The sequence below is a fragment of the Dendrobates tinctorius genome, unplaced genomic scaffold (genome assembly GCF_039654945.1).
Source record: "Dendrobates tinctorius isolate UK_male_01 unplaced genomic scaffold, ASM3965494v1 ptg000158l, whole genome shotgun sequence".
Lineage (NCBI taxonomy): Eukaryota > Metazoa > Chordata > Amphibia > Anura > Dendrobatidae > Dendrobates > Dendrobates tinctorius.
In genome coordinates, this window is record NW_027361825.1 from 24,238,259 (window position 1) to 24,382,437 (window position 144,179).

Here is a 144,179-nt window from a genome sequence, read left to right on the forward strand (position 1 = left end):
TACAAGTGCGCAGATAACAATGTGTATTTAAACCCCTTCCTGACATGCGCCGTACATGTATTGCTCTGCAGGAGGTGCTTTCCTGCAAACGGCAGTACAGGTACGGTGCACTGATCGTGCAGCCTCACGCTAAGCGCCGCCGTGAACGTATGTGGTTGTTAGCTCTGTGAGAGCTGACAGCCCGCAGCAACGTCCACAATCGGTGCTAGCACAGATCACAGGTATTAACCCCTTTCTGCCATGAGACGTACTATCCCGTCCATGTGCCATGGGACTTAATTCCCAGGGGCGGGATAGTACGTCATAGCAATCAGCGGCGCTCACGTGGTGAGCGCCGCTGATCGCGGCCGGGTGTCAGCTGATTATCACAGCTGACACCCGGCACAATGTGTTAGGGGCGGTCATGGACCGCCCCCGACACGTTAACCCCTTGTACACCGCGATCAAACATAATCGCGGTGTACGAGGGGTTAAAGGGGCTCCCTCCGTGCTTCCCTGAGCCCCCCACGGCAGCGCAATGTGCAGCGCTGCTGCGGGGGGGCTCTTTCCCTACAGGCCCCCGGATCCAAGATGGCGACGGTGGCCTGCAGGGAGCTGACTTCCTCACTGCCTGCAAAGCGCAGGCATGAGGAAGTCTGCTGCACTGTCGCTGATCTGTCACAGTGATCTGTGATGTGACAGATCAGCGATCTGTCACAGGACAGTGATGTCCCACCTGAGACAATGTATTAAAGTTAAAAAAAAAGTGTAAATAATTTTAAAAAATCGCTAAATAAATTAGTAAAAAAAAAAAATATTCCCCAATAAATTCATTTTCTCGTTTGCCTTATTGGGGGACACAGAGACCATGGGTGTATGCTGCTGCCACTAGGAGGCTGCCACTATGCACAAAAAAAGGTTAGCTCCTCCTCCGCAGTGTACTCCCCACCGACCGGCAGGGAATTCCTCAGTTTAGCTTAGTGTCAGTAGGAGGTGGACACGGGTCTTTCATTAGACCCATATCTACCTCGATGTGCGTCGTTCCTTTTCAGGTTCCGGAGGGATACAGTGTGAAGTCACAGCTGTACTCCCACAAAGAGACTATGAGTACGGCGTGTACTGCCACCCCGTATCCTCATAGGTCTCTACGGCGGGACCAAGAGCTCAGCACGGATGCGTGCCAGCGATCCAGATGGTCCTCGCTCCCCGTCTCCCACCCACTCGCCCACCAGAGCCTGTCTGGATGAGACGCGGACACTACAGAAGACAGACAGCGTGGGATATTGAGGTACCTTTATTGATTGCCAGACGGATGTAAGTATGGGGGCCGAGTCACGTCCTCCTCATCCCTAGATGGGCATCTCGGCGGCTCCAATCTTATTCAAAGCGGCCACTGCGGCTGCCGCAATTACTCCTGGCCCTGGCGTCAGAAGGGGCCTTTCCCGGCGTTTTCCCCCCCGCCTTCAGTCCTGGGCCCAGCAGATGGCAACGGCGCTCTGCAGAGCGGTTGCCGCGGCAGCGCTGCGGGACCTCAGCGCCGCCCCGCACTGACAGGCGGCCGCCGCTATTAATTTAGGCCCCGGCTTCATTTCGGGCCTTCTGCGTCGCGGCCACGCCCCCCGCCCCTTTCTTCTAAGCGGGCTGCGGGCTTCTCTCCCGCCCGTCCCAGGCCCTCCCACCGCCTCCTTCTTGCACCCCAGCCTATTCTTGGCCAGCGGGCGGTGCCTCCTTCAGCCAGGCAGTTAACGCCGCCCTTCTTCCCCTGGAAGCGTGCGTTCTCCCATTCCTCTCAGGCGGTCGCCATCTTCCCAGCCTGTCAGCCGGACGCAGTTCTGTCAGCCGGATATCGCTCTCTGGGCCCGTCAGCCGGATTTCGCTCTGACCTGCAGACAAGCCGGATAGCATTGTCTCTGGGGACACCGGACTGTGAGTAGCGCTGCATCTGCAGACTGACACCCTCCTCTGCCTTCTGTCCCCCAACCTTCCGGCACTACCTCAGTTATCACTATGTCTAACTCTAAATCTGATTGTGCCCGCTCTACGGCTCCCCCCTGCACTCTAGTCAAGTACTTTGCGTGCTCTTCTTGCAATCGCAAACTTCCCTCAGGTCAGTCCACTCCCCTCTGCCTGGACTGTAGCAATCCAATTCAGCCTGACGCTGCGCAGGAGCCATCTATGGCCCCATGTGAGAGTGAACCCCCCCCCATTCCTGGCTGGGCTTCATCTCTTTCTCAATCAGTGGCAGACCTCACCAGGGTGTCTCAGTCCCTGGTAGCCGCTCTGGATAAGTTGCCCCTGGACACTTCTGCAGGGTCCAGCAGGTCTCAAGAGATTCCGTCTGAGTCAGCCAGCGTTAGTCGCAAAAGACCCAGGCAGGATCTCCAGCCGGAATCCTCCCCTCGTCCCATCTCACCGCATAGTCCGTCTCAGCAGCCTCCCTCCCGGGCCTCCTCTCCCGAGTCAGGTGAAGCGTTCTCGGACAGGTCTTCTGAGGGGATTTTAGAGCTGGATTCGGACCAGGATGCGAACATGAAGGTTACGGTGCAGAACCTCATTGCAGCGATTCACCAGACCTTCGAGATTGCTGACCCCCCCCTGCGAAATCCTCAGATCAGGAGGTTTCGTTCAGACGGGCGGAAACACCCTCCAGGGTATTTCTTTTCCATTCCGAGTTTGGAAAGATTTTTACCAAGGAAAGAGAAGATCCGACCAGACGCTTTCAAAGAGGAAAGCGTCTCGGCGTGCTGTACCCGTTTGCCAAAGAGCTCACGGACGACTGGTCTGCTTCTCCCTCGGTGGACCCACCCGTGTCCAGACTTTCTAATAACACGGTTCTCCCGCTTTCAGGTGTGGCATCTTTAAAGGATTCTAATGATAGGATTATAGAATTCCTAGCAAAGTCTGCATTCGAAGCGGCTTCAGCGGCAGTATGTCCAATCTTTGCTTCATCTTGGGCAGCAAAGGCCATAGCTACTTGGGCAGAGGATCTTCGTAAGGGCATCCTAGATAAAGCACAACCGGAGCGGTTGGCCGATCTCGCCAATCAGATCTTCCATACGGGGGATTATCTGCTTTCTGCTTCTTTGGATGCCGCATCCTGCGCGGTTCAGGCGTCAAGCAACGTAGTGGCAATCCGACATACGATTTGGCTCAAGGCCTGGCAGGCGGACTTGTCTTCTAAGAAATCTCTTACTAATCTGCCTTTTCAGGGAGTGCGCCTCTTTGGATCCCAATTGGATCAGATTATTAAGGACGCCACCGGAGGCACGAGTTCCCTCCTCCCTCAGTTGAAGCCTCGCAGTCCTCCACTAAGGCGTCAGTTTCGTCCCTTTCGGGCTTTCCGCCGTTTCAATACGGCGGAGAACCCTTCCAACCAACAGAGACCGCAGGCACGTCAGGATAGAAAGAAAGTTTCCTTCAGACCCACCCCCTCCTGGCGATCACACTCTTCCCAGGGCAGACCATCCAGATCCAGATCTGGACGGTCCACATCAGCATGACTATCGTCGGACTTCCGAGGGTCCCTTCCAATTGGGAGGTCGACTCCTCTTCTTCAGGGACGTCTGGCTGGCCTCAGTGGAGGACGCTTGGGTCAGGGAGGTTGTATCGTCAGGATACAAGATAGAGTTCGTTTCTCGTCCGAGAGATCGTTTCTTCGAATCCCACCCTCCAAAAGATCCAGCCTTGATCTTGGGGTTCTTTACAGCCATCGCCTCTCTCCTCAGTTCCGGGGTGATTGTGCCCGTTCCCGAGGCGGAGCGTTTCACAGGGTTTTATTCGAACCTCTTTGTGGTACCAAAAAAAGACGGGGCGGACCGACCAATCTTGGATCTCAAGCTACTCAACAAAAGAGTCCGCCTCCGCCACTGCCGGAATGGAGTCGGTTCGTTCGGTAATCGCTTCCATGGAGGAGCAGGAATTCATGTGTTTAATAGACATCCAAGATGCCTATGTACATGTTCCCATATTCTCCGGACATCAGAAGTTCCTGTGGTTTGCGATTCGCCAGGATCATTACCAGTTCGTTGCGCTGCCCTTTGGTCTCGCCACCGCACCCAGTGTCTTCACGAAGATCATGGCTGCGTTGATGGCCTTGTTGAGAATCAGAGGTCTCATCCTTTTTCCGTACCTCGACGACATTCTGATCAAAGCTTCCTCTTTTCAACAGGCTCGCCTAAGTCTGACGATCGTCTTAGACACACTTTCCAATTTCGGGTGGATCGTCAACTGGAAAAAGTCCTGTCTGGTTCCTACTCAGCGGCTTGTGTTTCTGGGCCTACTGTTCGACACTCGTCGGGCAAGGGTCTTTCTCCCACAAGAGAAGATTCTTTCCCTGCAGCAGGATGTACGATCGCTGCAGATCACACGATTTCCGTCCCTCCGAACAACCATGAGGGTCCTGGGAAAGATGGTGGCGGCCCAATTTCACGCCAGACCTCTCCAACACGCCATCCTGTCGAGGTGGAACAGGTCGGCTCTGTCCCTGGATCGTCCTGTTCGTCTTTCACACTGGATCAAACGGTCACTCAACTGGTGGTTGACGTCACCTCTCATTTCCTTGGGACGGTCTTTTCTTCCCATTCACTGGCAGATTGTAACAACGTATGCCAGCATCCTCGGCTGGGGGGGAAGTGTTCCGCAATCACACTGTTCAGGGTCGATGGTCGTCTCAGGAATCAGCTCTGCCGATCAACGTCCTAGAGATACGAGCGATTCATCTGGCTTTCGTTCACTGGGAGAGGCTCCTCAGGGGCCTGCCTGTCCGGATTCAGACAGACAATGCCACAGTGGTGGCATATGTCAACCGCCAAGGAGGGACACGGAATGTCTCAGCCCTAGCAGAAGTATCCAAGATTCTTCATTGGGCAGAGGTTTCCGTGCCGACAATTTCCGCGGTACACATTACCGGCGTAGACAACTGGGCCGCCGATTTTCTCAGCCGCGAGGGTCTCGCGGTGGGAGAGTGGTCCCTACATCCGGAAGTGTTTCATCTGCTCTGCCATCGATGGGGAACCCCGGACGTAGATCTGCTGGCGTCTCGCCTCAACAGGAAAGTCCCACAGTTTGTATCCAGGTCTCGAGACCCTATGGCAGTGGGCGCCGACGCTCTGGCTGCCCCTTGGTTGCAGTTCCAACTCCCCTACCTGTTTCCTCCCCTGCCTCTTCTTCCCAAACTGTTGAAGAAGATCAAAGCAGAAGGAATCCCAGTCATTCTCATTGCCCCGAATTGGCCCAGAAGGTCTTGGTTCACGGACGCCCCCTGGAAGCTTCCAGACAGGGCAGATCTGCTGTCTCAAGGCCCGATTTGCCACCCCAATTCTCGGTCGCTCAATTTAACGGCGTGACTGTTGAGACCAAGGTTTTGAAACGGGCAGGATTTTCCGATCTAGTAATTCATACCATGATTCGAGCCAGAAAGCCATCATCTTCCAAAATTTATTACCGTGTCTGGAAGGCCTATTTCACTTGGTGCGAGGCCAATGACATCGCGCCCATGTGCTTTTCGCTCCCTTCGGTTCTGGCATTTCTTCAGGCAGGGCTGGATGCGGGGCTTGCCCTCAGCTCTTTGAAGGGTCAGGTTTCGGCGCTGTCCATTTTATTTCAGAAGACGTTGGCCTCCCATCCTCAGGTCAAGACCTTTCTTCAAGGCGTGGCTCACACGGCTCCTCCATTCCGAGCGCCCGTAGATCCTTGGGATCTTAATCTGGTTCTCGAGGTTCTGCAGGGTCCTCCTTTTGAACCTCTCAGGGATGTTTCCCTTTCTCTCCTTTCTTGGAAGGTGGCCTTTCTGGTGGCCATCACTTCCATCCAGCGCGTGTCGGAATTGGCGGCTCTTTCTTACCGTTCCCCTTTTTTGGTACTCCATCAGGATAAGGTAGTTCTGCGGCTTCCCCCCTCTTTCCTGCCTAAGGTGGTGTCCTCTTTCCACCTCATTGAGGATATTGTTCTTCCGTCCTTCTGTCCGAGTCCAACTCATCCTCGGGAGAGGTCCTTGAACAAGCTGGATGTGGTCAGGGCGATGAGAGTCTATCTATCCAGGACGACTTCCTTGCGAAAGACAGAGTCTCTTTTCATCATTCCAGATGGGGCGCGGAAAGGTCACCCAGCTTCAAAGGCCACTATTGCTCGCTGGATCAGATCGGCAATCTTGGAGGCCTACCGAGTTAAGCATCAAGTGGCTCCTCCAGGGATCAGAGCGCACTCTACCCGGGCAGTGGGTGCCTCCTGGGCGGTACGCCACAGGGCTTCCACGCTGCAGCTTTGCAAAGCTGCAACCTGGTCGTCGGTTCACACGTTTGTGAAATTCTACAATGTCCACACCTACGCTTCGGCGGACGCCAGCCTAGGTAGGAGGATTCTGCAGGCGGCGGTGGTGAGTCCGCTGGCCTGATGGAAGTTTGTTTTCCGACCCCAGGGACTGCTTTGGGACCTCCCATGGTCTCTGTGTCCCCCAATAAGGCGAACGAGAAAACAGGATTTTTTAGGTTGCTTACCGTAAAATCTGTTTCTCGGAGCCTTCATTGGGGGACACAGCACCATCCCATGTTCTACAACTCCTGTTATGTTTGTTGGTTGTTTACAGTTGAGTTATCTGTTCTGTTTTCAATCTATTCTGTTACTTCTCCTACTGCTTTCTCACTAACTGAGGAATTTTCTGCCCGTCGGTGGGGTGTACACTGCGGAGGAGGAGCTAACCTTTTTTTGTGCATAGTGTCAGCCTCCTAGTGGCAGCAGCATACACCCATGGTCTCTGTGTCCCCCAATGAAGGCTCCGAGAAACAGATTTTACGGTAAGCAACCTAAAAAATCCTGTTTTTAACCCTTATACCTTCTCAACAAAACAAAATTGTTACAAAAATTGTGCTGATGTAAAGTAGACATGTGGGAAATGTTACTTATTAACTCTTTTGTGTGATATGACTGATTTAAGGGGATAAAAATTAAGTTTGAAAATTGCAAAATTTAAAAAAATTTTTTTTTTTTTTTAGCAAACTTTGGAACTTTTTTTCACCACTTAGATAAAAGAGGACATAGACATGTTTGGTGTCCATGAACTCGTAATGACCTGGAGAATCATAATGGAAGGTCAGATTTAGCATCTAGTGAACCTAGCAAAAAAGCCAACAAAAAACAAGTGTGGGATTGCACTTTTTTTGCAATTTCACCGCACTTGGAATTTTTTTTCCCGTTTTCGAGTACACGACATGGTAAAACCAATGGTGTCATTTAAAAGTACAACTCGTCCCGCAAAAAATAAGCCCTCGCATGGCCATATAGACGGAAAAATAAAAAAGTTATGGCTCTGGAAAGAAGGGGAGGGAAAAATGAAAATGCAAAACCAAAAATACCCCTGGTCTTTAAGGGGTTAAGGTAATTGAAGCTGCAATTGTCTGATCACCTATGCTGTACCCAGCAGTGTGTCGGCCTGCTATGTATAGAGAAAATCACAATCTATGAACATTGGCTACGGGCTCAGATTGATAGCAGGATCATAATGACAGTCACGGGGGGTCTTCAGCAGATCATTAGTTGTCATGACAACCCATCGGCACACTGATCACATCACAAGTTTGCTGATGGGAGCGTGGCATTTAACAAGTTAACAGCTGTGGGCTCTATTTTGCACGTTTTTGCCTAGTTTTGCTAGATGGTTCTCTGGACCCTGATCCTGTGGCCACGAACGGATTCCACAGCAGACTCCTTGGGGCCCTGTGGCCCTCCACCTAGGCTACTCTTTTGATTACCAAGCCTGGTGCGATGTGGCAAATGCATCATTCTGGAGTGATAATGTGGCGCCAGACTGGCTTATCCCCCCACCTCCCAAAAAACGAACCTGGTGGAACAGAGGTGGTTTGATGGGCTCCCTACTGATGTGGTCCAAACCATAGCCAGCACTCACATCTTATAAGGCCGGGATCACACATGCGACGAATACGGCCGAGTCTCACATGTTAATACCTGGCACTGCCGCCAGCACTCACATCTTATAAGGCTGGGATCACACATGCGAGGAATAACGGCTGAGTCTCGCATGTTAATACTCGGCACTGCCGCCGGGCGGAGCGTGCGGCCGCATAGCAATACATGGAACAGCACGCTCCACTCCCAAGTGCCGGCGCATGTGTGATCCCAGCCTAAAAATTGCTTTATTGATCCAGTAGTCTAAATGGCACAAAAAATGGTTGAACACGACGGCACAAAAATTAAAAAGCCAGAAAAGAAATATCCGCTGCGCTCCCAGGAGACATATTTCAGACCTGCATGGTCCTTTATCGAGCCTTGATGAAACATGTAGGTCTGAAATATGTTGCCTGGGAGTGCAGCGAATATTTTCTGCCTTTTTCATTTTTGTGCTGTTGGGTTCAGCCATTTTATGTGCCTTTTATATTACTGGATCAATAAAGTGATTATTTTAAGATGTGAGTGCCGGCTGTGGTTTGGACTGTTACATGTGCTTAATGCTCTTGATGGGATATTTCACGGCCATGCTTTTTTTTTCTTTTAATTCCCAAAATCGATTGGCGCCAGTGTGAGTAGTTGACTGGTGCAATCCGCGGCGTGGTCGGGTGTTATGCGAGCCGATGACTGCGCCATATGGCACATTACTGGGCTTGTTGGGAAAGGAAATGCTTTGATTAAATTACGCAGTGTGGCAGGTATCCGGAGATCCCAATGGAGTCTGCAGAAGTTCACGGTCTGTGCTTAATGCAGAAATGTCCTTTTTTTCCCTCTAATCCCCGGCTGCTCATTCACTGCGCGTCTGCCTGCTGATGTGAGGCTTCTTGGCTTTGCTCCATGTATTATTCATGGGATTAATGCATTTTCGATGTCTTACATTCGTTTTCGCTTCCTTATTTCCTGCTGATGCCACCAAAATAGAAACACTGATTTTGTATTTTTCGTTTTTGCACCCCCCCCTCCACGCCTGTCCTTTATCCATTCTAAATTTAGCTGTGAGGCCGCCCTGCGGATCTAGCAGCGGAGGGAAAGATGGGGGCTCGCGTGTAGGGGAGCGATCGTGCTGGTCTCCGAGGCTACCTTGTTCTGCTCTGCTGATGAAATGTTAACTACTAATAGGCCGGGATGTGAGAGAAGCCTCCGCTCCCGGTAGCCCACCATAAATCCAAAGGCATGACCCCCCCAACCCCCCGCTCCTGTATTATATGTCAATCATTATCGTTCATTTACTGGATTGGATTTTTTAAATTTGGAGCACTTCGGTTCCCCGCATCCCTGCCTGCAAATAGTCTTTATTTGCACCCGTACGATGTGTCACGTTGCATCAAGCACAGGAATAATCTATGCAATGGGAACGACTGGAGGTTTGCCATTAATATTAACACAGCCGCGGTCGTAGGACTGCTGCAGGGAGGTGAGCGCAGCCTCGCATTTAGAGGATTTGGATCTTAACATTTTTATATTTGGGTTTCACTAATAAAAATGTTGCGCCATTTGCCTTCTTTAGCTTCATTGTTACACTTCCTAATGGTGCTGAATGAGTTACCTGAGGATCAGCCAGTGAGCGCATTCTGATGGGCGAGTATAAACCTTAGACCACATTAAAGTTGAGCTAAACTTTGATGTGGTCATAAATTAGCCGAGAAAAAATAAGTCTGGGTTCAGACGGGCCCACATACTAATTTCGCGTCTCCTGACCAGAACTTGCTGCCCGATATGCGTCTACGAGGCTGTAAGTTCAGGTTAGGACCATAAATTTCACCTTTTTGAACCTGTTGAGCGAATATACAGGAAAACGCAGAGTCTGTAAAAGGCAAACGGTGCAAAGTTTTTAATGAAGCCCAGGTGCAAAGTTAGTTTTAGGCCTAAATACATGCACTTAACAGCGTTTTGCCATCCCTGAGACCCTATCCCAATGTGTAATAATATTAGCAAATACCTTAGTATAGGTCTTCTGATAACCTATGTCACTTACTTCATGTGCAGGACATTGCAGTAGCTTCGGTATCCATTGTTACGACCACTAATAAGAATCTCACTATACGAGTGTTTGTAACAATGGATACCAAAGCTACAGCAATGCCCTGCACATGGGATAAGTGACATAGTTAATCATACTAACTATACCACATTTCCAATTGGAGGTATTTGCTAATATTCTTATTATTACACCTACTACAATTTGGGATAGGATCTTTACTTTAAGTAAAAAAAAGATCCCTAAAGATGTTTTTTCTTTATTCTTTAAATGAAGGCCTTTAGCACATGCTGGGAGTTGTAGTTTTGCAATAGATGGAGAATCCCAGATATGGGATCTGTACTATCATTTAGAATTTCCTTTTTCCATCACCGGACCAATCACCCGGGAGCTTGTCGGTTGAACGCGCGTCGGAGCTTTGACATGTTGCTGATGTGTTGTGTCCTCTGCGGTTTACGTACAATCTAGGATCCATCGTCGCTAATGCGTGATACCCAACAGCATTTCTTAAATTTTTTTTCTAAGAATTTCCCTGTATTGAAGAGAAGAAAAAAAAGAACAAGTGCAGCACCCCCCTCGAAAAGCTCAAAAATGAACCATGAGATGAGACCACCCTACGGTGCCCCCATATAACAGTAACATTAAGAAGACACATATCAGCATTTATTATAGTAATTCATAGATTCTCCATAGAATTCCTGAGACTTGTTCTTCTCGGAATATTGCACCTGTATTACAGCTGAAATCTGCATTGCATCATCGGTTCACCCCACCCCATGACCCTGTGCAAGAAATGTGATGATGGAAAGTCAATGTCCGGAACGGTTGAATATTTCTGTACATTTGGTTGATACAAGCAAGCACCTTTGAGTTTCTTCCATTTTGACTGTATCCTGAATCTGATGCTGGGTGACAGCACGGATGCGCGCTGCCTGCAGGTGAAGTTGAGCGTAGCGTGGAACATTGAGTTGACTCTTCGCGGAGAGTTACCTACAGATCGGTTAGTAGAAGCCGTCCACTGACTTGTCTCTCTTGAGGAAGAATTTGCTAAATGGAGGCAGTGATTCCTTAAAAGGAAATAAACATCAATTTAAAGAATAAAAACCCTTTGGATTTTTTACCCAATTGCTGATCTGCAAAAATTAATCATCAAACCATTAATATATCATTCTAGTACAATACTCCACTTTTTTTGTATAGAAAAATTACAGGCCGTATACAGGTATTAAACACATGCTTACATACCAACATATGACTTTAGAAAAATTGCACGATTTATGACGTGTTGCGGGACACATACTTGAATGAATTGTTCAGATCTTGGTTGAATTCTAAGCAGCTGCAGTCCCATCCGAAGTGAAGCTGCTACTAGTTATTTTATACGCGACCTTGATTAAGGCTGCATTCACACCTTGTGGGCAAAATTTGTACAGATCAGTATGCAATGTAAATGACTTCAGCAAAAATCACCTTTACTGTTAATGGCCATGTAGAGAGATGAACAGATCGATTTGTAAGACCCTGGTCTAATGGTGTCTTCAGTTTCTTGATAGCCTTGCGAGCCACCTCCTACCTATCGGCATCCCCGATGCCTCCTCTGATTTGTAGGACCCTAGTCTAATGGTGACTTTTGTTTTTCGGTAGCCCTGTGAAACACATCCTACCTACTGGCATCCCTGCTGCTTCCTGTGATTTGTAGAACCCTGGTCTAATGGTGACTTCAGGTTTCCGGTAGCCCTGTGAACTACCTCCTATCTACCGGCATCCCTGCTGCTTCCTGTGACTTGTAGGTACGTCCCTGGTCTAGTGGTGACTTTTCCAGTAGCCTTGTAAACCTCCTACCTACCAGCATCCCTGCTGCCTCCTTTGATTTGTAGGACCCTGGTCTAGTGGTGACTTTAGTTTTCTGGTAGCCCTGTGAACCACCTCCTACCTACTGGCATCCCTGCTGCCTCCTATGATTTGTAAAACACTGGTCTAATGTTGACTTCAGTTTTTTTGTAGCCCTGCAAACCACCTCCTACCTACCCGCATCTCTTCTGCCTCCTCTGATCTGTAGGACCATGGTCTAGTGTTAACGTCAGTTTACCAGTAGCCCTGCAAACCACCTCCTACATGTCGGCATCCCCGATGCCTCCTCTGATTTGTAGGACCCTGGTCTATTGGGAACTTCAGTTTTCCAGTAGCCCTGCGAACTACCTCCTACCTACCGGTATCCCCGGTGCCTGCTCTGATTTGTAGCTACAGCGTATCGTCACGTCATTGTTGCGGCGTGATGCCCACATGACTAATAAGAAGAGGAGCTGGGGATACCAGTAGGTAGGAGGTTCATGGGGCTCCTATCCAGGACCAGGGTCCTGTGAATCAATTCGGTCATCTCTATGGGTATGCAGTTATGCAATTCTCGTCATGGCTATTAAAAATGAAAGTGCTCTGAGTCACAGGCATTTGTGTTTTTTGGGCTGCATAGTAAACGCAACGTGTGGACACAGCCTCAGATTTCCTGCCTATGTCAGCAAACAATAGAGGAGGAGACGCTGAGTTTGGAAATATATAGTTTTCTATGATTTGGTTCAGCATTTTAATGTTAAGCACATACAAATTCATTGCTTGAGGACCTAGGGACTCAAAGAGCCCTCTCATTCTGAAATAATTCACTGACTTAAGTGGACTAACAGTATAAAATATAACCTTTACTAAAGTACATTTAAACAACCAATATTCTAACCCACCATGCTGAGTATAAGTCTATCCACCAATCACAGCCCATCAGATTGGCGCAATATCTGATCCCCCCACTCATAGAGAAACTTGTGAGTCCTGCTTCTGCCACCCACTCATAGAGAAAGCCTGGGTCCTGCTTCCCCTAGCCACTCATAGAGAAGCCTACGAGTCCTGCTTCCCCCACAAATCATTGAGAAGCCTACAAATCCTGCTTCCCCCACAAATCATTGAGAAGCCTACAAATCCTGCTTCCCCCACCCACTCATATAGAAGCCCGAGTCCTGCTTTCGCCACCAACTCATAGAGAAGCTTACGAGTCCTGCTTTCGTTGTCAACTCAAAAAAATCTGTGTGTCTTGCTTTCACCATACACTCAAGGAGAAAGCCTGTAAGTCCTGCTTCCCCTGCTCATTCATAGATAATGCACGTGAGTCCCACTTACCTCGCCACCCATAGAGAAAGCCTGTGAGTCCGCTTACCCTTCCCACCCATAGAGAAAGCCTACTTCCCCGTCCACTCATAAATAAAGCCTGTGAGTCCTGAATCCTCTGTCAACTTATAAAGTAAAAATATGAGCCCTGCTTCCACCAACCACTCATAGAGTAAGATTATGAGCCCTGCTTTCACCTACCATTCATTGAAAAAGCCTGTTAATCTTGCTTCCCCCTTCCTTATAGAGAAAGCCTGTGAGTCCCACTTACCCCGCCCACTCATAGAGAAAGTCTGTAAGTCCTACAAACACACAGGAGAACCCATCAGTCACTGTGTATGGGTTGGGTAAGCAATTGAATAGCTTTTTACATACAAATTTGAATTCAAATCATAAAAAACTATATACAGTTGTGGCCAAAAGTGTTGACACCCCTGCAATTCTGTCAGATAATACTCAGTTTCTTCCTGAAAATGATTGCAAACACAAATTCTTTGGTATTATTATCTTCATTTAATTTGTCTTAAATGAAAAAACACAAAAAGAATTGTCCTAAAGCTAAATTGGATATAATTCCACACCAAACATAAAAAAGAGGGTGGACAAAAGTATTGGCACTGTTAGAAAAATCATGTGATGCTTCTCTAATTTGCGTAATTAACAGCACCTGTAACTTACCTGTGGCACCTAACAGGTGTTGGCAATAACTAAATCACACTTGCAGCCAAACTAAATCACACTTGCAGCCAGTTGACATGGTTTAAAGTTGACTCAACCTCTGTCCTGTGTCCTTGTGTGTACCACATTGAGCATGGAGAAAAGAAAGAAGACCAAAGAACTGTCTGAGGACTTGAGAAACCAAATTGTGAGGAAGCATGAGCAATCTCAAGGCTACAAGTCCATCTCCAAAGACCTGAATGTTCCTCTGTCTACCGTGCGCAGTGTCATCAAGAAGTTTAAAGCCCATGGCACTGTGGCTAACCTCCCTAGATGTGGATGGAAAAGAAAAATTGACAAGAGGTTTCAACGCAAGATTGTGCGGATGTTGGATAAAGAACCTCGACTAACATCCAAACAAGTTCAAGCTGCCCTGCAGTCCGAGGGTACAACAGTGTCAACCCGTACTATCCGTTGGCGTCTGAATGAAAAGGGACTGTATGGTAGGAGACCCAGGAAGACCCCACTTCTTACCCCGAGACATAAAAAAGCCAGGCTGGAGTTTGCCAAAATTTACCTGAAAAAGCCTAAAACGTTTTGGAAGAATGTTCTCTGGTCAGATGAGACAAAAGTAGAGCTTTTTGGGCAAAGGCATCAACATAGAGTTTACAGGAGAAAAAAAAAGGCATTCAAAGAAAAGAACACGGTCCCTACAGTCAAACATGGTGGAGGTTCCCTGGTGTTTTGGGGTTGCTTTGCTGCCTCTGGCACTGGACTGCTTGACCATGTGCATGGCATAATGAAGTCTGAAGACTACCAACAAATTTTGCAGCATAATGTAGGGCCCAGTGTGAGAAAGCTGGGTCTCCCTCAGAGGTCATGGGTCTTCCAGCAGGACAATGACCCAAAACACACTTCAAAAAGCACTAGAAAATGGTTTGAGAGAAAGCACTGGAGACTTCTAAGGTGGTCAGCAATGAGTCCAGACCTGAATCCCATAGAACACCTGTGGAGAGATCTAAAAATGGCAGTTTGGAGAAGGCACCCTTCAAATATCAGGGATCTGGAGCAGTTTGCCAAAGAAGAATGATCTAAAATTCCAGCAGAGCATTGTAAGAAACTCATTGATGGTTACCGGAAGCGGTTGGTCGCAGTTATTTTGGCTAAAGGTTGTGCAACCAAGTATTAGGCTGAGGGTGCCAATACTTTTGTCTGGCCCATTTTTGGAGTTTTGTGTGAAATGATCAATGTTTTGCTTTTTGCTTCATTCTCTTTTGTGTTTTTTCATTTAAGACAAATTAAATGAAGATAATAATACCAAAGAATTTGTGTTTGCAATCATTTTCAGGAAGAAACTGAGTATTATCTGACAGAATTGCAGGGGTGTCAATACTTTTGGCCACAACTGTATCTTTGAGTTGAGCGTTGGAAACTGGTCCAAGGGCAAACCCACATTTACAGCATTGCCCATGGGCTAATATTCAGTGGGTTCCAAAAGCTCCTTAGTCAGTTAAAGTGCTCCTTAAAGGAGCATTCCATCAATATACATATCCAGGGGTTCCACTCTTGAATGGAGTGATGACACATGTTTGACCAGTCAAACTAGACCAGTCTACGCCTTGTTGCAGTGGAGCATCAATTCTGATGTTCCATACCACTTATCAAACAGATAGGTGATAGATTTTTTTTTTTGCGCAGAAAGCTTCTTTAATTAAATTTCACCATTTCTGGATTGATTCCCATTAGTACCTTACCATATTACATCGATGAGTGCGCTTATGATGTATGGTACTCTACCCACTCTTCTACACTACCCAAAATTAAAATTTGAAGATCTCCATAGTCCTTACTCCTGGACTGTTTTAGGGTTACCTCTCTCTTGTCCCTACAGTGAGTATTAGCACCAGAGTTACGTTCTAGATCAGGAGCTTACCACATAACAAGGGCTACATATTTCTTGGGGACTGTACGAAAAGTGTATTGAAAGAAAGTAGAAAGAGTCCGAAAAATCAAATCGGCAGCGCCATGTCGAAGGCATATTATCACAATTGCTACTAGATGGTGGCCACTGGGTCAGCTTATGTCCCAGCATTTATTGGTCAACTTTTTGCATGGGATTAAAGGGAATCTGTCACCCATATTTAGTGATATCATGTAAAGATATCACCCAATTGCGCGTCCCATAAGGATTCTATTAGGGCTTTTCACTTCCCCGACCCCGCACCTTTGAGGCATAAATACCTTTTTTATCTTGTTGGGGATGTATGCAAATCGCCGCGGTCCGGTCGGATGGGCGTGGCTTAGTCGCCTTCTTCCCCCCCCCTCCTCGGCTTGCTGCACATGCATATGAAGACTTCTGGGGCACAGACCGTGATGGAAAATACCGGCGCATGCGCAGTAGCGATTATATGCTTCGCCCACAGTTGGGCAAAGCATACTGCTCAGGCGCCGGTGGCCTTTACTATGTGCAAGCGCAGAAACCAACGTTATCTGTGCTATTCACAGATGAAGATTATGTGCAGCAAGCCGAGGGGGGGGGGGAAGGCGACTAAGCCACGCCCATCGGACCGGACTGCGGCGATTTGCATACATCCCCAACAAGATAAAAAAAGGTATTTATGCCTCAATGGTGCTGGGTCGGGGGAGTCAAAAGCCCTAATAGAATCCTGGGATGCGCAATTGGGTGATATCTTTACATGATATCACTAAATATGGGTGACAGATTCCCTATAAGCACTTATTAGTTAGTTTTATGCTACATCAGTCTCTAGACCATGTTGTTTGGTCTTTTTGGTAATTTATATGAAGCAAATTGAGTCACAGAAAAGTTTTTTCATTATTCTAACACTATAATGGAAGGTACCCTACAAAAAATAGGGGGCTGCTAAGTGAGATAGTATTTTTTCTCAAAGTCTTTCAGAATATTGTCTAAGCCTTTGGTTCACACCTGGGTTGTGTGCCACCGGAGGTAGATGTCGTTTGCTAAGGGGAATCTGTACTTGAAAAACTAGCACATTGCGCAATTCTAGCTTTGGGGGTATTGCTATTTATTTTAATAAGGAATATAGGTTTATACCCCAAACATGAACCCTATATGTATATTTAGGTTCTTACAAATAGTAGCTGGCTATTGGAAAGCCAAACGTTTTTTCCCCTCTATCTCTAGGGTTTGTCGTCACTTTATGACCGGCGGAGGTCCAACATTTGGGAATCCCACCAATCCAGAAATTGAAACAGGCGCAACGCTACCCCAGTGGATTCACAATCCTTATTTCTTGCATAGCGTCACTGAAGCAGGGGGGAAAATAGGAATGTTACCCCAGTGCTGCATCTATTTAACTTTTTTTGGATCTATGGGGTCCCAGAGGTTGGACCCCCACTGATAATAATAAAGTGATGGCATATCTTAATGATAGCTAGGAAAATTCATATAACTGGTGAATCTCTACAATTAGTACCTACTTTTATTTCTCCCTTCCCTGGCTAAGTTATTACTTGGATTGGATACCTTCTTACAAGTAGTGGCATTTTTCTATATGGATCGAACGATTTGATAGTTCCTTAAAGTTTTTTAATGCCTTCCTCAAAATTAGTAGTTGTAAAGAAGGTGGCAACTTTATAGGGGTCAATTTTGTTAGAAGGGTTACAGCTGCGATCAGTAGGGATCAGGTGCAATCTTCAGGAGGACTGGCAGCAAGTGTTCATTTTCCCTACAGCACAACCGCAGGACAAATAAAGTATTACATGATGCCTATTAAAATCAACGGCTGGCCATGTAATGCATGTACATGCCGGATCCTCCAGAAAGATAGCCACTCTTTGCAATTCATGAGTCGTGGGCTTTTTACTATGAAGTCAAAATTACTCAATATTGAATGTAAAAATGAATTTTCTAAAACTAGACTACTATAGTCCTCCCAGGTAGGGCACTGGCTGTTAATCCCTGCCTATGGATGAAAGACCTGGTGCCCACAACCCATGCCAGTTACTGTGACGATTTGTTATTGATTGAAAAATGCAGATCATTTCTATATAGATGGCAATTAATACAAATATTGAATGAGCATGAAGATAGCACCACAACATGCCAAATTTACAACCACTAAATGCAATCTCCATTTACCCAAGCAAGACATTCATGTCTTTGGAGGCATCATCTCATCTTGCACATAGCAAATCTTAACATTTATCTTCAACATGCTAAATGTAAAAAAAAATCAGGTTGGGTAATTTTTAATCATCAATCGTCATGCTACTCGTACTTATATGAAATCTGCCTTGAAGCCTTACATCTCAACAGCTTGGTGTTTCGGTGCTCCCTCATTGTGCCTGCCTATGTATCCTCATTCTGTTGTCGAGACCGGTAGACGTCATTGGTTGAATGATGTATTCTCAGTCTAAATAATGGGTTGTGTTTTGTAAGATCTGGAGCTTTTGTTTAGAGTGCCCCTTGTCTATGCGTTGGGTGTGAAAACGTTTCTTACTCCTTTACGATTGATTGCCTCTTTTACGTGGAGACCATAATCATCCTCCATCGGAATCGCAAGGCCGGGCGTAATCAGGTAATTTGCCACCGCCGAGGATGAATCTGAATGCGAATGAACAATCGCACTAACGATCGCTCGGCAGCATGCCGTGCTGATGACTTGCTTACCGTAACTGGAGCTAAATGAGCACTGACATGCTGTGACCTTGATCCATGCAAAAAGACCCTTAGGCTTGGTTTACATGGCCATGTTTTTGGTTTGTTTGTGTAACGGACTGCGTACGGTCATAATCTGTATGAAATTGCACATGAGCAAGTTTTGTTCTTTTGGAAAAACTTGCAACATGTGCTATTCTCACCATACAGGGTACGTAACGGCAAGTATCTCCAAGCAGCATGGAGATCTACAGACCTAGTCACATCAGCGAATGCCGATCAGCATCAACCTATCAAGGGATGCCGCTTAATATCGGGGCATAATTATAGCGGGTGTAGTCATATCCAGGTCAGGTGCTATCAGCTGCCCAAAGTACAACAGTACCATAAATGGTCTATGATGGTTAATCCAGAAGAACTAAGGGTCCATTTGCACAAACAGATAAACTGCGCAAACTTGGTCCGAATGACAGGCTGATATTGGTGCTTGATTTTCATGGGGCAATCGTCAATTTACTATCAGAAAAACGATAATTTTTGCATAATTGTTGTCCCTATTTTTACACGAGAGTATGTGCTGCAGATATGGCTAACTTTTAGGGTTATGTAATAAATTTGGTCAAGCAGCAAACGTGTATTTGTTGGTTGATCGCTGGGCATTTTTACACAGGCAACGATGGGAAGTGGCCAACATAAAAGGGCCCTTACTTACATCTGTCCCTAGTATCTTCCTTCCCCTCCATCACATTTGGTCACTTGGTCAACCCCTGAGTTTGTGACAACCATATGCCCCTTAATAAATGAAACTGCCATGGCGTAGGTATTGTAATGTTTCCTTACTCGCCTTTTCTGAGTAGTGTCATTTACCCTCACCTTCTACTTTATGCAAAGTTACTTCAAGATGTCTCCTTGGCTTTGGTGTTTCCTCCTAATATCATCTAGGCTATCCTCTATTGGATCCTCGCTGGTTCTACCTCTTGTTTGACTCTTCTACCATGATACCTGTTAGTGTTAAATTTTGTTCTTTGCTCTATCCCAGTTGCAATGTTTTCCTGACCCCGTTTGCCTGCCATGTCTTCTTACCGTGCCTGCTGGCTGTTTTTGTGCCCTTCCATGTCTTAATTAATGATTTGTGTTAGATAAAGAGAAAAAACAAACAAACTAGAGATTCCTGGCTCCTTAGCAGGTTTTGTAACTGACAATTCTGTTTTGGGAGCAAGTGAGGTGTAAATGAGGATTTTATCAGAGGGAGTTTGCAGTGAGTGGGAGGTGAGAGGTATATAACAGTCGTGAGAGGTGTTTTTTTTTTATAAAGTCCTCTCTTGAAGAACCCCTTATGTATATCATTTATTTGTCCTCCCTGCTTGTCATTATGGCTTCTTATAAGTTAGTGCAGATTTTCTATATTTATAACACGCCCTGGAGGATACATGTATACCACTCTCCATCGTCATAGGTCCATCAGTGGCTGGTATTATAAAAACAAGATAAATTGCAGAATATAATACTGAGCAAAACTCTTCAATTTACAGGCCCAAAGTTGTAGTAAAAAAAGCAATTGTCCATATTTTCATATCCCACCCCATCCTCCCACGCTAAATCCAAGCTTTGCTTCCCATAAAAGCCAGCAGCCATAATCGTCGACAGGCCGCTAATATAGTTTTGAGGGTCTCCATAGTTGGTTGGAAGACTGATGCCATTGTCTGCCATATTTGGGTTCCCATACATTCTCTAAAGCATGGAGGGGATCTAGAAACAGTTGGCATAACCACACATGGGGTCAAACGTAAGCTGACTCACTGGACTGTGTCCTCCCCAACGTTGGCACTTGAGCCAAGGTGGATGGTTCCTTTTTACGTACTTCACACACTGATTTCCTGCGAGCCTGTACTCCCCTCATGGCTGTCTTGATCTTTCGCCACCCAAGATGGTTTAGCTCGGCTAAGTTAAGAAGGACACAGATGCCACTGACAGCAAACATGAAGACCAGGAAGACTGTCTTCTCGGTTGGCCGAGACACATAGCACTCTACCTCCTTTACGCAAGGGTAGCGGTCGCACTCAAAGATGGGTGGCACACTGAAGCCATAAAGAAAGTATTGTCCTGCAAGGAATCCAATCTCTAAAGCATTCCTAAAAAAGACCTGAATGATGTAGAAGCGGGATATGCCCTCTTGACGTTTCACCTTGGGACTTTTCGCAGCTTTCTTGGGTGTGTTCGGGATCTCTTTTACTTCTAAGCAGTCTGGTTCATCCTTGGATGACAGGTCTGGGTTTTGCATTAAGATCCCATTGATATTTTTCATTCTTCTGTTTTCTCGTGGCAGTTCCTTTTCTAGCAGAGGGTAGAGAAAGGAGTATCTGCGGTCTTTCTGCTTTGCGGACTGATGGACAGAGTATGTAATGAAGCAGAGGCTTGGTGTGCAGACAAGGATTATCTGGAAGACCCAATACCGGATGTGGGAAATTGGGAAAGCTCGATCATAGCAGGCTTGGTTACAGCCGGGCTGAAGGGTGTTGCACATGAACATCGTCTGCTCGTCTTCGTAGACCGTCTCCCCAACGATTGCCACAATTAATATACGGAAAATTACCACTACAGTCAGCAGGATCCTATAGGGAAGAAAAGAAGATAATGAATACTCTACATATTTGAGATGGCATAACCAAAGTCTACAATGAACCTGTCTTGTCATATAGTGGTCAGGAATGTAACCGGGGAAAAGACATGTGTCATGGTTGCTGAGGGCCAGAAGGGTGCTAACTAGTGATTCGCCTTGGCTAGGATATTTAGATACGTGTCTTGGGGTAGTAAACAGAATCTTTGCCCCCAGGTGAAACAAAGCCTAGATAACCACTCGCCGTAGACTTAGTCTTTTGACTTTTTCAACACACTATAAGCTACCCAATGAGCAATAATATGTATAAACGTTACATATATATATACAGTGCCTTGCGAAAGTGTTCGGCCCCCTGGAACTTTTCAACCTTTTCCCACATATCACGCTTCAAATATAAAGATACCAAATGTAAATTTTTGGTGAAGAATCAACAACAAGTGGAACACAATTGTGAAGTTGAACAAAATGTATTGGTTATTTTAAATTTTTGTGGAAAGTCAAAAACTGAAAAGTGGGGCATGTAATATTATTTGGCCCCTTTACTTTCAGTGCAGCAAACTCACTCCAGACGTTCATTGTGGATCTCTGAATGATCCAATGTTGTCCTAAATGACTAATGATGATAAATATAATCCACCTGTGTGTAATCAAGTCTCTGTATAAATGCACCTGCTCTGTGATAGTCTCTGGGTTCTGTTTGAAGCACAGAGAGCATCATGAAGACCAAGGAACACAACAGGCAGGTCCGTGATACTGTTGTGGAGACGTTTAAACTCAGATTTGGATACAAAATGATTTCCAAAACTTTAAACATCCCAAGGAGCACAGTGCAAGCGATCATATTGAAATGGATGGAGTATCATACCACTGCAAATCTACCAAGACCCGGCCGTCCCTCTAAATTTTCATCTCAAACAAGGAGAAGACTATTCAGAGATACAGCCAAGAGGCCCATGATCACTGTGGATGAACTGCAGAGATCTACTGCTGAGGTGGGACAGTCTGTCCATAGGACAACAATCAGTCGTACACTGCACAAATTTGGCCTTTATGGAAGAGTAGCAAGAAGAATGCCATTTTTGAAAGATATCCATAAAAAGTCTAATTTAAAGTTTGCAACAAGCCACCTGGGAGACACACCAAACATGTGGAAAAGGTGCTCTGGTTAGATGAAACCAAAATCGAACTTTTTGGCAACAATGCCAAACGATATGTTTGACGTAAAGACAACACAGCTCATCACCCTGAACACACCATCCCACTGTCAAACATGATGGTGGCAGCATCATGGTTTGGGCTTGCTTTTCTTCAGCAGGGACAGGGAAGATGGTTAAAATTGATGGGAAGATGGATGGAGCCAAATACAGGACCATTCTTGAAGAAAACCTGTTGGAGTCTGCAAAAGACCTGAGACTGGGATGAAGATTTGTCTTCCAACAAGACAATGATCCAAAACATAAAGCAAAATCTACAATGGAATGGTTCACAAATAAACGTATCCAGGCGTTAGAATGGCCAAGTCAAAGTCCAGACCTGAATCCAATCGGGAATCTGTGGAAAGAGCTGAAAACTGCTGTTCACAAACGATCTCCATCAAACCTCACTGAGCTCGAGCTGTTTGCCAAGGAAGAATGGGCAAGAATTTCAGTCTCTCGATGTACAAAACTGATAGAGACATACCCCAAGCGACTTGCAGCTGTAATCGCAGCAAAAAGTGGCGCAACAAGGGGCCGAATAATATTGCACGGCCCACTTTTCAGCTTTTTACTTTCCACAAAAATTTAAAATAACCAATAAATTTCATTCAACTTCACAATTGTGTCCCACTTGTTGTTGATTCTTCACCAAAAATTTACATTTGGCATCTTTATGTTTGATATGTGGGAAAAGGTTGAAAAATTCCAGGGGACGGAATACTTTCGCAAGGCATTGTATATACACTGCTCAAAAAAATAAGGGGAACACTTAAACAACAGAATATAACTCCAAGTAGATCAAACTTCTGTGAAATCAAACTGTCCACTTAGGAAGCAACACTGATTGACAATCAATTTCACATGCTGTTGTGCAAATGGAATAGACAACAGATGGAAATTATTGTCAGTTATCAAGACACCCACAATAAAGGAGTGGTTCTGCAGGTGGGGAACACAGACCACATCTCAGTACCAATGCTTTCTGGCTGATGTTTTGGTCACTTTTGAATGTTGGTTGTGCTTTCACACTCGTGGTAAAATGAGACGAACTCTACAACCCACACATGTGGCTCAGGTAGTGCAGCTCATCCAGGATGGCACATCAATGCGAGCTGTGGCAAGAAGGTTTGCTGTGTCTGTCAGCGTAGTGTCCAGAGGCTGGAGGCGCTACCAAGAGACAGGCCAGTATTTTGGCTCCCCCAAAATAGGAAGTGGCGACACGCATCGGGCGTCTCCACAAGCTCCCCCAGTCTTAGATATCAATAGACTACTATACCAAGTCCTTTTTGTGGGATAAGTATCTTATTCATGTGTACTTTTATTCCTCTTGCATGCTATTTGCGGCATTTACCTTTGTGTCTTTAGGAATATTTATTCCTTTTTTCTGTGGACTATGTCTATTTGTTCCACATGTGGTGGTTTGAACCATTAGGGGTTATGACCACGTTTCACTATGGTATATAGATACCAGGTTGATAAGGGTTTTTTGCAGCCCTTTATGGGTAGAGTCAAATGTGTACATTGATTATATTATACTTGTTATTATAATGGCATATATGCTATTTTTTTCTCTTTTGTATTGTCACTTGAGACATAAGGTATTACAAACCACATGTGTGTATTACCATTTTGGGGGAGCCTATAGCTCTATTCTGGGCTAATTGGGTTTGTTATATGTGTTATGTTTATGACTTTTAAATGTTTTTAATTGGTTACGCTTGTTTGTATCTAATAAAATAAAATGTATTTGCATATTCAGGTGATCCTGGTCTAAGTCTGTAGCTTTTCTCTTTTTCTAATGGTTGTTGTTTGCAGACTTTCTGTGTATCCCTTTAGTGTGGTGCCCTCTAATCCTTTTTTGTCCAGCCTCTGGACACTACACTGACAGACACAGCAAACCTTCTTGCCACAGCTCGCATTGATGTGCCATCCTGGATGAGCTGCACTACCTGAGCCACTTGTGTGGGTTGTAGAGTCCGTCTCATGCTACCATGAGTGTGAAAACACAACCAACATTCAAAAGTGACCAAAACATCAGCCAGAAAACATCGGTACTGAGATGTCATCTGTGGTCCCCACCTGCAGAACCACTCCTTTATTGAGGGTGTCTTGATAATTGACAATAATTTCCATCTGTTGTCTATTCCATTTGCACAACAGCATGTGAAATTGATTGTCATCCAGTGTTGCTTCCTAATTGGACAGTTTGATTCCACAGAAGTTTGATTTACTTGGAGTTGTATTCTGTTGTTTAAGTGTTCCCTTCATTTTTTTGAGCAGTGTATATATATATATATATACACTCACTGGCCACTTTATTAGGTACACCATGCTAGTAACGGGTTGGACCCCCTTTTGCCTTCAGAACTGCCTCAATTCTTCGTGGCAGAGATTCAACAAGGTGCTGGAAGCATTCCTCAGAGATTTTGGACCATATTGACATGATGGCATCACACAGTTGGCGTAGATTTGTCGGCTGCACATCCCTGATGCGAATCTCCCGTTCCACCACATCCCAAAGATGCTTTATTGGATTGAGATCTGGTGACTGAGGAGGCCATTTGAGTACAGTGAACTCATTGTCATGTTCAAGAAACCAATCTGAGATGATTCGAGCTTTATGACATGGCGCATTATCCTGCTGAAAGTAGCCATCAGATGCCTGTTCTTAGCTGAGAGGAGTGGTACCCAGTGTGGTCTTCTGCTGCTGTAGCCCATCTGCCTCAAAGTTCGACGCACTGTGCGTTCAGAGATGCTCTTCTGCCTACCTTGGTTGTAACGGGTGGCAATTTGAGTCACTGTTGCCTTTCTATCAGCTCGAACCAGTATGCCCATTCTCCTCTGACCTCTGGCATCAACAAGGCATTTCCGGCCACAGAACTGCCGCTCACTGGATTTTTTTTCTTTTTCGGACCATTCTCTGTAAACCCTAGAGATGGTTGTGCGTGAAAATCCCAGTAGATCAGCAGTTTCTGAAATACTCAGACCAGCCCTTCTGGCACCAACAATCATGCCACGTTCAAAGGCACTCAAATCACCTTTCTTCCCCATACTGATGCTCGGTTTGAACTGCAGGAGATTGTCTTGACCATGTCTACATGCCTAAATGCACTGAGTTGCCGCCATGTGATTGGCTGATTAGAAATTAAGTCTTAACACACAGTTGGACAGGTGTACCTAATAAAGTGGCCAGTGAGTGTATATATATTTATATATACATACAGTGGGGAAAAAAAGTATTTAGTCAGTCAGCAATAGTGCAAATTCCACCACTTAAAAAGATGAGAGGCGTCTGTAATTTACATCATAGGTAGACCTCAACTATGGGAGACAAACTGAGAAAAAAAAATCCAGAAAATCACATTGTCTGTTTTTTTTTTCATTTTATTTGCATATTATGGTGGAAAATAAGTATTTGGTCAGAAACAAAATTTCATCTCAATACTTTGTGATATATCCTTTGTTGGCAATGACAGAGGTCAAACGTTTTCTGTAAGTCTTCACAAGGTTGCCACACACTGTTGTTGGTATGTTGGCCCATTCCTCCATGCAGATCTCCTCTAGAGCAGTGATGTTTTTGGCTTTTCGCTTGGCAACACGGACTTTCAACTCCCTCCAAAGGTTTTCTATAGGGTTGAGATCTGGAGACTGGCTAGGCCACTCCAGGACCTTGAAATGCTTCTTACGAAGCCACTCCTTCGTTGCCCTGGCGGTGTGCTTTGGATCATTGTCATGTTGAAAGACCAAGCCACGTTTCATCTTCAATGCCCTTGCTGATGGAAGGAGGTTTGCACTCAAAATCTCACGATACATGGCCCCATTCATTCTTTCATGTACCCGGATCAGTCGTCCTGGCCCCTTTGCAGAGAAACAGCCCCAAAGCATGATGTTTCCACCACCATGCTTTACAGTAGGTATGGTGTTTGATGGATGCAACTCAGCATTCTTTTTCCTCCAAACACGACAAGTTGTGTTTCTACCAAACAGTTCCAGTTTGGTTTCATCAGACCATAGGACATTCTCCCAAAACTCCTCTGGATCATCCAAATGCTCTCTAGCAAACTTCAGACGGGCCCGGACATGTACAGGCTTAAGCAGTGGGACACGTCTGGCACTGCAGGATCTGAGTCCATGGTGGCGTAGTGTGTTACTTATGGTAGGCCTTGTTACATTGGTCCCAGCTCTCTGCAGTTCATTCACTAGGTCCCCCCGCGTGGTTCTGGGATTTTTGCTCACCGTTCTTGTGATCATTCTGACCCCACGGGGTGGGATTTTGCGTGGAGCACCAGATCGAGGGAGATTATCAGTGGTCTTGTATGTCTTCCATTTTCTAATTATTGCTCCCACAGTTGATTTCTTCACTCCAAGCTGGTTGGCTATTGCAGATTCAGTCTTCCCAGCCTGGTGCAGGGCTACAATTTTGTTTCTGTTGTCCTTCGACAGCTCTTTGGTCTTCACCATAGTGGAGTTTGGAGTCAGACTGTTTGAGGGTGTGCACAGGTGTCTTTTTATACTGATAACAAGTTTAAACAGGTGCCATTACTACAGGTAATGAGTGGAGGAAAGAGGAGACTCTTAAAGAAGAAGTTACAGGTCTGTGAGAGCCAGAAATCTTGATTGCTTGTTTCTGACCAAATACTTATTTTCCACCATAATATGCAAATAAAATGAAAAAAAAACAGACAATGTGATTTTCTGGATTTTTTTTTCTCAGTTTGTCTCCCATAGTTGAGGTCTACCTATGATGTAAATTACAGACGCCTCTCATCTTTTTAAGTGGTGGAACTTGCACTATTGCTGACTGACTAAATACTTTTTTTCCCCACTGTATATGTATATATAGCAACAGTAATCAATAAATGTTATAAAGGGATGGAAAATTAGACCTCCATCTCCGTCTCGTGGTTTGTACAGGATGACTATTTTAAGGCCACATTCATCAGAACTATCTTGGTTGCCAATATCAGTCACACAGAATTCAGCATTCATTCTACCAGAGAAGTGTAATGTTGACACTCCCTGATACCAAAGGGATCGACAGACTGTCTGATTGGTCTGGGGGGCCCCCGGACAAATGTTTGGGAGTTAAGGATCCGGTGGGAACGATTCTGGACTGCCGATCCTTTTGTTCTCTCAGAGATAAGCCTCTGCCAAACATGTCTGGCGGTGGTTCACTTACTGTATAAGGAACACAGGAGCTCCAGGCCGAACAAGCTAGAAATACATAATTCTTCATCTTGTAAAAAAAGTAAAACTCTATAGACACCCATGAGACAAATGTGGTGTAATAAATGAAAATGCCTAAAAATCCATAAGTAATAATTACACGAATTGATTTTTCAGATAACTAAATTTCACTAAATGTCACACATCACCACGCATGATGTTATCAGTCATTGTACAGTAGGAGGAGGTGAGCTGTGACATAACACATTATGACTGGTAGATCCTGTGTTATCTACTGTATATAGAGGTGTTCTCAGTAATTGACACTCAGACTCTCGGATCACACTCGTATGACACTCGGATGACACTAGGACACTCAGATAACACTCCGACACTCAGATGACACTCGGATGACACTCAGACACTCAGATCACACTCAAATGACACTCGGACACTCAGATCACACTTGTATGACACTCAGATAACACTCGGACACTCAGATGACACTCGGATGAAATTCGGATACTAAGATCACACTCAAATGACACTCGGACACTCAGATAACACTCGGATCACACTCGGTTGACATTCGGATACTCAGATCACACTCAAATGACACTCGGACACTCAGATCAAACTTGTATGACACTCAGATAACACTTGGACACTCAGATGACACTCGGATGACACTCAGATCACTCTCGGTTGACACTCGGACACTCAGATCACACTTGTATGACACTCGGATGACACTAGGACACTTAGATAACTCTTGGACTCTCAGATGACACTCGGATGACACTCGGACACTCAGATTGCACTCAGATGACAGTCGGACACTCAGATAAAACTTGCACAATCAAAATGACACTCGGACACTCAGATGACACTCAGATGACACTCGGACACTGAGATGACACTCGGGTGACAGTCGGACACTCAGATAACACTCGGACACTCAGATGACACTCGGACAATCAGATGACATTGGGATGACACCCAGACACTTAGTTTTTCATCTCCCTCCTGGTACAACAGCTAGAAATTAGAGATGAGCGAGTATACTCGTTGCTCGGGTTTTCCCGAGCATGCTTGGGTGTCCTCCGAGTATTTTTGCGTGCTCGAAGATTTAGTTGTGTTATCTGCATGATTTGTGACTTGTAGACAGGCTGAATACATGTGGGAATTCCCTAACAAACAGGCATTTCACACATATATTCTGGCTGTCTAGCAGCCACAAATCATGCAGATAACATGACGAAAAATAAATCTCCTAGCACGCCAAAATACTCGGAGACAACCCGAGCATGCTCGGAAAAACCCGTGCAACGAGTATACTCGCTCATCACTACTAGAAATACTTAATTATTCATCTTGTAAAAAAAAGTAAAAATCTATAGGCACACGAGACAAATGTGGCGTAATAAATGAAAATGCCTAAAAATCTCTATGTAATAACTACCCAAATGGATTTTTCAGATAACCAAATTTCACTAAAAGTCACACTTCACCACGCATGAGTCATGTCAAACGCAAAAAAAAACTTAATGGAGAAAAATAATAGTAATATGAACAAAACTATGGGAATTTTCAATGATACCAAATTGCATTAAGTACTATATAGCAGCATTGGGATCTTGTTATTAGGCACTGTATGGGGGTAATATTTAGGGACCATATCTCGCTGATCTTTTTCTCCTGCCAAAAAAAATATTCCAGATCCTGATAACTCAGCTGTAGGAGCAAAACAAAATTTAATACACCCTGATTATTTCCTGAATTATGAGGGTACGTATCAGCCAGGTGCTGCTAATCAAATGCCCTTGATTAATTGTTCATCAGCAAAGCGTGACCGCCTCTATAAAAGCAGAAGTTTTGGGCAGTTTGCTGGTTTAGAGCATTCAGGAGTGGGTTAACACAATGCTAATGAAGGAAGACTTTGACAGAGATCTCAGAAAAGCAATTGTTGATGACTAGGAGAAGGGTTATAAAGCCATTTCCAAGCAATCTGTAGTCTATCATTCTACATCTAGAGAGATTATACACACATGTAAAACCTTTAAGAGAGTTGATAGTTTTCCCAGAGGTAGACGTGTCAGCAAATTCACATCAAGGTCAGACCATGCAATGCTTAAGGAAATTGCAAAAAACCCAAGAGCTACAGCTCAGACTCTAAAGGTCTCAGTTAACATCTTCAATGTTCACATACGTGACGGTACAATTCGAAAAAGACAGAACAAGTATGGCTTGCTTGGAAGTGATGTCAGGAAAAAGCGCCTTTATAAAAAAGAAAGGAATATCATCTATTATGAATGTTGGAACCAATGTTATCTACTGTATATAGAGATGTTATCAGTCATTGTACAGGAGGAGGAGGTGAGCTGTGACATCACATATTGTGAATGGTGGATCCTGTGTTATCTACTGTATATAGAGGTGTTATCAGTCATTGTGCAGGAGGAAGAGGAGGTGAGCTGTGACATCGCATATTGTGATTGGTAAATCTTGTGTTATCTACTGTATATACAGCTGTTACCTCTCACTTTTCATTGCAGTCCTGTCTGTCATGATAATGAGGCTGATAAAAAGTATTCTTAATAGAAAAGGAATTATGAATTAAGTTAAAGGCCTCGCTCACATCGGAGTATAACACGGTCGAGTGCTATCTGATGTTTTACTCATCCCAATGTTACACTATGAGGCATTGCAGATCAGTGATTGCTTTCTAATGCCTGTTCGGCATGAGAAAACTATCGCATTGCGCATTGAGTGCATCTGATAATCAGTTAATGTGTACCCATACAAGTCTATGGGTGTGTGTGAAACATCAGACTGTACTCAGATTTCATCTGAGTGCAGTACATTGTACTCGGACAGGGTTAATGGAAAAGATGGAGAAATTACTTTCTCCATTTTCACCACACCTGTTCTGCGATTTCCCCATGTGAAAGAATCCGATCACACTCAAATGGCACTCGAACACTCAGATCACACTTGTATGACACTCGGATGACACTCAGATGACACTCGGATGACACACAGATCACACTCGTACACTCAGGTCACACTCACATGACACTTGGACACTCCGATCACACTCAGATCACATTTGGACACTCAGATGACACTCGGACCCTCACAAGACACTCAGATCACACTCGGATACCAGATCACATTCAGATGACACTCTCTGATACTGATCACACTCAGATGACAGTCGGACACTCAGATGACACTTGGATACTCAGTTCACACTCCGATCACACTCAGACACTCCGATCACACTCAGACACTCCGATCACACTCATATCACACTCGGACACTCAGATCACACTCAGATGACACTCACACTCTAATCACACTCAGATGACACTCTCTGACACTCAGATCACACTCAGAAGACACTCGGATACTCAGTTCACACTCAGATCACACTTGGACATTCAGATCACACTCGGACACTCAGATCACGCTCATATCACACTCAGATCACACTTGGACACTCAGATCACACTCAGATATGACTCGGACACTCAGATCACACTCAGATGACACTTGGACACTCAGATGACACTCTGACACTCGGATCACACTCAGATGACACTCGGACACTCAGTTCACACTGAGATCACACTCGGACACTCAGATCACACTCAGATGACACTCTCTGACACTCAGATCACACTCGGACACTCAGATCACACTCAGATGACACTCTCTGACACTTAGATCACACTCGGACACTCAGATCACACTTATATGACACTATGACAGTCTAATCACACTCATATGACACTCTGACACTCAGATGACCCTCAGATCACACTCGGGACACTCAGATCACACTCGGACACTCAGATCACACTCGGACACTCAGATCATACTCAGATGGCACTCAGATACTCAGATCACACTCATATCACACTCGGACACCCAGATCATACTCAGATGACACTCAGATCACACTCAGAAGACATTCGGAGACTGAGATCATGCTCAGAAGACACTCAGACACTGCGTTCACACTCAGATGACACTCGGACACTCTTATCACACTCGGACACTCTTATCACACTCGGACACTCAGATCACACTCAGAAGACACTCGGACACTCAGATCACACTCATATCACACTCAGATCACACACAGATGACACTGACAGAGCTGAGTGTAATTAGCATAATCCGCCTGATTCTCTGCAAGAGACAGTATACGACACTAATAGTCAGTGTGAAAGTTGTACTTTTTTATATATAGTGATGTACGCATAGGGATGTATAAAATTTAAAAATTAAAAAAAAATACATTTCACTTAAAAAATTATTTTAAAAATAGATGATTTTCTAATTCCACATTCCCTCTAAGTACAAGGTAAGATGCATGTCTCATGTGTAGCACTATCATCACCATGCGCCCCCCATACCTCCTTGTGCGGAGCGCTATGTACCGCACGGCCGCTTCCTCATTATAATTGTTAATTTGATTACATCTTTAAATAATCCCTAAAATAAAACCGCACTGGCATATTGAAAAAGAACGCGATTTATCCAAACGTCTATGTCTTAAAACAAATGAGCTTATATCATTACCTCTTCCTTTCCCTTTCTGTAGCGGTAACAGCAGGGGATTGCTTTATTAACCCTTGGTCGGCCGTTAGAATAATCCAATGCAGAGAGTGCACGGAGCGCGCGCTGACAGATGATAGCGTTCCCTGCAGCATGGTAACACTTGTCTACAGCTTGTGAGGCTCTCAGAGCCATAAGGCAAGATAACAGTGTTTTCAGGAATCTAACCCATGATAACTCGGTTTTCACATTGCGTCATTTTAATATGACTGATGCAAACAAAATGGCACTGTGAAATCCCTATATAAAGCCCCATCTTACAGGCAGAGTAATTAATTTCCCTATATAGGAACACTCTATCCACATTTAAAAGGGGTATTCTTATATTGGTGGGGTCATGATCGCTGTCTAGTAGAATCGGATCTGAAATGCCCCATTGCTGCCCGCCACCTTTCCATTCATTATCCCGAGGATGTCACGGAGGTCGTGGAGCACAGAATCGGCTATCTCTGGCAGTCCACAGTGCTGCTTTCTGATGGGGTATTTCAGGGCCCCATTTCTGGGATGTTTGAGAGTCCCAGTGCTTGTACCCCCAGTGATCAGTAAGTTAGCGCCTAATCTTTCAATACGTGATAATAACCTTGTATACTGAGATTGGAAACCTCACCCTTTTCTGGATACAGAACCAAAATGTGCCGACTATATCACACTAGCTGTGGGCACTAGCAACTTAGCATAAGAATTGGTCGATGACTCCATGGCCAGAGGTAGACCTCTAATCCAGCAGCACAGAGACCGTGCATCTAAAATATTTATAGGGACTGCTGTACACATGTATAATATCACTGTACACACATAATACCACTATGTCCTGTACTCACATATAATCATATAATACTGTTACAGTATATGCTATACACACATATCACTATACGTCTCACACGTATAATATAGCTGTACACTGTGCACACATAATACCACTATGTCCTGTACTCAAATATAATACTGTTATATGCTATACACACATATTACTATATGTCTGACACATGTACAGTATAATAGCGCTATACACTGTACACACATAATACCACTATGTCCTGTAATCACACATACAGTGGGTACGGAAAGTATTCAGACTCCTTTAAATTTTTCACTCTTTGTTTCATTGCAGCCATTTGGTAAATTAAAAAAAGTTCATTTTTTTCTCATTAATGTACACTCTGCACCCCATCTTGACTGAAAAAAAAACAGAAATGTAGAAATTTTTGCATATTTATTAGAAAAGAAAAACTGAAATATCACATGGTCATAAGTATTCAGACCCTTTGCTCAAACACTCATATTTACGTCACATGCTGTTTTTTTCCTTGTGATCCTCCTTGAGATGGTTCTACTCCTTCATTGGAGTCCAGCTGTGTTTAATTAAACTGATAGGACTTTATTTGTAAAGGCACACACCTGTCTATATAATACCTCACAGCTCACAGTGCATGTCAGATCAAATGAGAATCAGGAGGTCAAAGGAACTGGCCAAGGAGCTCAGAGACAGAATTGTGGCAAGGCACAGATCTGGCCAAGGATACAAAAGAATTTCTGCAGTACTCAAGGTTCCTAAGAGCACAGTGGCCTCCATAATCCTTAAATGGAAGAAGTTTGGGGCCATCAGAAGTCTTCCTAGACCTGGCAGTCCAGGCAAACTGAGCAATCATGGGAGAAGAGCCTTGGTGAGAGAGGTAAAGAAGAACCCCAAGATCACTGTGGCTGAGCTCCACAGATGCAGTAGGGAGATGGGAGAAAGTTCCACAAAGTCAACTATTACTGCAGCCCTCCACCAGTCGGGCCTTTATGGCAGAGTGGCCCGACAGAAGCCTCTCCTCAGTGCCAGACATATGAAAGACAGCATAGAGTTTGCTAAAAAACACATGAAGGACGCCCAGACTAAGAGAAATAAGATTCTCTGGTCTGATGAGACGAAGATGGAACTTTTTGGTGATAATTCTAAGCGGTATATGTGGAGAAAACCAGGCACTGCTCAGCACTTCTTAAAAAGGAGAAAACGGAGTAACGGATACAAAATATATGCAAAAGTATAAATTTTATTAATACTCACATCAAGTGCTGACAAGTATACAAGTTGACTAAAATAGGGGGGATAAGCCCCAATGATACAACAATCAGGACAGACAAGGACAGGGTAAATAAAATGATACCAGTGCTCGAAATCTACATGGCACAACGTTCAGTCAGCCCATGGGCATTGCACATAACAGACATGTGTCTAATGGTAAAAGATAGTCAAATATGGCATACTCAATTAAATGTGTATTGTACATAGTTGTACATGTCCAGAGCGCCAAAAAAAAAAAAAAAAAAAAAAAACCATCCAGAGGGGTCAATGTGCAAGTCCAATGGACACTGAACATAAATGAATCAATGACATGTGGAAGGATTCTTACATAGTAAATAACACCCACCCGACGGGTGTCGTTGCATGGGCCTTCACCTCCTCTGCTCCCCGGTAAGCAGCCTGCCTTTACTTGTTTCCACACTTCGGTCATTTGGACCGCTGGGCGGGTCGTCTCCCGGGTTCTCTCTGGCACAATTGCGCAGTTTTGATATGTTGATACATATGTTATTTACTATGTAAGAATCCTTCCACATGTCATTGATTCATTTATGTTCAGTGTCCATTGGACTTGCACATTGACCCCTCTGGATGGTTTTTTTTTTTTTTTTTTTTTTTTTTTGGCGCTCTGGACATGTACAACTATGTACAATACACATTTAATTGAGTATGCCATATTTGACTATCTTTTACCATTAGACACATGTCTGTTATGTGCAATGCCCATGGGCTGACTGAACGTTGTGCCATGTAGATTTCGAGCACTGGTATCATTTTATTTACCCTGTCCTTGTCTGTCCTGATTGTTGTATCATTGGGGCTTATCCCCCCTATTTTAGTCAACTTGTATACTTGTCAGCACTTGATGTGAGTATTAATAAAATTTATACTTTTGCATATATTTTGTATCCGTTACTCCGTTTTCTCCTTTTTAAGATTAGCATATGGAGTGGTAATCCATGCACAAGGCGTTTTTGGACCATGGTCACCGCCTTGTCTCGTTCTCTGATACTGGGCATTATCATATATGTACTGCTCAGCACTTGCCCAATACAATCCCAACAGTGAAACATGGTGGTGGCAGAATCATGCTATGGGAGTGCTTTTCAGCTGCAGGGACAGGACAACTGGTTGTCATTGAAGGAAACATGAATGCGGCCAAGTACAGAGATATCCTGGATGAAAATCTCTTCCAGTGTGCTCTGGACCTCAGACCTTCCAACAAGACAATGACCCTAAGCACACAGCTAAAATAACAGGAGTGGCTTCAGAACAACTCTGTGACCATTCTTGACTGGCCCAGCCAGAGCCCTGACCTAAACCCTATTGAGCATCTCTGGAGAGACCTGAAAATGGCTGTCCACCAAAGTTCACCATCCAACCTAATAGAACTGGAGAGGGTCTGCAAGGAAGAATGGTAGAGGATCCCCAAATCCAGGTGTGAAAAACTTGTTGCATCATTCCCAAGAAGACTCATTGCTGTACTAGCTCAAAAGGGTGCTTCTACTCAATACTGAGTAAGGGATCTGAATACCTATGACCATGTGATATTTCAGTTTTTCTTTTTTAAAAAATTTGCAAACATTTCTACATTAATGTTTTTTTCAGTCATGATGTGGTGCAGAGTTTGTACATTAATGAGAAAAAAATGAACTTTTTTGAATTTACCAAATGGCTGCAATGAAGCAAAGAGTTAAAAATGTAAAGGGGTCTGAATACTTTCCGTACCTGTAGGGTCCTAGCAGGTTCGCAGGATGCAGTGACGAGACACGAGACTGAGTGTGGTTTGTGGAATAAACTTTTATAAAACTGTAGCCGTGGGGCTATATTGAGCTAACAACAAATGTAAACAACAATCAGTCCACGCAGGGACTCAACAACCCTAACAACACTTTTCTTATGGTGCATGCGACTAACCCGGTTTGCCCTGTTGTTATAGGCCACGTATGACCAAACTGGGGGGTCCTTATCTCATATAGTACACTTATCTTTCCAGGGATCTGTCCGGATCACAGGCGTGGCCTCGTAGAGATCGCTGATACGGCTGCCTTGACGCCTCAATATTCCAAGGTGAAACTGGGCTCGACAGACCCTTGAAAAAGCGATGCCGGTGGGGCGCAGCAGGCCCTGAAGAAAATGATGATGGTGGGGCGCAACAGGCCCTGAAGAAAATGATGACGGCGGGGCGCAACAGGCCCTGAAGAAAACGATGACGGTGGGGCGCAACAGGCCCTGAAGAAAATGATGACGGTGGGGCGCAACAGGCCCTGAAGAAAACGATGACGGTGGGGCGCAACAAGCCCTGAAGAAAACGATGACGGTGGGGCGCAACAGGCCCTGAAGAAACGATAACGATGGGGCGCAACAGGCGCTGAAGAAACTGTGCCGATGGGCGCAACAGGCGCCCCCTTGCGACTCTCGTCTCACAGCAGAGTCATGACGCAGTCTCTAAATATAACCCTCAGGAACCCTGATGGCGGTCCCCTGGCACCTGCCCCTTCACTGTCTGGGAGTCCTCCTCCCCACACTCTCCCACCCTGTAAGCTCGCCAGTCCTCGGGCGAGGGCTTTAGTCTATTGAGTTCGGTCTGTAGGGGTTTCAATGTTCGTTGCCATATGAATTGATCTTGCTCATATCGTTCAGGGGGTTTGCCGGCTGTTGACCGCTCGGAGCATCTAAGTTCAACTGGGGTAGAGTCGTCTGGGGTGGTGGACATTGGTGGGCTGGTTGGTGCAGGGGGGCTAATTGTGTCAGATGATTCATTACTGAGTGGAGGGCCTCCGGGTCCTGGGAGACAACCTTCATCGTTGTCCGGGTCCCAACATACGGAAAACGGTTCAGATATCGACGGGATAGGCTCCGGTTGCTTCGGGTCGGAGGAAGTACATGTTTGTTCTGGGGGCGTTGATCTAGTACAGGCACCCGGTCCCCGCTTTGGAGGTGAGGAGGCGGGGTTTCATTCTTCCCTGGGTGCTCCCATTCTCGGAGCTTGGTGTGTACAATCCGGTGAAGAGTTTGCAGCCGATGGCGATGATTTCGGACCCAAGACGACACTCCAGTCCAGGGCTGAGGCTCTTCAGGGTCTAACTCCACCTCTGTGATCCCTTTACCTTCTCGCCAAAACAACAGGGAATAGGGGGTATAGCCAGTCACTCGATGTACCCTATTGTTATAGACCCAAACTAATTCGGAAACATATTCGGGCCAACGGGCCTTCTTGTCACTCTCCAGAGTGCGCAACATCTGAATCAGTGTCCGATTAAATCGTTCACAAGCCCCATTCCCTTGCGGGTGATACGGTGTGGTCCGGGACTTGTCAATTCCATAGAGGTGATGTAATTCTTCCATGACTTTTCCCAAAAAACATGCTCCCTGATCAGAATGTATTCGTTGAGGACAGCCGTATACTTGTATAAAGTTTCTACAAGTTGCGGAGGCAGCTGACTCTGCGGTTTGATCCCGAGTGGGGGTGACCACAGCGAACTTGGTGAAATGATCTACCATAACGAGACAGTGTTCGTATCTCTGAAATGCGGGTCCAATAGTCAGATAATCCACCGTCAGGAGCTCAAGGGGTGCTGAGGTCACAATAGTCTGTGTTGCGGCTCGCTGAGCGGATGGTTTGGCTAGTTCACACAAGCGGCAGGTCTGGCAAATTTCATCCACAACAGCCGGCAAGCGCGGGTGGTAAGCTTTCTGTTGCAGCCATTGCAAAGTTTTTTTGTTCCGAAATGGGCCCCTTTTTCGTGAGCCTCCCGAGCCAGTACGTGAAGTTGGGCTCCTGGCGTAACCACCTGCCAAACCGTCATTGAGGTTGTTTGTGATGTTATTTTACAATACAATAATCCCTTTCGGATAACCAACCTCTCCCATTGTCGCAGCATAAGCAACAGGTCTTGGGTCAAATGTTGCCATTGAGAGTCAGTGGGTCATCATGCCAGCGACTCCCCTGCTTGTGTTACCTCCTGGACAGACTGTGGTGGCCCTGCCCATTCGAGCCCCGATACCCTTGGAGGGTGTGGAGGTGCAGGTGGAGCTGTGTCACTCAGAGCGCTTGCCTCCTGGCATACTGGTGGCCCGTTCCCTGGCTACTGTGCAAAAAGGAGCCGTCCTGGTGCGCTGCATTAACCTTGAAGACCAAGACACCGTTCTGAAAGCACAGACTGTACTGGCCAAACTACTAAGGCCTTTAGAAGAAGTGCTGCCAGCCCCTGCGGTTCAATTACGAGTACACCCCGAGGATCCTTGGGAAGTAACAATACGAACCTTACAGGCCACGTCCTAGTAGGTTCGCAGGATGCAGTGACGAGACACGAGACTGAGTGTGGTTTGTGGAATAAACTTTTATAAAACTGTAGCCGTGGGGCTATATTGAGCTAACAACAAATGTAAACAACAATCAGTTCACGCAGGGACTCAACAACCCTAACAACACTTTTCTTATGGTGAATGCGACTATCCCGGTTTGCCCGGTTGCTATAGGCCACGTATGACCAAATTGGGGGGGTCCTTATCTCATATAGTACACTTATCTTTCCAGGGGTCTGTCCGGATCACAGGCGTGGCCGCGTAGAGATCGCTGATGCGGCTGCCTTGACGCCTCGATATTCCGGGGTGAAACTGGGCTCGACAGACCCTTGAAAAAGCGATGCCGGTGGGGCGCAACAGGCCCTGAAGAAACGATGATGGTGGGGCGCAACGGGCCCTGAAGAAAACGATGACAGTGGGGCGCAGCAGGCCCTGAAGAAAACGATGACGGTGGGACACAACAGGCCCTGAAGAAAACGATGACGGTGGGCGCAACAGGCCCTGAAGAAAACGATGACGGTGGGGCGCAACAGGCCCTGAAGAAAACGATGACGATGGGGCGCAACAGGCCCTGAAGAAACGATGACGGTGGGGTGCAACAGGCCCTTAAGAAACTGTGCCAATGGGCGCAACAGGCGTCCCCTTGCGACTCTCGTCTCACAGAAATATAACCGTTCACCAAACTCTGCTCAGGGTCCCTTAGCAAACCGGACGGGGGCCCCTACTGCCGCCTGTAGTGAGGTGGCGCCCCCTGGGGCCTGTGATGACAGGGCCGCAGCTGTGGGAGTAGGCAGGGGGGCAGTGTCCTGACCGCTGTAAAGGAATGGTCTGTAGTCTCAGTGGTCAGTGGAGGTCTTGGACTTGTCACAGCAGGGAGGGAAACAGCGGGGGCGGCTGTATGCGTCCGTATGAGGGGAGCGGCCGTCGGTGCAAGGCTCTCACGTGTCACTAGTCGGTAAGTCCGCAGCTTTCCTTTCACAGGGCCCTGTCGGTCTCTCCACAACACACCATTCGCTCCCTCGGTCCTCTCTGTCTCACCCGACTTCTTGTCTGTTGTCCTGCCCTCTCTCAACTGCCACTTCAGCGCGCCCCCTGCTCCTGTTAAGCTTGCCCCACCCCCTGTTTCCCTGACAACTTCAGTCAAGTCTTTTCTTTTACTGTCCTCCCAGCATCGGTTCCTCAGGAACCCTGATGGCGGTCCCCTGGGCACCTGCCCCTTCACTGTCTGGGAGTCCTCCTCCCCACACTCCCACTGTAATACTGCTATATACTATACACAGATATCACTATAAGCCTTACACGTGCATAATATTGCTATATACTGTACACACATAAAAGCACTATGTACTGTACTCACATATAATACTGCTATGCACTATACAGATATCATATAAGCTTTATATATGTATAATATCGCTATACACTGTACACACATAATACCACTATAAACTGATAGCGAAAACGAAGGAGCAATAGATCATCAATAGTAATAGTATAACAAATTTTTACTTGAAATAAATATGGGAGATAATAAATAACAATTCAGACACAGAAGTACAATAAAAGTGGGACATAAAGAGAGAAAACTAGAAAACAGACATAAACCCCAGTAGGTAACCGGCACATCAGGAATATATATATCAGTCATGAGTATATCAGTATAGGAAGATGATATATGAAACTGATATGTCCAGTAAAAATATCTCTCTATATATACTGTATCTATCTATGAAAAAATACTCAGGCACAGATATCAAGTAGAAAGTGCTCATATAATACCAAAAACAGCCTTTGAAAAAATGCCAAAAAATTCTAATGAAATATTCTAATAAGTTAAGGTCACTGGCATTATAATGAAAAGACCATCAGGTTAAGACACAGTATCATAGTGGAGTGCTCAGATACATCAAGTCATGAGTCATGACCTGCCAACGAAGCTGCAGAGGCAGTGAAACGCGCGTCGAGGTGCGTCATAGCAGACTATATACCCCATCTAACTATGGCTACAGGTATCTGTATTAAATGATCTCATTACATATTATTCCATGAACCTTGACTCATGACTTGATGTATCTGAGCATTGCACTATGATACTGTGACTTAACCTGATGGTGTTTTTATTATAATGCCAGTGACCTTAGCTTATTAGAATATTTCATTAGAATTATTTGGCATTTTTTCAAAGGCTGTTTCTGGTATTATATCAGCATTTTCTGCTTGATACCAGTGCCTTAGTATTTTTGATACATATACAGTTCTGTATATAGAGATATTTTTACTGGATATATCAGTTTAATATATCGTCTTCCTATACTCGTATGATTGATATATATATTCCTGATGTGGCTGGTTACCTACTGGGGTTTATGTCTGTTTTTTAGTGTTCCGTCTTTATGTCCCACTGTTATTGTACTTCTGTGTATGAATTGTTATTTATTATCTCCTATATTTAATTCAAATAAAAATTTGTTATACTATTGCTATTGATGATCTATTACTCCTACAGTTTCGCTATCGGTTTGAATGATTCATGTATGAAGGGATCATTGCATTACCCATGAGAATTTTATTGATTCTACATAATACCACTATGTACTATACTCACATATAATAATGCTATATACTATAGAGATATCACCATATATCTTACATATGTATACACTCTACACACATAATACCACTCTGTACTATGATGCTCACATATAATACTGCTATATACTATACACACATATCACTGTATGCTTTACACATGTATAATATTGCTATACACTCCACATATAATACCACTGTACACACATAATACCACTATGTACTGTACTCACATCTAATACTGCTATATACTATACACACATATCACTGTATGCTTTACACATGTTTAATATCGCTATACACTGTATACACATAATACCACTATGTGCTATACTCACATATAATACTGCTATATGCTATACACACATATCACTGTATGCCTTACACATGTATAATATCGCTATACACTGTACACACATAATACCACTATGTACTATGCTCACATATAATACTGCTATATGCTCAACACACATATCACTGTATGCTTTACACATTGTAGGAATTTGCTCTGGTAGGCAGTGGCAGGGCTGCAGTAATGAGGCAACACACAGGCTTAGAGTCCAACTTCAGTGGTTTATTTACACTTTTAAACAGTAGGTTAGCAGAAAGTAAAGAAAAACACAAACATACTCCAGATTGGAGAACCACTGGTCTCAGATTCACCCTTGCATGGGACGGGCTTAATTAAGCAGCTGCCCGATCAGTGGCGTCCGCCAGGTGCCATTCCCAGGGTTGCTTTGAGTCTTCCTGCTAAACCTTTGCAGCACGGGTAGTCCAACAGACCAAGTTCAGGCTAACTCCAGCCAAGTTTAGGGAAAATTCTGGCCAAACTTTATCCTGCTGGGAGAAATGTATCTCCCATCCAGCACTATACCCTTTGTTGCACCACAACATGTATGATATCGCTATACACTGTACAGACATAATACCACTATGTACTGTACTCACATATAATACTGCTCTATGCTATACACATATATCACTATATGTCTTACATATACACTGTTCACAGTTAATACCAGTATGTACTATACTCACATATAATACTGCTATATACTATACAGATATCACAAAAAGTTGCCGAAAAAACAGTTATTCTGGAGTGCAACGTTAAATCAAGTGATCGGTATTCTTTGGATCAGTTTCAGTGTAAATCCATATTGAAATGGGAAAATTGAGTGATATGAGGGAAGTTGAAAGAGGCCTGGTCATAGGTGGAAAACAAGCCGCTGCCAATATTTACAAAAACTAACATTCTTGAGGCACGTTCTTGTACAACGGCATCAGGAGTATACAGAGAATGATGCGATCAAGGGAAACCTCCAGTGTGGGGGTTACTGTGGGGGGGACCCTGAAACAGTGTGGGGGCCATTCATACATTATAGGGACTACTTTGGGGAGCCATTATACAGCATGGAAGCTAATGTGGAGGGCCATTACGTAGTTTGGAGCCTACTGTGGGATCAGTCATACAGTGTGGGACTACTGTGGGGGCCATTATAAAGTGTGGAGACTACTGTGGAGGTATACTATGTTTTGGGGGAGCAGTGGGAACATCATACTGTGTATAGGGGAGCTCTGTGTCTACTATTCTGTGTAGAGGGGAGTTGTGGGCCCACCATACTTTGTAGTGGGAAGCTGTGCTCCACCATACTGTGTAAAGGGGAGCTGTGGGCCCACCATACTGTGTATAGGGAAGCTGTGGGCTCACTATACTGTCTATAGGGGAGCTGTGGACCCATCTCACTGTGTATACGGGAGCTGTGGGCCTACCATACTGTGTATAGGGGAGCTCTGGACCCACCATACAGTGTAAAGGGGAGCTGTGGGCCCACCATACTGTGTATAGGAGAGGTGTGGGGACATCATACTATGCATCGGAGAGCAGTGGGGACCTCATACTGTACATAGGGAGGGGAGCTGTGGGCCCATCATACTGCCTATAGGAGAGCTGTGGGGACATTATACTGTGTATTAGGAGCTATGTGCCTACCATACTGTATAAAGGAGAGCTGTGGGGGCATCATACTGTGTTTGCAGGAGCTGTGTATTGGGGGGCTCAGTGGACATTATTAAATGTTAATTGGGCACTTAAACGCATTATTGTTATAGGGGCACTCAAAGTATTGTGGCCATGAAAGGACCAGAATGTGTTTTCTAGGGCACTTGCACCTGGCATTAATATTTTTAGGGGGAAATTTTATCATCTAGAAGACACACATAAGGCATTATTACTATGTAAGAGGCACAGTGGTGGGATCTACTATGAGGAGCGCTGTTATTGTATCACCCAGTAGGTGCAGTAATAGGGACACATATGACAGCAGTAGCTCAGTATTCGGACAAGATGAGGAGGTTGTGCAGGTTGTGAATAGATAGGGATGGAGCAGGAAATGTGAGACGTCAGATAAGTATTTGTTGTAATCTCTGCAGCAGAGTCCTGTCTGGAGAAGTAGACATGTCAGCCTGGGCCAGAAGGAAAAGAGGGGAAAAGAGAACGACTCCATCAGAAAGATCATCAGCTGTAAGTCACCATGTATAAATGTACTGTAAATACTTGCATGATCTGCAGAACTGGTATCTACCACTATATGGCGGTAATATCAGTGTGGGTCTTTGTGTAGAGATTTATTTTCATTAACAGCCCAGTCATCTGCTCAGGTTCCCGTATACCTCCTATTAGGGGGTGCCACTAAAGTTGTAATCATGGTTACCGGTTGGGGCCTTCTTCAATGTTTCGCCCCCTCTGAGCTGAACCCCTAGCTACGCCTCTGGTTCAGACAGTACACAACAGATGGGGCTTTGATGTGTCTCATATATAATAAAATAGCAGGAATATGAGGCCATGATCTGCAGTTCTGTCATGCAGAGAGTAATGGCCTGCGTACAGCTAGGAACAGATGGAAAGGCAGGTCGCACATGTGCCAGACTGCACCACGGGGCTCTAGACATGCACTCACGCACACAATGGCACCGAGTGCAAATGCCCTAGTGAAATGTTACTGTCTTCTTCTACAGGCTTACGGAAACTTGCACGAAGATGCAGTGAACAGCTGATGTCTAATAGGGTCTCTTCTCTACAGGATTTGCTGCAAATAATAACGTTACTAAGTTTTGGAGATGACTCAGGGAGGTGAGGAACTCAATTTTATAAAATGTCTAATAAGTTTATGCCTTGTTGCATGCTCCATGCTAGACACGTTACATCACCTTTAGCATGCATTACTTTAGATCAGTATTTTATGCTAAAAGTGCCACATTTTGGGACTATGTTTAGTTGACTTTCCAATCACTGGGGGTCTGAGCACTGGGACGCCCATGATCCAAAGAACAGGGCTCTGGAAAGCTCTGTCTGAAAGGAGCCAGGAATTGTACTTTGCAAGAATCTTGTAAAGCAGTTGCCCTATCTTGCATATCTTAGAATGTACCATTAATCATGGTAGATGTTGGTCCCACCACTGAGACCCACATCTACAGTACATCAAAGTCCTAAAATAAACACTTTCTAAGTTCTATTTTGCCGCATAGTTTTTCACCCTAAAGCCCATCATACACATTAGACTAATGACAGCTGAAACTGCCAACATCGATGGGTTCAGCCAACAGTTCAATGTGTATTGCGGCGCCAGGCAGATGATGTCAGGGGAGTTAACGTTTCTGCATATCTGATTTTGAACAGCAGATCCATTTGTTCTCCCTGAGATAACCTGCCTCCAGAGATTTCTCTCTCATGGATAACATAGAGTACTTTTTCTATGGGATAGCCTGACGAGATAACTGCCAGATGAACGATGATCTGGACCTGTTATCACCCGAAAGAGAAGAATAGAAAGGTTCAATAAAGAAGGCCAAAAAAATATTAATTGCACATACTCAAAAAATCTCACGAAAAGAAACAAAGCATATATGCTAAAAGAAACTAAAAGAAAAAAGGCATGTAGTCAGCACAATACATGCTTCAATGTTGGCCAAGTATAAAAAGTCTCTAGCTGGAGAAGGATGTCATCAATACCATGGACAACAAGAAAAACAAACAAATCAATATTGGAACAAATCAAGCCAGATATGACACTGGAAGCAAGGATCACAACGCTACGACTTGCCTATTTTGGACACATCATACGGAGAGCAATCACTGGTGAAGGACATCATGGTCGGTAGAGTAGAAGGAACAAGGCGAAGATGAAGATCAGCAACCCGATTGTTTGATACTGTCAAGCTAATGGTGGAGAAGACCCTGGTGGACTTATCTAGGTTTGCCCAAGATGGATCTTCCTACAGAGTGTTCATCCATCAAGTCGCCATTGCTCGAGACCAAGCTAAAGGTCATTAAATAATAATAATAATAATAATAATAATAATAAAATTACATTAATCTTAGAACGACAGACAGATTTGAGTAAATTGGAGAATTGGGTTGAAAAATGGCAGATGAGGTTTAACACAGATAAGTGTAAGGTTATGCACATGGGAAGGAGAAACAGATGCTACAATTACTTACTAAATGGGAAACTGCTGGGGAAATCAGACATGGAAAAAGACTTAGGCATCTTAGTCAATAAAAAGCTAAATTGGAGTGCCCAGTGTCAGGCAGCTGCCACCAAAGCAAATAGGGTCATGGGATGCATTAGAAGAGATCTGGGGACACGAGATGAAAACATAATTCTCCCTCTGTACAAATCACTCGTCAGACCACACTTGGAGCATCGTGTGCAATTTTGGACGCCGGTGCTCAAGAAAGACATTACTGAACTTGAAAGGGTTCAAAGGCGGGCTACTAAAATGATAAATGGAGTTGGTTCACTACAATACCCAGAAAGGTTATCAAAATTAGGTCTATTTACTCTAGAAAAGAGAAGACTTAGGGGAGACTTAATATATATGTACAAGTATATCAGAGGGCAATACAGATATCTCTCCAATGAACTGTTTGTACCAAGGACTGTGACAAGAACAAGGGGGCATTCTCTTCGTTTGGAGGAAAGACAATTTCTGCATCAGCATAGAAGAGGGTTCTTCACGGTAAGAGCAGTGAGGCTCTGGAATTCTCTTCCTGAGGAAGTGGTGATGGCCAACTCACTGAATGAATTTAAGAAAGGAATGGATGCTTTTCTTGTGAGTAACAGTATAGAAGGTTACGAATAACATAATATTATAGGTAGATAGTTGACCCAGCTTAGGGGAAGGAATTTGTTCCCTATGGAGAAAATTAGCTTCTACTCTGTTGGTTTTTTGCCTTCCCCAGGATCAACAATGCAGAACAGCTGCACTAAAAATAGGCTGAACTAGATGGACATAAGGTCTTCCTTCAGCCTTCAAAAGTATATTACTATGTTATGAATTGTCCCAATTACTTAAACTTGAACCATTCTTCCAAGGCAAAGGTCACATTTCCCAACGTGTTTTCTTTCAGGATATAGAGGTTCATGAAGGGAGAAGGGGTACCATCTGGTGTAAATCACTCAGTGAGGAATGCTCTACTAAACACTAGCAGGCATAACGGCCATGGTGTGGCATAAGGAATACACAGTTGGGCATGCATGCACAGACCTTTCGAGTCCCTTGTTCTGAAAATCATTACATAAGTGTGCATTTTCAGGAATTCTGTACACATGGATAGAGAGAGATGACCATTCGCCGTCACATCTCCGCTCCCAGCGGATCTTAATGGAACCGGATACTCATGATAGATGGGAGACCTTCATCTCGTTTTTTTTCTAGGACCAGGAAAATTCAAGTTGCTGCATTGTCATGGAGCAGAGTAAGGAAAGAAAAAGGCATCAGATTTCCAACAACAGTTTGCCAAGCACAGCAAAAACAAGCAAGACGATTCCTATGCGCCCAAGTGTCACTGAATCCGCACATAAATATACATTCAGCTCCAACTGATCCAATGGCAAAATTCTAACTGGAGGAGTCGGACTTGATACTCGATCTTTCGCCTGCCTTTAGGTCCAGGCACAAAACATATTAGAGGTGAATTTGATCACTTTTCCTTCCCACACAAGAATCAAATTTTGATAATTGTCCCCCCCCCCCCCGGCCTACAACAATTGGGTCATTTGCAGTCATAATGCAGGTTGACCTAATAAACAAGGCAGGGCTTGTCTAATGGATTACATAATTGGTAGAACCAGATTAGAGCTGAACACATAGATTATAATGGATTGAACGTATTTCACTCTTGTTCACCTTTCTGTGCTTTTTTTAAATTTAAGTTAATAAATGCATATACTGTATGAAACCAAAAACAACTATATATTAAAATTCTAAATTTATTTAAAAAAAAATACTCCAAAAAAATTGCTGATACGATAAAAAGAGATATTTATCATATCTACAATCATTTATGGATTTTTGAAAAAAAAAAATTTGGAATTTTATTACGGTATATCTTTATATGTTTTATTGCCCTACTCGAGGATACTGACCTTAAGGAATCCAAGCACCTTTAATCAAGAATTTATCAGCATTTCTTTTGGTGCAGTGGTGAGCTGAGGTACTTTATTTATTTAACTCACATATACAGCGCCATTATTTCCACAGCACTTTACAGACATTATTATCACTGTCCCCACTGGGGCTTATAAACTGGATTCCCTATTAGTATGTCTTTGGAGTCTATGTGTCACGTGGACCCGTCCTGTGTGACGCGACCAGCAGGCCGGTAACTGAAACAACAAGACGCGGCACGTGATACTATCCTGTATGACACAGCTCGCAGGCCGGTAACTAAAACAACAAGACAAGGGGAAGGGAGACAGTTACAATGGTGGGCCCTGCGATAAGGACAGGGGACGTGGAGACCTCCTGCACTCCCCTGAGTCAGTGTCCCTAACGCTCCTAACGTTCCCTATGCCGGTTCCGCACCGGGCGCCGATCACGAACCTGTCGCCCTAGCACACCCTACACCTATCCCTTGCTAGGGAGCTGGGTGGTGCAGGCACTGACCCCACCGCTGTACTAATACACACAAATGAAAACACAAACGGGGAAACACAACTTAGCTTTACTCTGTTGCACTTGCTCCTGGCAACAGAGTCCACCACCAGAATGCAGCTCTCCTCCTGAATCGCTGCCACCAAGCTCTGTCAGAGCTACAAGGAAATCCCCTATGACTCCTTCCACACCAGGGCTAAGACAGTGCTGCAAGGAACACTCTCAGCTCCTTCCTCCACCAAGGATGGTTGAATTGAACACTATCACCAACAGTGATTGCAACACCTGTGACTCTTTTATAGCAGAGCCAGCAATCACCTGCATTATAATCATGTGCACTTAACTAAAGAAACTAGAGTGCAATGGCGCTCACCACCAACGGGGGCAAACTTGGAACAAACGACACCACAGTGCAATAATCCTAATGGCCACCGGGGGCAAAACCAATCTTAAGCACAGCTTAGAAAAAAAAGGTTACCTGTGCTTTTTATCAGTCCTGATCCAGCATGGATCATGACACTATGCATATACTGTATGCTTTTTCAAATATATGTAACTATTTATGAGTTCTTTGTGCAAACATGAATGGCTGGTATGTGTGTGCATGTTTGCATGGTAATATGTATGTGTGTATTGAATGCGCATGTGTAAAGGAGCATGCTTGTGTACAGTTAGTTTGCAGGTGCGAGTAAGCCTGTCCGATCTAAGGGTGCACATATTTTTTGGTTTATTGTAAATGTGATCACCTGTTTTTTAACCATGCAAATAACCTTTTCAAAAAGAAAAAGGACAAGAACTCAAGTGCCGACAATTAGGAGTAGAAATCCTTAAAGTCAATATTGACCCTTTCAGGAGCCTTGCCACGCGCCTTAGAATAAGAAGCCAAACCAGAAACTCTATTTGCAGAAATGTGCTTAGGGGTTTTTGCCTCTCATGAGTGCAAAACAAGAAAGCAGGTTTGGCTGGTTGAGAGGCCTCTGACAGGGGGGTCAATGGAGAAAGTGTCTCGTTATGCTGACTTTGCACTCTCCACAAGCAGAAACTTTACACCTTGAACCACTGTCAGAGCCCTCTCACCCAGCCAAACCAGATTTCGTGCTTTGCACTGGTGAGGGGCAAACATCCCGAAACACATATCTGCAAATAGGCTTGTTATCCTAAGTTGTGGCAAGGCCCTTTAAAGGGTTGATATTGATTTTTAGGATTGCTACCCCCTATAAGTGGCACAAGAGTTCCAGTTCTCTTTGTCTCTGAAGAGGGTATTTAAATAGAAGCATTGCATGGCCTATAAGTCTCCTCTTATCAATTTGGCTCCATGTACAAGGAGAAACTGTACTCCTTAGATCCCCTGTTTGTTACTTTTAGCAAATAAGCAGCGATTTAAGAATACGGGCTTTTTGGAAGCAAGTGTTGCTGACGAGTCAGCTAGAATAAGATGCACCAAATTCATCTGATAAATGAAGATCTTAACCCTTTTCCGATCAGGGCAATATTCCATATTTTTTATTTCATTTTTTCCTCCCTTTCATCAAAGAGCCACAACTTTTTAATTTTTCCATCCACATTATCCATGTGAGGGCTTGTTTATTGATGAACAAGTTGTGTAGTTTTGATAGATATAATTCATTTTACCAATCAATGCACTGGAAAGAGAGAGAAAAAAAATCCAAGAAAGGTGAAATTGCATCCTCCCCCCACCTGTAATTCCACAATAGTTTTTTTTCTCACGGCGTTCAATTTGTGCTAAAATAACGTGTCAACATGATTCTACAAGTCAGTACAATTACGATGATACCAAACTTCCAAACTTGTGTTTTTTTAATTATTTTAAGAGAATAAAAAAATTATGAAATTAACTTGAAAAATCTCTGCAGTTTGAGGGCTTCATTGATAAAGATTGTGCAGAAAATTTTGTTGATGCCAAAGTGGCGAAAGGTCTTCATCTAGGTGTCCTTGCTTGTTGGTCCTTTACATTTTAAAAGAAGCACTTCCATCAAAGTTTTTATCTTCTTAACCCCTTCACCCCTGAGCCTGTTCACCTTCATTCATGACCAGGCCAAATTTCACAATTCTAACCAGTGTCACTTTATGTGGTAAAATTTCTTGCATAAGACTTAACGTTTATTTGTGAAAAAATTGAAAATTTGGCAATTTTCAAACTTTTAATTTTTACGCTCTTAAATCAGAGAACTGTCATACAAAATGGTTAAGAAATAACATTTCTCACACTTTACATCAGCATAATTATAGTATCATTATTATACTGTATATTTTCCTCCAAAAAATGTTACTTTAGCCCCAATTTTTTTCATTTTCACAAGGATAGCAGGAGAAAATGAAACAAAAAATGTATTGTGCAAATTCTCCTGAGTGCATCAATACCCCATATGTGGTCTGAATCTACTTTTGAGGCAGAGTACAAAGGTTAGACTCGCCATATTGGAGTTCAGATTTTGATCGACTGGTTTGAGAGTGCCATGTCACATTGGCAGAGCCCCTGAGGTGCTAGAACAGCAGAACCCCCATAATTGACCCAAATGTACAAACTACACCTCTCAGTTAATTCATCTAGGGGTGCAGTGATCATATTCACACCACAGGGGGGTCCCAGAATTTTATACCATTGGGCAGTGAAGAAAAAATAATTACATTTTTACCAACAAAATTTTGTTTTAGCCCTAGATTTTACATTTTCACACTGCGAAATGGGTAAAAAATGGCACCAAAATTTGTCTCACAATTTCTGCTGAATATACAAATAATGCATATGTGACTATACTGTACTGCTTAGCCACACAGTGAGACTCGGGAGAGATGGAGCTCTATTTGTTTCCTGGAGCGCAGATTTTTCTAGAATAGTTTGAGTACTCCATGTACAAAGCCTAAAGTGCTAGAAGTGCAGAATCCCCCCTCATGTAACCCCACTTTGGAAATTATACCCCTCTGGGAATTTATCTACAGGTGTAGTGACGATTTTGATTCCATTGGTGTATTCCAGAAACATTGTAGTGCCCAGTACGTTGTAGTGACCGGTACGTTGTAGTCCCCAGTATGTTGCAGTGCCCAGTACATTATACCTAGCTCGTGCTTCTGGAGACACGGACCTGTAAATTAGGCTGGCTCTCATCGCTACGGAAATGCCCAACATGTGGACACTAAATGTGGTTTAGGCACAATGTGGCTCATAAGGGAGTGGGAATTTTGATTTGGGAGTGCAGAATTTGCTGAATTTTTTTGAGGGTGAGTAGCTATAGTGCTTTTAAAGAGCCTTTGTACTACCACTACTGCCAGTAACGTGGAAGCCCCCTGTATTTCCGTTAACAGATGATGGATCTGAGTGAGAACTTGCTATTTTGTGGATTTAGTTGACGCTATTATTGGGAACATTTTACATAGTGCTTGGGATCACATTTATCCTGCGCTCTATGCTAGTTTGGGGTTTCCATCTAAATCTGAGTCACATGATTCTGATAAAACCCTTGACAGATAAAATCACTATAATGAGGCAACAAAGTTAACCTTGACTACGTCTGGCCTCTGGGTCATCAACTTTCCACTGACTGATCGCTGATCTAATACTCTGCAATGCTTGTGCATTGCAGGGCATTAGATCTGTGCATTGCAGGCAGGGAGAAGGCGTGTCAGCTCCTGCTCTGAGCAGAAGCTTACAGGTCACTGTCCCTAGGTGACCCTGCTGCCATCTTTCGGCCTGCGGTCACCATGGGGATCATTGGTACAATGTAATGGCAATCAAGTTGTGCCAATGGGAGTAAAGAGGGAGCTCCCTCTGCAATGCCCATCAATATCACAGTCACTATTGACATCAGCATCAGAGGGGTTAAACACCTGACAACTGTTCTAGTACCGATCGTGGGTGTTGCTGCAGGGTCTCCTCTCATACCGAGATGACACCTGCACTTGATCATGGCAGCGCTCACCAAAGTATATGTACAGCGGTTTGCAGGAACGCAGGTTCCGCATTGCTGTACATATACAGGGCATGTCGGGAAGGGGTTAATATATTGCAGTCATCATATTATATAGCACTGTGTACTTTCAATTGCTCATTTTGCATTTCTACCCAGATAATTCTTCTCTTTTCTAATCTCTATGTAGAAACAGGAAGTCTCTTTTCCCTGAATGAATCATTCCCCTCTTCAAAACATGACCCAGATGCTCCCTCCCCCCCCTGCCAGGGACTTTTGCAGTGATTTATGACACATGCAGGGAAAAGAGACTTCCTGTTTCCCCATAGAGCTTAGAAGGATTCATCTAGTCAGTTTTTAATCTTGTAATGTTATAAACCTAACGGAAAAGAAAATTAACTGGGTAGAAAGGCAAAATGAACAATTGTAAGTACACAGTGCTATATAATATAATGATTGCACTATATTAAGAGGATAAAAAGTTTGATGGACGTGCTTCCTCAATCTGTCACCTTTTATTCTTGAAAACCTGTCTGTGGTTTTGTTTACGTAAATTTGACATGGTTATCACTGGCACCAGGAGGATATTGTACGCTGGAGCTCTTAGTGTCAGATAAAATGTATATCTTTAATTGTGAATCTGTCTAAGGCCTGTTTCACACTTCAGTTTTTTTTGTCAGTCAAAATCCGCCAAAAAGGAGGAAAGCGGATGCGTTCTTAACTGATGTGAATGAATGCCACCGGATCCGTTTTTTTGACGGATCCGCCGAATGAAGAATTTTAAAGGAACCGCTGCCCGGGAAGGAGAGAGAGAGAGAGAGAGAGAGAGAGAGAGAATTTATTTTTTAGTTCGCCAGAAAGGATTTCAGGGTTAAATTCCCGGCTGGCTTCCTTTCTCTGAGCATGCGCACTGTAAAATGCGGATCCTGCAGCAAAAAAACGTTACATGGTCCGTCCAGGCATGTCGGCGGACGCAAAAAATTTGGCGGATCCGCAAAAAAATGGATCCAACGGATGGCCATCCATCAAGATCCGCCGGTAATGCAACTCAAAGGGGAAAAAAACGGATCCGCCAAAAAAATGGCGGATCCGTTTTTTTCAAAAACCGGCGGATTTTGACTGATGGTCAAAAACGGAAGTGTGAAACAGGCCTAAAGTCTTACCCAGTGGTTTATCTTGGCTTATATGAAATATTCAGAAATGGTGCTGATGTACAGTATTTTATGTGTGTGAATCTGAAATATTACCTCCACAAAGGGGGTTACGATTGCCGCAATTGATCTGGTACCAAACTCCCGTCTCCCCAAGGGTAAACTATATAATCTTTCCAGTCAAGAAGGTAAAAAGGGTTCATCACACTGTCCAAGTCACCTGTGGACACAGGTTTATTTTTTGTTGGTAAAAAAGTTGGTAGTCTTAGACCATGTACTGACTATAATCACTGTAAAGATTGGTCACCAAACTTGACCTCAGGGGAGCCTATAACCTGGTAACAATAAGATGGAATGGAAATGTTTGGAAAACAACATTTACACCCCTGAGGAACACTATGAGAATCGTATGATGTCTTTTGCGCTAAGTAACATTCCGGCTGTTTTTCAAAATGTTGTAAGTGACATAGTCAGGGATTTAAGTGCTCACCATGTGGTTCTCTATTAGGATGACATCTTGGTTTATGAACGTGATTGCGAGTCACACATCCAACATGTACATGCACTGTACTTGTTACACCCGGTCCCCGTCCTGACGCTGCGCCCAGGTCTGCCGCTGTTACACCTGGCCACCGTCCTGGTGCTGCGTCCAGGCCTGCTGCTGCTCTCCGTTCTGGGCACTCACCTCGAGCCTCTCATGCTGCTGCTCAGCATTCTGTCCTCCCTCCTGCCTCCTCCTCCTGGAGTCCTGTGAGGAGATCTGTAACTAAGGCTATTAGGGCCCGCCCGCCCGCTCTCTTGCCTTCTTAAAGGGGCGGCGTGCATTATTCAAAAAATGCAATCAACCAATGGCAGCGCACTGGCTGCTATTTCTGGCCTCTCCTCCATAGGGAGAGCACCGGAGCAATGAGTATCTATCATTGCTACATCCGGTTCTCATGCTAACCTGTCTGCACTGCATCTGCAGTCTCTGTGCATTGTCTAATGCTCTCTGTTTCCACAGCATATCAGTATCCTGTGTTACCTGGTTATATCAGCAACCATCTGGGCCTAAGCCATCCCATTCTGCCTACAGCCATCCGAGTCCAAGGACAGTGTGAAGGTCACTGGAACCGACTCCTTCCAACTAACCGGATCCAGGACCCAGCGCATTACGGACTCTGCTGTAACTCTTGTTATCCCTTTTGGTCCCGCTGGGACAGCTGCCACGTGTTCGGGGTCTAACTGGAGGTAGCAACTGTGTCCTCCGAGTATTCCATTCTGACCCTGCCTGAGGGGCTTTACTACGGGTGCCCGGGGCTCACTAGTCATGCCCCCTTCGGAGCCCCCCGGACCGTGGTCCCGAGGTTCCACTTAAAAATAAAAACGAATGTGAACTTCACCATCTCTGCCTCCGCTTCCATTTGTTACAGTACTCCAATGATGCAAACACTTCCTTATTTGCTAAACTTGGAAAAATGTGTTTCTAGTTCAAGAAGTAAATTTCCTGGAGAATATTTTGTCTGCCAAACGTTTCTTTATGGACCCCTCTAAGGTCCAAGCCATAAAAGATTGGATGTAACTCTGAAAACTTAGCAGCTCTTTCTTGGGTTCGCTAATTACTATCGTAAAAATGTATGATATTTTTTCCAAGACTGCCAAATCATTAACTGATTTAATCAAGACAGGGGCTGATGTGATCAACTGGAAGCTTGAGACAACCCATTACTTCACGGAGTGAAAGAGAACACGTCTCATCAGACCCCATATTGGTGCAGGATGATTTAGAACATCTCTTCATGGTGGAGGTCCAAGCCTCTGAGGTTGGTTGGAGAGATGCTATCGCAAGGTACCCTGTCTATCACTCATAGTTGCCTATGCTTTCTTTTCACTAAAATTTTCATCTACAGAGAGGAATTGTGACATTACCAACAATTCACTATTAACAATCACGTGGGCATTTGAGGAATTGTGCCACTAACTCGAAGGTGTCAAACATAAAGTCTCGTTTGTTGGTTATCAAAGACCACAAACATCTTACTTATCTAGAGTCTGTTTCGATTGAATCCTAGATAAGCCAGATAGACTTTATTCTGACCTTGGTTTGATATTGTAGTATCATTTAGACCTGGTACTAAGAATGTTAAAACTGATGCTCTCTCCCAAATCTTCTATCAATCTCAATCTGAGGACTCTGAACAGGTCTGCATTTTAGCCGAGGGTATTGTGTTCTCCTCTTCCCTAGATATTGTTGAGGAGATCTGTAGATCTCAAACGTTAGCACCTGACAATATTTCCACTCAAACAATGTTTCCACTATGTACACTCAGTTCTATGTAAGAATTATTTAGGTGACCCGTGATTTAGTGCTTGTAAGTCAGCCTGGCATCAACAATACAATTCCACTGGTAACCAGGAAGTTTTGGCGGCCAACCATTATTTGAGATTGTAAGGAATATGCCGGCTTATTATGTCCGGATAATTGGATTGTATATTCCAGATCAAATAGTTTTGATTCTTCATATTCAATAGAGAGATTCTATATGCAACTAGCATATCCTAATAAACGGTTAATCACAGGAACGGCTTAAGCTGTCGCTGGGTCATCCTCAGCATCTTGAGAAAGGTGCCAGCACGTGGTGAGACTTCTAGCAGTAGCTAGATGTGGCGCCTTCAAGGTGTTAATGAGCTGAAAGCTATTGTTAGCATGTGCTGCCAACTACTTTATCCCAAGAGCATTGGGTACTAGGGAAGAAGCAAAGTCTGTCAACATTGCTTTCACTAAAGAAAAGTTTCTCAAACTCTATGTAGTGTAGCCCCCTGACAAGAGCTACCAAAAATTACATGTATCTCAAAATACTCTATTTATTTATTTAAAAAGTATTTATAAGTCTATCATTAAATCTAAATGTAGCGACATGGCTGTGTAGGAGATTGTCCTCCAATAAAAAATGATATTGCGATGGTGGGATGTGGTATGTGGGTATCATTTTGTTTGTATTAATATTTTACTGATTTTCATGGTGTTCTCTTGTAGGATGAGTTGTTATTTGCTAATGGATGAATGGCTGCTGTCATCTGATATCAGCCCCCACAGTACTGTATTGTTTGCTAATATGCTCATGACATATTGCCCTAGCTTATTGAAACAATAAGCCCCTGCGATCTGTGAATCAAGAGGGGCACTTTAAAATATCAGTGAGGTGAGGCACAATCTCAGATCCTGTGTGGAACTATGACGTGATCACAGCACCTCAGAGAGAAAGAAGAGTATATGGACTATGTTATCCTCTGTCTGCTGGATTGCGGAACTCTCATTTCTCAGGGCTTTTATCCTGTTACTGAACTGCATTCGGTTTCTGGACTATCTTATCATTTGTGTGGTGGATTGAATATGGACCTTTCGTAATTTTGCCCAAATAAAGATCTTGGGATTGTTCACTCTTCTCTTGCTCTGTTGATTGTGTGATACTGGAGAAAGACCCCGTGACAGATATCTTTTTAGCAGAGATTCGATGGGCCAGTCATGAGAACTGTAGCATAGAAGCCATATGCTAATCAGATCGAAAGCGCATTAGGGCGTGTCAGTGCATTAGGAGAAGTTTACATGCCTCTAGTGCATGATCAGCCTAATTTGCATATGTCTTCTACTCTAAATTTCTCATGGCTGGCCCATCGGATCTCTACAAAAAATGTGTGTGTTTTTTTTCATTGAACAAAGGCCTATACAGCCATGACGGACAGGTCCTTTTGAAAGAAATAGAGTATTTTGAGAAAAATATAATTTTTGGTAGCTCCTGTCTGATGGCTTCTTCTATATGTAAAAATGCGTTAGCAGGTTACCTTTAATGCCAAGAAAAAAAAACATATACAGTTATCCTGAGACATGCTCAGCAGAGCTGTACCCAGATCAGAAACCTGATGAAGCAAATAAAAAAAATTCTTATTCATGATGTTTGCTAAAAATTCAACACCCATGAAAATGGATGACTTTTTATCTAAACTTAAGTCTACCTTCAACCTTCAAAACTATGAAACTATACCCCAATGAGGTTTTTACATTCCTATGGATAAATATGTTAGACTATTGGTTGAACTCGATGGACTTAAGTCTACCTTCCACCTTGAAAAATATGAAACTATGCCCCATGGGTGTTTGCCTTGCTATGATCAACATGTTAGGATATAGGGTGAACTTGATGAACTTAAGTCTATCTCAAACCTTGAAAACTTGAAAGCTGTGCACAGTGGAAGACTGTCACATTGGTTGTAGTGGAGTACCAAATTTCCTGATTTTGTGCCAAAAGCTGTAGTTTGGATGTTTCTTCCAATAATGGCACTATGTCGGGGTCTGTAATACTACACTGTTGGATTGTACTAATGGATCTCAGAGTCCAATAGTTCCAAATTTGCCAGGACTTTTCCAGCTGTTTTGGAAACAATCCTAAAATTCAAGCATGTCCCGGGACAAAATCTTATTATGTAAACCCTGTCAAAATGGTTGGCCCGGTCGGCTTGGAGGCAATTGTAATGTTGTTTTAATATGATTTTAATGTCTTTTTTGCCAATAGTATTATTAGGGGCAGGAATAACCAAACAGGAAAAGGGGCCTTTCAGAGGCACTTGGGCTCTAATAGCAGGGACACTAATCTACCACCTACCATCCATAATTGAGTTTGTTTGTTTTTTACCCATTCTGGCAGCTGGCAACAGATGCGACTGCTATCTCAACACCTTTATAGTTATGTCCCTTGTGTATCGCCATCTTAAGGGAGATCTCTTTGATGTAGAACTCATTCTAGACCTAAGTCACAATTTTCAACCAGACCAACAAAAGTGGACGTTTTGGGGGCACTCCAAGCAAGGCTTAGCATCATTTGCACTCGGACCCCTCTGACACATATGAAGGCACCATATTATATATGGCCCATAGTCAGAAGAGGGTGCAGTTACAGATAGAGGCGTAACTTGAACCTCATTAACCCCAATGCAAAAGCTCCAATAGGGCCCCCAATTTTTGCACGTCTTCACTAATATTGGTCTTTTCTTATAGGCCAAAAGGACTTTTTGGGCCCCTTAGGCTGCTGGGCCAAGGGGCGATTACAACCCCTGCACCTATTGTAGTTATAGTCTTTAGATGAAACCAAGGAGGCTTTACGTTCAACCTCTGTGGCCTCCGGGAATGCACTGACATTTACTAAAATGGGTGCAGTAGTCCATCATCCGTCTGTAGGAGGAAGCGTCCCTACCGTGTAACCGGGCCGGAACCAAGGGGACTGTCACCAAGGTTCCTAGGGAGACGCCAGAGAGCTACAGCCAGAAGGAGTGAGCGATGACCAGAGGGACTGAGGAGAGACTCACCACGGACAAGGAGGAGACAGCCCCGAGCAGCTCAGCAGCAGGGCACCGACCAAATGACCGTGCTCCTGCCACTCCAGCCCACGGTTGAGGCCTTTCCGCCACCTCCCGCGGCTGCCGCTGCCCGACTCCAGCCCGAGGCTGCGGCCTGTCTGCCGCCTCCTGCGGCTGCCGCTGCCGGATTCCAGCCCGCGGCTGTGTCCTGTCCACTGCCGCACGCCACCACCGCTACCCGTCTCCAGCCCGAGGCTGTGGCCTGTCCACTGCCGCCCGCCGCTGCCTGGCTCCAGTCCACGGCTGCGGCCTACCCACTGCCCCCATGGCCGACACTGCTCAACTACAGCCCGCAGTTGTGGCCTGACGGCCTCCTCCCGCGGACACCACTGCTCGACTCCAGCCCACGGCTGCGGCCTGCCCGCTGCCACCCGCGGTCGCCCTGTCCGGCCCCAGCCTGCGGCTGCGGCCTACACTCCTCAGGCCCCAGCTGTCCCCATTCCACCTCCACCGGGAGGCGCAATGCAGAGGAACTTTTCAGGGGCCTGTTGTACCCACACTCCGCCCGGGCGTAGGAACGCCAGAAGCTTGCGCCAACTCCTCGTCGGCTGGGCCCAGCAGCTGACACGCCGAAGAAACACTGACCACCACTCTGCCGGACGTCAGAGGAGGATAAGTGACACAATGTAGTTAATCAAACGTAGTTTCTGGACCGGTAGTCAGCCATACCGTGGCCTCTTAGTTACCGGTTCCGACCGGGTAGTTATTATCGTATTACCTGTGTATTATTATCCTGATCCCTGAGAGGATAACTGTTGTTAGCTTGTTGGTTACTCAAGATAGCCCCTATAGATACATATATATATAAAAAGTTACGTTCTAAGCTCACTCTGGCTCCCGTCTCGTCACTGCATCCCGCGTGCCTGCGATTACTACATTTGGCGTAGTCGGCAGTCTATTCTTGGGGGCTATGCTGAGTAATCTACCCAGGTTCTCTGGCAGAAATACTATGCTGTGGAGATGGATGGAGCGTATGTGAGGGCTATTTAGGATGCATCCGATGACTCCTGACATAGAGGCTGAAGTGGCCCTAATGACGTTGGACGGGGAGGCCCGGGATTCCGTAATGTTGAGGCCCCCGGGACAGCGAAACACCTTTATCAGGGTCCTACAGATCTTAGAGGAGACGCATGGGGACCCGACGGACGTGGGGGAATTACGAACCCAGTTATTCAGTTGTATGCAAGGGGGAGGGGAGACGGTCACCCAATACATGAACGTCCTTCAAGAACTATACACAGCCATTGATCGAAAGGATGGAGTAGGCGTAGGACCCATTGACATAACCCTATGCAACTTCTTAGTGACCGGGCTCTGAGACCCCCTGACTAAACAGGCATTGCGGGAGCGAGTCCGGGTAAACCCACGGATGGCTTTCTCTGAGGTGGGGAGTCAGGCGCGCGCCCAGGAACAGGAAAAAGGTCTGACAGTCGCCGTGGGGAAGGTCCGGAGCACTGAAGTCTCCATGAACACCATTGGAGAGCCCCAATGGGTGGAAGAAATGAAGCAAGAGCTGAAGAGCATTAGGGGCGAACTAACCAAGGTGAAGAGAAGGGTCGAGACCATAAGCGGTCGGCCTGGATCGGGCCCGGCACCCTGGGGCCCTCGTAATCCCAGGGGCGGCCCGGCCTCGGGAATGCTATGAATGTGGCAAACTGGGCCACTTTGCCTGAGAGTGCTCGCGGCGTGGGAGATACCCACCCCGACATCCATTAAACTAAAGGACTCTGAGCCGGGGGGACGCCGCTCGGAGTCAGAACCCACAATACGGGGTGGTGGAAGTCCCGAAGATTTGATTGCAAAGTGTCCGTTAGTATGGGCAGAGATTGAAGGACATGCCATGCGCTGTCTGGTGGACACAGGGTCGCAAGTTACAACCATGCCGGAGACCTATTTTCGGCAGCACTTTCCTGAGGCAGTAAGGTCCTAATGGGGGTCCGTAATAAGGCTACTAGCCGCTAAACAGCTACCAATTCCCGTCTTCGGAGTAGCCTGGATACAAATTTCATTGTACGGCAAACAACTTGGCCGCCGCGGTGTGGTACTGACCCAGGGAGACACAAATGAAAAACACCCTGTCACCCTGGGTATGAACATATTAAGGGAATTTGGCAGCCTACTCCTAAGCGAGCCTACACAAGAGACCCTAAAACAATGGGGCTCCCGCACTCCCCAAGGGTAGGTCTTCCAACAGCTGGTGCTGGGGGCGCGGGTCCTACAGGACTACCAGGAGGGAGAGGTGCTGGGTATCGCACTGGCGGCACCTCAGCTCGTGCTGCCGCCAGGGAAACGGTGGTAGCCCTGCTGATCCAGGCCCATGTACCCCTGGAGGGGGTAGAGGTGCAGGTGGAGCCGTGCTTCTCGGAGCGCCTACCCCCTGGAATCCTAGTGGCCCGCGCCCTGGCCACCGTGAGGAAGGGGACGGTTCTCGTGTGTTGTGTCAACCTAGAAGATCAAGATGTCATCCTAAAACCACGTGCCAAAATGGCAAAACTGGTGAAACCTTTAGAAGAAGTGCTACCGACCCAGGCATTGCAGCTAAAAGTGAAGGCGAGGGACCCATGGGCGGTGAATATTCATTCCATCCAAACCGCCGGGTCCTCGCCCAAAGAAAAAGGCCGAGCCATCCTAGAGAAAATGCGAACAGAACTCTCTGGCCTAACCCCGGCCCAAATACGCCAAGTAGAAACACTCCTGGGTCAGTTCCGAGAGGTATTCGTCAATCATGAAGACGACTTTGGGTGTACCATGGCCATTACGCACGGCATTCCCACCGAAGCAACGGCCCCCATCAGGGAGCGATATCGACAGATTCCTCCGCAGCTATACCAAGAGGTAAAGACACTACTCGGCCAAATGCTGTGAAAAGGGGTTATCTGGGAAAGCCAGAGCCCTGGGGCGGACCCATTGTGTTGGTCTGAAAAAAAGATGGCACCCTGCGGTTCTGCGTGGATTACCGGAAGTTAAACGCCTGTACCATCAAAGACTCATACCCGCTGCCCCGTATAGAGGAGTTCCTATGAGCCCTAGGGAAGGCGACATACTTTTCTACTCTAGATCTGGCTATCGGGTACTGGCAAGTACTAAAGTCAGAGGAAGACCGCGTCAAGACCGCGTTCATCTTGCCCATGGGACTGTTCAAATTTAATCGCATGCCGTTCGGGCTAGCTAACGCCCCCGGGACCTTCCAACGGCTAATAGAGCGATGTCTGGGAGATCTCAACTTCGAGGCCACTTTGATATACCAGGACGATATCATCATCTACGCCCCCACATTTGAAGACCACTTGCAACCGTTGAGGCAGGTGCTCGGTCAGCTGCAAAAGTACGGGTTGAAGGTAAAACCGCAGAAATGCCACCTGTTCCGTACGCAGATCGAATACCTAAGGGATATCGTCTCCGCCGACGGTGTGAGGCCGTCTATGGAAAAAGTCGCCACAATACAGGGGTGGCCTACTCCCAAGATGGTAAAAGACGTATGAGCCTTTCTTGGGTTGGCCGGATATTACCATCGCTTTGTAAAAAACTTCGCCTGCCAGGCCTGAGCCCTGCAGGACCCGTTGAAGGGGGCCCCTGCCGGGGCCAATGTTTGGAAAATCCAGTGGCGGTAACCGCAGGAAGAGGCCTTCTGAGATCTCAAAACCACACTTTCAGAAGCCCCAGTGTTGGCCTACGCGGATTTCTCGCAACCGTTCATGCTGCACACCGACGGAAGCTTACACGGGCTGGGAGCTGTATTGTCGCAAGTACAAAACGGTCAGAAAAGGGTGATCGCTTATGATAGCTGATTACTCCACGATTCCGAATGCAATCCTGACAATTACAGCTCCTTTAAGCTCGAGCTTCTCGCGGTAGTGTGGGCCATGATGGAGCGGTTCGCGGAGTACCTGGCAGGCTCTGAGGTAGTGGTAAGGACTGACAATAATCAGCTGGCCCACCTCAACAATGCAAATTTGGGGGCCCTCGAACAACGGTGGGTGACCCGGATGGCCAAATTCAAATATAAAATCATCTACAAACGAGGAGATGAAAATGTACATGTCGACGCCCTCTCCAGAATTCGACGTATAGCCCCCGGGAAAAGCCGGGACGAAGAGCTGGAAGGAGAAGAGATGCCCCCACCGGAATCACAGCTGTAACCCGAGAGCAATCCCATACAGAACCCGCTAGAGGCATGCTAGAACAATCCCGGGATGAATGGATCCAACAGCAACAAGAAGATGAGGAGGTTGGTCCCCTGCGTCAATGGGTGGCCACGAGACAGCTAGCCAACGACACCCAGAGAAAGACATTAACTCGAGACACCCTGCTAATGCTACGCCAGTGGGAGTAATTAGTAATCAAGGGATGACGACTGTACCGAAAGGCAAAGCTGCTCACAGCACCAACAACAGTCTGGCAGGTGGTAGTACGGCTCACTGAACTTGCTCACGAGGCTCATGAAAAAGGGTCTCATTTTGGGGCACAAAAGACTTTTCAGTGGTGACAACAAATAGCCTACCATCCCCGTTTACAAGCCGAAGTGGAAGGAGTGCCGTGCATGCCGCTTGTGTGAGGTAGCTAAACCACCTGAGCAACAGGCTCCCGTACAAACCATAGTGACGACGGCACTAAACTGAAATAGACAAAACCAAATCAAATGTGAACAATAGCAAAAGAACACTTAGCTTGAGCATGCAGGGAACGAGCTGGAAACTAAGACCTCAGGAGGCAGGAAAAATCACCAGCAGGGATAGAGGGAGTCGGGTGTCTTAACTCAGAAACTCACAATGTCCAATAGTCCTCCTCATTATCAGGTGGCAGGCCTCTGTTAATTAGATCAGCTCCATTACCTCCTGTAACCAGCAGAGGGAGCCCGGAAAGAGAACTCATGACCCCTCTGTCAATACAACCATCTCCACTACCTTCACCAGCAACCAGAGGTAGGCCAGAAAGTGAATTCACAACAGGGGAGTGTAGGAAGAAGAGTCCCCACTGTGTAACCGGGCCAGAACCAAGGGGACTGTCACCAAGGTTCCTAGGGAGACTGTTCCTGGGGGACATAATTGGAGGACGGACCACAGACAGTTCTAGAAGGAGTGGGGGCGGAGCAGGTATAAGAGGAGCTGAGAATGCCAGCAGGGGCCACTCGACAGCGTGGGAGAGAAGGAGCAGGGAGCCTAGGTGGCGCCAGAGAGCTACAGCCAGAAGGAGTGAGCGACGACCAGAGGGACTGAGGAGAGACTCACCATGGACAAGGAGGAGACAGCCCGAGCAGCTCAGCAGTAGGGCACTGACAGAACGACCACGATCCCGCCACTCCAGCCCGCAGTTGCGGCCTGTCTACTGCCTCCTGCGGCCGCCGCTGCCCGACTCCAGCCCGAGAATGCGACCTGTCCGTCGCCTCCCGCGGCCACCACTGCCCGACTCTAGCCCGCAGCTGCGGCCTGCCCGCTGCCACCAGCGGCCGCCGCTGTCCAGCCCCAGCCTGCTGCTGCAGCCTACATGCCTTGGACCCCGCCTGTCCTCATTCCACCTCTGCCGGGAGGCTCAACGCAGAGGAACTCTTCAGGGACTTGTTATGCCCACATTCCGCCCGGGCGTAGGAACGCCAGAAGCTTGCGCCAACTTCTTGTCGGCTGGGCCCAGTGGCTGACACGCCGAAGAAACACAGACCACCACTCTGACGGACGTCAGAGGAGGATAAGTGACACATTGCAGTTAATCAAACATAGTTTCTGGACCCGTAGTCGGCCATATCGTGGCCTCTTAGTTACCGGTTCCGACCAAGTAGTTATTATCGTACTACCTGTGTATTATTGTCCTGATCCCTGCGAGGATAACTGTTGTTAGCTTGTTGGTTACTCGAGATATCCCCTATAGATACATACAAATATACAAAAAGTTACGTTCTAAGCTCACTCCGGCTCCCGTCTCGTCACTGCATCCCGCGTGCCTGCGATTACTACACGTCATGCTGTGTAGCGTCACCTAGTATGTAGGATGTAGCAGTGGGATTATTCACCTTCGCTTCTGATACATCCCACCACGTCCCCCTTAGTGCACTGTGATTAGCCATCCAGAGATGATAATCTAACTGATGTGTGAATGGAAATATGCCGGGACTTTCTATAGATTTGTGAGACAGCTGAAGCTTTCAGAGCAGAATCATCAATGTGACTTTTCCCTCATCCCCTGCATTATTATGCAGTATTTACCTCCACCGTGTAATTCTTTTTTTCTTAATTAAGTTCCCTTAATGGATTGCACTAATTGGACGGCCTGGTATTGGCATGTGCAATGATTAATCACCAGTGATTTGCTAGATTTGAGCTTGCAAAATGCAGAAATGAAAACTGAGGATGTGTTCAGAAGTCACACATAATGCTTTACATTTTCTCTACAAGATGCTATAGTAGGTTTACACATGGATGGGGTGCGCCGGACCGAATCAATAGAAAATGCACATTGACAGGGTGACCTTCTTTTATATATTATTTTGCTGCACAATGTATGTCAATTTTTAACACAATGTCACATTCAATCATTTCTTAAACATATCGTTATAGTAGTTTGAGGCTCATTTCTCTGATATATAGAGAAAGTTAAATAGTAAAGATCTGCCAGAAGCCACCACTAGGGGGAGCACATTGTATACTGACTTACTATTGATTTCTATGTATAAACAACATATAGCTAGCTCCTTAGAATATCTGCTGCTGGGGAAGAGGAGTGTTCAGAAACGAGTAAACCCTTTTAAGCAGCAAGGACACATGTCATGTTGTCCACCGGTCATTGATGGTCTGCATTACGAACCATAACATTGTGGAGATACAATATGCCATAAATATCTGAGAGGTGGTATTCTAAGGTGATCACAAATAGGAAGAGACTATTGGGAGAAAAAAGGAACTCCTGAAATAGGTAACTGCTTGAGGCTCAGGCTAAATGAAAGGTGGTCAACATGTGTATGAAAACGGGTGGGAAAACCACTACATATTGGAAGACATCCAGACAAGTTGGATTCATGTTACTGGTGATGTAACTTGAAGCTCCTGGACCCCAATACAAGAGTGACTGCCCACTTCCCACGTGCCTGGTGTCTTCTCATATGGAAAACTTTTGGCCCCTAAAGATACTTCCACACATATTGATAATTCCCTGGACAATTGTTCCCATTTACTGTAGAGTTTAAATATGTCCAGCAATCGAACGACATGCGATAATTAACTTGTTTTTCATTAATTGCTTCATTACTGATGACATAAAAATGATTGTAAATCTACACAGATAGACTATCACTTAGCCACAAAAAAAACCACGTTGGTATTATAACATCTAAAGACAAGCATTGCAAATATTATCATGTTCATTATAGTTCATCAGATCATGTTAAGGACCCGTTAGGTTCTAGCAGATTACTTATGCCCCTATAACCTCAGCCCTCTATGGTATAGTTGGTTAGAAAATGCATCAAATTGCCTCTGCATGGTTTCTATAAAGGTTATTTTAATATTCTGAATGAAATGATGTGTATTATCCATATGAATCAGCTAATGTCAAAAATTACCTGGTTCCTGACTGTGTACGCTAAACAGACTTCACAGATAGCACTGCATATTTTACCATAACTAGCTGCTAGGCTTTGATGGATTAAGTAGGTCATGCATAATGTCAGGGTTATGATAATGCCATCGTTATTCTTTTATGATGGCATTAGTGGAAAATCTGATGAGAGCACAATCTTATTAGAAGGTAACCCAAAGCAAGCGTAGACAGATATGAGCTAGAGATAGATAGATATGAAATATATGAGTTATTATGAATCAAGATAGCTTTATATACCCCATTGACTATGGGAGGTGTATATCATCAATAATAAAAATGGTTAACGAATACTGATTATTCCACTGGGCGTACAACCTTCATTTTTGATTTTTTGGAATTGGGTTTGAAAAATAAATAATTTTAAGTTCAGCTGTGTGGAACCGCCGTGGGCACCAATATGGTGCCCGGATATGCTAATAGTCATGGCTGCCATGGAGGAGGACTTTGCCTATGCATCCCACCACTTCACCAGGGTCTTGCTGTTGTGGAGGTACATAGGTGATGTTTTCTCTTTGAAGGGTTATTCTGGTAGAATTGCATGCTCTACTAGAAACATACCATTTCTCGATATATCAGCTTAATCTTGACAAGCATAATTTAACAACCATGCTTTTGTCAAACCCACTGACAGAAATAACCTTGAGTTAAGCCTTTCTTTCTTTTTTAACAAAATTAATTTGATGAAACAAAACAAGTACAACTCAAAATTAATTTGATGAAACAAAACAAGTACAACTCATGGCATTATCTATACGTGTTCATTTCCAAGATTATACAGTGTACATAACATTGATAATGATTTTGTGTTATATTCCTTCATCTTATCCATTTTTTTATTGTTACAGCAATTTTTATAAACATGAGTCTATATATCTAATATATAAAGCTCAAAGTGTGTATGTATGTACAGTGGGGCAAAAAAGTATTTAGTCAGTCAGCAATAGTGCAAGTTCCACCACTTAAAAAGATGAGAGGCGTCTGTAATTTACATCATAGGTAGACCTCAACTATGGGAGACAAAATGAGAAAAAAAAATCCAGAAAATCACATTGTCTGTTTTTTTTTCATTTTATTTGCATATTATGGTGGAAAATAAGTATTTGGTCAGAAACAAGCAATCAAGATTTCTGGCTCTCACAGACCTGTAACTTCTTCTTTAAGAGTCTCCTCTTTCCTCCACTCATTAACTGTAGTAATGGCACCTGTTTAAACTTGTTATCAGTATAAAAAGACACCTGTGCACACCCTCAAACAGTCTGACTCCAAACTCCACTATGGTGAAGACCAAAGAGCTGTCAAAGGACACCAGAAACAAAATTGTAGCCCTGCACCAGGCTGGGAAGACTGAATCTGCAATAGCCAACCAGCTTGGAGTGAAGAAATCAACTGTGGGAGCAATAATTAGAAAATGGAAGACATACAAGACCACTGATAATCTCCATCGATCTGGTGCTCCACGCAAAATCCCACCCCGTGGGGTCAGAATGATCACAAGAACGGTGAGCAAAAATCCCAGAACCACGCGGGGGGACCTAGTGAATGAACTGCAGAGAGCTGGGACCAATGTAACAAGGCCTACCATAAGTAACACACTACGCCACCATGGACTCAGAGCCTGCAGTGCCAGACGTGTCCCACTGCTTAAGCCTGTACATGTCCGGGCCCGTCTGAAGTTTGCTAGAGAGCATTTGGATGATCCAGAGGAGTTTTGGGAGAATGTCCTATGGTCTGATGAAACCAAACTGGAACTGTTTGGTAGAAACACAACTTGTCGTGTTTGGAGGAAAAAGAATACTGAGTTGCATCCATCAAACACCATACCTACTGTAAAGCATGGTGGTGGAAACATCATGCTTTGGGGCTGTTTCTCTGCAAAGGGGCCAGGACGACTGATCCGGGTACATGAAAGAATGAATGGGGCCATGTATCGTGAGATTTTGAGTGCAAACCTCCTTCCATCAGCAAGGGCATTGAAGATGAAACGTGGCTGGGTCTTTCAACATGACAATGATCCAAAGCACACCGCCAGGGCAACGAAGGAGTGGCTTCGTATGAAGCATTTCAAGGTCCTGGAGTGGCCTAGCCAGTCTCCAGATCTCAACCCTATAGAAAACCTTTGGAGGGAGTTGAAAGTCCGTGTTGCCAAGCGAAAAGCCAAAAACATCACTGCTCTAGAGGAGATCTGCATGGAGGAATGGGCCAACATACCAACAACAGTGTGTGGCAACCTTGTGAAGACTTACAGAAAACGTTTGACCTCTGTCATTGCCAACAAAGGATATATCACAAAGTATTGAGATGAAATTTTGTTTCTGACCAAATACTTATTTTCCACCATAATATGCAAATAAAATGAAAAAAAAACAGACAATGTGATTTTCTGGATTTTTTTTTCTCAGTTTGTCTCCCATAGTTGAGGTCTACCTATGATGTAAATTACAGACGCCTCTCATCTTTTTAAGTGGTGGAACTTGCACTATTGCTGACTGACTAAATACTTTTTTGCCCCACTGTATGTATGTGTGTATGTGTGTGTGTGTGTATGTCCGGGATAGGCATCCGCACCGTCGCAGCTACAACCACAAAATTTGGCACAGTCACACGTCTGGACCCCGAGAGCGTCCTAGGCTATGTTGTGAGGTGAAATTTTAACCCCGCGCGTTCCAATTCACCAAACAATTTTGTCCCTATCTACATTCTGGGGAAAAAGTGCGCCCGCGACAAGCCCCGCCCCTCATTATGATGTCATAATGTCTCTATCTACATACTGGGGGAAAAGTGTGTGTGCGTCAAGCCCCGCCCCTCATTATGATGTCACAATGGTTGCCATGGCGACGCTGATGTCATCATAGGTTGCAAGCCCCGCCGCTCATTATGATGTCATAATGGCTGACTATGGAATGGAGGATGTGTGATGGGTACAGTATATGGGCACTGGACTATGGATGGAGGATATGTATGACGGGTATATGGGCACGGGACTATGGGATGGCGGATATGTATGATGGGTATATGGGCACTCTACTATGGGATGGAGGATGTGTGATGGGTATATGGGCATGGGACTATGGGATGGCGGATATGTATGATGGGTATATGGGCACTCTACTATGGGATGGAGGATATGTATGAATATGGGCACGGGACTATGGGATGGAGGATGTGTATGATGGGTATATGGGCACGGGCCTATGGGATTGAGGATGTGTGATGGGTATATGGGCACTCGACTATGGGATGGAGGATGTGTATGATGGGTATATGGGCATGGGCCTATGGGATGGAGGATGTGTATGATGGGTATATGGGCACGGGACTATGGGATGGAAGATGTGTGATGGGTATATGGGCACTGGACTATGGGATGGAGGATATGTATGATGGGTATATGGGCACTCTACTATGGGATGGAGGATGTGTGATGGGTATATGGGCATGGGACTATGGGATGGCGGATATGTATGATGGGTATATGGGCACTCTACTATGGGATGGAGGATATATATGATGGGTATATATGGGCACGGGACTATGGGATGGAGGATGTGTATGATGGGTATATGGGCACGGGCCTATGGGATGGAGGATGTGTGATGGGTATATGGGCACTCGACTATGGGATGGAGGATGTGTATGATGGGTATATGGGCACGGGCCTATGGGATGGAGGATGTGTATAATGGGTATATGGGAACGGGACTATGGGATGGAGGATGTGTGATGGGTATATGGGCACTGGACTATGGGATGGAGGATATGTATGATGGGTATATGGGCACTCTACTATGGGATGGAGGATGTGTGATGGGTATATGGGCACGGGACTATGGGATGGCGGATATGTATGATGGGTATATGGGCACTCTACTATGGGATGGAGGATATGTATGATGGGTATATATGGGCACGGGACTATGGGATGGAGGATGTGTATGATGGGTATATGGGCACGGGCCTATGGGATGGAGGATGTGTATGATGGGTATATGGGCACGGGACTATGGGATGGAAGATGTGTGATGGGTATATGGGCACTGGACTATGGGATGGAGGATATGTATGATGGGTATATGGGCACTCTACTATGGGATGGAGGATGTGTGATGGGTATATGGGCATGGGACTATGGGATGGCGGATATGTATGATGGGTATATGGGCACTCTACTATGGGATGGAGGATATATATGATGGGTATATATGGGCACGGGACTATGGGATGGAGGATGTGTATGATGGGTATATGGGCACGGGCCTATGGGATGGAGGATGTGTGATGGGTATATGGGCACTCGACTATGGGATGGAGGATGTGTATGATGGGTATATGGGCACGGGCCTATGGGATGGAGGATGTGTATGATGGGTATATGGGCACGGGACTATGGGATGGAGGATGTGTGATGGGTATATGGGCACTGGACTATGGGATGGAGGATATGTATGATGGGTATATGGGCACGGGACTATGGGATGGAGGATGTGTGATGGGTATATGGGCACGGGACTATGGGATGGAGGATGTGTGATGGGTATATGGGCATGGGACTATGAGATGAAGGATGTGTGATGGGTATATGGGCACTCGACTATGGGATGGAGGATATGTATGATGGGTATATGGGCATGGGACTATGGGATGGAGGATATGTGATGGGTATATGGGCATGGGACTATGGGATGGAGGATGTGTATGATGGGTATATGGGCATGGGCCTATGGGATGGTGGATATGTATGATGGGTATATGGGCATGGGACTATGGGATGGAGGATAATTATAATTTGCTATAACTAACCACAGTTAGTTACTATGCTTGGGCAGCACCGGGCTCTTCAGCTAGTCTAATATATAAAGCTCAAAGTGTGTATGTATGTATGTAAGTATGTATGTGTGTATGTGTGTGTGTATGTCCGGGATAGGCATCCGCACTGTCGCAGCTACAGCCACAAAATTTGGCACAGTCACACGTCTGGACCCCGAGAGCATCCTAAGCTATGTTGTGAGGCAGAATTTTAACCCCGCGCGTTCCAATTCGCCAAACAATTTTGCCCCTATCTACATACTGGGGAAAAAGTGTGTGCGTATCAAGCCCCGCCCCTCATTATGTCATAATGGTTGCCATGGCGACGCTGATTTATCATAGGTTGCAAGCCCCACCGCTCATTATGAGTTCATAATGGTTGACTATGGGATGGAGGATGTGTGATGGTTATATGGGCACTGGACTATGGGATGGAGGATATGTATGATGGGTATATGGGCACGGGATTATGGGATGGAGGATGTGTGATGGTATATGGGCACTGGACTATGGGATGGAGGATATGTATGACGGGTATATGGGCACGGGACTATGGGATGGCGGATATGTATGATGGGTATATGGGCACGGGACTATGGGATGGACGATATGTATGATGGGTATATGGGCATGGGACTATGGGATGAAGGATGTGTGATGGGTATATGGGCACTCGACAATGGGATGGAGGATATGTATGATGGGTATATGGGCACGGGCCTCTGGGATCGTGGATATGTATGATGGGTATATGGGCACGGGACTATGGGATGGAGGATAATTATAATTTGTTATAACTAACCACAGTTAGTTACTATGCCCGGGCAGCGCCGGGCTCTTCAGCTAGTATATATATATATATATTGCTATATCTTTTTTTGTAGAGTGTTGTGTGATAACTTCGAAGAACGTCATTTATTTTTTTAGGACCATTATTAGAGTTGAGCTAATGCACTTGGATAAGGTGTTTTCCGAGCATGCTCGGGTGCTATCCGAGAGTCTTTGGCGTGCTCGAATAAAATGTTTGAGTCCCGCGCATGCATGTCTCGGCTCCTTGACAGTCGCAACACATGCAGAGATTGCCTAACAAACAGGCAATGTATACATGTGTTGCTGCTGTCAAACAGCCGCGAGACATGCATGCGCGGGACTCAAACAATTTATTCGAGCACGCCGAAGACTCTCGGTTAGCACCCGATAGCACCTTATGTTCACTCATCACTAATCATTATATATTTTTCCTTCCTGAGGTTACCAATAAATGTCTCCTTTCATTAGCAATACGTGCTAGCTGAGTCCTTGCTTTAGTTCCAAATTTTAGAAATTCAGCTGATTTCTGCTGGTCTTTCAGTCGTTCCAATCTATCCAGCAGTAGATCATTTCCTTTGATTTTACCCAACCCAATAGTTTATATATAAGGTCTGGTTTCTTTGTTCACTTCTTTATAATCCTGCAATGTTTAGTTTTTAAAAGGCTTTCACAAATCCTACTATTTATCCCCTAAGGACTGCTTTAGCAGTGTCCCATAATAGATGGGACTTCTCTTCATGCTCTATATTGTACATATTGAATTCTAACCACCACGTTTTTAGAACCTTCTGAAAATCTTCATCTTGTACTAAATATGTAACTGTCATATGCCTCTCCCTCAAAAGACAATGTCTGCAAGAACTGTATTTAAATGTGTATTATGACATGGTTTTATTGTATGAGTAATGTGATATGTGAATCTGCATAGAATTCCATAGGCACTATATTAGTGTGATTAATGAATAACATTTTTTATGTGTAACATATAGGCAGTTACGGACTGGGGCTGAAATTCAGCCCTGGCATTTGAAATCGCACAAGCCCATGCTTTCACTGTCCGCAAGCACCAGATGGGATATATTACCCCAGATGGAGGAAAGCAAGATTTACTACAAGACCAATGTGTCTAATGATACCCGCAGCCTGCTGGGGTAAGTGACGGAGTCAGTGACTTTGTGCTCTGTCACAACTCTTAACAGTATGAGTGTCTTGAGAACACAGATTATGTTAACAATGTAGCAGACAAGGCGGCCCACGACCAGACAGGCCCTTCTGGCATTTGCAGGATTGCCAGATGGCCAATCCGGCCCTGCATATAGGGAAAGTCTAGGGTTAAGTATAGGACATAGATATAGTATAGAACTTTTAAATTAGGAAGGGAAAGATTCCATTGAGGGCATACTAGTTATAGAAAGCAGGAAATGAATTACACAAGTTAAGATACAGTTAAATGTTAGCGATCAGACCCAACATGGGAGGGGGCAGGGTTAGTTAATAAGGATTGCACTTCCTAGTTTTTGTCAGGTAGAGATGGTTGAAGATTAGATTTTAAGTGAGTTTTAGCAGCATTCAAGGCCATAAGGCTGGAGGGCACGACAAGTGTGGATTGTTCAGGCAGCATGAGGATGTTGACTACTGTTTTCTGCAGACACTGGAAAGTATGCCTTATTCCCTTCCTACAAGTGGAAGCCAGACGGGGAGACGCGTCGGGAAGACAGGATGGAACTCATGGGAGCTATGGGGCCGGATGAAATAGAATAGAACCTTTAACGTTCTTCCTGAATCATCTGTTTCATGTGTTAAAACCTTACAGTTTGCAGGTTTATGTAACAAGAACATTAGGCCTGTTTCACACTTCTGTTTGCAGACGTCAGTCACAGTCCGCTGTTTGGGTAAAAAAATGGATCTGACGGATTTGCCTGGCGGATCCGATTTTTTCCTCATAGACTTGTATTGGCGGCGGATTGTGACGGATGGCCTTCCGTTGCATCGGTTGTGCGGCGGATCCGTTATAAATTTTGCGTCCGTCAGGAAAAAAAACATCCATAGGAGCGTTTTTTGTCTGCGTCAAATAGCGGACGGTGACGGATCCGTCGGCGTCCGTTGTCTGGTAGAATGGACGTCTATGGGCAACGGATCCGTCCCCGTCCGTCACATGATGGAATCCGTTGACGGAGACGTTTCTTTAAACTAAGCATGCCCGGAAGAATTTCCTTTCATGATCTTTAACTCCAAAACCTGGTCTGGCACAAAAAATCTCTCTCTCTTTATCATTGACTGACGCTGAAAACTGAAGTGTGAAACAGGCCTTACACCCGCCTTCCTATTTTTCGCTGGAGACCCATAAACCCCTTGATGACTCTGTGCGGCTGCAGACTTCTATATCCCCCACTGTTCGCTGTGAGGATTCGCCGGTTTCTGAGCTGGGACCGGTGGATACATATGCGGCCCTCCTAGCGGGCATGGCCACGCTTCATACATTTGTATTGAGCGCCCCACAAGACGGTCTCGATCACTGGACGGCCATGTCTCTACATGGGGGGGGTGGCCTCGCTCAATGCAAGTGTATGGAATGTCCAGTACCACTTCATTTTCCATAATAAATGGTGTCAAACTAGTCACTAGCCATTCCTCTTCACCGTCCACTGGAATTAGCATTAATCAGTCTCTAGCAGTTGGGATTTTGTTGCTGATGTCGCCTTTCCCCTTAAAGAGAACCTTGCCCATAAATTCCAATGCTTGGTCTGGAGCTGTAAAGAATTCTGTCCCACCTGCCGGAGAGAACATTTTGAGAACAGCAGGAAATTGAAGTACAAACCTTTTTTTCACTATTTCTGTCCATAGTTCTCTGAAGGTTTCTCTTTTTTGTTTTTGTAATCTCAATGGAGGTTAGTTTTGGAGAATATTTAATTTTTCTTCATAATCTAGAAATTTTACGATTACTTGGACTGGTTGGAGATGATCCTTGTGATGGCGGGCGCGAAGGACCTAATACTCTGTGCACTCTTTCCACTTTTAGCATGTTGGTAATGCCAGAGATGTAAGTAATTCCTCCATGTGTTTTCCAATAAACTGATTGGGGGTGAATGACTCTGGTAAGCCAATAATTCTTAAATTCTTTCTCCGGAACCTGTTTTCTAGGTCATCCACCTTGTCCATTAACTGTTGGCTTAGTTTTGTGTTGTTAACAGCTCATCTTCAGTTGAACTGATTGTGTTTTCTGCTGTGGTTCTGTCAGTATGTTGTGAAATGGCTGCTTTCATCTGCTGTAGCGTGGCCAAGGCTGTGTGTGCTAGGGATTGTTTGATGTCCGGGGCCAGCACTTTAGCTTTTTCAACTTCTAGGGTTTTGTAGGGGACATTAAGCCCTGTAAGATGTTCATCTCCCCCTCCTTAGAGTCCTGTGACAATGGGGCAGATTGTGATGAGGACTTAGTGTTCGTTTTTGGTCACTGCATGCCCGGCGCCATTTTGCTACTGTCCCTTTCCTGGTCAGGTATCTCTTCATAAAACGTGGCGGACACTTGGGAGAGATTGTGCCCAGGTTTCACCCTGCTTTTCTCTTTGGTATTAGCTGAATAGAGTGGCGGAAGTGGAGAGCTTCTCTCACCAGCGACCATACATGCGTGGGCGCCAGAACCGGAAGTCGTAAAATTGCTTTCTTATGCTCATTCAAACATCTGGTGATTGGAGAATTTTTGCATGAATTATTGCTTAATTTGTGACTCAAAGTACGTTAATACACTATATAAACAAAAGTATTGGGACAGGTGTTTTTCTTTCTGCGCCATTGTATCACATCCGTTTCTGAACATTCTGCTGCTACCTCTGCCCTGATCACTAGGTGGCGCCAGACTAATACTGTGACAACTGCTGGACGAGGGCAGTATGTGGCTATTTAGCTGTAAAACTGCTGACACTAGTTGTCCCCTACCTGTCCACCTATGTTTTTTCTGCAGTGGGCTGGTGATGTAATTAGCTTTCTGCTGGGAGCCATGCAGCAACTCCTTTGTATATACACCACAGCAGACAGTCTCTGGCGGCCAGTTATTTAGATTAGCTAGACCTGGTCACTTTGATCCATTACTACGGCTGTGCTACTTTGTTTATTTCATATTCTGATCTTGGCTTGTATTTTGACCAATCACTTTCTTTCTGATTTTGTATCTATCTTGACTGCTTGGTGTTGACCTCACATGATGACCCTTCTTGCCACCTGCTTGCTCCACTGGTCAGAAGCTGACTGTGGCCCCAGCCAAGGGGTCGCTGTGTAAGTCCAGATCCCTGTACAAAAGTTAAAGGGAGAAGGCCAGGGCAATTTCTGGGATCTGTTGAATGGAGTGGCTTGCGCTAAGCCTCTCTGTGGAAGCCCTATTGACAGGCTGCCCAAACAGTGCCCTTGTGACACACTGCCACCAGCGAAAAAACATGCAGTTTAACACTAGCAATTCCGCTACGATTGTTAGCAATGACAGAAAGCTCACTGACACAGCAGGCTGAGAAGGGTGTTCCGTCTCTTGAGCACCGACGCCATGCAGGGCTGCGTCCATTTACTTCCGTCGCCACCAGCGGAAGCCTGAGAGAGCAAGGTGCCGTGCGCTCCGTGATCGTGAGTAACGTACATGTGCCACATAGAGAGAACCGGTACTGAACCGACGTTGCCAGTCTATACATTTCTGCCTACGTTGGACCCTGACAGTGATGTGGCCTTATTGATTGCAGCCGCATCAGTTCATGGACTAGGGGCTCAGCGGAAGGTACCGGAGACTGACCGCTCCCGCCAGAAGACGGACCACCGTTGCCTGCAGGACCTCATTGGCCAAGAACTGCGCCAGTTGTTGTTGACGCTACTGACTTCCAAGCAGCATCCACAGCCTGAGAGACTCCTGACATGATAAGTGTTTAAAAAGAACTGTCATTACCTTGTTCATGGTTCATTAACCCTGCATATTCTTTGCAACTGAACAGTTTATTTTCCATTTAACCGCTTGTCTCCCTGCGTGGAGTATTCCCTTGTTAAATTAAAACTGTTAAGCCTTGCTCTGCCTCTCGTGCGTCACTGCCAGGACCAGCGTTTGGACCAGGCAGACCAGGCAGATGCCTGGGGCCCCCACCTACAAAGGGGGCCCCTGCATTTGCAGTCCATTTATGAAGTGCTCAGAGGGGAGGGTGTACAGCAGTGAATAATGCTGTGCATTGCTCTGAAGTCTTGGAGTGTCTGTCTCGCAAAGCCCCTTGAGACCCCTGTCTCTTTCTCCCTGCAGTCAGGTTAAAAGTTGAGAGTGAGGGGCCAATTACAGCACAGTGACAGCCAGGAAGATGCCTGAAGCTCTGTCTCCTCCTGAGTCCTGATCATGGCTGCTCCTAGCACTGTCCTGAGAATGGATATGCCTAAGTGAAGCCACAGAACCTGGTAAGAGCAGCAATAACAGGTCAGAGTACAGTGATTTCCTCACTGTGGTCCGGAGCTCTGTGCTGATTGCTGTAGGATCAGGATTCACAGCCACATACAGCAGCGATCAACATCAGCTCTGACCACAGTAACTAATCACTGCTTGTAATGTGACAGGGCGACCTCCTGTCACTACTGTCAGGATGACACAAGACAGGGATATTGTCTGCTGAATCAGGGGATTTATGATATAGAAATAAATGAATTCCCATGTGAAATAATAAGGGTAAACCATACACATAGTACAAGTGTGCATATGAATCAGCGTTTTTGGTGCATTTTTTTTTGCAGCCAAAACCTCTCTCTTGGCAGTAAAAACAGTGCTTTCAAAACGCCCATTTTTTAGGGTATGTGCAGACGATCCGGAAATGGCAGCACTTTGGACACAGCGGACATGCGCTCCGTCCAAAGTGCTGCCATCTGTTGAACGCAGGTGATTCCACATGTGGTCACTGAACTGTGCGGAATCACCGCATCCTATACATTGTACGGGTGAGATTTCTCTTGCGGAGACTCGCATCTATGCAAGATAAATTGACATGCTGCGGTCTGGAGAATCGTGCTGCATGTCCATCTCTGCGGGTGAGGTGCGGGCGTATGTGCACGCACAGAGGACATAGAATTTCTAGAAATCCCCTCCACTATGCTGTAACATCTGGCCACTGCGGGTTGGACGCTGCGGATGTACGCAGCATCCAGAGTTTGCTGATTGTGGACACATACCCTTAGAGCTTTTGCTGTTTTTTTTGTATAGTATTCATTTTGTCTACAGTACATGTTTAATAAAGTTAGTTTTATTGACCAAAAACACAGCGAAAAACAGTTTTGCGACATTTGCAGCTTTTCTAAAAAATTTTCATTGCTTTCTACGGGTGAAAAAAATTGCTGAAAGAAGTGACACGCTGCAGATTTAAAAAACGCTGCAGTTGTGAAATTCAGTCAGGAGAAAATAAAAGGGTGTGTGGGAGATCTCTGAAAATCTCAGTCTTTGCTTGTGCTATAAAATGCTGTAAACTTCTTATTTGCAGAAGAAAAAGCTGCAGAAATTCTGCATATGAACGTGGCCATAAGCGGCTTTTTAAAGAGCCAGCAAAACATATGAGATTTCCAAAATCTCCTGCATGCGCTTGTTTTTTTTCTGACTGAGTTTCAGGACTGTAGCGCTTTTTACATCTGCAGCGTGTCACTTCTTTCACTGTGTTTTCACCCGTAGAAAGCAATGAAAGAATATAAAAAAGAAAGCAGCAGATATTGCCACGGCATTTTTCGCTGCAATTTTTTAAGTGGTTTTGGTGAATTAAACTATTAAGTGTCGTTTACATGTTCAGTATTTGGTCAGTATTTCACATCAGTATTTGTAATGCAGAAACAGCAGTGGAACAATCAGTGGAAAAGTATAGTAGAAACACGTCACCACATCTGGATTTCTCACCCTCCTGGTTTTGACTTGCACATACTGATGTGAAATACTGACCGAATACTCAACGTGTGAACGTGGCCTTAAACATGCTGTAGACAAAGCAATCATCCTCACTTTAAAAAAAAGCTGAAAAAAAGTGTAAAGAACACCAGAAAACAAGCTGAAAAACAGGTGTTTTGAACGCAACATTTTTACTGCCAATAGAACAGGTTTAGGCTACTGAAAAAAATGCGTGTGAACATAGCCATAACGTTTCAGAGTAAGACTATCTGTGGTGTTACATAGGACTGCAGGTGACATCTACTATATTATCTGTTGTCACAGAGTTATCACTGCTATCTCTGGTGTTACATAGGATGAGGTCACAGTCATGTGACTGGTCACGTGAGCCGGGGAGGGCTTCTGTACTGGAGTGTGCTGTGCATAGAGGGAATTGTATGGCGATTGGTACACAGCCCCTTCTGAAATGACAGGTGAGTGTGGTGGCTGATTCGCAGTGCGGGATAACTACAATCCCGGCCGGGATAGCGGGTGGGAGTGTTAAAATCGAGACTGTCCCGCTGGATCCAGGACAGTTGGGAGCCCTGCTGTGTTATCCGCAGTGTTAAAAAAAAATTAAGAGGGGGTTGGGGGACAACTCTTTGTCTTGAGGCTTGGGCCCCCCAATCTTTTCTGACCCTAGCAACACTCCTATTAATGCTAATAGTGGCAGACCCATTGGCTGATATAAGACCCCTGAATATGGGGGCCACAGTGCCAGCACAGGCCCCTCTGCCACCTGTATCCACATCCTGCTCATGTAATGTAACCTAAATGTGTGATTTTACAATGTTAGCATTTGGGGCCCCACTTTAAACTTTTGCCTAGGGCCCCACTTTGTCTAAAACCGGCCCTGGTCACTGCATCCCGCAACCTGCTCACAATAGCACGAAAAGAAAAAGCAGACAGCACTCAATGGCGTATTCCATGCCAAGGTTCACTTGCTCTTGAGCAGAAATGTTGCAACCTATTCACACATAGACCAATAAGTACACCAGTTTTTTTTTCCAGGGAATTTACTACTGATTGTTGTCACTAGGTTGGTGGGTTACAACCTGTGGGTTTTCAGCTATACCTGCACTTTTTCGGCTCCATTTTTTCCCTCATTTTTCTAGATTTAAAGATATGAGATAGATGGCTTAAGAGATGTTCATTATTTTTTGGAGCCAATTGTCGCCATGTATGGCCAATTAAGGTCCGATAGTTTTGAAAATATTTTCTGGAGTACTATTTTTGGATTATAGATAAAGAAAAGGGTATATTCACACATTGCACTTTTGCGTCGTTTTTTTTTCCGCTGGAGCAGCTTTTAACTGCAGCAGCAAACTGAATATAATTTTGGAAATCTCATACACATGCTGCAAATTTGAAGCAGTGTCAGATCTGCAGCCTGTCAATTCTTTCAGTGTTTTGCAGCATTTTAAACCTATTGTAATAAAAAAAGAGAACATTATAAATGCAGTGTTTCTCCTGCCAAGAGACACGTTTTGAGGAATAAATGTCTGCAGTAAATGCTTAATGTGTGCACATGCCATAATGTAGTACTTTCAGAGATATGTTCGTGCACTACCCTCGCCCATGACAGGGATACGAGGCAGAGGTGCAATAGACTAGCCATCAATACCATTATTTTCCGTAGACTTCTTCCATCAACCTAATTCAATAGTCAGTGATCGTGCTAATTGCATGTGATGTATTGGTGATTGATGGGCTGACAGTGAGGAGAAACTGCTTAGGTTTTGTAGAGCATACAGCTGTCGGTATAATGAAGACGTCTATCTCAGTTTGGATAAAGTAATATTAGAGGGCTCATGTTGTAATCACAAAGTTCAGATCTGCTTTGTACCTTACTTGTCATGATTCAGACCGGGTTTTGGGTCTTGTCTCTCCTTTCCTGGTCTGGTTATGTCAGGGGTTAACTTTCTCTGCCTTGTTCCGGTGTCTGGTCTGCTATTTCTCTGTGCTGCATCCTGCAGGAAGTGCCAGTTGTATTTCCTGCCTATGACGGCGAGTGAAGCTGGCTCTGGTGAAACCCTGATTTGTCCTGCTGTGTTTAGCTGACTTTGCCCATGTCTGTGCACTCATCTACTACCTGTCCCTGTGTGTTTGGATTCCCCGGTACTCAACTCTGCTTTGGCTCTGACCTGATTCTGTCTCTTCTCTGACTGGTACTGACCTTTTGGCACCCCTCTGACTGTGTTTTGGGATTCCCCTTGGTACTACGCTACTCTCTGGTATCGACCCGGCTTGTCTGACTATTCTGCTGCCATCTGGTGGTAGCCTCACTGCAGCTCTGCTGGTCTGCTCTGAGCAGGATTTCAGCCCTCTCTCCACTCTGCTGCCATCTAGTGGAGTTTGTGTTATTCTGCATTTACCTGCAGTGCTGCAGCGTGACACTACTCTAATGGATCATGCATTGAATTATACATATATATTAGTTATATTAAAATTTGAATACAAATCAGGCTGTGATAGTACCGGGGAGCAGGTCTGACCAAAGGCAGCAATTATGCTTTTGGTAACTCTTATAAATTTGTTACATTTAAAAAGAAAATTCCAAAAAATGTGCTGGGAGCCCCAGTGATAAGTCGTAATTAGCAAGAGAACTCGGAATTAAGTGTTCAGCGCCTCCACAGGAGATACAAAGCATTACATGGAGCTTACTGAAATCATAGGACAGTCGTGTAATATTCCGAGAGGTTGAGTTCTCTTCGTAGCCTCTCTCTACTCTAAGGAAAGGAACCTGCCTCCTTTAAAATTTCAAAAGTCATATATTGAACCATAAAATATCAGAAATTTAGAATCATAGAACGTTAGAGTTGGAAGGGACCTCCAGGGTCATTGTATCCAATCCCCTACTCAATGCAGCGCAGGATTCACTAATCCATCTCAGACAGATGACTGTCAAGCGTCTGTTTGAAGACTTCCATTGAAAGAGATCTTACCACCTCTCCAGACAGACTGTTCCACTCATTGGTTTAGAAGATTCTAAATTAATAATTCCCCACATCCACCCTCTTTATCTATAGTGCTAATCAGAAGATAAAGATGTGCTGAGTATTAAGGCCCCGTCACACTAAGCGACTCACCAGCGATCCCGACACCGATATCAAGGTGTCGGGATCGCTGGTAAGTCGCTATGTGATCACTGGTGAGCTGTCACACAGACAGCTTCACCAGCGATCAGCACAGCGATGCCGAGCGCCCGGCATCGCTGGCTATCGCTGTAGAAAATAGTATCAAAATAAAAAATATAGTTATTCTCACCTTCCGACGTCCCGTTCAGCCATCCCGCCTCTCTCCACGCTCCGGTCCCAGTGATCCTTTGCACGAATGACCGCGAGATGTCACGGTCTCGCGGGATAACAAAGTCTCGCGGTCATTCATGCAAAGGATCACTGGGACCGGAGCGTGGAGAGAGGCAGGATGGCTGAACGGGACGTCGGAAGGTGAGAATAACTATATTTTTTATTTTTTTTTATTATTTTTTTACACCTGATCGCTGGTCTCCCGCCTGTCACACACAGCGATGTATGCTGGCCAGCGGGAGACCAGCGACCAAAGAAATGTCCAGAGGTTTCTTGCAGCGATCAGCGATACCGGCAGGGGGGCCGCTCGCTGATCGCTGTCACACACAGCGATCTCGCTGGTGAGATCGCTGTTACGTCACAAAAGTTGTGACTCAGCAGCGATCTCGCTACCGAGATTGCTTAGTGAGACGGGGGCTTTAGGCCAATGGGCCTAACGTAAAATGCAAACCAGAAGTTTAATAAAGTCCTGGAAACTACAGGTAGCAGAGTTACTGAAGACCTTGGACAGATAGCAGGAGGCATCATGAGACACAAACAGGAGGCGTCATGGAGACTCAGACAGGTAGCAGACAGAACTCCACAGTAAAAAGAAATTCTACTACTATGGAAGCCACACACAACCAGTAAGATGTCCTGAAAACTGCAGGTGGACACGTAAAGAGGTCCTAGAAGACCGGGGACAAGGAGCAGACAGGTCTAGGGAGAAACTAGAAAGTCTGAAAACCTTGGAAGCTGCAGACAACCAGTAAGATGTACTGGAAACCACAGGCAGGTTGAAAATTTTCTGTTCAATCAGCTGAGCGTATACCACATAGAAGTTCTGTTGTATACGCTCAGTTGATCGCAGGGAAAATTTGCATCTTTATTACCGATGGCCATAACTTTGGAATAGAAAAGCACAAAATAAAAATAAAAATTGTTCTAGAATCAGTGGAGCAACGGTATTTGGAGAAGGTGCTCAGTTTAAAGAAAAAAGGCCTCTTTAACAGAAGATGTGGTGTGTACCTTGTAATCTAATTTAGAAGATGACACCTAGCAACGGACCTCCGCAGACTACAGTGATCCACCAGGTCCATTGCCGCGCGCTTCATTGGTCGGTAAGTCATACTTGGTGATGTCAGCACAGTAACATCAGTTCCAGTTTAGGGGTCGAGATTTGTCTTACTACCCTGCAGCTTGCAAAATGACTCATCAATAAAGCTTTAGTACAGGTTTTATTAGATATTTTCCCGATGATTCTGTAGATACAAGCATTTTACTGGTGTTAGCCTCTGAATCATACGCAATGACTCATTCTATACAATGAATGCCTGGTTTCCCTTTCTTATACTTTAGCATATCAAAACAAAGCCTGCAGTTAATGGAAGTATCCTATGAAAGAATGAGGTGACTTAAGCCCCCATACACATTAGACTGATGTAATGTGTACTTGCTGTTATCGACGGGTTTACCCAACAGTATATATAATACCTAATGTCCTGAAAATGGCTGTTAGACACTTCAAAATGCTATATATCAAAATGTGTCTATCGTGGCTGAATTGCCACTAGACCAGAAGAGATTCCAACAAATATGGGATAAAAAATATATTTTATTAATGACAAATTTAAAATAATGAATGGATGCTGAAAACAGACAAGGCTAAAACAAACTCCATACAAGGAGAGGGAGCAAACACAGCACAAAGGCACAGCATAATGATATTCATCAGTATCAAAATCATCAGTGTTAATATAATATGTAAAAAATTCAGGTCATGAAGCAGCCAATATATTCAATAAATAAATTCTCTGAATCAATAGTATATACTGGTTTTATCCGTAAGCGACATGCATTGAAAAGGGAAAACTGGTGAAACCAAGAAAATGTTACGGTCCGGACTAAACCCAGTGCAGGTAATCAAATGTGTAATAATATTGTTCCCTAAACAATGGTTGTCATATTGTATTAAAAAATCAGTATCCAATATATCAAAGAGCCTTTCACTATAATATCCCAGTTATTTGCAGTGAGCAGCAATATTCAATAAACTAAAAGAGGTTTTTTTATAACATAATGTTCTGGTAAATGAAGCTGAAAATATGCCCCCTGTAATACATATATTAACAGGGTAGGACCAAAAGTGACAGTGCAGCTGGTGGTGCTGGCCTGAGGTGATGTGACAAGGCTGTGCTTTTCCTCCCCGCCCGTCTTGCGCAGTTTCGCTGATTGCTTCTTCCGTTATTTTAGCTGTGTGCTTAGGGTCCTTGTCTTGTTGTGCTCGGATAAGGTGTTATCATGCTCGGGTGCTAACCCAGTGTTTTTGGGGCGCTAGAATATATGTTTGAATCCCCGCAGCTGCATGTCTCGTGAGACATGCAGCTGCGGGGACTCAAACATATTTTTCGAGCACGCCGAAGACACTTGGTCAGCCACCGCGCATGCTCACATAACACCTTATCCAAGCATGTTCGCTCATCACTACTGTCAAGGACTGTGACTTATTGAAACCACCAAGCCCATTGCCGCTAAGGAGTAAAACGTTCTGTTTTCCCCAGCCTGTGTCTTCTGTGTGTATGGAAGGGTCATTATCTGATTCCCTATGGGTTGGCTAATCTATAAGAAAGAAATAAAGAGTAAAATAATATGGCGGTGCAATATGAAGCTATAATTGTAGGCAGAAGCTTTCATTTGATCAAGCTGAAACATAACGGCGAACCAGACAAGCGAGTAGCACGATATGCAAGCTTCAAGTTAGTCTGCAGAACAGACACGCCGTGGATTATTTATGTAAAGCTCGTGGCTTTGATTGAGCTGGCTGAAGGTATGCAGTAAAGGTCACTTATGGTTTTCATTGACGGAAAACATAAATAGCATTTTGGGAATGTCATAATCTTATTTTCAAGGTCATCTACACTTAAATTCAGCAGTTGTGTGAATTAAAAGTGAAGATACAATGTGCGTTCTGTATTCTGCATTTCCATCCATTGAATATTGTACCAGCACGAGGTCCTAAATGGTCGTACCTATTAAATAATTAGGATTTTTACTTCGTTTTGTGGGAATTCAAGATGTTTACTAATCTCTGTTCAGCTACTCTTCATAGTTTTCTGCCAACCTTTTCAATACTTAGGCTCGGGTTAACGTTTGAATCTAGATCACTGAACGAAAGACAGTGTGATCAAGGATGAAACCAGGTTGGCCTAGAAACAGAATGCAGCAGATTAAAACCTAAAATTGTTGCTCAAAAACTCAGCCTAATTCAGGAACAAAATTTACATTTAGGTCTGAAATAATGAGATTAGTTTTGTAAATTTTATAACTAAGGGAGTTTTGTTTTTCTGACTGAATAAATGGTAAAATTTTGGCTACACGTAGCCACCACAAGGGGGAGCTAGTCACTAATATAGTTATACAGCTACTATTGAGCTTGTCTGTTTGCAGTAAGCTTCCCTAGTGGTGAATGAAGGTAGTCCGCTACTGTTTGTGACATTATGGGACTGAATGCAATCCGCTTCAGTTCTCGCTTGCATTTCAAGAGATCTGCAAAAAAGCTGGCTGTGTAAGGCCGGGATCACACATGCGAGGAATACGGCCGGGTCTCGCATGTTAATACCCGGCACTGCTGCCAGCACTCGCTCCTGAGTCCCGGCGGCAGTACCGGGTATTAACATGCGAGACTCGGTCGTATTCCTCGCATGTGTGTTCCTGGACAAAGACTGGAACATTTTTTTTTTCTATTTCCCGTGATAAATGACAAAAATCTGCAAAACTTCTCGGGATAGATTTTACAATGCAAATGTTGGGACAATTAGATGATTGCCTCGGGCCCCGCTTCCGGCACATGGCTTATTTTGCCAAGGGAAGAGGCAGTCACTGGAGGACAAATGTAGTACTACATAGCGACAGTGAGGAGCAGGCTGAATGAAGTTGTAGTCCAGCATGTAGCCGAAATAGCCAACTTCACCGCTGAGAAAGACATTCAATTAGGCATAAGCCCAAGGGTCTCTGTTAGGACACAGTTGCAATGGCGAGCCTTTGGCATCCTACAATCGTTATGCAGGCGCAATTGGAAACCTATCTATGTTGAAAAGCTTAAATGGCGCTGATGCTATTTACTGAGGAGTCAGGATATGTGTTCTCTGATCCTGGGAGATGGAAATGTATAATACTGCAGTAATCCTATGAGTGCACAATGAAAGAAAAAAGGATGGCACTCACTGTTATCAAAAGTAGAAGTTTTTATTTCATGGATAAAAATGCATGGGCTCGGGGGCAATGCAGAGAGTGCGGACAACTGCACCCATGAATCCAGCATGACAAAAGTGACAGAACTGGCTTCCATGATGTGTATTTTCATCATTGGTCACTAATAGCTTAAGAATTAGTGATCCTGGACTTTCATTTGATTTATAATCTCTAGATTATAATCTAAAATAATTTCATTAAACTAGGAAAAGTGGTGTCAGTACCTAAAGGTTTTAAAAGTAGCCATCATTAATAAGGCCCGTATGGGGATCCCTTGTTACTCTAGTAACGGTTCTCATATACAATAGATGGCTATTGGCCAACGATGGATAGTTTGGTCAGCAGATGTCTCTCCCGACTCCTTTATATGCAGGAGAGACACTACCAGAGAATCTGGCGGCGATTTATCTCACCAAGAACAAAAGGATTGGCAGTCCAAAATAAGACATGACAGATCCTTCTGTCCCCTAACATCTTCTGTTGGTCGGACCTGACATAATCTGTTGGGGGACAGTCAGGAGGCTCCTGTACACATTATACTGTCTGCTGAACCAGCAAATATTGGAGGGTTCGGCTGACATTAGTCTTACTGCTCATCCAGATGTCAATGAAGATTGGTCAGAGATTGGACCACAATGTATTGACTGGCCACAGCTCTCCCAACCCAAGCAACGCAGACTGATGTGCACAAATGTCTTAATGAGCCTTAATATGTATGGGGGTCAATAGAATAAGGTTGGCCAACCCACAGATTTCAATGAGGCTAGAAACCATCTAATGAATATGAAGGTCCCCTATCAATTAATGGGCACAAGAGGACCTGGCGATCAAACTTAAAAAAAGAAAAAAAAAATTCACAGCAAATCCACTCCTTATACTTCTAACCTTCTGGCATGTTAAACATAAAAAAGTGACATGATGCTTACCATTGGATCCCGTTGGATGAACACGTAGGCGGGCTTCACTGCTGGAGTAAATCAATTTAACGTCGTACTGGCATCTCTATCAAGTGAAAAAAACCTCAAATATTCCAGTTTATCTTTTTTCACTTGATAAAGACGCCGGTACAGCGCTGAAACGCTTACGTGTTCATCCAACTGGATCCAATATCTCCTGGAGGAGTTATCCACCAGCCATGGGGCAGTAGCTACTTTTCTTCATGCTTACATAGGAGTTGTTGCTCTTACAACTCCACCAGGTGAACAAAACCAGCACTCTCCGTCCATAGGATATCACCCTATTGTGCACTCTGTTTCACACTTTTAGATTTACTCATGATGCTTTCCATGTGGAATACCTGTTTTTGAAGGATTGGGCATGTTGGATTTTAACACCTAATCCTTTTAATCCCTGGGTAGATAGGCCACCACTGCCTGACTCTGCCCTTTTCCTATTAATGTATGGCTGATCTGCCCTTGCATGTGTATAAGGAGGTTGGGAGAAATCCATTACTCAACAGGTATTGAGGGCACCATACATGGATCTAGGAAGCATCACACTGGAAACCACACAAGACTGAGATGAACGTGCGAGTATAATATAAAAAACGAACATATAGCTCAAAATTACTCTCTAGAAAGCCTTAGCAGGTGTCTGTACATCTGATCGGCAGCAGAATGCTTCATGCCTGTATGGTTGGCCTCTTCAGATTGTACATAAGGGCCTACATCAAAATCCGTCCAGTTTTAAGAATCCTTAGGCCTAGTATTGAGATAAAGGAATGTACGGTACATTCACTGCTGGCCTAACCCAATGCAAGACGCTATGTATCCAGCAATATGGAGCACACAACTAAGCAGCATTATACTAGATATACATACAGTATGGGTGCAAAGGTCCAAAATAATGGGATCCGCATATGTATCAGACATAAAATGACTAAGTGGGAACTCCGCATCAAAATCCACACCAAGGAGTAATGTATCTGTCTCTGATTTCTGGGGAGAATAAATTTCCACAGTCAGAAAATTAAACCATGAAAGGTTACAAAATGGTAACAGAAAATGAAAAAATGGGGTGACATTTTGGGGGGGGGTGCGTGAATAGACTGCTGATCTTTATGAGTTAGTAATTAACGTGTGTACATGGAAATACGGTGAAGCATCCATACATCCATCACACAGTGACAGGTTTGCATGGTTACACTAGTAATCCCTCGGCGACCTGGCAACATGAAAAACATATAGTAAATAGTGAGAATCATGGCCGACACACCTACTACATTCAGATTTTGGCTCCAGGCTTCTAGGGGTTAAATGGAAACCAATCACATTTTCCTAGCCCTTTTTATGTTGTCTGATGTTGTGTAAATGCATGTTAGGCGGTACATGGTGCAGAGCTCTTAATATCAGCACAGCCCTCTCAATCCTATAGATTATTATAATCCCTTCAAGTCCAAAATATGCATAGGATATCAAGTCATACTCATGCAAAAAACTCACCACACCCACTCGTTAACCTGGTGTAATTAGCACAGGCCCTGAATTATGGATTAGCAATGGTGTGGCGGTGAAGATATAATGTACGGCATGCAAAATCATTGACTGTAATACTCCCATGTCTCCAAGCCTTTGGACCCCATCCCACCCATCCATTGCAGTCCATCATCTTACCTCCCTATCATGGTGGAGTGCTGCTGTACTGCAGCCTCCAGCAGGCGCTCCAGTATGGTCCACTCGCCCATCACGTCCGCCTCTTGCCCTGCCGTGCTCAGCTCGAACACCGGGGAGGAACGAGCTGGCCCCTCTTTCCAACCACCTTTTCCCACTATGGATTTCTGACCTCCTAATTTTACCGATCACTGTTGGGAAGCATCCTCAGTTGGTGAGATGAGGAGAGGCACAGCTCCCCCTCCTCCTTTACTACCTAATGTCCTGTCCTCAGTTCACCCCAATACTTTCACATGGGGCAGGTAGGAGCATATCCTTGATACTGGTCACCTAGTCCAGGAGATGGCTGGTGATTCCGCCTACATGGAAACTGCACGCCTCTTTCTACATCGATGCCCCCGCCGGCTTGGATCGATAACTCTCCAATGGTAATAAATGATGGTCTGTTGGGTAAGCTGCCAACGCTTAACAGGCACCTGTTTAATGAGTTAAAGAAGTAGCGTCTCTTCTTGTGAGAGACCCCCTCTACATTCGAATCTTCTGCTTACATATCCCCCTCTTCCACCTTTCTGAGCCAGGTCGCTGTCCAGTGCTGAAATTGCTGCTGGTCCAGAAGAGATGCTCCTTCCTTTTTTTTGGGCCAGTGATCAGCATCAGTCCCAGGTTATCTCTCCCTCTCTGCCATCTCGTCTTCTCCTCTCACCTTCTCGCCTCCTGCCCACCATCCTACCTGCTGTTTCCCCTCCTCTCCTTGTGTCATTGCATCTCTCTGTCTTCTACCTTTCTCTGCCCCCCTTCGTCTCTTCTCTCTTTGTCTCCCCCTCACTCCTTGTTGTAGATCCCTCCCCTCCTGAATCTTCCACCCTGTGATCTCTCACTGTCACTTTCCCCTGCATGCACGCACTCTCTCTCTATAGCCCCCGTCTTGTCTCTCTCTCACTGTCTCTCTCCCACATGCCGCTGTCTCGGTTAATCCGGATAAATGACTCTTTCTCTATTGGATGGGAGGAGATTTTCTGCCATATTATAAGCTGATTTCATCCTGCATCTTTCCCCAGTCTTTGGTATGGCTTGTGTGTAGGAATGTAGGCGAGTGATTGATTTGTGGCTGTCTCTGATATGAGGTGGGCCGGATGTCTCGTATGTCACCCTCCCCTCCGGGTTGATCGTCTCTTTGGCACCCTTGGTCCTTGCACCTTCCTTTGTCTTACAGTTTGCCTTTTGTTCCCTCATTGCTTGGCTTAGTAGCTGCCCCTCACCCTTTCTTCTGCATTTCCATCACCCTCTCACAGCCATGTCTCCTTTTTATCATTGTCACTCCATGCCTTCCGCACCCTTTCTTTTCCCTTTCGTGGTTGCTGAATTGTCCCGATGAGTTTAGATCTATTGTTCAGATTCTATTAGCAGGCAGCAAGTAATGGAGGGTGAATCCAGAGGTCACTGGAAGGAAAATGGGGTGCAGGGCTTGTTTCACTTAGGGAAAAAAAAATCACTTTGTTCCCTAGTCCTAGTCATCTCTCCTGACACGTCTTTTTTTTTACTAAGTACTCACATTCAAGGGAACCTGTCATGCTTCATGTCGTCTCATCTGTGTACAGCACGGTATAGAGAAGGAGAAGCTGAAAAGAATGATACATAGCTTTGTTGGAAAAGATCTAGTATAACGTATCTGCATACAACTCTTGGATTTCAATAAAATATGAGTCCTGTGGGTGGTCCTACTAGTGATTGACAGCGAGTGTCTGCATGCACAGTGATGTAGAAAAGCCTGTCAATCACTAATAGGACCGCCCACTGGACTCCAAAATTCCTGGTGTTTGTACGTATGAGTCTGGTAGGCAGTCACTAGGCGGTCCTACTTGTGATTGACAGTGAGTGTCTGCATGCACAGTAATACAGGGAGGCCTGTCAGTCGCTAGTAGCACCATCCACTGGACTCTGGAACCCCTGGTGTTTGTATGTATGAGTCCAGTGGGCAGTCCTACGTGTAATTGTATCACTGTGCATGCAGACACTCACTGTCAATCACAAGTAGGACTGCCTACTGGACTCATACATACAAACACCAGGAATTTCAGAGTCCAGTGGGCGGTCTTACTAGTCATTGACAGGCTTCCCTGCGTCAGTGTGCATGCACACTCACTGTCAATCACCAGTAGGACTGCCCATTGGACTCATACTTACAAACACTAGGAAATTCAGAGTTCAGTGGGCGGTCTTACTAGTCATTGACAGGCTTCCCTGTATCACTGTGCATGCAGACACTCACTGTCAATCACTAGTAGAACCGCCCACTGGACTCTGAAATCCCTGGTGTTTGTATGTATGAGTCCAGTAGATGGTCCTACTCATGATTTGCAGGCTTCTATGTATCACTGTGCATTCAGATACTCACTGTCAATCACTTGTAGGACCGCCCACTGGACTCATACATACAAACATTAGGGATTTCAAAGTATAAAAATGCAAGTTTTACTGATATGGGTTGCCCCCCCAGGGCTGTGGGGTACTCGGTACCGGGCCGGTATCAGCAGGATGTGTCACAGCAGCGGGGACCTGGGCACCCAAGTAATGGGGGAATGTAATGGTTTGAATGAATAGTTCGTGACGCCACCTGTGGTATTCGGCAAGGGAGGTGTTAAGCCGACGCTGCAGACAGATCCTCTGGGACAGATGATGTGGTGCAGCAAAGAAGGTATAGCCCTCCTCAGGCAGGGCTGTTGTCCCAGGGCAGTGTAGATGTGGTTGGCATGGGGATGTAGCGGTGTCGGAAAGGTAGGAAGCAGACAAGACACAGCGGGGTGCAATTTCTGTACCTTTACTTGATAACTGCAGTCCAGGGTCCTGATTACATATGGTATTGGAGCAGGCTAGCCTGGAAGCAATTCAGAGATTCTCTCTCAGCAGATGGGTTGTGCAGTCTCCTTACTAGCACTTATTTGCGGGATCTCCAGTACCGAGTTACACTGAAGTTCCTCCTGTCAGATGTTCTCAAGAACCTCACTTGCACGGCAGACAGCTGTAGCCTATCTCGGGGACTCCTCTCTCCTGAGTCCCGGCTCACTATCCAAGCTGCTGTTGTGCCCTCAAGACTTAGATGGGAGTAGCGCATTTACAGCCTCCTACTCCTCTGGTGTCTGTTGCAGGACCGTTAGTATCTGTACAACCTCCAAGCCTGGCATTACCCTCCCCTGGAGGAAGGCAAAGCCACTGTGGCGACCATACTCCTGGGGGCGCCACACTCCCCCTAGTGCAAGTTAGCACTCCTGGGCTGAACAAAAACATGAAACATATAAACAGTTAGACAATAATAATTGTACAAGAGTTAAAAAATGAAAAAGTTACAAAAACCAAGAGCTTCAAAAATGGTCCTATGATGATAAGTCCAAGCATTAATGTCCATGGTCCATTCCTGGGCAAATGGTGAACTATGTACAGGAAAGTTTTTGACCACACAAGTCCTGTGGTACAATGTCCACAAAACAAACTGGAAAATTCAGAGGAAACTCTTACAGGTTACCTGTAGGCACAAAACTTGAAAAACTGTTACATATATACACATACAATTTCAACATTTACATTTATCTATATACGATATCTGATGGGTGGTATCCCTTTGTGTAATGTGGGTAGACCTGCGTAATACTGGTGTAGTGGGAAATGTACTGGATACACTACTGGGGCCTCTGCATGGCACAGGGATCCTAGATTGTCTGCGAACTCTTAGACTCACCAGGGGCATAACAGGTTCACCACTGGCAGGGCTAGGGTTCTCTGGCTCCACTGCTGGTGTGGCATCTGCTGCCTGATTTTCCTGATCCTCAGGATTTCCTGGAGTCACGTCTTCCTGTGCTACCAATTGGGGAAATGTCAACACCGGCACCACTATAGCATCATTTACTTTAGTCCAATTCGCAGGAAATTCCCCAAGTATTGTGCTGACCTTCTCTTCTTCCTCTATGGGTTGGATGTTATCCGGTTCTTCCACTCTTTCCTTCAGCAGGTCAGGACATAGTTTCAGGTGATCTCTTGATATTGCTGCTGAGGTTTCTCCTCCATCTTTGCTAATAAGGCATACCTTGGTATTATGAAAGTTTGAGGGCAGAATGGTATAAGGTTCAGCTTCCCATTGATCGTCCAATTTGTGCAATCTTCTCTTCCTTTTTAAGACTTGTTCTCCCGGCGACAAAGGAACAGCAGGTGCATTTTGATTGTAAAGCTTTTCCTGCTTTTGCCTTGCCTGGGCTAGAATCTTTTCCACGCATTCTTGAACTCTTCTGTACTGTTGTTGTCTTTCTGTATCCCAGTCAGCATCTGGTGATGTTACTTCGGGCGTAAGGACTCTCATGTCCAAATCAATAGGTAGTTTACCAGGTCTTGCTCTCATTAAGTAGGCTGGGGTACATTTGGTGGAATTTACTGGAATATGGTTGTAGAGGTCCACCAGATCTGGCAACTTCTCTGGCCACAGATTCCTCTCCTCCAAGGGCAAAGTCTTCAGTAGATCAATCACTACCTGGTTCATCTTCTCACACATGCCATTGGTCTGTGGGTGGTACGGTGTTGTCCGGATCTTCTTACAACCATACAAGTTACAGAATTCCTGGAACACTTCTGCCTCAAAAGCTGGACCTTGATCTGTAAGCACTCTTTCAGGATATCCATGTGGTCTACAGAAGTGCTGTTGGAATGCTCTGGCTGCGGTCCTGGCTGTCTGATCTTTGACAGGCACAACTACCAGGAATCTTGAGTAGTGGTCCACAATGGTAAGAGCATAGATGTAGCCTGACCGGCTTGGAACCAGCTTCACATGGTCCAGGGCTACCAACTTAAGGGGCTGTTTGGTGATGATTGGCTGTAGACGAGCTCTCTGGCTGTTTCGATCCTTTCTGCGCAGGTTACATTGTCCACTCTCCCGGCACCACCTCTCAATGGCTTTCCTCATACCAGTCCAGTAAAACCTCTCCTGGATCAATGCTTCCAATTTCTTCCATCCGAAGTGTCCAGCTCCATTGTGGTATGCTTCCAGGACCATTGATGCCTCTCTCTTTGGGACTATCACTTGCCAGACCAGCTCATGAGTTCGGGCATTGATACTCCTCCGACACAGTTTTCCTTCATAGATGAACAGCTGGCCTCTCTCCTTCCACAACTGCTGGGTTTCTTCAGGAGAATCCGACTCTGGGCGTGAGTCAGCTCGTGACAGTAGCTCCTTCACCAGGCGGACCGCAGGGTCACTATCTTGTGTTTCTGCCCGGTCACGATGGGGCAATGGATTCAGGGTGACCTCCTTCAAGCCAGACCGTCTGTTTCTCACTCCTTGAGCACGCTGGGCCGCAAGTGGCCGGTGGAAGGGAGGTAACTCTTTTTCTTCAAGAGCCTCAGGGTCTTCTCCTGCATCTGGTAGGTTAGGCATTCTGGACAGCACATAAGCATTGGCATTCTTGTGCCCTGCCCGGTACTTGATGGTAAACTCATAGTTAGATAGCTGAGCCATCCATCGCTGTTCCAGTGCACCTAGTTTTGCAGTGTCCAAATGCATCAACGGGTTGTTGTCCGTGAAGATAGTGAACTTGGCGGAGGCTAGGTAATGTTTTAACCTTTCACTGACAGCCCAGACTATGGCAAGCAACTCCAGCTTGAAAGAACTGTAGTTGTCAGGGTTCCTTTCAGTGGGGCGCAGCTTCCTGCTGGCATAGGAGATCACTCTTTCTTTCCCATTCTGTACCTGCGACAGTACTGCTCCTAGTCCCACGTTGCTGGCATCAGTGTACAGCACAAAGGGTTTGTCATAATCTGGGTAGGCCAGAACTTCATCTCCTGTGAGAGCCATCTTCAATCTGGTGAAGGACCTTTCCAACTCTTTAGTCCATTCAAAGGTGGAATTTTTCTGTTTGGTCTTCTTGGACTGCCCTACCAGGAGATTTTGCATAGGAGTGGCTATTTCAGTAAAGCCCTTGATGAATCTTCGGTAGTAGCCCACCAGTCCGAGGAATTGGCGTACTTCATGAAGGTTGCTGGGCTTCAGCCAGTCCCGGATGACTGTGACCTTATCAGGATCTGGTGCCACACCTTCTGCACTGACCACATGACTGAGGTACTGCACCTTGGGCTTCAGGAGGTGGCACTTGGAGGGCTTCGCCTTCAGGCCAAAATTGGACAAAGCTTCAAACACTTCGGCCAGGTGTTCCAGATGATTTTCATAGGTTTTGGAGAAAACAATGACATCATCCAGGTACAACAAGACCATCTCAAAGTTCATGTGTCCCAGGCAGCACTCCATCAGCCGTTGAAATGTTCCTGGGGCTGTGCAGAGCCCGAATGGCATATAATTGAACTCACGGAGACCCATTGGAGTGGTAAATGCTGTTTTCTCCTTGCCTGCCTCTGCCACAGGAACCTGCCAATACCCACTAGTGAGATCCAAGGTGGAAAAGTAATTAGCAGTTTTAAGTGCAGCTAATGATTCCTCAATTCTAGGTAGTGGGTAGGCGTCTTTATGTGTAATGCTGTTAATTTTCCTGTAATCAACACACATTCTCATGGTACCATCCTTTTTCTTTACAAAAACTATGGGAGCTGCCCATGGGCTACAACTGTCTCTGATAACGCCTGCTTCCTTCATCTCCCTCAACATACTCTTAGCACATTGGTATTGTGTTGGGGGTATAGGTGGGTACCTCTCCTTTATGAGTGGATGGTCTCCAGTGGGGATATGATGTTGAACCCCTTTTGCCTGCCCAAAATCTTGTGGGTGTTTGCTGAATACCTGCTCATACTCTTGTGTCACTCTGTAAACCCCATTTCTCTGGTATGAAGGTGTAGAATCAGTTCCCACCTGCAGTTGCTGGCACCACTCCTCCATCTGCTTCACAGAGCCATTGTCCTCCACCTGATCGGATGAGACCAAGGGCTCTGCTGCCTGCAAAGAGTTGTTACTAACAGTGAGCAGCTTAGCAACCGTGGCGTACCGAGGTATTTTGGCCTCCTCCTCCCCACAATTCAAAAGGCGTACAGGTACTCTCCCCTTTCATACATCAACCACCCCTCTGGCTGTCAGGACAGTGGGCCTGCTATCAGTGTATACTGGTTCTACCAATGCCTGGTAATCTCTCCCTCTAAGACCTATAGCTGCCCGACACCAAACCAACATTTCACATCTGGGGGGTATTGCAATGGGGAAGGGATCACTCACTCTGACACTGCCAATTTCTCCGCCAGAGAGTTCTACCTGTTGTCTTTGCATCAGGGCTCTGATCTCCTTCTGCAGGACTCGTTGTTCACTGGAACCAGCAGTCTCAGCCACCTTTTGCAACAATACAATAACCTCGGACAGACAGTTTTCAATTACATTTGTACCAAGAGTCATCATGGGATTACATTCACGTCGATCAATATCAACAACTATCAGACACTGAGATTTTAGCTCTACCCGACCTACTTTATCAGTAATCTCTTTACATCCTATCTGCGGCAAAGACTGACTGACCATTGCTGGCAACTACTGTGAGTTCATCAGTTGGGCCACGGGTAAGTTCTGAATCAGCCCAATACCTCTTGTAAAGGATGTACGGCATAGTGGTCACCTGGGAGCCAGTGTCCAGCAAAGCGTTCATGGGGATGCCGTCAATCACCATAGGAAGGATCGGTCTCCCTCCCACATACTTGGCTCGCCAGTTCCTTGGGCCTTGTGGTCATACTCCTGGGCGTTGGCCCTCTGCCCCAGGGGTTGCTTGTTTAAAGGACAAAATTTTGCCAGATGATCGGCCTTGTAGCAGCGATGACAGATGGGACGTCCGTCCTGGTCATAGCGATCGTTGTTCCTCCCTTGAAGTGGCGGGGTTCTCCTCCTCCAGAGCCACGGGACATCCTCTGGACTGGAAGCAAGCTGGATCTTTTCCTTGGAGGACACCTGCAGGGACTGCACGGTTTTGGTAAGTGCAGCCATCCCTTTGTTCAACTCCTGGACCTGAAGACGCAGCTCCTCTGTTGGATCTTTATCCAGAGTATGTGCATCAGCCTCTACATTGATGGAAGGGAAAGATATTGCTTCCTGGTGGTAAGTGATCGCTGGGCGCCTAGGGGGCGCTGGACGGCTGTCAGTTGATTCCTGCAGTACCCAAACAGCCCTGTCCTTAAAATCAGCAAAGTCCAGATCAGGGTTTTGCAGGGTTATGATACGCAACTGTCCCCTGTGCGTACTGGATAGAAGTCCTTCAATGAAGTGTTCCTTTAACAGTTTATACTCCTCCTTCACACTGTCAGGATCAACTTGCTTAACTGCTCGCAGTGCCTCCTGCATAGTCCCTTATACTGTCCTGCGCCTTCTGTTTACAGCCAAAGAACCTCATCTTGATTTCAGCTGCAGTGCGGGTGTCAAAGGTGCTTCTCAGCTTGGCGAGGATCTTTGCAACAGTCTCTTTATCAGTGTCCTGCCAGGCTTTCACTTCTCTCTGCGCTGAACCCGTTAGCTGTCCAATCAGGATATTCACTTCCTGGCTCTCAGTCAGAGGATATACTTTAAACAAACTGCACAGTCTCTCTTTAAATTCACTCAGGGTATGTGACTCACCCGAGTACTGCGGTAGCCAGGCCGCTCCCAGTATGTAGGGCTTAGACAGCGACATTATGGGGACCGCTGCGGCGGGCGCTCCTCCTTGCGGCGCTGCAGGGTTGGCGGTGGTGTCCGCCGCTGCATTGTCGTGTGGCGCGGACATTCTCTTCCCCCCCTAGTTAGCGTTAGCCAGGATCGGGGGTTGTGTGAGCTCACCGGCGGCTGCTTTGCAGGCCCGACGCTCCTGGCTGTAGGCCTGAGCTCCTCCTCGTCTCGCGCGCTGTCCTCTCTTCCCGCACGGCACTTCACTTCCTCGCGCTCTGTGGCAGGCTCCGCCCACGAAGGCCTGCCCCTTCTTCTTCCCGCGCGCCAAGCATCGTGGCAATGGCGGCAATTGGCGCCAATTTCACACACAGTCTTTTACACAAACACAGTCTATGGCACACAGGACCCGGGGGTACCGGGTTCCGTGATCCTGTTCGTGACGCCAAATTGGGTCGCACTCCCAGGGCTGTGGGTTACTCGGTACCGGGCCGGTATCAGCGGGATGTGTCACAGCTGCGGGGACCCGGTCCGTGGCCCTGGGCACCCAAGTAATGGGGGAATGTAATGGTTTGAATGAATAGTTTGTGACGCCACCTGTGATATTCGGCAAGGGAGGTGTTAAGCCGACGCTGCAGACAGATCCTCTGGGACAGATGGTGTGGTGCAGCAAGGATGGTATAGCCCTCCACAGTCAGGGCTGTTGTCCCAGGGCAGTGTAGATGTTGTTGGCATGGGGATGTAGCGGTGTCGGAAAGGTAGGAAGCAGACAAGACACAGCGGGGTGCAATTTCTGTACTTTTGCTTGATAACTGCAGTCCAGGGTCCTGATTACAGATGGTATTGGAGCAGGCTAGCCTGGAAGCAATTCAGAGATTCTCTCTCAGCAGATGGGTTGTGCAGTCTCCTTACTAGCGCTTATTTGCGGGATCTCCAGTACCGAGTTACACTGAAGCTCCTCCTGTCAGATGTTCTCAAGAACCTCACTTGCACGGCAGACAGCTGTAGCCTATCTCAGGGAATCCTCTCTCCTGAGTCCCGGCTCACTATGCAAGCTACTGTTGTGCCCTCAAGTCTTAGATGGGAGTAGGGCATTTACAGCCTCCTACTCCTCTGGTGTCTGTTGCAGGACTGTTGGTATCCGTACAACCGTGGAGACCAGGCTCCAGTTCATGCTCTCTCTCCAGAGATGAGCTCGTCCTCTCCGCTTTATCTCAGCGCTCCTTCTACACGTCTGCACACTTCACCCTCTGCAGACTGACTAACTAACCACCCCTTCCTCTTGGCCCTCAGAGAGCACTCCTCCCCTTAATCCCGGTTCAGAGTTCCCCCTGCTGGCCTGGAGTGGAACTGTGTTGCATGCATAGATTGACTGCGAGAGAGACCCATCATTGCCTCCAAGCCTGGCATTACCCTCCCCTGGAGGAAGGCAAAGCCACTGTGGCGACCATACTCCTGGGGGCACCACAGATACTTCCCTCAACTTTGCATTGTGCTGTTTCTCTGATATTCCTCTTGTTAGGATTTGGATACATTGACAACAGGTGTCACGTCGCCGTCAGACTCGGGGCCCGCTGTTCCGCCCTCAGCCACTAGGAGGTGACGGACTGTCACGCCGCCCTCGGGCTCGGGGCCTGCTGTCCAGGCCTCGGCCACCAGGAGACGCCGGACTGACATGTCGTCGTCGATCTCGGGGCCTGCTGTTCCGCCCTCAACCACTAGGAGGCGCCTTGGCTCGCGCCCGAGTGAGGGCGGCAACAATGAAAGGGCTTCTGCGCAGGCGTCTACTGGACGCAGACTCCGCTCCTCTGTCAGTCATGAAGGGGCTGGTGCATCATCATCAGGTCTGGTCCTGGGGGCGGTCCTGATGACATCACCAGCCCGGGAGCCTGTGAGGGACGACCTGATCCCTCAAATACCTTGGGACTGGGCTTGCAAGCCGCCGGATATATTCTTGGTTCCCCTACGTGTTACTTGTGATTGCCTATCGTTAACTCCGACCTCAGCCTGAACTTCTGACTACTCTGTTGCCTGCCGTTTTTGTACCTTGCATTTCTCCTGATTACTGACGCTGACCTTGGCCTGGATTCCTGACCCCTCTACTACCTGACGATTTTGTACCTCCGCTACTCTCCCGGTTTTTGACCTCTGCCTGGACTCTCGACTCTGCCTCTGCCTGCCGTTTCTGTACCTCCGCTGTTCGCCTGGTTTCCGTCTCCATTTTTGGCTCCCTTCCTGCTGTTCTATTGCGACCATTCTGCTCTGGCACTCTGCTCCTGTTCAGACAGCGCTTCCTGGGCTCTGCAGTAAATCCAGATCCCTGTATAGGGGTAAAGGGTGTCGGTGCTACTCGGGGCGCTGTCTGTCTGCAGCCCAGACCGCAGACGGACGCGACAACAGGGTGTTACTATTCCTATTGTCCCTTCACAGTTTGATACTGCCAGCACTGATTGGACAGACATACTGTGGAGTGACACCCCCTAACTGTTAACATGAAATGTATTCATACCTTTCCAGGAGGAATAACAGAGGACTGTTAGATCGATGATCAGTTATACTACACAGAATAAACCAATTCACTAAAACACAGAAGAGTCTTGGCCATCACAAAGTGGTTGGTACAATGATAGCCGCCCACCCTTACTGCACCCAGTACCTAGATAACATGCTCAGACTGATGGACTCATAGCAGAAGGTGACAGGTTTAGTTAATTAAGTCCGTAATTCATTATGTAGAAAAACCATGGGAATATAGAAAGATTACCAGTTACACATCAATGAATGGAAGCCCACTTTGTGTTTTAATTAGCAACAATTGCATGTTAATTATTGATAAGAATATGATTTTAGTTCATCTGGCACGGTCAGATAGAGTGTGGATGGGATTTGTAGTTAATAGCTAAGCTGGCCGGTGTTGTGCGGCCCGTACAGTCCGTCCCGATGGCTGCAACGTGATTCATCTATGAAGAATAGGGTTGGAATATAATATCATTAGATGTATAAATACCTAAACATTTGAGCATGTGGCTAATATGGGGCCCCTGCGTTAATAGGTGGTTAGATCTGGTGCCCCTTCCCAAGGCACCTAAAGTATTAGCGTACAAGGGTGTAGGGGGTGAGCCTGTAAACCATGGGAAGGAGTTTTTGGAGGGGTTTTAACCCCAAGACTTAGGCCCCATTTTATTTCTTTTCTTTTCTTTTTTACCATGGGCCCCCTTTTCCTTTATATGCTCAAGTAAGGTTGGCAAATCTTCTACTAAGTAAATAAAGAATATAATAATTTTAAGAAAAATATACACGAGAAAGAAAAATTCAAAATGCCAAGTATAGCTAGAGAATAATGTTAATTTGGGGGCTAAATATTGAGTGTCCCTTTATCTGCCAGTAGACACTCTCTTTCATAAGAGTTTACTGGAAGCCAGAACTATGGGTCAGTACATTTGCTCCCTACGTTATTATTTTCATGTTATCAGGATTGCAATGGAGAACTGTTGAGACCTCCACCAATCCTGAGAACAGGGCCACTTTGGAAAGGAGTATTGGCTGTGCGTGGTCGACCTCAACACCATTCGTTGTCTATGGGACGGATGGAGAGAGCCGAGGACAGCAGAGGTGGAGCAAGTGCAACTCAACTCTGAAGAGCCTGATTCTAGAGCCCCATCTTTGGGATCACGGAGGATCCCAGTGGTCAGACCCATAGAGATCAGTAAGTCATCCCGAAAATCTTACTATCTTGGGAATAATCATCTATTAAAGATGATCTAAACTACATCTCTTTTCTACTTAGCTCGTTCTTTTCCAATTCTGGGCAAAAATTGCTAAATATTTATAAAATATATGGTTTTCCAACTGTACAACAGAACTGATGTTCTGTTTTTTTTTTCTCTGTGGTTATTCAAGGTTTACATATTAATTGGCAAATTTATATTAATTAGCAAATGTGTGCCTTGAGAATTCCGCCCACGCTTCAGTTTATGAATCTTTTATGAATGTCTCCAGATCTATCAGGTTGTTTGACACAAGAGGATACACGCTGTACAATACACAAAATAATATTTGTAGGGAACATGACCGGAATGAAATATGGAAAGTAAGTAGAGTTCTGGCAACCATAAGTTTTGTAGAGGAGGTTCTGGCCGAATAATTGCGTCCGGCTACTTTGAGTGCCATTATGCTCCACGGGCCAGCGCTGTTGTAAGGGGATAGTTAATATGTTTGTTATGTATATATACTGGTACTTCTACACCACTAGGTGTATTACCATTTATTGACTTACTGGTACTGCTACACAGTCAAGTGTATTACCATGTTTGTGTTTTATATGTGATATGTTATTCCATGTTTAACATTGTAAGATAGGGTAAGTGTAGTGCATATACTGGCCACTAGATGGGGGGCATGTTGGTGCACGTAGTCTACAGTCAGAGTGTAGTACAGTATGTGGTTAATAGAAGGAGGGGCTTCTGTGTGGTAAGGCTAGACACAGGAACAGATAGGATCAGAGGGCTAGGGATGCCTGAACCGTCCACACGGGCTATAAGCCCAAGATGCCGCAGCGGTCATGTAACTAAAAGTGAAGTGTACCTCAGCCATCCACAGCTACAGTAAAGGAAAGACAGCAGATAGAACAGTTTGAGAAGATTCAGTATGTGGCACCTCATTGTTTGGGCAGAAACCCTGGGAGCCGGGGTGAAAAGATCCAGGGACCCCACGGAAGCAGTGAGAGCATACAGTGAAGATGTAGTGCAAAGTCAAAAGGCAGCACAGAAGGGGAGAAGACTCTTTCAGCAGTTTTATACTCCGGAGATTAATGATCTTGTGTCTGGGGCGAAACAGACCGAGGGAGGCATACCCGTAGTAAAGCTGCACAGACAAGACGATGAAGAACCATCAGGGATGGTCCAATCTGGGCCCGCGCTTTGTGACTATGAAAGTAGTGCAGGGAAAGAAAAGAAACATTGTTTGTTGAAGCCTTTTATAATGAATGTGAAGTCTTTGGATGCGCTGTGCAAAGAAACCAGTAAAGATGTTAATGTTGAAGTTGAATTGGACTGTGTCTCAGTTTCTTCTGATCAACCTGGAGAGGATCTCCTACAGCAGAAAAGGGAATTCGATGAAGCTGGTCCTGAAGGCACAGGTATGCTGATAACTGATGAAGATGTTTCTGTGAGGGGAGGCCAGGACACTAAAGCTCAGGTGTCCTCGGCCACGACTACGGTCCTGGCCGAACCTTACATTTGGCATAGTAGGCAGGATGCCTCGCAATGTGGAGAATCGACGAAGAGAAGTGTTAATGACGATGTGTTTTTAACTGCTGTGCCCCTGAAGAATGGCAGGAAAAAGGAGCAAGTGGTTGCTGTATAAAGAGAATTGCAAGAAGAAGATTTTGTGAATATTGATGAAACACCAGATTTGACTGCTAAAGATTCTGTGACAACACTGGACTTGACTACTAAGTTGGACTTGGCTTACATTGTGAGAAAGTCTGACACCATTATTACAACTAAGATGGCGACCGTGGAATTGGAGGACAATGGCGAGAGGGAAGAAGACAACAACATGGACCTTACCCTTTGTGAGCGTTACAGCACAGTCTTGGCACCAAAAAGCACTTGTCAATATGCCCCAGTCCGCCCCTGGTGGGTGCAGATGAAGAGAAGAAAACCCCGCCTCCTCCTACAGAAAAATAGTAAATGGGTGTAGTTGTCGGAAGCGACCCCACCTGGAAACAGGTGGCCCAGAAGAGGACCCCGAGTGCAGCTGCGCAGTGCCACTCTCTAATCTCGGACTGACAGCGATGGAACACTCATGCACCCGGAGCTGCTGAGGTGTGGGCATGGAGTGGAGGTGGCGGTGGTGGCAGGAAGACGCAAGGACTCGACCCGGTAAAACCTGGGAAGAAATGGCAGAGGTCCCAGTCCGGCCACCTTCGGAGTTGGCAGGATCTGCAGACGGCCAAAACATCCTCTGTGAAGAAAGCTTCTCCACGTCCCTTGGAGGCGGAACGTCGTGTGGAACCATCGGCACGACGTCAGGCAGAGGAACCCTGTAGACTGGAACCTTTGTTGTTAGTTCAATGGAGACCGGAACTGGCATCCACCCTAGAGGAACTAAATCTCAACCCCAGCCCTCGGAGGGACGACCTGTCTCTCACTCCGTTACGTCTGTAAGTGCCTCTCATTTCCATCATTCTTCGGAGGGCCCTTTTCCTACTCCCAAGCAGGCTGCCTGGATTGAGGATTTAGTTAAGCGGAAGAAACAACGGGAGAGGGAGATTTGGGCCGAATTGCACCAATCCAGGGGGCGCTTTGGCAGGTTCACGCACTTATGGTCGGCAGGTGTATACTGACATTGACAGAGGATACGGTTTCATCAAGGAGGATAAAACTGGCCTTAAGATCTACGTGTCAATAAAGTTTGGCAAACCCCTACGTGTAGGGGATTATGTGTCATTTTTCAAAGAGGACTGCCCCCGGGGGTATTTCGCAGTGGCAGTCACCCTCTGCAGTGAAGATGACTTAGGACTCGGCCTGGGCCCAGAGCGGGCTTATTCACCAACGAATACTCGGGTCACTGCTATGGCATTGTGGAAGCCATCGACCTATGCGGCTGCAGAGTCATGTACGGCCCAAAACCGGGCATGGGCCACGTTTACAGCGGCACGGGAAACCCGCTGCTGATCTGTTTGAACTGAACTGTGGAAAAAAATGTTGCACACATTGCGCCATCTTGAAAAATTGTGGGACTGTTCTGCGTCCATGCGGGCAAGAAAGCCCTTAAGGAAAAAAAACTAACACCCCAAGCATAGGGTGAAATGCGGCCGGACGGCCTGAAGTGAACTACGTATATTTTTTTTTGTTTTGTTGCACCCGTTGTGTGTCTTCTGCTGGAAAGCAAGGACTTCCATTTCTTTAAGGAACTGATGACTGTCTATGTCTTTAAAATATTCTTGGGTCCTGTTGAAGGGAATGTGCTCCCTTCAAGTGAAGGGGAAGCACATCTCCAAGTACTGTAGACCCAAAGCCTGGGTCAACCTTTATATATTTATATTGTGACACCTGGAGGGACTGTGAACCAGGATTCCTCTTTGTGCAACACGGACTGTGCTGCACTGTTTATGGACCTGGCTCACATTGAGCCAAGTTATACTTAAATGTATATATATAGTCTACCTCATGTTGCCTCCCTACGTGGAGTAAATAATGTATATATTAAAGTTTACAGACGGTTTTATTCAAGAATGTCCAAGCTAAAGGGAAGGGAGAATGTAAGAGGATAGTAAATTTGTTTGTTATGTATATATACTGGTACTGCTACACCACTAGGTGTATTACCATTATATATTTATTGTATACTATGTATTCTGTAAGTTGGCTTTGTTATTCTCCTGATCATTTAAATAGATAGGACCTGTAGAAATTTGGAAATTTTCATTTTTGAAAATTTTCATTTTGGTAAATTAACAATTGCATCCCAACAAAAATAGATTTAGGCCAGGGGTTTTGTATGGGAAAAAATTGCACTGTTCTTATCGAAAACATAAATGTCATGACCGAAGCCAATGGACGTTAATCCATCAGGCATTGGTGGAATCCGTGGTACTTTGCATCTTCGCAAGTCTCAAAGCAAGAATGAATATTTCACAATTTACAACTAGAATCTATTGTGTCCTACAAAGATTAAATCCTCTCTAATTTTAGGGAATGATTAACACTGCTGCCATCCCAAGGCTAGGTCAACATATGTATTTTCCTTGGTGCTAAAAGTAACTATTTCTCCTGCTAAACTTTCCTAGGATATAAATTATGGCAATGATTGGTTGAGGAGAGGAGACGGTTTAAAAGACATTTTCTAATTTTAGTACCAAACTAGCAATTCTTTCTCCCTTGTCACGATGCCAAAGCTGATTTGGCTGCATCTAGAGAGATTAATAGAGGAGAATTTTAGTAGTGAAGTCTGTATTTGGTTGAAGTCCATCTTATCAGAATTTGCACTGATTGTCACCATTCACAAACAGAAACCTGCTCTCCGAGTGCACACCATATTCCCAGATTATTATGCACAGCTTTTCATATTAATACGTGAGAAACTTTGATGCCGAGGTGGTGGATCTGAACGCTGAGGGTTCGATTAATTATTGCATTTAAGCCTTCTTTCTGTTTAGTTTTAGTGATTTTTAACCTGTTTTTGAATTGTGCCAAAAGCCAATTTAACATTTTTAATTTGCACTTTTTCTCTGTTTTTAACGTGTCCGCTCTTTTTTGTATATTGTTCGCCATTGTGTTGTTTTTTTTTCTAATGTTAGCAGATGATTTATTTTTCAGCAAAAGTGCTCCACCTGGAGTGATTTTATGAACACCAAAAACTTACAGTGCAAATATTGTCACATTTAAAGCAGATCTAACTTTTTTTTGCTTTAAAAAGTCACAAAAAATGTTAAAGTTGAACATAAAGGACATTTTTCATTTTACGCAAAATTCATGAACCACATTGGCCATTTTGAAGAATAAAAGTCAGAAAATACCACAAGAAAAAAAAAAAAACTAAAACCAACAAATGAAAAATTGGGTCCAGTGTCTTGTAATGTTTGGAGCTGATGGGTCTTGCATAGGGACTATTTGCGTCATGGCAGCACTGTGGCCAGCACTGACTGCGGAGACCTGTGTGTCTTAAACAGTGCCTTCCCCCCTCCCACCTGTCCCGCAATAAAACACAGCCAGACCTAGATGGGTTGAAACAGGTCGGTCACAGTTTATTAACTACATAAGCAGAGAAAGGCAATTACATTTCATAACAGGCTCATTGCCGAGGTCCTGTCCGCAATCGACAGGTGAGCTGGCCAATCAGCAGTTACGAACCTTACACATCTCTACATACAAAAATGAATGTGTGTGTGTATCACCAACCAATCACGAAGCATCTTTCATTTCACCAGAGCTGTTCAAAAGAAGCTGAGCTGTGATTGGTTGCTATGAGCAACAGTTTTCCTTGCAAACAATCACTAAGCATATAATTTCACCAGAGCTGGTTAAAAGAAGCTGAGCTGTGATTGGTTGCTATGACCAACAGTTTTCCCACTTGACAACACCTCAGCAGACACTGACATGGTGGGAGAAATCTAGCATCCCCGGGAACATAAGCTCCCAGCCATTGTCTGCACCCCTGAAAGGAGCAGAGAGCACATGACAGAAATGAATCCCCCCTCCCTTGCCCATATACCCACCACACATCCTCCATCCCGTAGGCACATCTTCCCTCTTAAAGGGATCATTGGTATGGAAGTCAGAGCAAATCCATCCAGCACTTTGGTTTTGACCCCAGGCCTCTCTTAAAGGGATCCCCGGTATGGAAGTTAGGACAGTTCCACTCAGCTCTGTGGTTCTGACCCCAGGGTCTCTTAAAGGAATCATTGGTATAGAATTTAGGGCAAATCCACTCTGCGCTTTGGTACTGACCCCAGGCCCTTCTTAAAGGGATCTCCGGTATGGAAGTCAGGGCAAATCCATCCAGCACTCTAATTCTGACCCCAGACGTCTTTTGAAGGGATCCCCGGTATGGAATTCAGGGCAATTGCCTTCAAATGCTCTGGTACTGACCCCAGGCTCTCTTAAAGGGATCTCCTGTATGGAAGTTAGGGCAAATCCCTCGGCGCTCTGATTCTGACTCCAGGGTTCTATTAAAGGAATCATTGGTATGCAAGTCAGGGCAAATACACTCAGTGCTCTGGTTCTGATCCCAGGCTCTCTTAAAGGGATCCCCGGTATGGAAGTTAGGGTAAATCCACTCAGCGCTCTGGTTCTGACCCAAGTCCACTCTTAAAGGGATCCTCGGTCCGGAAGTGAGGGCATATCCACTCTGCGCTTTGGTACTGACCCCAGGCCTCTCTTAAAAGGATCTCCGGTATGGAAGTTAGGGTAAATCCCTCAGTGCTCTGATTCTCACCCCAGCTTTTATTAAAGGGATCATTGGTATGGAAGTCAGGGCAAATCCACTCAGCGCTCTGGTTCTGACGCCAGGCCTCTCTTCCCCAGTATGGAAGTTAGGACCGTTCCACTCAGCACTCTGGTTCTGACTCCAAGCTGACGGGATGATATGGGATATTAGTGGTTGTTGTCCGGTGGCTCTGGCTGATGGGATAATGTGGGATATTAGGAGTAGTAGTCCAGTGGCTCTGGCTGACGGGATGATGTGGGATATTATAGGTAGTAGTCCGGTAGCTCTGGCTGACTGGATGATGTGGGATATTAGGGGTAGTAGTCCGGTGGCTGTGGCTGATGGGATGATGTGGGATATTATGGGTAGTAGTCCGGTAGCTCTGGCTGACGGGATGATGTGGGATATTAGTGGTAGTTGTCCGGTGGCTCTGGCTGATGGGATGATGTGGGATATTATGGGTAGTAGTCCGGTAGCTCTGGCTGACGGGATGATGTGGGATATTAGTGGTAGTTGTCCGGTGGCTCTGGCTGATGGGATGATGTGTGATATTATGGGTAGTAGTCGGGTGGCTCTGACGGGATGATGTGGGATATTATCGGTAGTAGTCCAGTAGCTCTGGCTGATGGGATGATGTGGGATATTATAGCGAATGTGGCTATGCAGAATGGGCGGGGCTCTACACTCAGCTTTATATCTATATATATATATATAGATATAATGATTATAATTTGTTATAACTAACCACAGTTAGATACTATGACCGGGCAGCGCCGGGCACTTCAGCTAGTATATATATGCACACACACCCATATACATATTTCCGCCAATTGGTATGGCAATTTACACACCATTGACATCTATAAGGGAGGGAGGGTGGGACAAAAGCTTCCAGGGGTCAGCCGGAGACAAAAGGAAGTTACTGACCCAGGCACCTGGCTTTAACCCCTGTAGGTGTGGCTGTAGGACCCTCCCTTTTAAAAAGATTGGACAGCTGGGCATCCCAATTAGTACATTACCTGTGGAGTGTTGAGTGGGGTGAGTCAGGCAATGAGCTGTATTTTTTCTAACTTTAGTCATATGGGCTCCACAGTTAGAGGCACGTTCCTTAATTAGTACCGTGCCTACTATTTCTGGATACAGGTACATGGCTTTGCTATATCGGTTCTTTTGGTTCCGCAGATATGTACAAAGCAAAGTGAATGATTGTGTTATAGTGGAGTTTTGTGTCTAGGGGTCCTGTGCCTGAATGCATTATGGGGACACTATAGCAAGCTGTGTTATTGTGGCTGGTAATGTGGCTGGCACTCTTATTTAGCACAGTGTTTTGCTCAGTCCATGGGGGTACTATGGCTGACCGTGTTATTCAAGAACTGTGGTTGGCTCTTTTGCAGGGGTACTTGGATTAGTATTATAGTTGGTTGTGTTATAGAGATTTTGTGGGTTTGTTTAGTGTATTAATGGGCAATGTAGTTCTTATTGCTATGGGGTTACTCTGTCTGACTGTGGTATGGGAATAATGTGGCTGGCACTGCTATCGGGATACTGTGGGTGGAATATGGAACTACGCAGTGGGCAGTGATATGGGGTACTGGGTCTATCTCCATTACATTTGGTGTATGTGTTATGGGAACCCTGCAGTTGGCAATGTTATGAGGGTACTGAGGCTGGCTGTTTTGGAGGACCTGCCACTATTATGGGGACACTACGGGGGGGTCGGGTCAGTGTTATGAGGGTAGTTAGGCTGACTGTGCTACAAAGGCATTGTAGTTGTCCATGTTGAAGGGACAATGTGGCTGGCTGTATAATTGGGATATAGTATCTGACAATGTTGTCGGGATGCTGTCTGTTATAAAGGTATAGTGGTTGGCAATGTTACAAGGCTACTGAAACTATATTATTAGGGTACTGTGACTGTGTTATAGGGATACTGTGACTGTTATATAGGGTACTGTGACTATATTATAGGGGTGCTCTGGTATAGGGGTACTGTGACTATGTTATAGGGGTACTGTGGCTGTGATATAGGGGTACTGTGACTATATTATTAGGGTACTGTAACTGTTATAGGGCTACTGTGACTGTGATATAGGGGTACGGTCACTGTTATATAGGAGTACTGTGACTATATGATGGGGTACTGTGGCTGTGGTATTGGGATACGGTGACCATATTATAGGGGTACTGTGACCATGTTATAGGGATATTGGGGTGCTGTGGTATAGGGGTACTGTGATCATGTTATAGGGGTACTGTGGTACTGTGGCTTTGTTATAAGGGTACTGTGACTATATGATAGGGATACTGTGCTTGTGATATAGGAGTACTGTGACCATATTATAGGGGTACTGTGTACTGTGGCTGTGGTATGGGGTACTGTGACCATATTATAGGGGTACTGTGGCTGTGGTATATGTTTACTATGTTTATATTATAGGGGTTCTGTGTTATAGGGGTACCGTGAGTATATTATAGGAGTAGTGTGGTATAGGGGTTCTGTGGCTGTATAATAGGGGTACTGTGACTATATTATAGAGGTAGTGTGACTGTGGTATAGGTGTACTGTGACTATATTATAGGGGTACTGTGGCTGTGGTATAGGGATACTGTGACCATATTATAGGGGTACTGTGTACTGTGAGTGTGGTATAGGGGTACTGTGACCATATTATAGGTGTACTGTGGCTGTGTTATAGATTTACTGTTATTATATGATAGGGGTATTGAGGCTGTAATATAGGAGTACTGTGACCATATTATAGGGGTGCTGTGACCAGATTATTATAGAGGTACTGTAGCTGTGATATAGGGTTACTATGTTTATATTAGGGGTTCTGTGTTATAGGGGTACTGTGACTATATTATAGGGGTAGTGTGTTATAGGGGTTCTGTGGCTTTGTTACAGGGGTACTGTGACTATATGATAGGGGTACTGTGGCTGTGATATTGGAGTACTATAAATGTGTTCCTGAGCTACTATAGTTGTTTGTAAAATTTCCAATGTAAGTGAAAAATTTATGCTACATGCAGCTCCTATTATCCTCTTGTATCGCCCAGCCATAGCTCTTCTTCTCTCACTGGCTCCTAATCTAATAATGCGTCTCTCCTTTTGCCCAGTATTAAACTTGCTTGCTCCATACATCACACAAGATTTAGTATCTTCTTAGAATTGGACATCCTCGCTCCCGCTTGTACCTAGTCCAACCAAGTATTAAGAGTTAAGAGTAGAGTTAACGGCTGGCAGTCATCGGGTGGGTGGGATGTGGGATGATATTATTCCCTGTGATCTCCCTTCCCTTCTGATCACAGGTACAGGGGTCCCGAGGGGAATCTCTGACAGAGCCATTGATATCATAGTGGAAGAGCTCATTGGGGAGGGGGAGGTGGTTAAAATGATTGGGGGCTGTGCTTGGAAAATGACATATCCGTGATCTACAATGCATCCGAGTCCGCACCAGTCAATAATGTAATCAGGTGTTATATGAAAGCTGGATTTTTGCAAGATGAATAGTAATTTGGAATTTATTCATTTTACAGTGGAAAGTGGGAAAAAAAACCAAATGTTATCAGATGGTAGAAAAAAAATGCAATTGCACTTCTTTTTGAGAGGGGTTTGGATTTTACAGTATTCATTATGTGATAAAAATGAACTGGACAACATGAGTCTCCAAATCAGCACAATGACGGCGATATCAACTTTACATGGATTTTTTATTAAGTGGTAAGAAAAAAAATCTAAAATAAGTTTAAAAAAAAACCAACAACTTTTCTGGTTTTTTTTGCCATTTTTCAAGACCCCTTGCATTTATTACATAGTAACATAGTAACATAGTTATTAAGGTTGAAGGGAGACTTTAAGTCCATCTAGTTCAACCCATATCCTATCCTAACTTGCCCTAACATGTTGATCCAGAGGAAGGCAAAAAAACCCCATGTGGCAACAAATAAGCTTCACATTGGGGAAAAAAATTCCTTCCTGACTCCACATACGGCAATCAGACTAGCTCCCTGGATCAACGCAATATTAAGGAAACTAGTGTATATACCCTGTAATATTATACTTTCCAAGAAAGGCATCCAGTCCCTTCTTAAATTTTAGTAGGGAATCACTCATTACAACATCATATGGCAGAGAGTTCCATAGTCTCACTGCTCTTACAGTAATAATAATAATAATAATAATTTTAATTTATATAGCGCCAACATATTCCGCAGCACTTTACAATTAAGCGGGGACATGTACAGACAATAAATTCAATATAAGTTAAGACAATTCAAACAGTGACATTAGGAGTGAGGTCCCTGCTCGCAAGCTTACAATCTACAAGGAAATGGGGGGACACAGTAGGTGAGAAATGCTTGTTAATTCAGGTCTGGCAATTATAATAGGGATTTTCATATAAAGCTGCATGATCCGGTCATCAGCCCGTGTGTTTAAGTGCAATAGACAAGTATCAAATGCAGTTATCATGTGCATGAAGGGTGTGGAGACAGATGAATAGTAGGGTGCAGATTCAGAATAATATTTGGAAGGAGGGAACAGGGCAAAGTTAGCTTGCTGAGTAGTTGATGTGGTAGGCTTGTTTGAAGAGATGGGTTTTCAAAGCGCGCTTGAATAGGTCAGGGCTAGGTATCAGTCTGATCGTCTGGGGAAGTGCATTCCAGAGAGCTGGAGCAGCACGAGAGAAGTCTTGGAGACGGAGGTGCGAGGTTCGGATTACGGGGGATGTTAGTCTTAGGTCATTTGTAGAACGGAGGGCACGTGTAGGGCGATAGACAGAGATGAGAGAGGAGATATAAGGCGGTGCAGAACAGTGGAGAGCTTTGTGGGTGAGTAAAGAATCCGCGTCTGTGAGTATGCTTAAACCTTCTTTCCTCCAGACGTAGAGGATGCCCCCTTGTCCCCGTCACAGGTCTAAGAGTAAAAAGATCATTAGAAAGCTCTTGGTATTGTCCCCGCATATATTTATACATTGTAATAAGATCACCCCTAAGCCTTCGATTCTCCAAACTAAATAACCCCAAATGTAATAACCTGTCTTGGTATTGCAGACCCCCTAGTTCCCTAATAACCTTGGTCGCTCTTCTCTGCACCCGCTCCAGTTCAGCTATGTCTTTCTTATACACCGGAGACCAGAACTGTACACAGTATTCTAAGTGTGGTCGCACTAGTGACTTATATAGAGGTAAAATTATGTTCTCCTCATGAGCATCTATGCCTCTTTTAATACATCCCATTTTTTTATTTGCCTTTGCAGCAGCTGCCTGACACTGGCCGCTAAATGTGAGTTTGTCGTCCACCTATACACCCAGGTCTTTTTCAGTGACTGTTTTGCCCAGTGTTTTACAATTAAGCACATAATTATACATCTTGTTCGTTCTACCCAAATGCATGATCTTACATTTATCCCCATTAAAGCTCATTTGCCATTTATCAGCCCAAGCTTCTAGTTTACATAAATCCTCCTGTAATATAAAATTGTCCTCCTCTGTATTGATTACCCTGCAGAGTTTAGTGTCATCTGCAAATATTGAAATTCTACTCTCTATGCCCCCTACAAGGTCATTAATAAATATGTTAAAAAGAAGCGGGCCCAAAACTGACCCCTGTGGTACCCCACTGCTAACCGTGACCCAGTCTGAGTGTGCTCCATTAATAACCACCCTTTGTTTCCTATCCCTGAGCCAGCTCTTAACCCACCTACACATATTTTCCCCTATCCCCATTGTTCTCATTTTATGTATCAACCTTTTGTGTGGCACCGTATCAAAAGCTTTTGAAAAGTCCATGTACACCACATCCACTGCATTCCCTTGGTCCAGTCCGGAACTTACCTCTTCATAAAAGCTTATCAGATTAGTCTGACAGGAACGGTCCCTTGTAAACCCATGTTGATATTGGGTCATGAGGTTATTCTTCTCCAGATACTCCAGTATAGTATCTCTTAGAAAACCCTCCAGGATTTTACCCACAGTTGAGGTTAAACTTACTGGCCTATAATTTCCAAGTTCAGTTTTTGTCCCCTTTTTGAATATTGGCACCACATTTGCTATATGCCAGTCCTGTGGTACAGACCCTGTTATTATGGAATCTTTAAAGATTAAAAATAATGGTCTATCTATGACTGTGCTTAATTCCTGCAGTACTCGGGGGTGTATCCCATCCGGGCCCGGGGATTTGTCAATTTTAGTGATTTTTAGACGCCGCCGTACTTCCTGCTGGGTTAAGCAGGTGACATTTAACAGAGAATTTTTATCCCTGATCAGGTTATCCGTCATGGGATTTTCTTGTGTAAACACTGTTGAAAAAAAGTCATTTAGCATATTGGCTTTTTCCTCATCCTCATTCACCATTTCACCCAGACTATTTTTAAGGGGGCCAACACTATCATTTTTTAGTTTCTTACTATTTATGTAGTTAAAGAATATTTTGGGATTATTTTTACTTTCTCTGGCAATGAGTCTCTCTGTCTCAATCTTTGCTGTCTTGATTTGCTTTTTACAGAATTTATTTAATCTTCTGTATTTAGTTAATGCCTCATCACTACCTACTTGCTTTAATTCGCTAAATGCTTTATTTTTATCCCTTATTGCACCCCTTACAGCTCTATTTAGCCATAGTGGTTTCTTCCTATTTCTCGCATGTTTATTCCCATACGGTATATATTGTGCACAGCTCCTATTCAGGATGCTAATAAACGTCTCCCATTTTCTTTGTGTATTTTTATGTCTCAGGATATCGTCCCAGTTAATTGCACCAAGATCATCTCTCATCCGTTGGAAATTTGCTTTCCTGAAGTTTAGTGTCCTTGTAACCCCTCTACTACACATCTTATTAAAGGGTACATGAAAACTTATTAATTTGTGATCACTGTTACCCAAGTGACCCCCAACCCTTACATTTGATATTCGGTCTGGCCTGTTGGTTAATATTAGGTCTAGCAGTGCCCCCCCTCTTGTTGGGTCCTGAACCAGTTGTGAAAGGTAATTGTCTCTCATAGTTGTCAAAAACCTATTACCTTTGCTGGAACTGTAGGTTTCAGTTCCCCAATGTATTTCAGGGTAGTTGAAGTCCCCCATAATAATGACTTCTCCTTGAGTCGCAGCTTCATCTATTTGCTTTATGAGGATATTCTCTGTTGCTTCCATTATTTTTGGAGACTTATAACAAACCCCTATCAGTAATTTATTATTTTTCCCCCCTCCCCTTATCTCTACCCACAGGGACTCTACATTTTCATTAGATTCATATATATTATCACGAAGGATGGGTTTTAAGGATGATTTTACATATAAACACACACCTCCCCCTCGCTTACTTGTTCGGTCATTTCTGAACAGACTATAGCCCTTTAAATTAACCGCCCAGTCATGGCTCTCGTCCAGCCATGTCTCAGATATCCCCACCATGTCATAATTATGTTCCAACAACATTAACTCCAATTCCTCCATTTTGTTGGCAAGGCTTCTGGCATTAGTATACATGCACTTTATGTATCTCTCTGTACCTCTATTCTTTCTTAAATTATTAATAATAATAATAATAAATTTTATTTTTATAGCGCCGACATATTCCGCAGCACTTTACATTTCAGAGGGGATTTGTACAGACAATAGACATTACAGCATAACAATAATCACATACAGTAGATTATAACAAATACCAAGAGGAAAGAGGGCCCTGCTCGCAAGCTTACAGTCTATGAGGAAAGAGGGAGACACGAAAGGTGGGTGGTAACAGTTGCCCTGATTGTATGGACCAGTCATAATGTTAAGCGTGTAACAGTACAGACACAGAGGGCTAATGGAGGCATAAAGAATGTGGGAACATGATGCGGGGAACCTGGTTATGGTAAAACTTTTGGCTCTGCCACACAGGGATAGATTAGGTTAATGTGTTGGGGTGGTAGGCCAGTCTGAATAAATGCGTTTTCAGGACACGCTTAAAATTGTGGGGATTGGGGACTAATCGTATTGACCTGGGAAGTGCATTCCTGTCATGTCGGACGCTGTTCACACCACAGCATCCGGCAGGCAGAGGTAGTTCCACCTCCAGCCACTATAGCCTCAGTGGCGCCGGCCTGATCTTCAGGCTCTCGGGGGTTAATCCTGCTGGAGACCAGGTTGGATGGTTAGTCACGCCCACGGTCTTTAAATAGTCATGCTGGCCTATGGGCGTCGCCGATTATAGCTTGTGTTTCATACCAAGTGGTTCCGGTCTGGAGTGGAGGTGTTCAAGAGAGAGAGATTCATATCTGGTGTCGTATGATCCGTCGTTATCCTTTCTCCTTCCCATATTTGTGTTTAGTTGTGCCCTGTTCACATTACTGTTTATTCCTGTGTGTGTGCGGCGCAGTGCAGTTTAAGTTCTCCCTGTCTGTCATTATTTGTGTGGGAGCTTTGGTGGTGACTTCTCACTGGGTGGAGGGTGGAGGGTTAAGTGCAGGGCTGAGCAGGAGATAAGGAAAGGTCGGAGGCTCAGGCATTTGCACCTTCAGCAAAAACCCTGGGTTGAGGGTCAGACAGGGTTTCCCCTAGTAAAGGGACACCACAGGGGCCCCGGGTCTTTCAGCCTTAGTTGAACTAAGCCCCCGTGACATTATAATCGGCCCACATTTTTTCAGGAGTCCATGGATCCATTAGATTCCATAACCCGCCAGTTGGCGGCGCTGTCCATACAGGTCTCCGAGTTGAATGGGGCAGTTCAGCAGCAGGGCCTGGTAGTAGCAAAGGTGCAAACGGCATCTGCAGGTATCGGTGCAGAGCCGAAGTTTCCGCTGCCAGAACGATTTTCAGGCGATCGCAGCAAATTTGTCGTATTTCGGGAGGCCTGCAAATTATACTTCCGCATGCGGCCAATATCCTCAGGTAATGAGGCCCAGCGAGTAGGGCTGGTGTTGTCATTACTGAGTGGTGACCCCCAAGCATGGGCATTTTCCTTACCACCTGACTCTGCTACATTTCATTCGGTCGATAATGTTTTTTCTGCCCTCGGGCTCATTTACGATGACCCTGACCGACTGGCTCTAGCGGAATCTAAAATCCGCGCCCTCCGCCAGGGGGAGCGCTTGGCAGAGGACTATTGTTCGGAATTTCGCCGCTGGGCCGTAGACACACAGTGGAATGACCCAGCACTGCGGAGCCAGTTTATGCATGGGGTATCAGGGAGGGTGAAACAAGCCCTCCTGATGTATGAGACTCCAGCATCATTGGAGTCTGCCATGAGTTTGGTGATACGTATTGATCGCCGTTTTCGTCAGGGGGCACAGGAGACGCTACCTCTGGGGGAAAACAGAGGTGCAGGTGTGGTTGAAGTAGATGAGTCCCCTGAACCTATGCAGATTGCTGGCGTGGCACAGGTTCAGCCTCGCGCTCCGGGAGTCCGGAAGTCCGGAGCATGTTTCTACTGTGGTAAAGGTGGTCATTATGTTAACGTTTGCCCGGTACTACCTAAGAGGGTCACACCGGCGGAAAACTGTTAAGCTCAGAGGGTATGGAGGAGACCCAACTGAGCGTATGCATATCCTCCATGATGGTATCTCATTGTATGCTCCCTGCCAAGGTTATTGTCGCCGGCAGAGAGCTACCTATATCAGTGTTTGTGGATAGCGGTTCCGCCACCAATCTCATAGATGAGGAGTTTGCACACACCGCCGGGTTTAAGATTGAAAAACTTCCTCACCCCATACAGGTGGTGACCATTAATGCTGTTCCCCTCCCTCAAGGGGAGATTACTGAGTTTGTGGCAGAGGTGAAACTCCACATTGGGGTCCTACATTCTGAGTCGGTTACATGTAGGGTCCTCCGTAATCTCCCAGCTCAAATGGTCCTGGGTTTTCCATGGCTGTCCAGGCACAACCCGGTAATTGATTGGAAAACTCAGGACATAGTACAATGGAGTGGTTTCTGCCAAGACAATTGCTTGGCCACATGTGTGTCCGCCGTGACGCCCAGCCTGCCGGAGGCTTTGCAGGATTTCGCGGATGTTTTCTCTGAGAAGGGTTGCTCAGAACTGCCTCCACATAGAGCCTATGACTGTGCTATTAGGCTAAAACCCGGGGCCAAATTACCTAAGGCCAGGATGTTTAATATTTCTGGTCCTGAGAGACAAGCTCTGAAAGACTACATCGCGGAGAGTCTGAGCAAAGGTCACATCCGGCCTTCGTCCTCGCCTGTAGCAGCGGGGTTTTTCTTCATTAAGAAGAAAGATGGGGGGTTACGCCCGTGTCTGGATTTCCGAGAGTTAAACCAGATTACTATCCGTGATCCCTACCCAATGCCGTTGATCCCGGATTTGTTCAACCAGGTAGCGGGGGCAAAATGGTTTTCCAAGCTGGACCTCAGGGGGGCGTATAACCTCATAAGGGTCCGTCAGGGGGATGAGTGGAAGACGGCGTTTAACACTCCTGAGGGTCATTTTGAGAGTCTGGTTATGCCGTTTGGGTTGACCACCGCGCCTGCCGTTTTCCAACATTTTATTAATGATGTCTTTGCTCATGTCCTGGGGAGATTTGTGATTGTATACCTGGATGATATCCTCATTTATTCTAGCGATCGGGACACTCATTTGCAGCATGTTAGGCAGGTGTTACAGTTGCTCCGGGAGAACCAGCTCTATGCTAAGCTGGAAAAATGTTTATTTTTTGTCCAGGAGTTGCCCTTTTTGGGATATATTGTGTCCGCAGCTGGTTTTAAAATGGACACCGCTAAGGTGCAAGCGGTGTTGCAATGGGAGAGGCCGGAGAGTCTGAAAGCACTCCAGCGGTTCCTGGGGTTTGCGAATTATTATAGGAAATTTATAAAACACTTTTCGACTGTCGCCAAACCGCTCACGGACATGACAAAAAAGGGTGCCGATCTGGCGAACTGGCCTGAGGTGGCTATACGTGCATTTGAGCGTCTGAAGAATAGTTTTGCTTCAGCCCCCATTCTGGTGCAACCAGACGTGTCTAAACCTTTTGTGGTAGAGGTTGATGCGTCGGAGGTGGGAGTGGGGGCAGTACTGTCTCAAGGCTCGTCCTTGAGCGAGATGCATCCATGCGCCTACTTCTCCAAGAAGTTGTCGCCGGCCGAACGGAATTATGATATCGGCAACAGGGAGTTGTTGGCCATCAAACTGGCTTTTGAGGAATGGCGACACTTCTTGGAGGGGGCGGCTCACCAGGTCACAGTTATCACCGACCATAAGAATCTGCTCTACCTGGAGTCGGCCAAGCGTCTGTCTCCTAGGCAGGCTCGCTGGGCATTGTTTTTTACTCGTTTCAATTTTCTTGTGACGTACCGTCCCGGGGCTAAAAACACCAAGGCGGATGCTTTGTCTAGGTGTTTTCCGGGGGGAGAACCTCGGGAAGAGCCGGTACCCATCCTCCAGAAAGGGGTAGTGGTCTCGGCTCTCACGACTGAGGTAGAGGCGGAGATTGCCGAGGCCCAAGAGGAGGTACCACCAGGACTTCCCGCCAACAAATCATTTGTACCCCTGCATCTTCGGCCTAAGGTGTTGAAGGAACACCACGATTCGGTACTGGCTGGTCACCCAGGGGTGAAGGGCACCTTAGAGCTGGTATCGCGTCGTTTCTGGTGGCCCAAAATCCGGCAGGACGTGGTCTCGTACGTGGCAGCTTGCATCACGTGCGCTAGGGCTAAGTCACCCCGAACCCGTCCTGCTGGCACGCTACAGCCTCTGGGGGTACCCAATAGGCCATGGACAGAAATCTCCATGGATTTTATCACTGACTTGCCAGCCTCGGCAGGGAACACGGTCATCCTGGTGGTGGTTGACCGTTTTTCAAAGATGGCGCATTTTGTGGCGTTGTCCTCTTTGCCCAATGCTAAGACGTTGGCTCAGGTATTTGTGAAGGAGGTGGTCAGACTCCACGGAGTACCGTCTGACATAGTATCTGATAGGGGTACGCAATTTGTGGCGAGGTTTTGGAAAGCTTTTTGCTCAAGGTTGGGGATCAAGTTGTCACATTCATCGGCGTTTCATCCACAGTCTAATGGACAAACTGAGCGCATGAACCAAAATCTTGAACAGTATTTACGATGCTTTGTGTCCGACAACCAGGAGGAGTGGTCTACTTTCCTTCCTCTGGCCGAATTCGCATTAAATAATCACCGCCAAGAGTCATCAGGAGAGTCTCCATTCTTTTGTGTGTACGGTCAACATCCTCAGTTTTGTACCTTACGTCAGGGTGACTCCGGGGGTGTCCCGGAGGAGGATCAGCTAGGAGCCCAATTGTCATCAGTCTGGAGGCGGGTGAAACAGCGTTTGTTGAGCATGAGTGCCAGGTACAAACGGGTGGCTGACAGTAGACGCGTGCCAGGTCCGGACCTGTGTGTGGGTGAATGGGTGTGGTTAGCTACGAAGAACATAAAACTCAAAATCCCTTCTTTAAAACTGGGTCCAAGGTTTATTGGGCCTTTTAGGATTTCTGCCATCATTAACCCAGTAGCTTATCGGTTGGAACTTCCCGCAGTGTACAAGATACACAACGTGTTTCACAGGGCTTTATTGAAAAAGGTGGTAGGCTCTGTGGACACAACGCCGATGCCACCTCCAGTCATGGTGGATGGCGAGTTAGAGTTCGAGGTCGCCAAGGTAGTGGACTCTCGAGTAGTACGCTGTACTCTTCAGTATTTGGTGCACTGGCGGGGGTATGGTCCAGAGGAGAGGTCTTGGGTTCCAGCCTCAGACATACATGCGGATCGGCTGGTCAGTTCTTTTCACCGTCGTCATCCGGACAAGCCGGGTCCTATGAGTCTTGAGGGCCCTGGGGTCCCTCGTAGAAGATGGGGTACTGTCATGTCGGACGCTGTTCACACCACAGCATCCGGCAGGCAGAGGTAGTTCCACCTCCAGCCACTATAGCCTCAGTGGCGCCGGCCTGATCTTCAGGCTCTCGGGGGTTAATCCTGCTGGAGACCAGGTTGGATGGTTAGTCACGCCCACGGTCTTTAAATAGTCATGCTGGCCTATGGGCGTCGCCGATTATAGCTTGTGTTTCATACCAAGTGGTTCCGGTCTGGAGTGGAGGTGTTCAAGAGAGAGAGATTCATATCTGGTGTCGTATGATCCGTCGTTATCCTTTCTCCTTCCCATATTTGTGTTTAGTTGTGCCCTGTTCACATTACTGTTTATTCCTGTGTGTGTGCGGCGCAGTGCAGTTTAAGTTCTCCCTGTCTGTCATTATTTGTGTGGGAGCTTTGGTGGTGACTTCTCACTGGGTGGAGGGTGGAGGGTTAAGTGCAGGGCTGAGCAGGAGATAAGGAAAGGTCGGAGGCTCAGGCATTTGCACCTTCAGCAAAAACCCTGGGTTGAGGGTCAGACAGGGTTTCCCCTAGTAAAGGGACACCACAGGGGCCCCGGGTCTTTCAGCCTTAGTTGAACTAAGCCCCCGTGACATTTCCAAAGAATTGGCGCGGCACGTGTAAAGTCTTGGAGACGGGAGTGGGAGGTTCTGACTATTGAGGATGCTAATCTCAGGTCATCAGCAGAACGGAGGGCGCGGGTAGGGTGGTATACTGAAACAAGGGAGGAGATGTAGGGTGGTGCTGAGCCATGGAGGGCTTTGTGAGTGAGGGTAATAAGTTTATACTGAATTCTGGAGTGGATGGGTAGCCAGTGTAATGACTGGCACAAGGTAGAGGCATCGGTGTAACGATTGGTGAGGAATATGATCCTGGCTGCAGCATTCAAGACAGATTGGAGGGGGGAGAGTTTGGTAAGAGGGAGACCGATTAGAAGAGAGTTACAATAGTCGAGACGAGAATGAATAAGAGAAACAGTAAGAGTTTTTGCAGAGTCAAAGGTAAGAAAAGGTCGAATTCTAGAAATGTTTTTGAGGTGCAGATGACAAGAGCGAGCCAGTGATCGAATGTGGGGGGCAAAGGAAAGCTCGGAATCAAGTATGACCCCAAGACAGCGGGCCTGTTGCTGGGGAGTAATAGTGGAACCACACACAGAAATGGCAATGTCGGGTATAGGTACATTAGTAGAGGGAGGAAACACCAGGAGTTCAGTCTTTGACAGGTTCAGTTTCAGATATAGTGAGGACATGATATTAGACACAGCGTTTAGACAATCGCCGGTGTTTTCTAGAAAGGCTGGCGTGATGTCAGGAGAAGAAGCGTATAATTGGGTGTCATCAGCATAGAGATGGTACTGGAAATCAAATCTACTGATTGACTATTCTAACCCCACCCCCAATTTCATTATTTGTGCCCAGGTCTCTAGCTGCACTGTCTTCCCCTCCTATAAAAGGAATACCCTCCCCCCCGTCCCTAGTTTAAACACTCCTCCAACCTTCTAGCCATTTTCTCCCCCAGCACAGCTGCACCCTCCCCATTGAGGTGCAGCCCGTCCCTAGCGTAGAGCCTGTAGCCAACTGAGAAGTCGGCCCAGTTCTGCAGGAACCCAAACCCCTCCTTCCTACACCAATTCCTGAGCCACTTATTAACGTCCCTAATCTCCCGTTGCCTCTCAGGCGTGGCACATGGTACCGGAAGTATTTCCGAAAATACCACCTTGGAGGTCCTTGCTTTAAGCTTACAGACTAATTCCCTGAAATCATCTTTAAGGACCTTCCACCTACCTCTAACTTTGTCATTTGTGTCAATGTGCACCATGACCGCTGGATCCTCACCAGCCCCTCCCAGTAATCTGTCAACCCGATCAGCGATGTGTCGGACTCGAGCGCCAGGTAGGCAGCACACCGTTCGACGATCCCTGTCTTTGTGACAGATTGCCCTATCTGTTCCCCTAATAATTGAGTCTCCCACTACCAGAACCTGTCTGGCCTGCCCTGCTCTCCTATTTCCCCCCTTACTGGAGCAGACACTCCTCTGGCTTTCAGAGGACCTGCCTTGCTGCAGCAGTGCTACTCCTGCACTAACACTCCCCTCATCTGCCAACTTAGCAAACTTATTGGGGTGTGCCAGATCAGGACTAGCCTCCCTGGCGCTCTTCCCTCTACCCCGCCTTCTAACTGTCACCCAGCTAGCTGCTTCATTGTCCTGCAGCTCCAACCTAGCATCCCCCCCCTCATCTATCCCATTGAGCGTCTGCTCAGTGAGCAGAAGACTCCTTTCCATATTGTCTATGGATCTCAGTGTTGCCAGCTGCACATTTAGATCCAGTATCTGGGCTTCCAAATGCACAACGTGCTCACATCTCGCACAGCAGTATGCACCCTCGACCGGCTGTTCAAGGATTTCATACATGCGGCAAGACGTGCACTGGATGGCATTGGCAATAGTGGAGCACATCCTATTGGGGATTGCACCAGACAATAAGATAAGCAAAAATTAAAAAAAAAAAAATTAATTATATTAATATAATATAACAGCAATTCAGTAAGACCTCCCTTGGAAACTCCCTGAATCCAAAGTCACAGAATCTCAAGTCACACACTTACCACAGTTCGCACTTACACTCCAGTCACACTCGCTCAGGCAGAAGATTTAAAAGAGTTTTTTTTTTTTTCCCCCCCTTTCACCAGCACACCACCTTGCTGCTCAATGCACTTCCAAAAGGAAGTTGACGTTTTTCTTTCAACTGAGCTGTGTGAGGCCATTTTTGTGGTCTGTGGCAAGTTGATACTAATTTGGAGTACAAAGTAAATGACAATTTGATTGCTTTTATTTTATAGGGAGGAATGGTGAGCCCAAAACCACAATTCTGGCAATTTTTTTTTTTAATACAGCTTTACCACATGGATTAATGAATTTAATAATTTGATAAACCAGCTTTTTATTGACTAGCTTTTTTATTTTTATTTTTTTTTATTCATTTTAATTAGAGGTTAAAGGGGCTGGTGTGTGTGATTCAAATATAAAGTAAAATTTGTGATTTTCTATTAAGGTAAACCTATATCTGAACCTTGCAGAGGTGCCAAGATGACAGTGACGTGGGCCTTCTGCGAGCCCCCAGGTGCCATGATGAACCTTTGGAACCCCCCCCTGCACAGCCACCCCTGTAGTGACATACACATATGTCATTCTGGCACAAAAAATAACAAAGAAATAGCAGTCATAAGGTCCAAAAAAGTTACAAATAACTTTATTATACCTGTAATAAATATTACCAGACAGACTGCAAAAATGGGGCTAAAAGATGGAACCCGATAGATCCCAACAACATGAAAAACTTGCCCAGTGTGGGTATGCCTATATACAGGAGTATCCACAAAGGTATATATATAAAAAATATTTATAAAAAAAGTGGAGCACCTTATAGGACCCACCCACCTGCCCCAGGGGCTCCACTTCCTATAAGGTATTTATCTACAGCATAATATGATTCTTATGTTATATGCAAAACCTATTTGTTCACCCTGCTATGCTACTTGTAAAGGATTGTGGCTTCTATATGCCAAATAATGCATGATTCTATGATATTGTCTGCTAGCATGGGTGATGCTTTATGTAGTCCTATATGGACACTTTATTTGTAGCACATACTATTTTATATATATACCTTTGTGGATACTCCTGTACATAGGCATGCCCACACTGGGCAAGTCTTTCATGTTGTTGGGATCCATCAGGTTCCATCTTTTAGCCCCATTTTTGCAATCTGTCTGGTAATATTTATTACATGTTTAATAAAGTTGTTTGTACCTTTTTTGGACCTTATGGCTGCTTTTTCTTTGTTGTTTTTGTCATTTACTATGCAGTTGTTCTCATTTGTTCTGAATCTGGGTGGTTACTTAGCATATTTTCACCTTCATATTGATTGCTCTCACCCATAATGTTCACCAGAATTCGTTTATATATGTCATTCTGGGTAATGTCGGCAGCAGAGTCCTGTTTACACGGGGGATGTGCAGCCGACCAGTGATGAGTTATATGTCCTCCTAAAAGATGGATCTTCAAACACCTTTACACTGAGCCAGTGTAAGGAGATAGACCGGACCTCGGATACCTGCATGAACTAGAAGGGCTGCATCCTCTGTTCCCTGGGGGAAACCTGAGTGTGGCGGACCTTTCCCTGCTGTCTGAGTGAAGGAGTAATGATAAGGGGCTTCCTGCTGACAGGAGGGGGCGGGGAGAGCCAGAAAACGGCACACAGCAGCAGAGAGAGAAAAGGAGAACGCGCGAAGGACAGCAGTTTGGCTTCAGGGCAGAGCAGTGCGCAGAGCGGTGAGTGGTGCGCTCTGCCTCCCCTTCCCTCATAGAGTACCGGCACTGCAGCAGGCCGCATAGAGAGGGCCCCGTTGCCTGCAGAGCCAAGCGTGTACAGTAGCACGGCGGAGAGATAGACTGCTGCGGAGCCGTGCCAGCAGAGCAGTGCTGTATACCCCGGGCATAACCGTGCAGAACCGAGCCATGTACATAGAGCAGAGACTTGCACACTGAGTAGGGTTGAGCCAGCCTTGCAGCCACCAGAGGGTGAAGTGTGGCGCCCCTGAGGCTCAGTCACCACAGAGGTACTGCACCTTCTCCTAAGGTGTGGTGCCCCACCATCCAGGTAAGTTGGAGGCTCCTGACCACGCTCCAACACTCGCACCCCACACAATAGAGTAGTTCAGCAAAACCACATTGCGGCTCTTTGCTTAGAGAGAAGCAGAGCACCTTTGGTGGTTCCCTGCTTGGAACACTAGGTGTGCTGGGAGGTGGGTGGAGTTGAGAATACATAAAAGAGCGGGATGGTTTAGAATTATAGGTCAGTCAGTCAGTGAGTGAGGCTGAGAGAGGAAGCCACTCGGAGAGGAGTGGGGATCCCTGGAAGAGGGATGGAGGAAGGAGTGCTGCAGCTACCTCAGTGATCTGAGCCAGCTGGCACGGGAAAGGAAAGAAGGAGAAGGACATTGAACTGAAGCCTGAGCTTCCATAGGAGAGAAAGACAAGTACGGAACGTAGGAGTGAAAGGGAGCACAGAGGACGTGGGTTAGAGGAAGAACCCTGCCTAGAAGTTCTAAGCGCAAGGCCGGGCCCCGAGGTTGTATGGACACTAATGGTTATAAAGCAGACACCTGTAGAGTAGTGGGCTGTAAATGCAGTACTCCCATCTAAGACTTGAGGGCACAACAGCAACACGGATAGAGAGCCGGGACTTAGGAGTAGAGAGTCCCCGAAGCAGGCTACAGCTGTCTGCCGTACAAGTAGAGTTCTTGGGAACATCTGTCAGGAGGAACTCCAGTGTAACTCAGTACTAGGAGATCTTCACACTTAAAGGCGCTATATAGGAGACGTTCAGAAAAAGCACATAAGTTGGCGGAGCGTGGAAGGGAGCCTTCCATCTTGCCTGGGGTTGACTGAGTCCCTGACCTGGAGGACACGGCACAGAAGCGGGCACTACAGACTGTGAGTAAAGCTTTGGAACTACATGCCCTGGTGTCCTCCATTCCTTCCTGCGTCCGTCCGCCTGGCACTGCTACATCCCCTGCGCCAAACACTATACCATCTAAGCGTCTCCACATCTGCACTGCCCTGGGACAACAGCCCTGCCTGTGGAGGGCTATAACATCATTCCTGCACCACACCATCTGTCCCGGAGGATCTGTCTGCAGCGTCGGCTTAACACCTCCCTTGCCAATCACCACAGGTGGCGTCACGAACTATTCATCTAACTACATTCTACCATTCACATCTTTCTATTACTTGGGCGCCCAGGGCCACGGTCTGGGTCACCGCCACTGTGACACGTCCCGCTGATACCGGCCCGGTACCGAGTACCCCACGGCCCTGGGAGGGCAACCCAGAAGCGCCATGTCCTGAGAACACCAGCAGCATGTGAGCTAGTGCCTGTCGTCGCCCGCCGACAATAGCTGGGACCAGAGAGAAAGGGACATACAGCGTGGATCCGGTGACTGTCAGAAAGCAAGGCACAGAACGCTTCGTGTCCGTGAGTATAACACACGTGCCCCATACGAGTGACCGAGGACAGGACAGACCCTTGTACCCTGAACGTGCCGTTAAACAACTTATGAGCCACGTGGGGTCCGTGCCAGATCGTGACCCCTTTTACCGTCAGCCACTTTGGGCTCGTTTGACTGAGACTCTGAGGAGAGTTGTGCAGGTGTCTCATTGAGCTTAGACAGTAGTCGTGGCCCTTACCTTTGTAAGAAACTACATTATATGGACTAGGGGCAGTGGAAGTTACCGGAGAAAGACCACTGTCACCAGAAGACAAGGGTATTGTTGTCTGCTTGACCCCATTAATGAGGACACTGCATCGGCCGTTGCCGGTACCATTGAGTTCACAGCAGGAACTGCAGCACTAGGACTTCCTTATACGTTTGCTAATATTTGAACCGTTGTATTGTATTGTGCCTTTAATACTGTTTAACTCTTTACCTCCCTACGTGGAGTATTTCTCCTGTAAATAAACCTGTTAACCCTTGCTCTGCTGCCTGCATGCCATCTCTGCATCCCGCGTTCCTGCTCATCCCTTTACACCACTACTGGAAAATATTGCTCTGATATACACTCACTGGCCACTTTATTAGGTACACCTGTCCAACTGTGTGTTAAGACTTAATTTCTAATCAGCCAATCACATGGCGGCAACTCAGTGCATTTAGGCATGTAGACATGGTCAAGACAATCTCCTCCAGTTCAAACCGAGCATCAGTATGGGGAAGAAAGGTGATTTGAGTGCCTTTGAACGTGGCAAGATTGTTGGTGCCAGAAGGGCTGGTCTGAGTATTTCAGAAACTGCTGATCTACTGGGATTTTCACGCACAACCATCTCTAGGGTTTACAGAGAATGGTCCGAAAAAGAAAAAAAATCCAGTGAGCGGCAGTTCTGTGGCCGGAAATGCCATGTTGATGCCAGAGGTCAGAGGAGAATGGGCAGACTGGTTCGAGCTGATAGAAAGGCAACAGTGACTCAAATTGCCACCCGTTACAACCAAGGTAGGCAGAAGAGCATCTCTGAACGCACAGTGCGTCGAACTTTGAGGCAGATGGGCTACAGCAGCAGAAGACCACACTGGGTACCACTCCTCTCAGCTAAGAACAGGCATCTGATGGCTACTTTCAGCAGGATAATGCGCCATGTCATAAAGCTCGAATCATCTCAGATTGGTTTCTTGAACATGACAATGAGTTCACTGTACTCAAATGGCCTCCTCAGTCACCAGATCTCAATCCAATAGAGCATCTTTGGGATGTGGTGGAACGGGAGATTCGCATCAGGGATGTGCAGCCGACAAATCTGCGCCAACTGTGTGATGCCATCATGTCAATATGGTCCAAAATCTCTGAGGAATGCTTCCAGCACCTTGTTGAATCTCTGCCACGAAGAATTGAGGCAGTTCTGAAGGCAAAAGGGGGTCCAACCCGTTACTAGCATGGTGTACCTAATAAAGTGGCCAGTGAGTGTACAATGGTGTAGCTCCAGGTTTATGTTGGCCCTTCAGCGACATCATCCTAGTATGGGCCCCTCTTATTTTTTGGCTATAACTTTTTTATGTTCCCGGTTTACAGAGTTGTATGAGAGCTTGTATTTTGTGGTAATTTTTATTGGTACCATTTTGGGGTCCATACGACTTTCTGATATTGTGGTGCCCCTGAGGGTTCAGTTGCCACAGAGGTACTGCATCTCCTCCTGAGGTGTGGTGCCCCACCATCCAGGTAAGGTGGGAACTCTTGCCCATGCTCCAACACTCGCATCCCACACAACACAGTAGTTCAGCAAAGCCACATTGCAGCTCCCTTCTTACAGTGTAGCAGAGCACCTTTGGTGGCTCCCTGCTTGGAACACTAAACGTGCTGGGAGGCGGGTGGAGTTTAGAATACATAAAAGAGCTGGAAGGTGTAGGATTTCAAGTCAGTCAGTCGGAGGGAGTCACTCAGAGAGGAGTGAGGAGAGAGGATCCCTGGAAGAGGGATGGAGGAAGGAGTGCTGCAGCTGCCTCAGTGATCTGAGCCAGCTGGCACAGGAAAGGAAAGAAGGAGAAAGACATTGAATGGAAACCTGATCTTCCATAAGAAGGAAAGAATAGTACGGAACGTAGGAGTAAAAGGGAACAGAGGATGTGGGTTAGAGGAAGAACCCTGCCTAGAAGTTCTAAGCGCAAGGCCGGGGCCCGGTCCCCGAGGTTGTATGGACACTAATGGTTCTGCAGCAGACACCGGTGGAGTAGTGGGCTGTAAATGCACTACTCCCATCTAAGACTTGGGGGCACAACAGCAACATTGATAGTGAGCCGGGACTCAGGAGTAAGGAGTCCCCGAAGCAGGCTACAGCTGTCTGCCGTACAAAGTAGAGTTCTTGGGAACATCTGTCAGGAGGAACTCCAGTGTAACTCAGTACTAGGAGATCTTCACACTTAAAGGCGCTATAGAGGAGACGTTCAGAAAGGCACATGTTGGCGGAGTGTGGAAGGGAGCGTCCTATCTTGCCTGGAGGTCGACTGAGTCCCTGACCCGGAGGACACAGCACGGAGGCAGGCACCTGTGTGTACTACAGACTGTGAGTAAAGCTTTGGAACTACAAGCCCTGTTGTCCTCCATTAATTCCTGCGCCAACACACCTGGTACCGCTACATCTGGATACTTCTACACTGCCTGCGCCTCTCAGCTACCCCTACATCTACACTGCTCTGGGATTACAGCTCCACCTGTGGGGAGCTTCACCATCTTGGCTGCAACACACCACCAGTCGCAGAGGATCTGCATGCAGCGTCGGCCTAACATCTCACTTGCCGAACACCACAGGTGGCGTCACAAACTATTCATAAACTCTATTCACCCCTTTTTACCATGGAGCCCCAGAGCCACGGACCGGGTCACAGCTTCCGTGACAACTCCCATTGAGATCAACGAGTCTGGTACCGAGTACCCCGCTAGCCCTGGTCGGGTGCTCCAATATCTTTCATGAAGTGACCAAAAAGAATTGATTCTGGAACTGTTTCGGTATTTTAATATTCATCTTAGCTGGTTTGACACTTGCGTTGAGGAGTGCTGTGGATGGCTGCCTACTTCCTCCTTTCTTCCTCCCTGAAGCTCCGCCTACGCTCCACCTACTGCCGCATGCATCCTGCATTTCCCCGCGTACCTATCTTAAACATTGGGTATGCAGGGGCATGTGCTGTATGCGGATGCATCCACATGCGGCAATTTGACCTGTGCGGCGACCGCACAGAAGAGCAAAATTTTGCGGCAGTAGGCGGAGCTTCAGGGAGGAAGAAAGGAGAAGTAGGCAGCCATCTACAGCCCTTCTCAACACAAGTGTAAAACTTGCCTTAGTGTTCATTGCATATTAGATTTGCTTGGACAATTACTTACACACCAAAACCAAATATGTGACATTTTTTATATCTATATTTATATAGTATTTTACATATCTTTTATAAGTCCTCTCAGGAAACTTGCAATATTGTAATATTTTATGTACTGTAAAATTATTGTTCTCTTATGAAGCCCAGTCACAGGAACACACAGGCTGGGCTTCAAAGTTCTAAAAACATGGCAGGCCCAGCGTCCTGGCTGATATGACTACAACATTTACATAATCTTAAATGCCGCTGTCACATTTGACGACAGGACCTACGGTGTGTGTCACCAGTGCCAGCTCCAATCATAGTCAGCTCCTGAGCCCACCTCATACATGCACTGTATACAGTGCTGAGTATACCCCCCCTGGGCACAGTGGGCCACGGCAATTGCATGGGCGTGCTGGCTCCGACCCAACCACAGCTTCACAACAGGTCCAACCACACTATTTCCATAACTGAGGTGCAAATTTAGGCTACGGCCAAATTATCAGCATTTAGTCAGTATTTCACATCAGTAAGCCAAAACTCAGAGTGGGTCAAACATGCAGAATTGGTGCACTTGTTTCTATTACACATTGTCCTCTGATTGTTCCTCACCTAGTTTTGGATGCTGATAAAAAATACTGAACAAATACTGACAGTGTGGCCATAGCCTTAGGAAGATTGCCTAAAAGAAATCAATGCTCATGGCAACCAATCACAGCGCAGCTTTTCATGTTACAAACTCTCTATAGGAAATGAAAGCCATGCTGTAATTGGCTGCTATGGAGAACAAAGACGGTTTTTAGTTGAGACAGTTTTATAACTCTCCTCCTAGTGACTCTGTGCATATGTAGCAGCCACATTATGCCCCTCATAACAGACTTATAAAAAGTTTTTTAAAGTAAATCTGGCACTGTTGACCATAAAAACCAATCACAGCGCAGCTTTCATTATACTGTGGTAAAGTGAACTCTGAAAGCTGTGCTGTGATTGGGGATGTGGGGATGGAAGTTTTGCCCCTGTAGCATAGTAAAGAAGAAACTGTGCAAAACTGTGTACCACCGGATGTGACCGTGGTGGAAGTGGCCCAGAGTGAGCGCGCTGAAGATTGTATTGAATTGACCCGGGGTGCACGGGTTGAAGAGTGCAGAAATGTGAGCACAATACTGGATGTGTCGAAAGTACCAAATTTGATCAAGGTAGAAATTGAGAGTGACTTTCTAAACAACAAGATGACGGCCACCAAAATGGAGGACTTTGATGCCAAAAGGGTCTGTCGTAACCCTTCGTGGGCGTGATGGCACAGTAATTGCACCAAGAGAGCTGTCAATCGCCCCTGGCCTGCCCTTGGTGGGGGCGATGAAGAAGGAGAGCGCGCCCCCTGCTGGAAGTTCATGGAAAATGGGTGAAGCTTTGGAGTCCATTACCTGCTCAGAAGAATCTCCGGCAGCTGCCGGAGACCGAAACACCCCGTCATCTCGGTGTGGAACATCAGCGCCAGAGTGAGGAGCCTCCTACTCCTATGTCGGAGCCAGTGGACACTCCCCGGGACCATCCGCCTGGGGAGCATGTCATGTCGGTATCGCGGAATGATGAGGAGCATCTCCTGCAGTGTCCAGAGTCAGAGTGTGAACCTGAATGGATGTCGGATCCTTCGAGTCAGGAAACGGCATCCACCCAGGAGGGACCATTGGCGGCAGTATTGGATTCAGCGGAGCAATGCCAGCAGGAGGAACCCTGCAGATCGGAACCCCCTACTTAACTCCGGGCGAGCCGGAAACCCGACCGGAGCACCCCACTTACCAGCTACAGGAGAGTTCTTCAGCGAAGAGTCGGCGTCCCGCGGAGTCAACATCAGCCTGTAGACCAGAATCATCAGGAGCGGAGCTGTCCTCTTCATGTTCCTTTGAGTCGGAATTTCTTGCGGAGCCAACGGTACGGCGTCAGAAGAAGGAATCTTCAAATCCGGAACCTCTGTTGTTAATTCAGCGGAGACCAGATCTGGCATCCACCCTGGAGGAACCGTTTGCGGAAACCGAGGACGAGCCGGAGGTCTATCTACCAGCTGATTGTGCAGACATCCCCGCGGAAGGATCCAGCGTTCCCGGGACGGTCGCGGCCTTTGTTCCTGCGTCTTAGTGGGTGAGTGCACCTCAGCATTTATTTACCCCTCAGGCCTCTACCGCAGCTGCTACTCCATGGTGGCCTGTGACCTCTGCGGCTGCAGAGTCACCCCAGTCCCAAAGATAGGGTCTGGGATTTAGCTACGTTTACAGCGGCACGAGATGCACGCCGTTAAATTGCTTGAACTTGTAAGCCCAGGAAAAATGATGCGCTTGTTGCGCCTGAAGACTATATTACGGAGGGACTGTTCCATGTCCCCATATGGAAAATTCCCCACTCTCTGTGGGAAGGACATGGCCGGACGGCCAATGTGAAAGTTGGGAATTGTTTTTTGTTTTTTTTGTTGCACCTGTTGTGCCCCTTCTGCTGGAAAAAGCAGAGACTGACTGAACGACCTGAATCGCGGGCCATGTATATAAAATGTATATTTGCCTTGTATATGAGAAAGACTGCTTCCCTTTAGGAAAGGGAGAGCTCTGCCTTCAAGAAACTTGCTCTCCTTAAGGAAAGAGGGAGCTCTACCTTGGAAAGACTGGCGGCTTGAAAATGGGCAGTATTATTTAATGTATATTTATCATTGGACTTAACCTGGAGGACTGTGAGCCAGGATTGCACTCTCTAAGTCCCATTTTATGTGCAGAGTAAATTTTGAAGTCGGTTTGCCTTCCCTCCCTTTAAGAGTTCTTATGTACAGTTGTTATTAATGTAAATATTCTATTGTGTTTCGGTACTGCTACATGCCTGTGTATTACCGATGGTCTTTTTGGTACTGCCACAATTATGTGTTACCAAACTGTAAGATATTATGCTTTGATGTAACCTTATCTTATGTTGTATCCTATGTCATATATTAATGTATAGATTAGGGTAAGTCAGTGCATCCTTCAAGTTCAATAGCGGAGAGCACTTGTAGTATGTAATATTCATAGACTGGGTAAGTGTAGTGCTGGAAAGGGCCACTAGATGGGGGCATACTAGTGGGTCCTTGATAGGTAGAGTTGATAGATAGTTCATTAGGGGTTAACTGTAGGAGGAGCTGCTGTGGGTTAAGTTAGTGTAGGTGATTGGAAAAGCTCAGAAGGGTGAGCACGCCTGACAGGTCCACAGGGGCTCTAAGCCCAGGACACCACAGCAGTTACGCAACGTTGTAAAGAAGCAGAAAAGCATGGGCACAGTCAGACGGTTGCTGGATAAGACAGGAACACACGGGGAAGTTACAGTTCACCTCAGCAAAAGCAACTGAGAAGGAAACGTGGTCCAAAAGTTGTACAAGGCGCAGAATGTTCATGATGTGGCAGATTATTAATAGGGCTGAGGCCTACAAGTCTATGGCAAAGCGGATGAGGGGGATCCCCCATGTCTTGAGGTCCTACAGTAGTGAAGCTGCGGTACCGCCAAGGGCGCTACTACCCCGTAATGTACATGAGGGCAAAGAAAGTAAGAAAGGGAAAATGCAGGTGGAATGCTGTGTGGACTGTGATGTAATTGATGTGTCCAGGACCGTTACAGAAGTAAAAGCGTTAACTTTGCATCAGAACCGGTATCTGTGTCCATTATTTCATCTACTTGCACTGGAAGTAAGTGTGCAGGAGCTGGGTCGCACCGCAGTGGAATTCCTGACCGTGGACCGGCAACCAGAACAGGTACACCGGTAAATGCTGATGATATTCTTGTGGGAGGAGGTCAGGACACCAGAGCCCCAGTGTCCTAGGCTGCGACTACCGTCCTGCCATCCTCTTACAGACATGTTATGCATAAATTGAAGCAAGCAATATTAGGGAGGATTTCTGCCCCCCTCAGCTCCCCCCAAAAATCAATCTGCAACAGGGCCCCCAACCCACAATGACATTATAATCTCATATTTCTACTGATTCACAATAGAAGCAGATCAGACAGCAGCCGAAAAAACACCCTGATGCTCAGAGCCATCTAGTGCTCAAACAGTGAAACACTATTTTAAGTTGTAATTTCCAACACATGATGGTGAATTCCTTAAATAGCAATTTCCTAACTTGTGTATCCAATTTTTTCCCTTTAGCAGTAGATTCAGTTTTATACATTTTATAAAAGTTGCAACTGATGAATCGGCAGAAAACATCTGGAGACCCCAAATCCCGTCCACACCAAAAAAAATATAAAACAAAAAACCAGGCAATACATATAACATAGTCTTTAAAAATGCTCAAACTTAAACAGAAAAACTGGCAGAAATAATAAAAAAAACTGGAGAAAAGCAGTATAAAAAAGGAGCAAATGTAATAATGAATTGGGCCCGAAGTTAGTAGATTATACCACTTGTCCAAGAAAAAGAAAAAAAACCCAAGCCCTTATATACTGTAGCTGTGAAAACAAAAGTTTTTCTGAAGGTGGGGATGATGTATACAATCATGGCCGAATGTGTTGGCACTCTTGAAATTGCTTCAGAAAACGAAGTATTTCTCCCAGAAAATTATTGCAATTACACATGTTTTGTTATACACATATTTATTTCCTTTGTGTGTACTGGAGCAACACAAAAAAACTGAGAAAAATAGGCAAACTGGACATTATTTCACACAAAACCCCAAAAATGGTTTGGACAAAATTGTTGGCACCTTTCCAAAATAGTAGTTAAACAACTTTATTTCAAGCATGTGATGCTCGTTCAAACTCACCTGTGGCAAGTAAAGGGGGCTTCACACATAGCGATATCGCTAACAATATCGCTAAAGCGTCACCGATTTTGTGACACAGCAGCGATATTGCTAGCGATATCGCTATATGTGACACTTACCTCTGACCGGCTCCCCCGCTGGCTATCGTTGATCGCGCGAGAACATCCTGGGCCGTTTCTCGTCGGCGGCTTCCTGCTGGCGTCGACGAGCAACGCATGGACGCGGGCGGGAGGACATCTTCATCGCCGCGTCTGATAGGTAAGTAACGACCGCCGACCGCCGCTGCATCGCTAGTGAGATATGCCTGTTTGGCAGCTCACTAGCGACCATTTAGCGATGCACCAGCGATCCTGACCAGGTCGTATCGTTGTCGGGATCGCTGGTGCATCGCTAAATCTAACGGGACCCTAACAGGTGTGGGCAATATGAAAATAACACCTGAAACCAGATAAAAAAGGGAGAAGTTGACTCATTCTTTGCATTGTGTGTCTATGTGTGCCACACTAAGCATGTAGAACAGAAAAGGAAAATAGAACTGTCTGAGAACTTGAGAACCAAAATTCTTGAAAAATATCAACAATCTCAAAGATACAAGTCTGTTTCCAGCGATGTTGACGCTACTACGCTACTATATCCATGGTGTGGAACATAATCAAGAAGTTTACAACCCATGGTACTGTAGCTAATCTCCCTGGACGTGGAAGGCAGAGAAAAACTGATGAAAGTTTGCAATGCAGAATAGTCCGGATGGTGGATATGCAGCCCCAATAAAATTACAAAGAAATTCAAGCTGTCCTGCAGGCTCAGGGTGCATCACGGTCAGCGTGAACTACCATCGACTCTTGAATTAAATGAAACGCTATGGCATGAGACCCTGGAGGACTCCACTGCTGACACAGAGACATAAAAAGCTAGTCTGCAGTTTGCCAAAATGTATGTGAATAAGCCAAAATCCTTCTGGAAAAGCATCTTAGGGGCAGACCAAGATAGAGCTTTTGGTAAAGCATATCATTCTACTGTTTACCGTAAAAGGAATGAGACCTACAAAGAAAAGAACACAGTACCTATAGTCAAATATGGTGGAGGTTCAAAGATGTTTTGGGTTGTTTTACTGCCTTTCACACTGGGTGCCTTGACTGTGTGCAAGGCATCATGAAATCTGAAGGATTTCGGTTTGCAATGTAGTGCATCCTAGATCATGGGTCTTCCAGCAGGACAATGACCCCAAATGTACTTCAAGATGCTCCCAGAAATGGATGGAAAAAAAGCGCTGGAGAGTTCTGAAGTGGCCAGCAATGAGTCTGGATCTAAATCTTATTGAACACATGTGGAGAGATCTTACAATTGCTCTTGATAGAAGGTGCCTTCATACATGAGACCTTGCGAAGCAAGAGTGGTCCAAAATTCCAATTGCAGGGTGTATGAAGCTTTTAATGGTTATAAGAAGCATTGATTACAGTTATTTATTCCAAAGGATGTGCAACCAAATATTAACCCCTTCATGACAGAGCCCTTTTTCATTTTTGTGCTTCTGTTTTTCACTCCCATTCTTCCCAGAGCCATAACTTTTTTATTTTTCCGTCAATATCACCATGTGAGGGCTCTTTTTTTGTGTGAAAAGCTGTACGTTTGAACGACACCATTGGTTTTCCCATATCTTGTACTTAAAAACGGGAAAAAAAATTCCAAGTGCAGTGAAATTGCAAAAAAAAGTGCGATTTTTTTTTACCATGTTCACCAAATACTAAAACTGACCTGTCATTATGATTCTCCAGGTCATTACAAAGTCATAGACACCAAACATGTGAAGATTCTTTTTTATTTAAGTGGTGAAAAAAAATCGAAAGTTTGTTAAAAAAAATGCGTTATTTTCCCAGACCCGTAGCGTCTCCATTTTTAGTGGTCTCAGGTTGGGTGAGGGCTTATTTTTTGCGCGCCTCAGCTGAAGTTTTTAATTATGCCATTTTAGTGCAGATACGATTTTTTGATCGCCTGTTATTGCATTTTAATACAATGTTGCTGAGACCAAAAAAATGTAATTCTGGTGTTTTGAATTTTTTTATCACTATGCTGTTTAGCGATCAGGTTAATTTTTTTATATTGATCAGTGAGCCACAAGATGCTTTTCTGGACAGATGGAGCCCACGCACCCCCCCAGAGGAAGGTGTTTCAACAATTAATACGGGTTGCCCAGGCCCAGGAAACGTCAAGCGAAGGGGAGGTTCTAGGAAAGGTGATATTCTCTGCAGCAGCTAAACTCGTTCTACCGCCTGGTCAGACCATGCTCACGTTGCCATAACGGGTGTGTACGCCTCTCGAAGGGGTGAAAGTGCAGATAGAGCCAACCTTGGTGGATCAGATGCCCTTGGGATTCCTCGTCGCTCTGACATTAGCCACATTCCATGATGGTAATGTGGTAGTGCGGTGCGTCAATCTTGGGGAAGAAGATCTCACCCTCTCACCTAAAAGTGAAGTGACTCAGGTGTTGGGAGTGCTGGAAGAGCTGATACAACTGGAGGCCGTACAATTGGCAGTCATGCAAGGGGACTCCTGGACTCTGGCCATCATAATAACACCGGAACATCCGCCTGGAGGCCTGAAGGAGGGCCATCGAATTCGAGAACAGATGCGGGCCGAACTGACGGGACTCTCTCCGCAACAGATGCAACAGGTGGAAGCTGTACTGGAGGTACCAGGAGGTCTTTGCTCGTCATGAAGATGACTTTGATTGCACCACGGCTTTAGCCCATGAAATCCCTACAGGAAGTGCTGCCTCAATGCGGGAGAGATATCGGCAGATACCGCCTCAGATGTACAAAGAGGTAAAGGAGATGCTGGCTCACATGCTGCAGAGTGGAGTCATACGGGAGAGTCAGAGCCCGTGAGCGACTCCCAAACTTGCGTTTTTGTGTCTATTACCGATGAATGAATGCCTGTACGGTGCGGGACTCTTATTCATTACCCGGAATCGAGGAGTCCTTATCTGCCTTGGGATAGGTGAAGTGTTTCTCGTCCCTGGATCTGGCCAGTGGATACTGGCAGGTGCCCATGGCTAAACATGATTGGCTGAAGACAGCGCTCATACTGCCCATGGGATTGTTTGAATTTAGTCGGATACCCTTCCGTCTGACTAGTGCCCCTGGGACGTTTCAGCAATTGATGGAAAGATGCTTGGGGGATCTGAACTTCGAAGCAACACGTATCTACTTGGATGATATCATTGTCTATGCAGCCACTTTTGAAGAGCACCTCCGGAGTCGACGACAGAAGCACGGTCTGAAGGTGAAGCCCCAAAAATGTCACCTTTTCCATCAGCAAATCAAGTACCTGGGGCACATCGTGTCCGATGAAGGAGTGAGACCTGCAAATGAGACAATAGCGGCGGTACAAGACTGGCCCATCCCTAAAACAGTGAAAGATGTTCGGGCCTTTCCGGGGCTTATTGGGTACTACTGAAAGTTTGTGAAGAATTTCACCTGCATCGCTAATCCGCTGCTGGAACTTCTAAAGGGAGTGCCGTCGGGTTCAAAGAATCATACTATCCAATGGGGAGGTAGCCAGGAAGAAGATTTCCAAGCCTTGAAGATGGCCTTGACTGAAGTCCCCATACTTGTGTGGCGCCCCTAAGGCTCAGTCGCCACAGAGGTACTGCACCTTCTCCTAAGGTGTGGTGCCCCACCATCCAGGTAAGTTGGAGGCTCCTGACCACGCTCCAACACTTGCACCCCACACAATAGAGTAGTTCAGCAAAACCACATTATGGCTCCTTGCTTAGAGAGAAGCAGAGCACCTTTGGTGGTTCCCTACTTGGAACACTAAACCTGCTGGGAGGTGGGTGGAGTTGAGAATACACATAAAAGAGCGGGATGGTTTAGTATTACAGGTCAGTCAGTCAGTCAGAAGGAGAGTAGGAGAGAGGAAGCCACTCGGAGAGGAGTGGGGATCCCTGGAAGAGGAATGGAGGAAGGAGTGCTGCAGCTGCCTCAGTGACCTGAGCCAGCTGGCATGGGAAAGGAAAGAAGGAGAAAGACATTGAACTGAAGCCTGAGATTCCATAGGAGAGAAAGACAAGTACGGAACGTAGGAGTGAAAGGGAACACAGAGGACGTGGGTTAGAGGAAGAACCCTGCCTAGAAGTTCTAAGGGAAAGGCCGGGGCCTGGTCCTCGAGGTTGTATGGACACTAATGGTTCTGCAGCAGACACCGGTGGAGTAGTGGGCTGTAAATGCACTACTCCCATCTATGACTTGAGGGCACAACAGCAACATGGATAGAGAGCCGGGACTCAGGAATAGAGAGTCCCCGAAGCAGGCTACATCTGTCTGCCGTACAAGTAGAGTTCTTGGGAACATCTGTCAGGAGGAACTCCAGTGTAACTCAGTACTAGGAGATCTTCACACTTAAAGGCGCTATAGAGGAGACGTTCAGAAAAGGCACATGTTGGCGGAGTGTGGAAGGAAGCATTCCATCTTGCCTGGAGGTTGACTGAGTCCCTGACCCGGAGGACACGGCACAGAAGCGGGCACCACAGACTGTGAGTAAAGCTTTGGAACTACATGCCCTGGTGTCCTCCATTCCTTCCTGCGTCCGTCCGCCTGGCACTGCTACATCCCCTGCGCCAAACACTACACCATCTAAGTGTCTCCACATCTACACTGCCCTGGGACAACAGCCTTGCCTGTGGAGGGCTATAACATCATTGCTGCACCACACCATCTGTCCCAGAGGATCTGTCTGCAGCGTCGGCTTAACACCTCCCTTGCCGAACACCACAGGTGGCGTCACAAACTATTCATCTAACTACAGTCTACCATGCACATCTTCCTTTTACTTGGGCGCCCAGGGCCACGGTCTGGGTCACCGCTGCTGTGACACATCCCGCTGACACTGGCCCGGTACCGAGTACCCCACGGCCCTTGGAGGGCGACCCAACTTGGTGCTGCGAACAGGATGACGAGACCGGATGCCATCGGGTTCTGTGTGCCTAAGATTTGTTGGACTTAAAACTTTTGAGAATGTGCAGAAGACCCAATTTAATAGACTGTAAAATGAACATTAAAAATGGCCGTTGGCGTGGAGAAGAAGGACGTGACGAGATGGGAGGTCCTGGGAAAAGACCACGAACAGTCTTGGGCCTCCCCTGCCTGAATTACTATGTGACAGCAACATGGCCCACCCCCCGAGGGGTTCGTATACTGGCTTGGTATGTAGGCGCTGGAAGAGGACGCTGCCCCAAGAAGGAGGGGCAGAAGCCAGTGGCGGGAAAGGGGCCGAGAGAGGAGGGAGAAGAACGCCAGAACGCCATGATGGAAAGAGAAAAGAAGACAGAGGAACGGTGGGAGGAGAAGCCGCTCGCCCCCAAGCCGCCTCTGCGGAGGCTACGACCGCTGATACACCCTTTGCAGCGGTCGCCACCACCTCACAACCGATATTGTCATTGGATGAATCCCGTCCGGAGGAGATATATGAGGGCTCTGGAGCAGAATGGAGGGCCGGGACCGCGTCCCCATCTGGACCGGGCGCGGTTGCACCGGACTCCAACGATGACCCCGGCCGAAACCGGCCTTGCCCCTGCCCGAATCCAACTGCGGTCCACCCCATCAACAACTCCGGGAGTTGCGGCTGCCTCTGTCCACTACCAGGTGCCGGGACTGGAACCTCGCCTGGAGGCACAAGGTACGACCACCACCCCCGACCTGACCCTAGTTTTGGGAACGGAACCCACAAATAGAAATGGCCCAATTGACCTCCGCCGACAGCCCCAAGCTGCAGTGCTGCCAGCCGAGGTCCCGATTGACACTGAAGAATCGGATTCCGAGGAACCAGCGACAGCACCGGCTGAGTCACCAAAAGCAGCAGAAGTGCCATCGGTTGTAGCGGATTTGCCGTCCCCGCAGGCAGTAGACGTTTCCATGGCCCTTTCAATTACCCCGACCAGTCCCTATCTCTCCCTGTGGGAGGCGGAGTACATGCGACTAGTAAGCAACCAGCAAAAGGATGAAGACACCCAAAGTATCACATCTGGTAGCAGTTCCCAGTCATCAGCTTCCAGAACCCCAGGAGGGGACCATCACTAGTGACCTGCAGTAAACTAACTCTCGTTACCCAGGAGGGTATTTGCACAGTTGTGCTTTGTTTTTCCATTATGTTTTAGTTTTGTTTTTCCAGTGTTGCCCTGTTTTGTTGGCAGCCTTTCCATTGAATTAAGGAGATCATGAACGCTGAATGGTCCAGAACTGCAATTGTAAATAGTTTGCGCCTTTTTAGGTGCCCTCTCTTGGTTTTACATAGGACACTTTGCGAAGATAACGTCTACCTCATTTGGAGCATGACTCCAATCAAAGGACACTGCAAGAGATCCCGGCTGGGAGCCGTGTCCAGCACTTACAAGAATTATTGAAAAGTTTAATGTGAAGTATTTGATAATGATGTGTCTTATGAGAGTAAATGGCTTTTATATATAGAATGTTTAAATAAAGAGATAAGAGATTTGGATAGAGAATAACAAAGAATTGAAAATGTAGATGATGAACCAGGCACCACGGTTGTCACTCAGAGTTAAGAGAAAAGAAATGTGTTGATGAAGAATACTGAAGTGGTAGTGAGTAACAGACAATAGCACTTTGAATTAAGTATTGTATGGAAAATTGCACTTTTTACTTAGGATTTTAGATAGTAATTAAGAATTGTTTGCAACGTTCAAGAATGAGTGCCTCTCACATTGGGAAGTTTAGTATAAGAAATGTTTATCCAGCATTACAAAAATTTTGTACGTTCCTGTATTGTCAGCTTTGTTTACCTTGCAGCCCGCAGACATGCTGTGTTTAACGGGGGGGTATGTGGCGCCCCTGAGGCTCAGTCGCCACAGAGGTACTGCACCTTCTCCTAAGGTGTGGTGCCCCACCATCCAGGTAAGTTGGAGGCTCCTGACCATGCTCCAACACTCGCACCCCACACAATAGAGTAGTTCAGCAAAACCACATTGCAGCTCCTTGCTTAGAGAGAAGCAGAGCACCTTTGGTGGTTCCCTACTTGGAACACTAAACCTGCTGGGAGGTGGGTGGAGTTGAGAATACACATAAAAGAGCGGGATGGTTTAGGATTGCAGGTCAGTCAGTCAGTCAGAAGAAGAGTAGGAGAGAGGAAGCCACTCGGAGAGGAGTGGGGATCCCTGGAAGAGGGATGGAGGAAGGAGTGCTGCAGCTGCCTCAGTGACCTGAGCCAGCTGGCATGGGAAAGGAAAGAAGGAGAAAGACATTGAACTGAAGCCTGAGCTTCCATAGGAAAGAAAGACAAGTACGGAACGCAGGAGTGAAAGGGAACACAGAGGACGTAGGTTAGAGGTAGAACCCTGCCTAGAAGTTCTAAGCGCAAGGCCGGGGCCCGGTCCCCGAGGTTGTATGGACACTAATGGTTCTGAAGCAGACACCGGTGGAGTAGTGAGCTGTGAATGCACTACTCCCATCTAAGACTTGAGGGCACAACAGCAACACAGAGAGCCGGGACTCGGGAGTAGAGAGTCCCCGAAGCAGGCTACATCTGTCTGCCGTACAAGTAGAGTTCTTGGGAATATCTGTCAGGAGGAACTCCAGTGTAACTCAGTACTAGGAGATCTTCACACTTAAAGGCGCTATAGAGGAGATGTTCAGAAAAGGCACATAAGTTGGCGGAGTGTGGAAGGGAGCATTCCATCTTGCCTGGAGGTTGACTGAGTCCCTCACCCGGAGGATACGGCACAGAAGCAGGCACCACAGACTGTGAGTAAAGCTTTGGAACTACATGCCCTGGTGTCCTCCATTCCTTCCTGCATCCGTCCGCCTGGCACTGCTACATCCCCTGCGCCAAACACTACACCATCTAAGTGTCTTCATATCTACACTGCCCTGGGACAACAGCCCTGCCTGTGGAGGGCTATAACATCATTGCTGCACCACACCATCTGTCCCGGAGGATCTGTCTGTAGCGTCGGCTTAACACCTCCCTTGCCGAACACCACAGGTGGTGTCACGAACTATTCATCTAACTACATTCTACCATACACATCTTCCTTTTACTTGGGCGCCCAGGGCCACGGTCCGGGTCACCGCTGCTGTGACACATCCCGCTGACACCGGCCCGGTACCGAGTACCCCACGGCCCTGGGAGGGTGACCCACTTGCCTATGTGGACTTCTCACAACCAATCATTCTTCACACCAATGGAAGTCTATATGGTCTGGGGGCCGTGCTATCGCAAATGCAGGAAGAGAAGGAACGAGTGATTGCCTATGCGAGCCGGTCTCTCATAATTCGGACCAGAACCCGGACAATTACAACTCCTTCAAGCTGGAACTGCTGGCATTAGTGTGGGCAATGACAGAAAAGTTTGCCAAATACTTGTCAGGGTCAGAAGTCTTGGTGGTGCGCACCGACAATAATACCCTAGCCCGCCTGAAAAATGCAAAATTGGGGGCCTTGGAACAACGGTGGGTGGCCCGCATGGCGAAGTATCGGTACAAGATCGTGTACAAGATCGCCAGAACCGAGAACACGCATGCTGATGCTCTATCTATAGTGACCCATGAGCGACCTGGACACGATCAAGATGAAGAGTTAGAGGCAGAGGAGATTCCTGGTTTCCAGGATCTTTCTAGGTCGTTGGTGGCGACACAGGGACAGATCGGAGAGGTGTCTGGGGAACAGGTGCTGAGACGACCTCGGGATGACTTGGTGCAACTCCAGCAAGTAGATAAGGAACTTGCCCAGTTGAGACAGTGGGTGGCTCTGATGTGACTCCAAAACCACCCACTCTGCAGATTCTAAAGCAGTGGGAGAGACTCCAGTTGGAGGACGGCTTGCTGTATAGAAAAGTGCAGTTGGTGTGGGAGTTGGGGGTCACTTGGTAAAAGGTGCTCCCAGAGAAGTTGATCCATGTAGTGGCTACAGAGGCCCATGAGAGAGGGGATCACTTTGGTCCGGAGAAGACGTTCCCGTAGTTTCAGAAGCTGGTATATCACACCCGATTGAAGATTGCAGTAGAGGAGGCCTGTCAACGATGTCGAAGTTGTGAACTAGCCAAAACTCCGGAGCAAAGAAACCCCAACGCAGACCATAGTGACTTATGCCCCCTTAGAGTTGTTGTTGATCGACTACTTGACTGTAGCCCAGCTCATCTCGGGTATGAACATTGTCTGGTAATGACTGACCACTTTACCAAGTTCGCTTTGGAAAATACGGTGGTCTGAGTACGTGGCTCAATTAGTCTGGGTGTAAAAAATCGAGTGCACAGTACAACACAGTACAATAGGATACACTCCATATACCTTGCTATTCGGGCAAAAAGGACAGGAAATCACATGGCTGAAGTTGGATCTGGAGGACTACCCACGGAAAGGGGGTGTCTTCCTGGGTCGGAGAACATCGACATCCACTGCAGACTCTTCACCGGCTGTTTCAGGAACTCCAACACCATGAAATGATGCCTATGCGAGGGGCAGCTCTCAAGGCCAGACATCGAGTGTTGGTCTGAGACAAGCGGCCCCGGGACAAGTTGGAGCATCGATGAGAAAAAAAACCCTTATCAGTGAAACGCCAAGACGGGTCCGATGGGCCAGTGTATGAAATTCAACCTGAACGGGAGGAAGGAGCGCCTACCCAAATAGTCCACCATAGCATGTTGTGTCCTTGCTTATCACAAGGTCCTGAAGAAGGAGAGAGTGCAGAAAACATCGAAAAGCTCACCCCAACGGATCTCGACTGTGCTGAGAAAGCGACACTCGTTCTCAGACTTGGCGAGTATGCCGCCCGCCAGTCCTAGGCAGGAGCAGTGTCGGACTGGGGTGCCAAGGGCCCACCATTAACATTGTCTTGAGCGCCCACTTTTCACCTTTATACAAATATTACACGACCCTGGTTAAGAAATTTACCTATATCTCCACATAATAAACTGGGTAGTTTGGTTAATGAATGATGAGATGCTGCTTTTTTCTGAACAGAGTGAATCAAGTGAATTATGACTAGTACTGCCCATACAGTAAGGTTGGGAGCCCTGATTTGCACAGGGGCCCACTCGGGGATTCCCCTGTTC

At 45.9% G+C, this 144,179-nt stretch overlaps 1 protein-coding gene across 1 annotated transcript; it reads right to left on the reverse strand.

The window, feature by feature from the left end:
• Positions 1–19,727: 19,727 nt before the first annotated feature.
• On the reverse strand, positions 19,728–89,855 carry LOC141051970 (gap junction delta-2 protein-like). Its single transcript, XM_073549129.1, has 2 exons — positions 88,606–89,855; positions 19,728–20,980 (listed from the first exon to the last, which is right to left on the reverse strand). Exons 1-2 carry the CDS (start codon positions 88,674–88,676, stop codon positions 20,149–20,151), a joined length of 903 nt encoding a protein of 300 aa, XP_073405230.1. The 5' UTR covers positions 88,677–89,855; the 3' UTR covers positions 19,728–20,148.
• Between the last annotated feature and the right edge of the window lie 54,324 nt (positions 89,856–144,179).

What these genes read in the sequence shown, in the direction of transcription:
- LOC141051970 (XM_073549129.1), bottom strand. Translation starts at nt 88,676, where the DNA reads ATGGGCGAGTGGACCATACTGGAGCGCCTGCTGGAGGCTGCAGTACAG. An exon ending in CACTCCACCATGATAGGGAG is followed by an intron (nt 20,981 to 88,605) that starts GTAAGATGATGG and finishes TCTTCCCTATAG; the next exon opens with GATCCTGCTGACTGTAGTGG.